The following is a 127,615-nucleotide window of genomic DNA, read 5'->3' as shown; positions in this document are numbered from 1 at the left end:
TAAAGGGATTACGCAGCTCACGGCTCACGCAGAGGAGCCGGCGTTTAGTAAATTGCCGGAGCTGCGTCACATTTGTTGCACAAACACTGCAGAGGGTTTAAATTGATGGCGCGACGCTGCGCGCTCAGCACGAATTGCGCCGAAATCTCATCTGGTAGCAATTTCGCCCAATCCCCGCTTACACGCACGATATCAATGCGCGCAGATGTTGCTGCTGGGCCATTTAGCCGACACAGTCTACTCGAGAAGACCGCGTATCCCAAGGATTTGGGATGGCTGCCGCGGTGCAATGGTGAGCGCAGCGGACCTGCAGTTCACATGTGTGTAGGTTCGATTCTATGAGTTTATTATCTCTCGGCGCGACAGTTGAATTACATTTTCAAGTTTCTGAAATCCACCCCTCGATCTTGCACGCACCCCTCCCCCCACCACGTCTTTGTCCACCCATCAGCATACATTTTCAGTTTTCAGTTTCATTTAATAGGTATAATTTTTGCATGGTGGACAGTCTGGAAAGTACCCACATGGCAAATTTCAAGTTTGTTGCATGTCAAGGAAGTAAGCTAAAACATTTTGAACAGACACACATAATCATAACTTTGCCTTTTATAAATATATGGAGATAACCCTGTGAGCCATGCGGCTCTTGACTCGTGTGCAACGGCAACAAAACAAAAACACGAACAAGAAACATCTAAAAGTGACTACGCACAACAGAAAAAATCCTGGAAAAAAAAGCAAAGTCTTCCAGAAAAAAACACCGCATTTCATAAATGAGCAACATCAAAGTGAGTCGATCTGCACGCAGTTCGCAAGTGTTGGGGGTAAAGAAGTGTGGATACCCTCACCTCTTTCAAGACGGTAGGCTCAGCGTGGAAGATGCGGTCAATTGATCCCCCACTCTGGGCGGGCTTTCTGGAACGCACTCGAGTGTACGGCCCATCGCCAGCAGCGGCGTGAGCGAGGCATTGCAGGGCTGCACCTCTGTATATTCCTCGATTCGTTTGGTGACGTGCGCGAGACTATGAACGTCTTCGTATTGCTGGGGATTAAAAAAAAGCGACTGCTGACTTGCCAACAAATAACTCAGCATCGCCATGTGGTCGCACTCGTACCAACGTTGTAAGGTTGACGGTGACGATTGATGGGTGGGGAATCGACGATGATGATTATGAGCAGGGGATGAGTTTACTCCCCTTCCTCGACACATTGTCGCGAATCAGGGTCCTCGTTTCATTGTGGGGAATATAGCGGCCTCTAGCGGCTGCAAGCGGCGATGTCTCCACAAATCGGACTGTCGCCTGATGATGCCAGTTGTAATCACCGGCGAAACGTCGTACTCGAATTGTAAATGTTCTGTGATTACTCGCCAACACACCGGTGTTGCTGCACACGTAACGAATTGCCACGTTTTTGTTTACGCGACGAACCTAACTAATTGGCTGTGTCGGGTGGTGGCGGGTTTAACGACACATTTATATTTACGCGATCTCAACCCAAACCCTCCACGATGGATGTATCCGTGACCTTGAAGCCAAACCTGTAGCGTGGAAAACAAATCGCTCTCGAAATTCGCGCAGCTTAAATCGCCCGGAGCTGCTTTGTCCGCATCTGAGCGAGCCAGTTGCGCAGCGCATTCGGGATCGTAACGACCAAGTTCGTAGTTGTTGGCTAATGTGCAGCACGCGATGAATGGAATACGTCGCTACGAATCTCTGGGAGGATGGCTTGAAAGTCGAGTGTATAATTATCGACTGTGAGCAACCGGAATGTGCAACCGCTCGCGACCGGGGAAAGAAAGGTCCACGTACTAAGCCATTAAGTTGCATGCGACCAAGCCGATCAACTAATCTATCAGGTGTGGACCCGGCTGATTAAATTCCACTAAAGTTGAAACACCGATGATTGTTACCCCCCCCCCACCTATTGACCTGCAATGATGACGAGTTCATAATATGCAAAAAAACAGGGTCGTTTTATATATGCCGTATCTGCATCATTCACCACAATTACAGAGGAATCGTAACGCTGGAAGGCAGTAAACCGAGCGTTGATGAGCCGACGTTACCAACCATTTCCCAAGCTCTGCGGTCCTCTATTTTTAACATGCTCTCAGCCAATTCGCGAGTGTTTATACGTGTGGGGAGGAAACCGGAGGCCACCCGGGGGAACCCCAATGATAGTGATGTTGATGGCAACGATGCTACCTACTGCTGCTGCTGATATTGCTGCTGATGCCTTTGGGAAGACCCAAGCTGGGATGTGAACTCGTATTGCCACGTGTTGGGGCGCTGTTTCTCCACCGAGTGAGCTGTAGGCAGACCCAATTAAAAAAACGTGCTCTCCGGATTATAATCCCCACTTTTCCCTCTGCAACGTTTTCTAAGGCACAGGTAATCCGGTAGGCGTGAGTCTGAGATCGGATTTGTACATCATACCTGTCAACCCATACGGTTTACCCGTATTCTTGTTGCATGGAAATGCAGGCGTACAGAAGTTTCAATATGAGCAAAAAAACTAATAATTTGTCTATTTGTTTGTGTTTCTCCCTTGTGTTGGCACTTTGTAGGATGAACGTTGAGATTTATATGGGCACGGGGTGACCAATAAGGTCTGAACTGGTCTATAATAAGATAGACACTGATAAGGGTTGACGTGTATGTTACATGCAACTCCGAACTCAAACCAGAATTTCGATGATCAAATAAACAAGCAGACGCTTTGATTGTTGAGTTTGGTATAAACACGGGTTGTTTAAACATTCTTCAACTGCAATTACCCGCGACTTTATTTCGATTATTTTGCTGATGGAAATTTCCATGTGATAAGCCACTTTGTTGAGCTGTCATTTGTGGCCAGGTCGCTTATGAAAAAACACATTCCTGCGGAGGGATTTGGTAGGAACGTTGGGTTGCTCGGTCAATGGTCAGGGTCAACAGCTGTGTGGTGTATTCCGCAAATATGGCCGACTGTGAGGGCGGGCACAAGCCGGCGTGAGTAGGTTAAACGTTGAGTTTTATAAGGGCACCCGAGGGTGACCAGCTCCTCCCCACCCAGCCCCACCCCTCCCACCCCCCACCCAGCCCTACCCTCCCCACCCAGCCCCTCCCCACCCTCCCCACCCAGCCCCTCCCCACCGAGCCCCTCTCTCCCCACCAGCCCCTCCCTGCACGACGGACGGACGCAATAATCGCCTGTGGACTGGTGTAACCAGGAGGTTCCTACCAGTATAAGCTAACAGCGCAGTGGACTTTAGTTTAGTTTTATTTGTATATTTTTGAAAAGTGATTTTGCTGACCTTCCCTAGACTTTGCACTCCTATTGTGTTCTAATATTGCTTGTTATAACGTTCTGACCCGCCCTTAGTGGACATCTGTGAAAAAGAGCTTCATAGCTCATCGGATTCCTTCGGGATAAATACAGATTCCGATTCTTGATACTGTCCTATGTTCAACGGAAACAAACATAAACTCCGAGAATCATGTCTAAAAAAAATAGTTTTGCAAATCACGAATTTAATTGATGATAGCTATTCAATTGCCACTGCGGTCATGGCATTTGCTATGCCATATATATATAGTTTTGTGAACGTAAATGTTCTTTTTGGAGCAAATTAAAATAATTAAGCAGCGCAAGTTAAACCGAGCAGCCATGCGTTAATGATCAGCACGATATGACGATAAGAACAAAAACGCACGAAACGATTACCGCGGCTAATATGATACCATATATCGTAGTCTCGACATATCGCTGCGACCCCAGTAACCCTCGTCCTACGTGGGGTAAATAGGACTCCCGTTTTCGCCGGATTATAAGACGCACTACCCCCCACCCCTAAATCACCGTATTTCAAAACCCCCCAAAAAGATAGGGGTGCGTATTATAATCCGACACGTGTGTGTGTGTGTGTTAGACCACATTTTCGTAACGTCATTGGCACCGGGTACCAATCTGGGGCGCGTCTTATAATCCGGCAAATACGGTGAGCCATCGGGCGGCTCATCTGGCGAGGATTCTCTGGTGGTTGGTGATTGGCTGGTTTGTTGCCCAGCCCACACAATATGCCCGTCTCCTCCCACTGCAGCGAAGTCAGAGGCATAGCGGATCCAATCACAAGCGAGGGTGAGCTCATCATCAGCATCACCAGCATCGCCAGCATCATCACCATCACCACGACCACCAACCACCCCCCCCAACCATCACTCACCGAATCATTACGTCACCGCCTTCATCTTCGCTGCATCATCATCGCATCACGGTCAGCAGCACCACCGCATGATTACATCACAACCTTCATATTCGCTGCAGCATCACATCAGAATCACCACCATCACTTGCATCATCATCATAACATCACGACCACCATCACCTCGCCTCTGCGGACGGAAACGCGGGCAGCGATGGCAACCTCTTCCAACGCCCTCCACCCCTTCGCCACTTCTGCCGGCTGTCTGCCACCTCTTCTCACGCCCATCGTCACCCAGCATCACTCACATCCTCACCGCTCCCCCAGGTAAGGCGACGATGTCCCGGGAGTCCATGGAGGCGACAGACGGGAGCTGTCGTGGATGTGTCTCGTGCCGCTGCGTGCGTGCGTGACGCCTGTCACTTGCATGTTTACATGATCCGTGGTTGGGGGTCTGTCCTGTCCTGTGTCTCTTGTTAAGCCTCAATGTGACGGCGAAGCGCGTCATTTAAATGCACACGATGCATGGTGGCACGGTTATATAAAGGTTAAAGGCGCAGCCCTGCAATTGCTTGCTCACGCCACTGCTGGCGGATAGAGGCCTCCCACCACTCGAGGGAGCTCTAGAGAACCACTTTTTTTGTAAAGGGGTCGTTGGCCTACTCTTCCACGATGGCCGTGCAAACGTCTTGACAGAGGTGGAATTTCTCACACTCTACATGAGCGTATACTGCAGTGAGCGTCATAAATCTATACTGCATTAATAGATGTACCCCTATTCTTGGTTCTTTCGGTAAAGTCACGTAGAAGGGAAATAATAAAACAATACACATATGATTTCCCTTCTACGTGACTTTACCGAAAGAACGAAGAATATGAATACCTGCAGTCACGAAAGCTTTAAATCAAGATGTAACCCCTACTACAGTAGTATGTGATGCACCACTGTGTACAACACATGATACAAGGGCGCTGTTATCCTGTTACCACGAATACGGCCACGAGACTCGGTCCAGCCACGACGGAAGAGCCGTCGACAACGGGCAGCAGCAGAGGCGATGCAACGCACGTGCGCACATCGCTTCTTGACAGGCCAAAGTGACCGCAGCGTTCGTGAACTCAAGTTCGCCACCTGCAGGTGACGCTCTCCGTGGCGGGGCACGTGAGCGAATTTGTGACAATAACCAGCAGCGCCGCAGTGCAGAACGCAGCAAAAAATAAGCGTGCGGACAAATACGCCCCCTTCTTCACCACTCTGTCCCTCCACGTGAATAATTAACAGTGTATAGATTGTACTCTTAGGTTTTTTCGGTAAAGTCAAACAACAATACAATAATAAATGGAAAAAACTCAAATTTTGATTTAAAGCTTTCGTGACTGCCGGGATTCATATTATTGGTTATTTCGGTAAAGTCACGTAGAAGGGAAATAATAAAATAAAACAAATATAATAAAATAATAAAAATATTATTATTTCCCTTCTACGTGACTTTACCGAAAGAACCAAGAATATGAAAATAACTCAATTACATCACGACGTTTCGGAGGCAACACAAGTCTCCATCTTCAGGTGGGACCGTCACAGCCAAATTTTCAGTAAATTTGGCTGTGACGGTCTACTATGAATCCTTGCAGTCACGAAAGCTTCAAATTTACAATTAAGTATATATATATTTTATTACACATCTCATCAGTCGCACGGAGGCCTATCTGGGAGTGCATAATGTCAGCGGTACGATGTTGTTTCTACGTTTAACAAAAACACCAGGGCGAGTCACACGTGTCGGATCCAGTAAAACACCAGGAGGATATCATGCGGAGCCTTGACTCGGGCACTGCTGCGCTACAGATGCCCTCGGGAAAGCCCAGGCTCCTTTGAGGCCGCAACAAGTCAGTACCTCTGGTTAACATCACCACAAACCTGCTAAACCACACTCGTAAACCAGACACCACCCATAATCCTCACATCCCTCCACTGTCTCCCAATCCATGACATCAGCACAACACCGCTCACCCACACTCGTCAACCAGAGCACACCCATAATCCTCACATCCCTCCACTGTCTCCCAATCCATGACATCAGCACAACACCGCTCACCCACACTCGTCAACCAGAGCACACATCACCCATAATCCTCACATCCCTCCACTGGCTCCCAATCCATGACATCACCACAGCACCGCTCACTCACACTCGTTAACCAGAGCACACATCACCCATTATGAGAGCCGTACCTTTACGGCGAATCAGGCTGACCGGCCCGAGCCCTGCACTTTGGGGGGACTCCGCGTTTTGACGGCACGGTGTCAGATGTAATACTTCCGGTTTAGTTTGAAGGCGTTGGCGGCCCCACACGGTGCTGTGAGCTGCCCCGCACCCCCCCCCCCCCCCGCCACCTATAGACGGCCCTGACCATTAACCTCACTTCCCTCCCGCTGTCCAAATCCATTTCCAAGTCAACTCCACGATCACCTTCACTAACCTCACCACGATTCTCAATGCACTTGGCCCCTGCCTGCCGGCTGCCCTCTCGTCACACCACTCCCCTACCCGCGGCTCTCTGATCCAGCAGCTGAAGGCCTTGACCCAGGGGAGGAGGTCCGATGATGAATGTGTGACGATCGATGTTGACTGGTGAATTCCATCATCGCGTGATAAACATTGCACATCCTGAGGACCTCTCTCCGTGCCCCCCGCACTTTTGCCGTCAAGGATGCACACACCGCATTACCCTTTTAAGGATTCAACACATTACAATCAAAGATCCAAACTAATTGACGAAACAATTAATCCCATACTCTGACAGCGTTGCTTATTGGACCAAGTGCTGTTGGCGAGCACTTCTTAGGGCCCGCGCAGCATACGAAAGGACATTCTGTGTAATACCGCCTGTCCTGTACTCATGTGAATTGCACATCAAGTGATACCTGTCAACCCCTTATCAGTGCACTACCTTATTGCAGACCAATTCAGACATTACTGGTCACGCCGCGCCCTTATACATCTCAACGTTCATCCTACAAGGAAGAAATACAAAAAATAGACAAAAAAAATGTTTGTGCCCGTATTGAAACGGCTGTACGCCGTATGGACCTGACAACGCAATTTCCCTGTACGTGAATACGGGGTAAACCGAATGGGTTGACAGCATTGCCAGGTACACGTATTAAGCGGAGCCAACTTAGCATAGATTCCATTGATAGCTCTGCTGGTGGTTGTACGTAGTACGTATGTATGTTGAACTTCTTTCGCGGCGTACGTATCCAACTAAGGGGCCGTCCATAAATGACGTCACACGATTTTGGAGGATTTTTGACCCCCCCCCCCTCGTCACACGGCGTCACAAAAAGTCAGACCCCTCCTCAAATATGACGCCACAAAGCTCTGCTCCCCCCCCCCCCCTAAACCATATTTCCATTTTGAAAATTAAACATGCTTCAAATCGCTTGAAACTATCGTCATTGTAGTGCGTATTTAATGTGGCGCTGAACTCTGATGTTGTAGGCGAAAACACGTACTGTTGGAAAGCTTACATTTAGCATAAAATTAACTTGAATATATTATATTGAAATTCTCTTATAATTATCATATATTAAAAGTAATTATAACTTTAAAAAACATACTTGAAACTTTGTAGTTGAATGAAGCAAAATGGAGAGTACAATTATAACAATGACATATTCATTCCACAGAATGAAAAGACCTGGTAGAATAATTAAAATCAAAATGTTGAATAACTAAATTTATGCTTCTCCATTCTCCGATGCAGACGAAAAATGCTTCTTCGTGGAATAAATGAAAGGTGACCTTATTAAATTTAAATAATCAAATAGTTAATAATGAAAATTAATAAAAATTAGTGTTGTTATTACAATTATATTTAATTAAGTAGAACCTGTTGTTTATATTTAAAGTTGCGCATTTTGATGTGACGTCACATTTCTCAACCCCCCCCCCCTACATCGTCACAAATGTCTGACCCCCCCCCTAGGTGCGTGACGTCATTTATGGACGGCCCCTAAGACGGTGAACTTAACTGCGATGCTGTGTTTGTCTACACACACAATACTGCACACACGATTTGATAGACTGTTGGATGCAAGGATCTATGAAGGCCGGCACGGCACACGAGGGGGTGGGTGGCCAACACCACGTCCGGCCGCCTGTGTCTCCCTCGTGGCAATGTTTACTACACACCGCACCGGGTACTCATTTGAGGCTGAGTCGACCTAGAGGAGGCCCAGGGCCTGTTCAGTTAATCGTCACCGGTGGTTGGCCGGGAGCGAGAATCGAACCCGGGTCGCCAGTTTCACTACCGCTCCCCACACTCACACACACTGTCTTTCTTCTGCAGACTTATAGAAAGACTGGGTCCTCACAAGTCTGCAATTTGCAAGACGCTCAGAGAAAGTCACGAGGTCGTTCGTCGGAAGTGGAACGACGCGTCGATTCGTCGATGAACATTGTTTTGCCACGCTCACGGCGATACCGTGCATCGGATCACACGTGCACGAATCGATGTTTCTCTATGCTTATTTATTAAATTAGTTATTAAATGCTTAATTTTTGTTAAATTAATCGATGTTTATTCATTTAATCGACGTTTATTTGTGTTGTACGGGAGGGGTTCACGCAATGTGAAGACAAAAATCGAATAAAAACTCAGAATCGTGACAATTCAACGGATGGTTGTGGGGGTCGAGAGCAAAATCGTTAACCACTCACCGTTATACATTCCCGTTTGGAATTCTTGTATCGCGTTGTCAAAGAATAGCCCCGGGTGGGAAGAGTGACTTCACATCGCTTGTTGTGTGTACTCACTTCGATAGGCGTCTTTTGTCCGCATTTGGGGAGTTTGCCAGTAGCGATTTTTTTTCCATCTCGAAAGTTCGCAAGTCGACGAAGGTGAGACGCTCACAGAGTCTCGCGTTCGTCGGTCGGGATGGAACGACGCATCGCGATCGACCCTGGAATACGACGTCAGAGAACCACTTCTTAAGTAAATGTTTCGTCATTTGCTGGTCCTCTTTAATCCACCTTAGGACACATTTTCTACCCCGCACAAATAAACTTTTGTCTCATGTAAACCACGCATTTCGATGGCTCACTGCTGAAACGAACCAAACTCTCAACAACAACAACAAACTCATTTAAGAATGTTATTTCGTTCAGTCGTCGATTTTTTTGCTTTCAGACGAAAAACTTTTCGAGTGGAAATGCAAAAACACATTCCTGCAGAGGGAGCTGGTAGGAACGTTGGGTTGCTCGGTCAATGGCCAGGGTCAACGGCGTCGTGGTGTATTCCGCAAATATGCCCGACTGTGAGGGTGGGCACAAGCCGACGTGAGTAGGTTAAACGTTGAGTTTTATAAGGGCACCACGGGGTGACCAGCCCCTCCCCACCCAGCCCCACCCCTCCCACCCCCCACCCAGCCCCTCCCCACCCTCCCCTCCCCACCCAGCCCCACCCCACCCAGCCCCTCCCTCCCCACCCAGCCCCTCCCTGTACGACGGACGAACACAATAATCCCCTGTGGGCTGGTGGAACCAGTGGGTTCCTACCAGTATAAACATTTGCGAGTGAACATTTGGTGGCAAGCGTAGGCGTGAACGTGTGCGCGCGTCAAGCGGAGAGGGCCTAACTTCGCGCACACTGGCTGCGCAAAACATGTTTTACTTGGCAGTCGAGATGTGTCCACAGAGGCACGTTCATTGGAAGGCAGGGGAGACGGAGGAAGGTCACGATAGCGATGGCAGAGCATTGTTGGCGGTCCACGAACGACGGCGTACATCGGAATATATCGAGCGAGAACTTGGGCCCTTGCTGGGTTGTGAGGGCAGACCTGGACGATAGCTCACAGAGGCTGGGGATTTCTAGAGCCTGGGGATGTGTTGAACTTCTTTCGCACCGTACGTAGGCAACCGTGCTAATCGGGGGTGCAGGGGAAAGACCACTTAAACGCAGCAGGTACTTCTGAAGAAATGAGTTTTGAATCTGGCCTGGTGGGTCTCTCAACTCGCCTTCATTTCCGAGTTGAAACTTGGACTCACCTCTGAGCAGGTCCTACCGGTTTGCCCTGAATTGCTTTGTGCAGGCGTGGTGGTGTGGGTCGTGATGCACGCCTGTGATATCGAGGCGTGGGATGGCCAGCGTGAGTGGATCACACAGAGATTTGCCATCATGATAATTGCCTTGTTCCAAGCATGACGTTACGCTGGATCCGATGATGGTTTCACATTACAAACGCCGCCAAAGGATGCCAAGGCAAAAGCCACCTCGACTCTCCCATTCAATGGTCATGGCTCAAGAACCCCAAGTACTGAGTGTAATGTTGCGAGGTGAGGGGGGAAATTGGATCAGATGGAATGAGAATGTCTGGCTGGCTAATGTGGTGAAGGGCTCGTGTCTGGCTGGCTAGTGTGGTGAAGGTTAGGGCTAGTAGTGTGGTTAGGGTTAGTGCTTGTGTGGTTAGGGTTAGTGCTAGTGTGGTTAGGGTTAGTGCTAGTGTGGTTAGGGTTAGGGCTAGTAGTGTGGTTAGGATTAGTGCTAGTGTGGTTAGGGTTAGTGCTAGTAGTGTTAGTACTAGTGTCTGAATGACTAGTATGGTTGGCGTTAAAGTTAGCGTGGATGGGCTTGGCCTAGTGTGGTTAGGATTAGGGCTATTGTGGTTAGCGCTAGGCTAGCATCTGGCTGGCTCGTGTGGTAGTCGTTAGGGATAGTGTCTGGCTGGGTATTGTCACTTGGATTAGGGAGAGAGTGGTAGTAGTTATGGTTAGGTCTACTATCTGGCTGACTAGTGTGGTAGTAGGGTTAGGGATTGTGTCTTGATAGATATTGTGACTTGGGTTAGGGCTAGTATCTGGTTGGCTAGTGTGCTCCACCATCTAACAACTGGTGCCTTCCCTCATTGCCAGGAATTTTCACTTTTCATTGACTCGTCAAAATTAGTAGACAAATATTGTAAACACAAATATTGTAAAACGAAGGGGGAAAAAACACATCACAAAATGTAAAGGGACAAAGTAAACCACGGTATGCACTTTAATTCAAGTAACAAAACAACATAGCTCTTGTCGAATTTCTGCGGGTAATGAGAAAAACAAATACTGTGGGGCCTTTGAGACCGCTGCAGAGCAGTGCGTGTGTGTGTGTTTTTTTTCGTAATTTGTTCTTTAGCAAGGGGAGCTTACCTGCCCGCATTATCACTCGTGTAATTAATACTGAAACGACGACACAGAGACAGACAAGGGGGTTAACATTTTCTCAAGAACCTTGGGAGACATTTAATCGACCGAACGCTAGCTACACGGTGCGTACGCGTGGCCTAAAATATTAAATATCCAACGTCTTTAAAATGTGGATTTTATTTTACAGTACAGCCACTTTTACAATCCACCTACATTTACTTCCAAAGCAGACTTCACAACTAAATTCACACGAATGTTATCATAAGTATTATGCACTATATACGTAACAAAATGTTTAACCCCATGCTTTATTCGAGCGCTGGGCGGTGGTCATAACCATTTGTTTGTCTTGAGCCAGTGGGTGTTAATTCCACATTTCGACGGCGGGGCCCAGTCTGACCTTTAATAAATAACAATGTCAAGTATATCTCTCTCTCATCAACGGTCGGAGCAGTTGAAAGTCAATGGCAAAGCAAATAGAGTACAGTATACGATTTCAATAGACTACACGGCAGATTTACGAGACATGAAAAGCGTAGAAAGCATTTTGGTCAAAACTCTGGCCCAATACATTGACTGATGACGACTTTGTGTTATAGTGCGTGCGTGTTGCTCGTGACAGATATAGGAGAATATGGAGAGACCCAAACGTGTGATATTCTGCCTAAAATTCTTACCCCCTAGTGTGTTGAGGAGTAAGAAAAGGCACCGTGTTGAATGTGCCGTAGTGCCAAAATGCAGACTTTATGACCTGTGTAGATAATGAAAGATAATTTATCTCACGTCGAATGTCAGACCTGGCATAGCAAACAAGGGACTCAAGACATTGGGTAATGTCAGACGTTTGAACTGCAATCGTAATGCTCTGAACTTACGCTCTGAAACGTTTTGAATGTTAAAGTGCACTATAAAATGTATCAATGTACGCCTATTTGCACTGTGTATTTATACATATAATAACCCACAGGATGTCAATAAGGTACAATTGAAGGCATATATATACACACACACGTACACGCGCGATCAAACGTAGACATTTATGAATAGGTACCAAAAGACCGGTGTATTTTAAACACCCGTATTTGCTGTGTAATAATATTGTTAATTTACTTTTTTTGCGACGTCTTAGCGGAGCATTGAAACAATTTCACGTGATCAAGTCAGTCGCGTTTGTCCCACACGAAGTCGCAGCCAACGAATAACAAAAGCACTTCCACGCACAGATAAATAACCTTCAGCGTCCAGGGCATGACAACCGCGAAATGAGCGCCGTTCATTTTGTACGTGCCTGGCTGTCTCTCTCTGGAGAGAGAAGACCACTCTCTCTCTCTCACGTTTCCATTAAGCCCAGATTTGGCCAAATTTGCAAGTGAGCGGTGCCGTGCTGCAGCCCAATGGATTTCTCTTAACCCTGTCATAAAGAAATGACGATTTGTGTAGAAACCTAGAGCACACTTGCTAATACAATGTTGACAAAATTATGATATAAGCGAGCACCTGTTAAGGCCAGCACAGCACATGCTTATGAGGTGGCAGATTGGGTTCAGCACCATGGACGTGTTGCCACCTCCCGTCTGACCGGCGCTTCATGGTTCAAACCACAACACCGCACCGGGTACTTATTCTAGGCTGAGTTGACCTAGGGGAGGCTCAGGCCAGGTTCAGATATCAATTGGTATTGGTGCTGTGCTCGGCAAGGAATCGAACTCCGGTTGGCTAGGCTTGTGGCACAGTGTGCTAATCACAGCACACACACAAATAAATGTCCCACGTGGCCTGTCACCGCACACACTCACACGCAGGAACGCCGCGGTGTCACTGATGATCATGAATGGGGATGAATCCTTCTCCGCTGAAGTCTGGCTCAGCCGTGGACTCTGGGATGAAGCTGATCTTGCTCACGACTCGACTGGATCCCGACGCGTACACCCGATGGCCCTCTTCGCCTGAACCGCCATCGGCATCGGAAAGCCCTCCACGATCGCTGCTGTATGTGTCGTTCGCAGCCGAGTGGCTGCTGCTACTGCTGCTCTGGCTCCTGCTGCTGCTCCCGTTGTAGCTGCCATCCTGATTCCTGATGCCGGTGCCCAGCCGGTGCTTTCTACTCATGCTGCTGCTGCTGCTGTGGCGGGTTCCGACTTTGCCATCCCTGCCTCGGCCGTCCTTTCTCCTGCTCTTGCCGGTTCTGCCGCGGCTAACGGCGGCACTCCCCGCGACTGCGTCCGCCCCGTCCTGGAGCCACCCCAAGTCCAAAGGACCAAGTCCGCTGGAATCCACGGCCGCCTCCCTCTCCTCGTCCTCATCATCCACCGTCTCCTCTTCCTCCTCCTTCTCAGCCACCTCGAGCGTCAGAGACGCGCCAGATCCGTCCTCGGCATCCGGGACCAATGGCGCTCTCCGCTTGGCCATGGCGGGGGACGGAGCGAAGGCGAAATCGGTGGTCGCGTTGCCGGCGGCCGCGCGCGGTTTCATCTCCGTGCCCAGGCTACCGTGCAAATCCCGAAGCAGTTCCACCACAGTGTCCACGTCGAGCCAAAAATTAGCCCAGCCGCTGTTGCTGGCCACGGCCGTCGAGTCGAGTGAGTGCGGGGGGTCGCCGTGGTAGCGGCGCGGAGGAGGTGGAGGATGATTGTGATGATTATGGGGAAGGTGATGATGGTGGTGATGATGATGATGGCCCAGGATGGAGTTGTGTCCGAAGGACGGGTCCCCGTGACTCCACGGCCACACGTCCTCGTCCAGGCCTGCCGGAGTCTTACCCTTCCCATCCGTCCCAGATTTTTTCCCTGCACAACAACAACAACAAAGGGGTTACAACAATTACCAAAGTGACTTTTGCATGCAGCTGAACAGTTTGCAGAGAGGTGTAACGATCTGTCACAATTCGATTAAAATATTAAATTTTTACTTAACGTAGCGGCCTCTAATGTGTGTAGGGGTCGCGTGAACCAATTGCACGCGACACACGGGGTATGAATATATATGGAACACACTTATACTTGCATGGGTGAACTAATGCATGTGTGGCAGTCTTAAGAATCGTTACACCCCTACAGGTTGGCGACCGTACGTCCCTTAAACACTCGGAAACAAAGATGTGTCTGTGATTGAAGAGAAAAAAAAAAGCATGCAGGCTGGAAACAAACTCGTGTTAATATCCACAAAACGGTGTCTTAAGACGGGAAAAGCAGAACAATAAGTCCCAGCATGCTGTGCATGTCACGGTGACACCACCGCATACATCCCTACACGCAGCACTGTGTTGACTCAGCTCGACAGAGCTGGGGGGGGGGTGAAGTTTTCGCCCCCCCTTTGAATTCAAAGCCATGGCAGGATAACAAGGCAACAACCTACAGGATTCATCATCTCTGCACGTGGACTCATCAGCACAGCGTAGCCGTCATTGCCTTCTGTCTGCGCTCGTTGTGTCGGCTGGTGCGGGGTGGTGGTTGGGGGGGGACTTTATGCTGAGCAGCTCTGGCTGGCACCTACGCTCGCTGTGGGGAACAGATCTGGCGCACGCCCAAGGGTTGGCAATCGCAAGTGTGGGAGTTTTCTGTCGCCGATGTAAAACAACAACAAAAACCCCCCATCGGACAGATTTCTTTCGAAATAATTTAATAACACGACGAGGTCGTTGGTGGCACTGCGAGAGAAAATAATTACGTGGTGCAAAACTGTGACAATGTGGCATTTTTCATGAGAACTCGGTACACAGTGGTGGTGGTGTTAGCCCATTGGGAGGGGCAGGGGGCCCGAAGCATGAACTCCGAGTGAGATAGAGAGGTGGCAGAGATGAGATTAACGTGATGAGAGAAGAGAGATACAGCGAAGAGCCATGATTGTGAAATGAAAAGGAGATGTCGACAAGAGTGAGATGCAGCGAGATGTGGGATGAGCAATTGGCATTTCATAGACACAAGAACAGAGCTCGAATACTTTTAGAGTTTTGTACGAGTACTACTAAAAGGGCCGCAGTTTTTGGGGGGTTTGATAAAAAAAAACGGTGCACTGCAAACCCCGATTGTTTTAATTCGGTGAAATGCGATACGAAAAAAATATGAACGTGTCTGTTTATGGCAATCGAGTTTTACTTGCCGTCAATAAACTGTGATGCGTACACAGTCAAACAAATGTGATGACGAGGCACGAAGAAAACTGTCACGGCCGAAGCACTGTTTGATTAATTGTGGATATCTCATCAAGATTAACACAATTTGGACTCGTACAACAGGGTGTTTTGGCGACAGAACTGAATGAATAAAGCATTGTAAAGTTATCATTGCAACTCTGCATGCGATTTCAATACTGCCTTGCCTTCGCAGAAATGTTTGACCGCTCCCTCCATACGCAGTCTGCTGTATATTTCAGCCCATGAGTATGCTCCGTATTTTTATACACAGTGCAGTGGAGTATTTCACGAGCCAAGGTGGGGGTCGTTGGTCCCAGCTGGAGTGTCAGGATCCACCTTAGCCAGTACTCCCTTCATTCACCTTATTCTGGAAGCACCACTCATGGGCAGTGCCCATCCGCGGACAGAAACATTACCACGTAGGCCTTCGCGAACAATATCATCCATAATATAGTTTTTTTTTTGGGTTAGATCGTGTAAATATAAATGTGTCGTTAAACGCACCACCATCCGACACAGCCACGTGAAGGGCTCACAAGTGACATCATCACATCTATCTCTTTATTTAAGGAACGAAACAGGAGGATTTCTCCACAAATCTGGTTGTCGCCTGATGAAGCTGGTTGTAATTACTGGCGAAACGTCGTACCCAGATTGTAAATGTTGTGGATTTGCTCAACACATCGGTGTTGTGGTACTCGTAACGAATTGGCGTGTTCTGTTTACGTCACAGACCTTACTAATTGGCTGTGTCGGGTGGTGGCGGGTTTAACGACACATTTATATTTACGCGAACTAACCCCAAAAAAACGATATGATGGAAAAATATTACCGTACGTAGCGTCCGTTTCATAGACACATTTGTTATCAACGCTAATCCTGCAGATGTTTCAAATCGCACAAGTATGTGTCCTCTTCTCCAAAACGATGCTCTCTATTAAACACGCTTTAACGGGCATTTATCTCGTTACGTCGTTAAAAAGAAGCTACCGCAACGACCTTGCTATCGCAGGTGCACGTAATCAAGAGATACACCGCTTTAATAAAAAAAAAACATTGTGAGCATTCATATTCTTAGGTTTTTTCGGTAAAGTCACGTAGGTAAAAACATTAAAAACTATTCTTAGTCTCAAGCCTCACCTTACCATATTAATAATAAGTATGCGGCCCTTGCCCCACCACCTTCTCCAACCATTATATAAACGCAGTGGTAACTCCTGCAATCTCTCATTTACTTGATACAGCTGTCGTGGCTGTGACGGTACTACCTGAAGACGGAAGCTTGTGTTGCCTCCGAAACGTCGTGATTTTTATTTTTTTTTATTTTATTTTACTTTTTTATGTTTTTACCTACGTGACTTTACCGAAAAAACCTAAGAATATGAATCATTGCAGTCACGAAAGCTTCAAATCTAGAATTGTGAGCATTCGCCACACCACTGGGTGGCACCAATAATCAATTTGTGGGCCAATGTCTCAAGGACCAAAATGAATAAATCGCGCTTGATAGTAGAAGAGGCAAAGCGATGGCAAACGTAGCGGCGAGTAGCGCGGGTGACGCAATCGACCTGCATGCCGCCAACGCAAAGTCACAATCGGCTCACCGTGCAACAGCTAAATGTTCAAGACAACGTCAAAGTTTACTGCACTCGGCAATGTAATTAAGCAGACAATGCCGCCCCCTCAAGCAAAATCATTTTTGTTACACATCGCATCAGCTACATGGGCTTCTAAACAATATTGTTTGAAAACAAGCCAACTCTGGACCGGTTTCGACATGCTTTGCCTCATCAGCAGGTGACATTCTTTAAGCCAATGCTGGTGATCTTCCTGATGTGTGTGTGTGTTTTTAAAGGTAAGGAGCCTTCCCTGTAAAAAAAAATACCCAGCTCCTCGCTTGGCGAAAAGTGATGTAATGTGCAATGCGCAGTAATTATTAAGCGCTGTTGTAGAGAGGACTGTAAAGTAACAACAAAAATCAGCAAACATTTCCCATATCAAGTGCTCAAAGCGGAAGTGACTAAAGATCCAACACTTGGCCAAAACAGAACCTTGAGGCTCTTCCAAGTACGTAAATCTATTATGCACGATCAATAAATTAGTTAATATGTGAATATGTTTACACGAACAGCATAACACATATTTTATATATTTCTGTTTCGTGTCTCCGCATAAACAGTTAAACCGAGTCTCGTCTAACCGTGTAACCAACGGGCGTCTGGGACTTTGTTGACCCAGCAGCGTATGGACTTGGTGTGGTTTTTGTACAATATGGAGTATCGCAGCAACGATTGTAGCGCTCGTTTCTCCAGGAACGCAACCTGAGCGCTAAGCGAGGTGTGCCCGTATTTTACGAGGACAATTCAAAGCGGGTCACAGCGCCGTCCAGTGGTGGCCGCTGTGCGGTACCGTCACCGAGCACAAAAGTAACGGTCGTTTTGTAGCTTGAAGTTGTTGATAATATTTAACTCTGGGTTCTCCCCACGTTCCGCCAATCTCTCCGCTAAAACCTCCTATATTTAGCCCAGAGGTCGCAACCGGGTGCCCGATACCCGCACCCTACCTGATGCCCGGCTACCCGTACCCGGCCGGGTACGGGTACGGGTACCCGTTTGCAACCCTGGTGCGGCACCTGGGTCTGTCCCGTGACCTCCTATCAGCGTGGCCTCAAAGTGCACCTGGCCTGCCACGGGTGCCGTGGAGGTGTCACCGTCACTCGGTGGCTAATGACGGGTACCGGTTTCGATGTGACCAGACTTTCATAACTTTATTGACACCGGGAACGTGTTTCACATTCCCGAGGGCCTTAATATTCTGGCGAATACGGTAGCAAAGCCTCTTTATCCTCATCCAACCACTTTGAACAGTTATTAGCTGCGTTTGGGCTACACGGAAGAGCCTCTTGTGTAATCATTAAGTTTGTTTTACACGTACCCTCTGGGGGTGCTGCACAGAATACGGACTCACCCAGAAGCGGTGCATTAACACGGATAAAACAATTAAAAGTATAATTAAAATATGTACACACCCAAAGCACCACCCACGATTAGGGAACAGCGAGTTTCAATTTAAAATCTGTTAAAATCCAATAACACAGGGGAATTTTCTTTTTTATAGCACAAGACTCAAATAGAAAACCAATTATCTCCTTAAATCTCTCTGTTTATGGTGGGACAAACATTTGCTTTTATGCTTCAGCCAAATCACAGTGGATTATTCAAAACAAACAGACGACACGTGTATCGTGATGGCACCAGGAACCACTCTTCACATAAGCAGTGGCTGCTGCAGTGTTATTGATTGAGCCCGTATAGACATGACTTCATGATGTCACGGTAAGTGACATCAGTTCAATGACATCATGTCCACTCTTTTTCCGCCAAAAGTGGTGTCACATGGCACCGGGTGACATCCGTTTTGCGAGTACGAAGACATGTTATCGCAAAACGTAAACTACCCGTTTAAACAATTAACGACTCCAAAATCATAAGAAATTGCAATCTGAAGCTCATCCCTTAGCGATGAATGTCGTATCAATAAAATCGTTTTCGATACAACATCATGCCGTGTATGGATTTGGGCATTACGTCAAAAACCTTCCGGGACAATGCACCAACAGTGGGAAATGCATTTCGGGATACGTTGAACAACAGACACGACGGTGAACTCTAGCCGGTGGTACCGCATGGAATGCAAGAAAAATAACAGAACAAAAAAATCACAACAACTTAAAACCAAATGGCCTTAACGAGCTCATGCAAAATGAAAATCACAGCAAACGATACGCTGGTTATGGCCATGCTGGCTGCAGCAATGAATGGACGATGGGGCTGGAAATGAGACGGCACACGAATGGGAGGTGGATTATGACCACACAGCCTTGTACCTGTAATTATCATAGCTGCTGTCACCTTTGAAACCTGATTGCAAAGAGAAACACAGACGTTAAAAGCGGCATTCGCACAGTTAATTGTGAAAAGGTTTTCGGACGTCGCAATTAAAAAGCAAAGTGGATCACGGTGGAGCGTTGTGAAGCGTGCGTTAAGAAGATTTCAGTTCCGCCTTCCCGCATTGTCCAGCTTGGCACGTTAAGACTGATCTGCAGAGGCGCGTGCTGTTATGTGTGCTGTGTGTGTTTCGCAAAAACAGCGAGGTGATTCATAGTCCGGGTCACTGTTCTGGGAGTTACCTTGGCACACCATATCTACTTTGCTTTAATTTTGCAGATTCTTTTGAAGCGGCTAGGGCGGTGGCTCAGTTAAAATCCCCGTTTTTGGTAAACTCAAGCCCATCATCAATCATCATCACCACCATCGATTCAACGAGTACCACTTTGTGGAAACATCAACAGTGGTTGTCCTCCGGAGAGAATCACCCTTGCCAAAGGAATGTGGAATTTCCAGCACGGCATTAGGGTTGTAAGAGACAGATGAGTTCCGCCTCAATGCTCGTTTGAGCACGAAATCACTTTTGACGTTTTAAATTTGTATTTCTCCTCTCGCTGTTGTAGTTTAAAAGTGTTGCTGGATAACCGTGGACACGATGGGTTACATTTTCCTGCAAACTCGTGGACGCGGAACAACGCAACGTCAATGTGTCGATTATGCATCGTGACCAACGAATACTCGTAGAACTGGAGTGGGTAGGGTCGGTGTATCAGTGTAAGATGATGGATGTAAAGTGAGTGGGGTAGGTGGATCAGTGTAAGATGATGGATGTAAAGTGAGTGGGGTAGGTGGATCAGTATAAGATGATGGATGTAACGTGAGTGGGGTAGGTGGATCAGTGTAAGATGATGGATGTAACGTGAGTAAGGTAGGTGGATCAGTGTAAGATGATGGATGTAAAGTGAGTGGGGTAGGTGGATCAGTGTAAGATGATGGATGTAAAGTGAGTGGGGTAGGTGGATCAGTTTAAGATGATGGATGTAACGTGAGTGGGGTAGGTGGATCAGTATAAGATGATGGATGTAACGTGAGTGGGGTAGGTGGATCAGTATAAGGTGATGGATGTAAAGTGAGTGGGGTAGGTGGATTAGTGTAAGATGATGGATGTAAAGTGAGTGGGGTAGGTGGATCAGTATAAGATGATGGATGTAAAGTGAGTGGGTAGGTGGATCAGTTTAAGATGATGGATGTAAAGTGAGTGGGGTAGGTGGATCAGTGTAAGATGATGGATGTAAAGTGAGTGGGGTAGGTGGATCAGTGTAAGATGATGGATGTAACGTGAGTGGGGTAGGTGGATCAGTATAAGATGATGGATGTAACGTGAGTGGGGTAGGTGGATCAGTATAAGATGATGGATGTAACGCGAGTGGGTAGGTGTATCAGTGTAAGATGATGGATGTAAAGTGAGTGGGGTAGGTGGATCAGTATAAGATGATGGATGTAACGTGAGTGGGTAGGTGTATCAGTGTAAGATGATGGATGTAACGTGAGTGGGGTAGGTGGATCAGTTTAAGATGATGGATGTAAAGTGAGTGGGGTAGGTGGATCAGTTTAAGATGATGGATGTAACGTGAGTGGGGTAGGTGGATCAGTATAAGATGATGGATGTAACGTGAGTGGGGTAGGTGGATCAGTATAAGATGATGGATGTAACGTGAGTGGGGTAGGTGGATCAGTATAAGATGATGGATGTAACGTGAGTGGGGTAGGTGGATCAGTATAAGATGATGGATGTAACGTGAGTGGGGTAGGTGGATCAGTTTAAGATGATGGATGTAACCTGAGTGGGGTAGGTGGATCAGTTTAAGATGATGGATGTAACATGAGTGGGGTAGGTGGATCAGTATAAGATGATGGATGTAACATGAGTGGGGTAGGTGGATCAGTTTAAGATGATGGATGTAAAGTGAGTGGGGTAGGTGGATCAGTATAAGATGATGGATGTAACGTGAGTGGGGTAGGTGGATCAGTGTAAGATGATGGATGTAAAGTGAGTGGGGTAGGTGGATCAGTGTAAGATGATGGATGTAAAGTGAGTGGGGTAGGTGGATCAGTGTAAGATGATGGATGTAAAGTGAGTGGGGTAGGTGGATCAGTATAAGATGATGGATGTAAAGTGAGTGGGGTAGGTGGATCAGTATAAGATGATGGATGTAAAGTGAGTGGGGTAGGTGGATCAGTGTAAGATGATGGATGTAAAGTGAGTGGGGTAGGTGGATCAGTGTAAGATAATGGATGTAAAGTGAGTGGGGTAGGTGGATCAGTGTAAGATGATGGATGTAACGTGAGTGGGGTAGGTGGATCAGTGTAAGATGATGGATGTACAGTGAGTGGGGTAGGTGGATCAGTATAAGATGATGGATGTAAAGTGAGTGGGGTAGGTGGATCAGTATAAGATGATGGATGTAAAGTGAGTGGGGTAGGTGGATCAGTGTAAGATGATGGATGTAAAGTGAGTGGGGTAGGTGGATCAGTATAAGATGATGGATGTAAAGTGAGTGGGGTAGGTGGATCAGTTTAAGATGATGGATGTAAAGTGAGTGGGGTAAGTGGATCAGTATAAGATGATGGATGTAAAGTGAGTGGGGTAGGTGGATCAGTGTAAGATGATGGATGTAACGTAGTGGGGTAGGTGTATCAGTTTAAGATGATGGATGTAACGTGAGTGGGGTAGGTGTATCAGTTTAAGATGATGGATGTAACGTGAGTGGGGTAGGTGGATCAGTATAAGATGATGGATGTAAAGTGAGTGGGGTAGGTGGATCAGGATAAGATGGGCTTTGAGTGAGTGAGGCAAGTGGATGAGTGTGCGATGCTGCTGCAGGGTGAGGAGTGTGAGGAGTGTGAGGAGGAGGAGGAGGGGCGCTGTGCGGGATGACCACTACCTGTGTGTGTGTGCTATATTCTTAGGTTTTTTCGGTAAAGTCATGTAGGTAAAATTTTTAAATTAATAAAAGTAAAATAAAATAAAAAATAAAATCACGACGTTTCGGAGGCAACACAAGCTTCCGTGTTGCCTCCGAAACGTCGTGATTTTTATTTTATTTTTTATTAAATTTTACTTTTATTAATTTAAATTTTTTACCTATGTAACTTTACCGAAAAAACCTAAGAATATGAATCCTTGCAGTCACGAAAGTTTCAAATCTAGAATGTGCGTGTGTGCTGCTGCAGGGTGAGGAGTGTGAGGAGTAGGAGTGTGATGACCACTACCTGTGTGCGTGTTGCTGGGGGGCGGCTCGCACTGCCCGAGTCCCCGGCAGGCGCGGAGCCCAGCGAGCTGAGCGTGGAGGGCGCCGAGGGCGCCGCGCTCCAGCGTGTGCACCGCGTTCTGCATCTGCGTGGAAACGGAGGCGGTGAGTCCATGAAGACAAAGATCCCCCGTGTAGCCTTAACAGGCTGTTGGGGAAAGTGCTCTTAGCGAGCACCTATGAAGGCGGGCACGGCACACGAGGGGGTGGGTGGCCAGCTCCACGCCCCGCCGCCTTTTTCTCCCCAGTGCTGATGATTACACTCCGCACTAGGTACTCATTCAAGGCTGAGTTGACCTAGGGGTAGGCCTGGACCGGGACAGATATTTACCATCGAGGCATTGACTTCAAGTTGTTGTATCGGTGTGTTTCGCGTAAGGCATTCGTTTCACATTGTGCATTGGAGCAACGTGCAGGGGACTTTCCTTGGGCGCGTTCAACATTTCTCCTGCACGGCGCCATGCGCCGCCCTGGCTGGGGCAATCGAGGCCAGGCCCGCAGGCGGGGTGGTGGCGGAGGGCAGGCAGGCAGGCAGGCAGGCATGTGGAGGTCACCTGGTAGGGGTCGGTGTTGAGGTCGAAGTACTCGATGAAGCCGGTGGCGAACTCGCAGAAGAGCGAGTTGTGGCTGCTGTTGAGCGTGCGCACGCACCAGTACGTGTTGTTGTTGGAGCTCGTGCACGCGCAGAACGTGCCTTCTGTTGGAAGAAAATAAATAAAAAGTGTGTTAGGGGGTTTGGTTTTTGTTTGTTTGTGCGTTTTGTTTGGCGACGAACGGGACGACTCGAACGACGTAACGGTGCACCTCCGATTAGCACGGTTAGCTACGTACGGTGCGAAAGAAGTTCAACGTACATACATTACTCAGATGATGCTGGATGCAATTACCAGCGAAACGTCGTACTCAAATTGTAAATGTTGTGGTTTCACGCTTCAACACACCGGTGGGCTAAAGCAGTGAACTATTTGTCTTCTGTCAACGTGACACTTTTTTACTGATTGGCCGTGTCGGGTGGTGGAGGGTTACGACACATTTATACATAACGCGATCTAAACCCAAAAACGTTGATTATGTACATACATTGCGTTCACGTGCATAGCACGAAGTGGGATTTTTAAAAAATTACATCCAAAGTGATCCAGCCCAGGGTTTACATAGTTTACGCGGTTGCCTCAGCCCCGGTGACCAATGACGGTAGAAAAATAAACATTAATAGCGCTATATTCTTTTGGTATTTCGGTAAAGCCCAGTAGATAGAATAAGAAAAAATATTTGTTTTTCCTGCCCCAGGTGCTCTTCCGCTATATTTTCCACCTGATGACGATACTTGTGTTGCGATCGAAACGTCGTGATATTGTTATTATTTTGATCATTTATTCTATCTACGTGGCTTTTCCGAGAGACCCAAAGAATATGAATTCCTGCAGTCACGAAAGCTTTAAGTCAATAATTAATAGTGCTGTGCGGCCAGCCATACCACTGGTCCCTACAAATACAAAGATCCCCCGTATAACCTTAACAGACTGTAAGGGCGAGTGCTGTTACCGAGTGGCACCGATGAAGGCCGGCATGGCACGCGAGAGGGCGGGTGGCCGACCAGACCACCGCTCCCCCCCACCGCTCCCCCCCCACCACGCTCCCCCCCCCACCGCTCCCCCCCCACCGCTCCCCCACCGCTCCCCCCCCCACTACGCTCCCCCTCTGGGCCCCATCTCTTCACCCTCACGAGGTGATCAAGACAGCCTCATAGAGATGCCACATGTCCCATGCTTCTCGTTAGTGAGGCATTTGTCGCATGCTGGGTATCGGTGCGTTTTGCGTTTGCGCTGAATATTTTTGCCGCATCCTAGCCGTCATCGATCTGACCGATCATGCAAAAACTGTACTGTGCGGCGCATTACGCGAGGCATTATTGTAACAACGAAAAATATTTCACGGACTTTTTGTCAACGTTCACGATTCCCGTCACCACGGTGACCCTCCGCGTGCCAAAACCACGGCGCTAAACTCCCCACACTCGGTCCGGATTACACGCAGCAGGAGCAGCGCCCGTCGCCCCGATTCCGGCAGACAAATGCCCTCTTGCGGGCGGTCACGTGCTAAGTCACCTTGTGCCAGACAGGGGACGGCGGCTGCCACTTGAGGGCGAGGAGGAGGCGGTGGGGAATGTGCCCCTTTTAAAAATACGAGATGCGACGATTCGATTCGCTTATCTCTTGCTACGCACTCTGGGATGCTTCCCCCACCCCGCGTCAAGGTGTGCGACCTCGATTACAAACAACTCATGGCTATCGTCGTCAAGCGACACGGGCGACCGAGCGAGCGTGACTGAGCGTGCGTGCTTATTATCGTGAGCCGCGTGCGTGCGTGCGGTGCGTGCGTGCGGTGCGTGCGTGCGTGCGGTGCGTGCGTGCGGTGCGTGCGTGCGTGCTGTCGCGTGAACGCACGCGTCCAGTACGGCGGAGTCTGCCAGTGGTCGTTGTCGTGCGTGAAGCAGGTGAGGCCCGGGAAGCTGCACGCCTCGCCCTTGCGGTGCTTCTTCTTGCGCAGGCGCTTCTCCTCCTTGCGACGGCGACGCTCCTCGCGCAGAGCCTTCTTGCGCTGCTCCGCACTCCACACTCCCTTGCTGCTGCCGCCACCGCCGCACGCGAGAGAGAGAGGGAGAGAGATTGAGAGACGCGGCGGGGTAGTTGCGTGGGCCAGCAACGAGCCGGTCGCTTTGGCGGCGAGGGTTGGTGGATCGCGGGTAGGTTTGCTCGAGCTCGCAAACTCGCCCGCCGGGCTGCGAGGTGGCCAGGAGATGGCAATAGAATCAAGTGGGAGCCAGTAAGCAACAACAGCAACTCGAATTCATACCGCGGCCAAAAATGGAACTAAATTTCTAGCGGCGCAGGTTGATTTTAGCCTAGGGGACACCCCCCCCCCTCCCCGAATGGCAGTTGTCTCTGTGCGGCGCAAGGTGAACACAGAGTAGCGGGATGTGCTGTGATGTTGGTTGTTCCAATTAATTAACGTGCAAGTATCTTTTTTTGGCAAATTTGTGGATGTTTGAACATTATCTCTGCGTACACGTAGGTATTTTATCTGAATAGTTAGGTTTCCTCTCACACTAAATAACCTCCTTATGAAAGGAACTGAACAGACATATTAATGCAGAACCTGCGTAAGGATATATTCTTAAGATACTCAGTGAGGCTTTCCTTGGACAAATTACAAATAAGTTATCGTGATCATTTTGTTTGTGTGTGCGTGCACAGGCCCGGAGCATCTATAAGCAACTACATCTCAAGATGCAATACGAAGTTTAGGAGATACGCTTCAAAGAGGCAAAAGGGAGTTCCGATAAAATTACTCGATAGATGAGAGTGAGGCCCACTGAGATATACAGCTCTTTTTCAGAAGCGACCTGGCCACAAATGATACCCCGACGAAGTGGCTTATCATGTGGAAATGTATAGCAGCCAAACACTCTAAACGTGTGATGTTGATTCTAAATGTGGAGGGAAAAAAACGGAGGACCTAGAGAAAATTCCACACGACCACGGGGAGAGAGAGACATGCAAACGCCAAATATACCGGGGTCAGTGTCAGGATCAAACCCACGACCTCCTGTATACCAAGCGAGGTAGTTAACATCTCACCACCGTGGCGCCCACAATAGGAAGGCCTTGAGCCCGGACTAGTCATACCGTATTCTCCAGATAACAAGGTGCACTTTGTTCCCTCTGTATTTCAAGTTACGAGTTGCGGGTGCATCTTATATGGTAATTTGGAAGAGTGAATTGCCTTCCTGCGGACGTGTTTTAATTTAGTTGTTCAGAATCATTATCCAGAAAACGGCTGCCCATGAGCGATACCTGACCACCCACCTAGGTGATAGAAGTCACCACCAGCCGTTCAGAATGATCTTCGGTGAAAACATCTCTCCCCATTGTGAAGCAGCGCGTTTGTAATCATCTTTCGTAAGATGGATCTCAATGGTACCGTACCCTCACGTGCACTCAATTTCTTAGCTTTATATTTTACAATCTTGTTTCCCGCATTCTGGATTTATTTTTCAAAATGACCCCAACGTTCGGGGGAGCATCTTACTTTCCGGAGGGTCTTATAATCCCGCAGAATACCGCGGTAACTCAGGACGCGACCGAGCACAAAGGTGAAGGGATACCTCTTCTTCCCACAGTCGCACACGTCCGGGCGTTTCTTCTTCAGGTGACCTCTGACCTCCCGCAGGAACTTGATCTTATCCTGCAACGACTCAATCTGCAGAGGGAGGGAGGGATTTGCTCATCCAAATATTCATTAGCCTGTAGTCATTATTACTTACATTTTAAAATTATGATTATTTTTACACGGCGTCGTTCACCCAATTTAAATCTCAAAATGCGCCAGATTTTTGTGACGCGTGCAGTTTTCACCACGGACAATGGGGAAGGAGCCGGAGCCGTCGCTACGAACATTTGCACAAGCTCTGTCCTGTATCGGGATGTTAGACCCATCTCCATCAATGACTTTTTATGCTATTACAATACAGTGCACTTCAGCTGGTGGGGTGGATCATGGGGTGAGGGCACTCAGCTGCTACCACTGCGATTCTGGGTTCAAACCTGGGTCCCCCCGGCCTCCTGTTTAAACTGGGTATTCAAGCAGAGTGGGTTGATGGTCTCAGCACCGGTCACCAAAATAAACCTTCATCGTATTCAATTTGGTTTGCCGCTCCATTTGGTTCTGAGACTTAAAAGTGTGCGTTTGACTGTAGAAAGTTTTGGCATGGGGTTTCGTCTAAACAACTTGTTGTTGTTGTTGTTGCTCCTGTTAGTTTGCACATTCCCACGCTGTAATGCGCCGTAACTGCCGCTACTGCCGACGGCCCCTGGGCTGCGGTCATCCTCGTGACAGCGCACAATGGGCCTCGCCAGCTCAGACAATAAAGTCTGAGCGTGAGTCTGAGGCCACATGCGTGGGGGAATTTAAAATGTGTGCCTCCTAGCTGGGGATAGAGAGGCCTCTCAATGCAGGGTTGATGCACTGCTAGCTGCCCGAGTATCAATGGGACATTTCCTTACCTCGGGACTTGATGCCCCTAGAGCACAACTGGAATATATTCTGGGGGGGGAGGGCGTAAACGTATCAGGGCCCTCTCCCTAGGTCGACTCAGGCCTAAAATGAGCAGCGGATGAGGGGAGCACGCACCTGCCGGTCCACAAAGTGACGGTGGTCCTTCCATGCGCGGACAGACTGGTACACCTCCTCGTCGCAGTGAACCGTTCGGTTGAGAAGAAAGAAGCACCTACGGTGGCAAAAAACACAAAGACAAAGATTCCCCCATATAGCTTTAACAGACTGTTGTTGAAGGCCGGCATGGCACACGAGGGGTTGGGTGGTAAGCACCACGCCCGGCCGCCTTTGTCTCTCTAGTGGCGATGTTCAAACATCGCACCAGGTACTAATTTGAGGCTGAGTAGACCTAGGGGAGGCCCAGAACCGGTTCAGATAATCATCACTGGTGTTGGCCGTCGGCGGGAATCAAACCCGAGTTGCCAGGTTCATAGCGCAGCGCGCTAACCGCGATGCCACCGCTCCCCACAAGCATACGCACACGCGACAAGCACGCACGCGGGCGGACGTTACGCGACCAAAAGAGTGTCTCGTTTGTTTCGTCTCTTCACCAACTCCACTCCGACTGTGCTATCAGCGTCACGTCGAGAGATGGAGCGTCCATTTAAAACTCTCGTATGAAAATCACAAGATGGAGTACAAAAAAAAAACTAAACAGAGCTGGGCAAGACTTAAGCAAAGTTTGCAGATGTAAACATTCAAATTCGTAGTTGATATAAATATATATTGAAGTAACGCTTGTCACTATTTGTAGATCGTTCTCAATCCCTTGCTGGATAAAGGCTGTGTCGGTTCATTTTCCTCGCGCCCAAACCATGTTCCCCCCCACAAGAACACATCCCCACTTTTCGAAGAAAAGCATCACAGAGCCTGCCGAAGGCCGGTTGAAATGTGGTATGAATGAACGCACCTATTAATAAATACATTGCCCATATTGCGGACGCGATGTTTGTTGCGCATAGAATAGCTGCGAGTAGTCCGCCAAAATCTGCAACATTTCCAAACTGGTGACCACCAGGGAACCCTTTCGGGGGAGGGGGGGGATCAATGGCCTTGAACTGCGTTAGATGCTGCCTCCTGAACAACCCGGACTCCTGCCTCAAAGGGCATGAAGAGACCTTCTAAAATAAAATACCACACGTGGCCACTTTGCATCAATTATTCAGGATGTGACATTTGTGAACTTCAGGCTGGATCTAATCTCCGGATTCTGAGATCAGCTGGGTGTATTTTCGTGATGTTGGTTTATTTTGTTTCACTTTATGATGGAAATATTCGTCAAGTGCGTTTTAAATTGTTCGCTATTGAAAACGTTCCCACCGTGTTGTCAGTTGATGCCCAGAGCTGTCCAGTAAGGGGCTTCAAAGTCACACCTTTGCACTCAGTCTAATTTTGTAACCATGTTGAGCGTTTGAAAACATATCATCTGTGAGCTGCATGATCAGTAAAACGTCTGCCCAACAAATAAATTCTGATCTTGTGAATCAAAACGTGAAATTAGTTTTTTTTTATAGCTTTGATGTAACACGTATACAATTACAAAGTACAGACAAAAAAACACAAGCGCAAATTGGTTTTATCATAAAAAAAAGAGCCACCATGTTCTGCTAAAGAAAAATAAAACTGCGGCTTTGATATCCAAAGCGTTGCTAAAAATGGGACCCGTTGCCAAGGTGGAATTCATCAGCCAAACATCATCTACCCACAGCCCTGGGAGGCGATCATGAGCGGCAAAGGTTAGAGGTCACGACATGACATTCTGATGACTCCCGTGGGGTGAAAGGTCGGAGGCTGCAACCTGTGCGTGACCCTTGTGAGGTTGGGCCTCAGGGCCAGGGCAGTGGGTGTTGCCGTGGCGATAGGTGGTCGTTGGTCGCCTTCGTTGGGGCCTTGTGACAGGGCCTCGGTGCCCTCCTCCATCTCGTTTCCACTCAGGGCTGCGACACAGGCAGGAGGGGGGGAGACAGAGGAGCGTGGAAAATGCTCATGAGCAGCCAAACTCACATTTGGGTTCTTGAGCTCAAAAGGGAATGGCAGACAAACATATTTTAAAACAACCGTCGTAGTACGATGGCGGTGAAGACGATGAACAGAAACATGTTTCATTAGATCGATATACACAGTTGTTGTGGGCAAGGGTTGTTAGGGAGCAGCCGTTAAAGCTGCCAGCGCAAATACGGTCGTCTCATTAGCTGTGTTTATGTAAAAAAAAATCATTTAAACTTGTAATGCACCGTCGCACAGCATTCCCTCGCTCTCGAAGGGAGACAGAGGATGACTCAGAGGCACGAGGAGGAGGAACCACAGACGAGCGGGGAAGGCAGAAACTGCCACGTGGTGACCTGGCACCTAATATACCCCCCCAAGCTCTGTGGGTCCTCTAACTATGAAGGTGTTTTCAGCCAATTAATGCGCGTTTGCATGTTGCCATCTCCTGGCCAATGTTACCCCCACCATGATTGTCTCCCACACAGTCCCAAATGCTACTCTTGACACCCCTAAGTCGACTTAGGGGAGAGCCGGCGATGTTTACGCACAGGGCGCTGGGTCTCCCCTAAATCCACGGCCGGGAATCAAACCGAGGACCGTGCGGTCACGGTGCAGTGCGTGACCAGGACACCGACGCTCCACAACACACACACACACAAGCAAAATGCAACTTCTCCATTGTCGTCATGAAGACTGTAGGGGAAATCAATGTTTGCTAACACCAATAGATATAAATTGGCGCAGGTGCTGTTAGCGGGCACCTATTAAAGCCGGCATGGCGCATGAGTGGGTGACGTGGCCAGCGCCACGCCTGTTTGCATTTGTCTCCACAGTGCTGATGTGTGTGCATCGCACTGAGTACTTATTTAAGGCTCAGTTGACCTAGGTGAGGCCCAGGACCAGTGCAGATAGTCGTCGCTAACTTGTGCCGTAAGGGGGATTTGAACTCGGGTCGCCAGGTTCGTAGCGCAGTGTGCCGACCACTACATTACACACGCCCACAACAAAGACAAAGATGCCCCGTATAGGCTTAACAGACGTTTGGGCCAAGTGCTGTTCACAAGCACCAATGAAGGCCGGCATGGCACACAAGAGCAGGAATGGCCAGAACCACGCCCAAGCCACCTTTGTCTCCCCAGTGGCGATGTTTACGCACTGCACCAGGTACTCATTTGAGGATGAGTCGACCTAGGATAGGCTCAGGAGCGGTTCAGAAAATAGTCACTGTTATTGGGCGTGAGCGGGAATCAAACTCGGATCGCCAGGTTCGTAGTGCAGTGTGCTAAGAACTACACATCCTCTCCCCAAACCCACAAACACGCCGACACAGATGCATGCACGCGTACTTCAGTACCCGAATAATTCAGCCGCGATCGTTTTGCAAACCACAATTGTTCTGGTGTTTTTTTTTTACGTTAGCAAGTTGCCCGTGCGACGTCACCCACCTCGCTTAGCATCCTCCTCGAAGATCAGGTCGAAGATGTCATCGTTGCCTTGATCTTCTTCATCTTCGTCACCAACAACATCATCGTCGCCAGCGCCATCGTCGCGATCTCCACCGTCATCTTGCTCGCGTTCGCCATCGCCCTCGCTCACCATCGCCTCGGGGTCGTTGTGCCGATGATCCAGGACGGGACGTTCCATCGTCGAGCTGCTCGCGGCCGGGCGGTTGGAAGCGGTGGCCGTGGGACTGCTGAGCTCCGCGGGGAGGCCCGCGGTCGCAAGAGGGGCGGCCGTGCGGGGGGCGGCCGTGGGGGCATCCGTGGCGTTGACCCCGGTGGGAAACGCCGGGGTCGGCTCGTCAGCTTGGGCCACCACGTCCAGCGAGACGGAGCGGAGGGCTCGGCCGCGACTCAACCGCGACTTCAGCCCTGGGGGGGGTGAGGAGGGGGGGGGGGCGGGAGGAGCGGTGGTGCAGCGGTTAGCGCGCTGCGCTATGAACCTGGCGACTCGAGTTCGATTCCCGCTCACGGGCAACACCAGTGCACTGGTCATGGGCCTCCGCTAGGTCGACTCAGCCTCACATGAGTACCCCGGTGCGGTGTATAAACATCGCCACGGGGGAGACAAAGGTGGCCGGGCATGGTGCTGGCCAACTACCCCCTCGTATGCCACGCCCGCCTCATAGGTGCTACTCGCTAGCAGCACTTGCCCCAACATTCTGCTGGGGAGGGAACGCACACACACACACAAAGCTCTGCTCACCCCGTCTGTGCGTATGTGTGCGTGACGGCCGTACATCTCACGATGCCTAATGGTCTTGATGATAACGGCCGCATGGTGTCGCTCTGGCAGGTTGCCACGTCGCACGTGATGACTGAGACGTCGGCGCATTTCGCTGGCAGAATTTGTACGACGCGGATCTGGCTCATTGTGCTTTATCACCATCATCGTTATTGCGTTTATACGCGTGACTAGGCGTATAGCTGAAAGTTGTTAATGTAATGATGCGTCAATTAAACGATTCAATATGATTCTTATTTGTATATTTGATTTTTTGTGTTTTTTTCTATGCAATATTTCCTTCCACTTGTATCCCGATTGCGCGATCAGCATCACGTCACGTGAAAAATAATCCATTGGGATCTCTTGCAAAGAAACGGAATCCTTCATGTGCGAGAATAGCCTGAGGAAGCGGATCTCACAGAACTACCTCTTGAGACCCATAAATACAGGTTTTTTGGGTTAGATTGCGAAGATTGAAAATGCTTCGTTAAACCCGCCACCACCCAACACAGCCAATTAGTAAGGTTTGTCACGTAAACAAAACATGCCAATGCATTACTAATAGAGCACACCGGTGTGTTGGAGAGCCAAGCCACAACATTTACAATCTGAGTACGACGTTTCGCCAGTAATTACAACTAGCTTCATCAGGCGACAGCACTAGGGGGCAGCACTTTCCCACCCACTCTGCGAGTAACGTTTGTCCCACGATAGTCAAACCTAGAATTGCATTTTTTAGAGGTGGCATTTAGACAAATTTGAAACGACAAATTTCGATGGGTCTTTTTTTTCCTACTGGTATAATACCATCGACTCATGGCTGCCAGATTTAAATCTAGGATCAGCGGTGCAAGCCCAGCACTCTGACTTTTGAGTCACCCGGCCATGTTATAGGCCTAACGGTTTTTTTTAATACACCTGGGATTCATTGCACGACGATGCTGGAACAGAGACGAGTTCATTAATTAGACGTATAAATACGAAGCATGTCCAGGTCAGAGTTCACCTACCCCACGATTCAATGTATTCTCCCAATCTGGTGCCAGCAATCAATTTCATTCTGTCCCGTCTCATCTCATGTTGTCGTCTCCTTCATGCGTACCATTAGCCTAAAGGCAACATTAGCATCTCATTCTCATGAGATGTAACCAATAAGAATATTAATCGATAGTATAAATTATAACCGATGCTTACACGCAACATTTCTGAGCAGCGAGTCTCGGTTATTCATCACCGAGCTCGTGAATCGCTGATAAGCCTAACGAGCGGGCTGCGTGCCAAATGATGTACTGCCGAGAGCGACCAGCAGATGCCAGAGCAGACGTGAGATAGCGGCTAAGTTTATGGAACCCTTGCAAAACAGCCAACGCTGGCAGGCAAGGATTCAACATCGCAGAGAACAAACGGAGCGGCTGCTCATCACCTGTGCTCGCTCCCTCCTTATGAAGATAAAATATATAATAGGCGATGTTTCGGACAATGGCCCTTTTTCAGAGGACACACAGAGTGTCCTCTCTGTGTGCGCTGTGAAGAATGGACATTGCCCGAAACCCTGCCCGTTATGTGCTCTCATTTTCTATTTCGAAGGCAGCGTTATCGCCGATTCGTTTTTGTCATCCGTGCTCGTGCACCACTGCCGACGACGCAGCGTTCCCTGACTCAGCAAGACCACAGACGCACAATGCAGGTTGGGGAGGGTGAGGTGGGTGGGTGAGGTGGGTGGGTGGGGGGGCAACTCACGGAGAGAGTTCCCCGCGCCCTGGACAGCAGCAGGAGGCTGTCGCTTCTTGTGCTTCCGTCCGAGCGCTTTGCCGAACCTCGCCGCGTTTCCGCGACCGAAGACGTCGTCCGGCTCCCCGCCGGCGCCCCTCGTGCCGTCGCCGCCGTCGTCATCGTCGTCATCGCCGCCGCCGCCGTCGTCGGGGCACACGCACCACGGCTGCGGCAGCGTGCCGGCGTGCCGGGGCAGCTTGCGAGACCGCCGGGACGACAGCGCTCCGTGCGGGAGAGGGGGGCGAGCGCCGGGCAGCTCGTGGCCCGGGAACGAGCTGCGGCACTTGTGGAGGCGCAGGCGGCCCACGGCGTCCTCCGCGCAGTGCCACTCCTGCCGGCCGCGTGCGCAAAAGAGAAAGGTCACCCTGAAAGTTTGGTGCACGTTTACGGGGTTCGCTCAACGCCCGCGACGCGGTCGCGTGCTGGAGGATCGCTTGAGCGTGGATGTCTCTGCAACCGGTGGCGAGCAGTTGCCCAGCCGGTTGAGCGCATGGTGGACTTCTTTCGCACCGTACGTAGCCAGCCGTGTTAGTCGGAGGTAATCAGAGGCGCAGCAGAGAGAGACATTCAAGCGACCTTCTTGGTGATTTGTAGCGATGTATTTCATCAGGTGCACATTTGCTCGTTATGATTGGTTGTTTGAATCCTGATGTAGGGGCGAGTGGTGGGGGTCGGGGGTAGAGATACCCAGATAAGAGGCGGGGGCTCTGCTGTAAAGGGCTTGGCCACACAATTTAGCCACGCCCTTTTTGCGTAACTTCTCACTAAGATGTGGACAAAGCAGTCGCAGGCGATGATTAAGTCGCGCGATCTTGAGAGCGATAAGGTTTTGGATTGCGCAACCGATCACTAATGTGTACATCCACGTACATGTGCTTGGCATGGTGGGCAATGACACTCGACACGCTGGGTAATGGCCTGGTTAGAGATTATCTTTGACCACAGGTTCATCACAGCCGGGCATTGTTAAAAATCCCTCTACCTGCACTGTGTCTTCGCTCTGCTCTTGGCAAGAAAGTTATTTACGAATCCCCGTACCAAATGTGACTTTCCACCCCGACGAATGAAGCAAAACCCCGTCCCGCACAAAGAATCTCTGTGAGCTGAATACATAGATTCTTGGCGCCAGGCCCCGTGCAAATGCCACATCGTTTCCCCGGAGAGTGTGCGGAAAAAAAGTAAAAATGTTTTGTGCGTGCTTCAGATTTAATGTTTGCTGCGCCCTAGTTTCAAAATCAGACTTCCAGGGTGACCAGATTTAGCCGCTCCCATGGCGGTTTACGAAGCGACCCTTGTCGGGAAGACGTTTGGCAGAGGAACGCGACGGCCGTCGACACTCCACGACACTACAATGACCTTCTCTCGCGGGACGTTCCACGGGCAAACATCGGACACTGTGGTCCTTCATGCACGCGTTATACCCCCCCCCCCCCCACGTGAGCGTACGTGTAGCAGTTAACCGCTCGTTGAGCACTACGTGTTCGGGCTTTAAGCGGCAGATCGAATCATCGATTGATGTTGATTCTTAAGCCGACGATACGGGGATTGTATCACGCGCGTGTTGTTTTGTATTAGTTTACGCCTCATTTAATGGACTCGCGTGCACCGCACAGTCGCTGGAGGCCGCTGTCATGGCTGTAATGGTCACTAGGGCACATTCCAGAGGTCGCCGGCAGTTGAAACGATTGGCAGGTTTATGGAATTCCACACGCCACCTTTGTCCACCCAGAAGTATAAATGGGTTCACCGCATATGGTTGGCAGGTCGTGTGTGGGTGGGGTTAGAATGTGGGGTATTCCCACCTTTTGCACGAGGTATGGGCAGCATCAGAGAGCAGGCCCAAACACCCTCTAGAGGGGCTGTTCAGAGCTGGCTCTGGTGGAGGCCCTTCTGCCAGCAGTGGCGTGAGCAAGCATTTGCAGGGCCGCGCCTTTACCCTTTGCTATCTTTATATTTCTCTCGATGATATTGAAGTTGTGTTATTGGCACCGTGTCGTCAGAAGGAGACATTTCTGTTTAGGGAACTTTCGCAGCGAGCAGTGCATCTCCTTGCCCCTGCAATAGATATATTTTTTAAATTCATCAACACTTAGACACGCAGCTTTTATAAGCCTTGCACGGAGTGTTTCGTCGCTTGTCTATCACATCGCAGCCAAAGTTTGAATTCGCAAAGAGGGATTTAATTACGTTAAATTACGAACATAATTTACGATAATGTGTGTTTAATCTCGGGCTGCTGAAACCCAGATTCAAACGCAGGTTTTCAGCTCAATGGTGTCGCTTTAGCGTGCTGACGTGGTGTGAGCTCAAACGAGCCACCTGGCCTAGCTCTGGCTCTGTATCCCTTATTACGAGTGCGGTTCGACTGCCAAAAGCGATGAAGGTAGTAATCTCATTAGGTGCTAAACTAAGCACGGGTGCTAATTAACCCTCCCGCTACCTCACAGTGAGTTCTGGATCAATGACATTATTAACAAAATAATTTTTTTAAAATATAAGTTCGCATGCATCCGCTGTTGGGGGGGGGGGTGATTTGATTAATTGCCATAATATCCACAACTATTAAAATCCACTCTCCTATCAAGGTGCAACCACAAAGACACAAACAGACAACGCGTAAGCACTCCCCCGAAGTCGGTTTAGTTAATCGCGTGAGCGACAGTAAAGGTTTGCAGGGCGAAACACGAGCGCAGATGCGCCGGCTGTTATTGCCACTGAGTCGGCACGTCTCCCATTAGGACGCACTAACCGCGTCAGGCCCTATTATTTTTTGCCAGGGCTGGTGCAAATCTAAATGCGGGGCTCGTGCCAATGTGACCCTTTCAAGCTGCTCGAGTCACCCATTAAGAGGTTGGGGGGGGGGGGGCGGCCTTCCGTTGTCACATCAAACGGAGTTTGCATTCGTCTTGGCTCGTCTGGGCCGCACGAGTACGCGGCGAAGCCACCGCCACTAAAATCCCGACGCATTGCGCCTCACCTCGTGGTATATCGCAGACTCCCCGAGCTGCACTGAGCCGAAGCGTGATGGGGGTCTTGTCGCAGACAGTGACAGGATTCGTAATTCGCTTTTGGGTCGGGCCATGTAAAGACCTGGCTAAATGTGTGTTCAAAGACCCTCCACCGCCCGACACAGCCGAACACATTAGGTTGTCACGCGCGGCCGGCAGTTAAAGGGCGGGCAGATTATGATTGCAATTCTCACGACAAAATGTAGCAATTAAAAGATAATGATGTTTCTGGTTTCCGGGAGGTGAAACAATAATACTGTAACTGGCGCTTTGTTAAACGCTTGCTACACAACGTGACAATTAAATGTGTTTCGCCGTGTCAGTGGGCGGTGGTGGCGGATCTTTTGACACAAATTTTGTCCCAGATCATTACGTGGCCTGACCCGAAAATCATTTATGAATCAGGATCGAGCCTGATTCGTACTTGAATAGGAGAATGCCTGGGGATATCGGCTGGTGTAGGCTTGGGCTGCGAGGTGGCTTGGAGGTGGAAGTCCAGCAGTGTATTGAATCTGTCTGTGCAGGAGTTTTGGGTGTTGTATGAATGTTTAACACGTAGGCTTTCGCGACCAATATTATTCATAATCAACTTTTTGGGTTTAGATCGCGTTATTAATCAATGTGTCGTAACCCTCCACCACCCGACACGGCCAATCAGTAAATAAGTGTCACGTTGACAAAAGACAAAAAGTTGACTGCTTTAGCCCACCGGTGTGTTGAAGCGTGAAACCACAACATTTACAATTTGAGTACGACGTTTCGCTGGTAATTGCATCCAGCATCATCGGGCAATTAGCCAGAATGTCGGGTGGTGGAGGGTTACGACACATTTATAAATAACGCAATCTAAACCCAAAAACGTTGATTATGAATGATTATGTTGCATGAATGTTGAACTTATTTTGCACCGTACATAGCCAACTGTGCTAATCGAAGGGTCTTCCCCTCTTTTACGAGTGGTTTGTCTCCAGGTACTCTAGTTTCCTCCCGCTTTGTGACACGCTCATTAATAGCACCGGCCACAGCCAAACATCCAAATGCAGAACCTGCCTGGCCTAACCCTGGGTACATAAAAGGCATTGTTTTCATATGGCCATGTAAGCTGGACCGATACCGAATTATTGATGCGTTGAGAATTATCATGTGGATGCGATTGGGTGGTCTTCCGGTTTATTCGTGACCAGAGTGGAAATGTGAGATGCGATTTTTTAAAATGTATTTTCTGGATTTACCCGGGAAGGTTTCAGCAAGTCTTGAGACCAAATTTCAGGAAGGGTTTTCATCGGATATTTAACCAATTTATTATAAGTTGTCGTGCTTCGTGTGGAAGGAAACCAGAACGCCCGGGGAAAATCCACAGGTGCACGGGGAACATGTTTCAACTTATCGCAGATAAGTCAGCAACCTACTTGCTGCACTGCTTTGGTAGGCAGCTCACTGCCCCGCGGACAAACGAGCGTCTCTTCATGACCCACAAACCCCAAACTCAAAGGCGCTAAATTACAAATTGAAAGCACGCGCCACCGATGATTGGCAATGCATCATGGGGCAACATATGCGACACATTAACGGCATGAGGGCAATGCTGTAGTGCGTTAATGAGCGGAAAAGGCGCTTGTCAAAAAGTGATAAACTGAGGTGACGAGGGCACGTGATTAGAATAGATCCGGGCGGCATCAGCAGTCACGCTAGGGTAAGCAGATATCATTATGGAGGCAGCTACAGATCTATGTGGGTCACTTAATTCTGGCTGCTGTCCGAAATGACCCCACGAGTGCAAGGGGGACCGGCGCTAAGGACACCACGATCGACCTCACAAGGGGAAGGGGGGGGGGATTTAATGAACGGTTAAAAAATTATGCGACGATGGTCGAGATGGACGCTTATATCCAACGAGACCGCAGCGGTAGGAGAAGAGAGAGCGGCGTTTGATTATCGGCGCGGCGGGGACATTTCATTTAATTTGAGGGGTGATGAGTCGTACAGCGTGCGCGCGTGTGCGCGTGCCCCGCACGTCGCGAAAAGGGGCGGCTTGTCGACATCGCAGTCAACACGGGGGCCTGCCCTAGGTTAGGCGGAGTGCCGTTCACACGCGCGCACGCTCCAAATGAATATGGAGTTTTAAAACGTACTCCGCTAATTGCAATGTGTTTTCGATTAAATCGCCTCATTATCCACCGTTCAACTTTGAAGCGTGCTCCGATTCTAATGGGCTCTGGCAGCCAATACAAATATTCTGTATTACCACTCGCACTTGATGCTTGAGACAAACATCAACATGACCTCTTCATTACATCTCCTCTGCCAGAGCGGTGCAGTGGTTAGAGCGCGTGGCTTGCCGTTGGAAGACTGTGTGAGCTCAACTCACGATGGCAGTGAGGTTCAGAAAATCAGTGCCGCTAACCTATAATTAAAACGTCATCTTGGAACATGCACAGTATTCTCTCGCTCACAAGGACAGCGGGAAGTCAACGGTGGTCTTCCTATCCTGAGACTCACCCCAGCCCATAGGAATGTTGAATTTCCGCTACTGGTTCAGATCCGTGATACAACATGAACACTGCCCACACAGTCACTACCACGTGGCATAGTCTGTGCAAAACTTGTTATTGAACAGATATTATTGGCGGCATAGCCAACCGTTCGTAGCCAACTGTGCTCATCGGAGGTGTGGGGGGAGGAAAATAAAACTAGGGGCCACAAGCAGTTCTGCAGAAATTAGTTTTCAATCTAGGTGATTTAAAGGTGCATCGCATTGCAGCCGGCCGCAGAAGCGCATGGGAAAACGGGGCGCAAGTTTTGTTCGATGGTGAGATCAGCTTTATACACACGACAAAGACAAAGATTCCCTGTAGAGCCTTAACAGACTGTTGGGACGAGTGCTGTTTGCGAGCACCTATGAAGGCCGGCACGGCACACGAGGGGGTGGGTGGCCAGCACCACGCCCGGCAGCCTTTGTCTCCCTAGTGGCAATGTTTCCACACCGCACCAGGTACTCATTTCAGGCTGAGTCGACCTAGGGGAGGCCCAAGACCGGTTCAGATAATCGTCACTGGTGTTGCCCGTGAGTGGGAATCGAACTCGGGCCGCCGTGTTTGCAGAGGGAAGTGAACGCTAAGAGCACTCGCTCCAATGCGTGCGAATACACCAACGTACACGCACTCACCTGCCCTGGCTGCTGGCAGGCGGTCTGATACTCGGAGCGCGAGCACACCTCCTTGAGACGCTCCACCTTGGGCAGCTGGTTGGTCGCTGGCGAGGTGCCCTCCTCCTTCTTACGCAGCATCTTGCTGCGGTGGCATGGGAGCAAGGGACGCAGGCACCACACACGCACCGCACACACAACACAAGCACACACCACACACACACGCACCACACACGCACCACACACTCACGCACCACACACGCACCGCACACGCACCACACGCACGGGACATGCAACACACACACAAACACACACCACACACGCACAAACACACGCACCACACACACACCACACACGCACAAACACACACCACACACGCACCACACATGCACCACAAGCATGGCACACACAACACACACGCACAAACACACACCACACACGCACCACACACGCACAAACACACACCACACATGCACCACAAGCACGGCACACACACCACACACGCACAAACACACCCCACACACGCACCACACACGCACAAATACACACCACACACACACACACACACCACAAGCACGGCACACGCAACACACACGCACAAATACACACCACACACGCACCACAAGCACGGCACACGCAACACACACACACAAACACACACCACACACGCACAAACACACACATGCACCACACACGCACCGCACACGCACCGCACACATACCGCACAGGCAACACGCACGCGCCACGCACACCACACACACGTACCACTCATGACGGCGAACTGGGAGCCCGCCGAGCGCAAACGCGTTGCACTGTGATGTTGCAGCGTGGAATCAAACGACGCCCGTCAAATCTACGAGGTCGCGCCGGTTTCGATTCGATCTCCCGCCTTTGTCCACCCAGCGGCGTAACTTTGGCAGATTAGCCGAACAGCGGGTCACGTGTGGTGGGGTAAAGTGTGGGTATTCCACCCCTTCCAAGAAATCTGACCGGCATTGGAAGAGTGGGCCAAAATAGAGGAGGCTCATCTGCCAGCGGTGGCATGAGCAAGCGATTGTAGGGCTGCGCCTTATTCAGTCAAGCTCACAACTTGAAGGGGGCTAAGGGTAAGATCCGTCTGAACACATGAGCAGTCATACCCAGCCGGAGTCCACAGAACTTACCCTCTTTCAACGAGGAATGAGTCTCTCCAAACGATCGGCTTTTTCACACCAACAGAACGGAACCTGGAAAGAAAACACAGCGACAATTACCAAAACACTCGCTCCCCCACCCTCTCGCTCGCTCACTCACTATCTCACTCACCCACCCTCTCGCTCATTCACAATCTTGCTCACCCACCCTCTCGCTCACCAGCCCACCCGCCCGCCAACCCCCCCTCCCTCTCAATCACTCGCTCCTCCAGAGCACAACCCCGTGAAAGTGGGACAATCAGCGATGCCTCAGTTTTTGCCACGAAAGGATTGATTGATTGACTGACCAAAGCTGCTTAGGGAACGTGGGACATGGCGAGGTCACGTTATTGTTTGTGGGCTCGATCCAAGAAGGGCTTTTGTTGTCCTCCGTCGAGATGCATGTATGTCTACATTGGCCACCTTTGACCTCCGCACTGTTTTAACAAATCCCCGAGCCTCACTCTTTTGCCGCCTTCAAGCACGCTCGACCTTTGAACTCCGCTCGACGTGGTGCGCTGTGTGAGCGCGCGCCCACCTGTTGCTCGGGCGGTCGCTGCGTCGCAGCAGCTTGAGCAGCGAGCGTCCGTCCATGTCGCCGGGGATGTCCAGGCCGGCCATGTCCAGCATCGTCGGTGCCAGGTCGATGTTGAGCGCAATCTGGGGGACGCTGCTCACGCACGCGCAAGCAAGGACAAGGATCCCCCCCCCCGTGTAGCCTTTAATGGACTGTAGGCGAGTAGCACTTGTGAAGGCCGGTAATGCGCAGGCAGGCGGCCAGGCACCATGCCCAGCAGCCTTTGCACGCAGCGCCAGGGGAGGCCCAGAACCGGTTCAGATAATCGTCACCGGTGTTGGCCGTGAGCGGGAATCGAACTCGGGGCGTCGGGCTCGTAGCGCGGTGCGCTAACCGCCGCACTACCGCTCCCCGCACGCGCACACGCACCAGGCACACGTTTAGTTCACACGCAACGCAGTGCACGACGAGTCACTGGAGGTCCGCGGCTTTGATGGCCACGTCGAGTGTCGTCAGAACGCGGTCAGTACGCTGAACTTGCAAATCAAAGGTCGCCGATTTGATTCAATCTCCCGTGCGTGGCGGTTGAAACAATGGTGCAGGTTTCTTAAATCCTCCCCAACCCCCTCCATATCTGTCCACCCAGCAGCGGTCGTGGGCTACACGGCAGGTCGCGTGTGCTGGGGTAAAGTGTCGGTTACTCCCGCCTCTTCCAAGACGACTGGCCAGCATGGAAGAGTAGGCCAACATTTACCCCTTCAGACTGGTTCTCTAGAGCTCCCCCTAGTGGAGGCCCCTTCAGCTAGCAGTGGCGTGAGCAAGACATTGCAGCGCTCCGCCTTTACCTTCACCTAATACAAATTTTTCATGTCCTGTTCGTCTAAGGATTTTCAGTGCCCTTCATCTGTCTTTCCTGTAAAAAACGTGTTTCAATAGAGTTCCGTTTGCAGATTAGACCTTTTTTTTCTTTTTCCCCAGGAACCTTCGTTTGGGGCAGCAATTTTTCCCGCGGTCGGTGGTTGCCGGCATTTTCATTAAGATTAGAGTGAAATGGGTAGAAGATGCATGGCTAAATCCCAGCCGTCCCACCTATCCCCTTCTCTCGCGATATCCCGCGGACAAATTGGGGTCGCCTGGCGAGGTCAGCGGTAATCCCCACCACGCCGCCGCTGAGACACCGCCATTGGCTAGCCACCATCATCGTTTAGCCACCGACATCGTTAAGCCACCGACATCGTTTAGCCACCACCATCGTTTAGCCACCATCATCGTTTAGCCACCATCATCGTTTAGCCACCATCATCGTTTAGCCACCGACATCGTTTAGCCACCGACATCGTTTAGCCACCACCATCGTTTAGCCACCATCATCGTTTAGCCACCGACTCCGTTAAGCCACCGAGATCGTTTAGCCACCATCATCGTTTAGCCACCGACATCGTTTAGCCACCATCATCGTTTAGCCACCGACTTCATTTAGCCACCGACATCGTTTAGCCACCGACATCGTTTAGCCACCATCATCATTTAGCCACCATCATCGTTTAGCCACCATCATCGTTTAGCCACTGCCATCGTTTAGCCACCACCATCGTTTAGCCACCATCATCGTTTAGCCACCATCATCGTTTAGCCACCATCATCGTTTAGCCACCGACATTGTTAAGCCACCGACATCGTTAAGCCACTGCCATCGTTTAGCCACCACCATCGTTTAGCCACCATCATCGTTTAGCCACCATCATAATTTAGCCACCATCATCGTTAAGCCACCGACATCGTTAAGCCACTGACATCGTTTAGCCACCATCATCGTTTAGCCACCATCATCGTTTAGCCACCGACATCGTTTAGCCACCATCATCGTTTAGCCACCATCATCGTTTAGCCACCGACATCGTTTAGCCACCGACATCGTTTAGCCACCGCCATCGTTTAGCCACCGACATCGTTTAGCCACCATCATCGTTTAGCCACCGACTTCGTTTAGCCACCGACATCGTTTAGCCACCGCCATCGTTTAGCCACTGACATCGTTCCCGAGCCACCGCCATCGTTTAGCGAAAGGTCGAGGCAACCGGAACCACGTTTTGTTCACGTAAAGAGTTTACCGCTCCGGTGGTGGTGGTGGTCGCAGGAAAAATAAACACAGTGTAAAGGTGTTGTTTTCAAAAAAGATCTGTGTGGCCCCAGGCTGTGGATTTCACTGCCACTGGACGCTCTCTCTGCCGACTCCCCCCCTCGTTTCATTCAAATCCGCGCCTCGAGACGCAACTTCTTTCTAAAGGCCTTTTCTATTTCCTGAAACCTTTGATTTTGGGTTGGATTGTAGTGGTGTGAGCATGCGTTTGTGTGTGTTTGGGGAGAGGTAGTGTCGAGGTTGACGGACCGCGCTACGAACCCGGCTACCCGAGTTCTATTCCCGCTCACGGGCAACACCAGTGATGATTATCTGAACCGGTCCTGGACCTCCCCTAGGTCGACTCAGCCTCAAACGAGTACCTGATGCGGTGTGTAAACTTCGCTACTAGAGAAACAAAGGCGGCCGGGCTTTGTGCTGGCCACTCACCCCCTCGTGTGCCGTTCTGGCCTTCATAAGTGCTCGTTAACATCACTTGCCCCAACAGTCGATTAAGGCTATACGGGGATGTTTGTCTTTACACTATGGGAACCTCATTTGCCATTTGTTGCCAGATAGAAGGGTAAAGAACCAATTATCATGTTTGTCTTTGTTTGTAGAGTGCCTTGTTATCCCTGGATGAAAGGCGCTTTAGAAGAGTTAATTATCTATTATGATTCACAATAATTATTGTGACAACATAACAAGATATGAAGAAAATAAATTTGTGCTGCGGAAAGTTACTATTCCCCCACAAATGAGAAACAAATTTTGTTCGGTAGCTCAAGGCGCAGCCGTGCAATTGCTCGCTCACATCACTGCTGGCATTAGAGGGAGCCCCAGTGAGCCCCTGTAGATGCTATTCTTGGCCTACTCTTCCACGCTCGCCAGTTGGGAGTACCCACGCTTTACCCCACCGCACGCTACCTGCCGATTCACTGTGGGTGGACATCGTGCCGGCGACCCCTGGTACGCAGGTCCCAGTGTGCTGATCATTCCAGCACAGCCATATAAACTTGCGTATGTTTTTGTTCGATTAAATTATGAATTCAAACGTCTTCTTGGTTCTTTCGGTAAAGTCACGTAGAAGGGAAATAATAAAATAATAAAAATAAAACATAATAAAATAATTCTCACAAACGTTTCGGCCACAACGCAAGCAGCCGTTCTCAGGTGAAGACCAAGTCTGTCTCCCCGACTTTACCGAAAGAACCAAGAAGATGAATCCCTGCAGTCACGAAAGCTTTAAATCGGAATTCAAATGTGTTCATATCGTAAAAAGTAACACAAATGATTTCGCCAGGAGGGCCTCACTGAGACTCAAGACTCTTTGCAGGAGAGTCCTGGATTGGGATGTTTGGCCCATTCCATTCGTGAGTGTCTGGCCTCGTGCGGCAGGAAACTGGAAAGTTCGGAGAAAACCCCGCACACACGAGGGGAGGGGGGGTAACGAAGCAATTACGCCGCTCAATCGTCTCCCTCTCTGCTGCCGTCTCAGTCACACATTTGATTGCGTTTTTTGGTCTCGGATGATCACGGGTGACATCATGAAGCCAAAACAAAAGTCTTTTGTTCCACGAGTATGTATTAACATTGCATCCGTTCATTCATTTTTGATGACAAAAACACCCCACACATTTGCCAATCGCACTTGTCTAAGTATTGACGGATGCGTTGAAGTTTTGCTGTTGTTATTTGTGCACCATGTGCATCTTGAGATTTGTATATGTTGTACGTTATGTGTTCATGGTGAATCTCGCTGCCACTGGAGGCGTTACTCAAATGAAATGTAAAACATAAAACAAATGTACAACATTTCATTTGAGTTACGGAGCAGAATCATAACAATTAGCGGCATTGCCGCTAATTGTTATGAATTAATTGCTCCAACTTGCATATACAATCATAAAAAAATATATTCCACGTGAAAAAAAAACATTCATAGAAAATGAATGAATCCAAATTAACCACAAAAAAACCTACGAATATATTCATTAAAACTTCTAAACAAAAGAATAAAATCGATTAAAGCAAAGGAAACCAAAAGATGAAAATATTAAAATTGAAAAACTGTTCCACCCCCAAAAATCTAAGAAAATCAATATCACGCTGGAAATGAGACAGCATTGGGTGTGCGAGATTAACCTTGGGAAGATGGAGAGAGACATTTTTCAATCTGTGTAAAATAAACCAGGGCCACCCACCCAGACCCCCCCACCCCCGCTTCCTCGTTCCAAAGAGAAGAAAACGATGTTTGTCAGGGCCCGGTGCAGACCGAGCGCCCGGCCCGCGTGACCGATCAGCTGATTTCATTACCGGAGTCGCTGGCGCGGCCCAGATTTGTGGCTCCCGTGCATCGATTTGCGCGCGGATTTATCGGGAGGCCGGCGTTGAGCATTGCCTTCCCGCCACCGCTGGCTAATGACTCGGGGCGCAAAGGTCACCCGCGGTACGAGAGACAGAGAGAGAGAGAGAGGGAGTGTGATGCGGCGTCCCAGCGCGTGCGTGGCCTGCGCAGACGCTGCCTGCCTGCGCCCTCCTGGAGGCAATTGCGCGGCGAGTAATTGCTTGTGACTGGTGAGCTCGGCGATTTTGAAAGAAAAACAAAAACAAATTTATTCATATTTTCAACAACGCGAACGTAAAAACAGAGCCGGGACGCGCGGGATCGACGCGACTGCCGGGGTAATCGGGTGGGACCGAAGCAGCCCCGAGCGGTGGTCTAAGACCGAAAATAACAGCAGAGGGAAGGGAGAGAGAGAGAGAGAGAAAATTGTATTAACACGCTTGTTTTCTCTCCCAGGAAAGTCTCTCCGAGCCTCAATACTCCGTTCCAGGAGGGACCTGTATGTGTTTTGAGCTTTTGTCGCACCGTATGGAGCCCACCGTGTTAATGGGACGTGCAGGAAATCGGAGGTGCGGATCCTGCCAAGTTTAAGAGTAATTTTCATGTCGTTTTGTAGCATTTGGGGAAGTTTGGCAAATATCAGTTACTTTGTTTTTATTTTTAACTCTGGGAGGAGACTGGAGAACCCGTTGGAAACCAATCCAGAAGGGGGGGCGGGCGGGCGGAGGCGGGGGCAGAACATACAAACTCCACACAGAAAGGCACCCGAGGCAGGAATCGAACCCAGGAGGTCGTTGCTTTGAGCCCGTGCCGGCCCACGAAGGAGGGGAGGGAGAGGGAGAGAAGAAGAAATGAGGAGAGAGCGACTGGCGGTATTCAGGCAACGGGTGAAAAATAATGACGGCCAGGCTGTGAGGTATGGCTAGGAGACGGAAGGAAAGAAATGGATTCCTAAATCGATCTGTGCGGAGCTTTGAGTGTATCCGATCCTGCATGCCGTATGCTATCACCGGTTACTTTAATTTTCTCCCACACGCCAGACGTTCACTGATGGTATTGGCCAAAACATCCCAATGTAGGAACCTCTGGAAATCTAGTATTAATAAGATATTCCTGAAAAAGTAAAGGGTCCAACTACGCTAGCTCATGGCCAGGTCATCAGCTCATTTAATTGTCAGTTGACCAGGCGATCAAATTACCAGGTTAAGTAATACTGCAATGGCAGTGACGCACGTGCACACGTAACAAACTCAACACGTTCATCAATAACGCTGCCTCCAAAGCGAAGGGCAGAACACCAGGCGACGCGACCCTGCGGTAGCGCAGTCGCCGCTTGTTGTAGAGGTTCACGGTTCGAGTCAGGTGGGTCACCCTGGTTATTACGCTGGGTGTGATATCCCTAACAAAATAAATAATTATTTTTTAAGCGCTCTGAGATGCACCCTCACCCCTCCATCACCCACCCCCCTCCAACGTACAGGAGGACGACTTGTTCACAAACAATTCAATATCTTTATCGAGTGAGCAGGCGACCGAGTTGTGCGTGCGCGCGTCGGAGAGAGAGAGAGAGATGGAGAGAAACCCGGAGCGGAGTGCACGTACGTGGACCCCGGAGCGACGCCGGGCCCCCGCACGTAGAAGGGCACGCGGATGTCGAACTCGTAGGGCATGGACTTGCCCTTGACGAGGCCGAACTGGCCCAGGTGGTAGCCGTGGTCGGACGTGTAGATGACGAACGTGTTCTCCAGCTCGCCACTCTCCTCCAGCGTGTCCAGAATCTGCTCGCACAAAGATAAAGAAGACCCCCGCCCCCGTGTAGCCTTCACAAGCTGTTGGGGCAAGTGCAGTTAGCAAAGACAAAAATCCCCAATATATCCTTTACAGACGTTTGAGGGAAGTGCTGTTAGCGAGCACTTATGAAGGCTGGCACAGCATACGAGAGGGTGGGTGGCCAGCTCTATGCCCGGCCGCCTTTGTCTCCCTAGTGGTGATGTTTGCACATTGTACCAGGTACTAATTTTTAGACTGAGTCGGCCTAAGGGAGGCCCATAACAGGTTCAGATAATGGTCACTGGCGTTGGCCCTGACCAGGAATCGAACTCGGGCCTGCGGGTTAATAGCGAAGTGCGCTAACCGCTACACTACCGCTCGCCACATGCACGACTCGGTCTCAGTCGCACGACCGCCGCGCGTTCGCGCCTGCACGACTCCGCCTGGGTCGCTCGCTCGCTTGCTCGCTCACGCGCTGCACGGAGTCGTCCACGGACATGAGCGTCTGCAGGCGCCGCCGCTGCAGGAGGTTGGTGAACTCCATGTGGATGGGCATCATGGGCCCCGTGTAGCGCAGGATCCAGTGCTTGTCGGGGTTGGGCGCCAGGTTGTAGCTCGGCGTGCTGCACGGTGGGGGGGGCGGGGGCACAAGGGTAGGGGTCACGGAAAGGTCACAGGGGGGGTCACGGAAAGGTCAGAGTGGGGTTACGGGGGGCCACGGCGGGTGAGCAGGGTCGTGGGCGCACGGGGACACGCGCAGCGGTGGCAGAAGGATGTGCATTGAGCTGGGGGCGAGTGTGGTGGTGTCACTGCCATGGGAATTGCTGCTGTGAGACTGCTTAGTAGTGGCGTGAGAGCTGTAGGGAGGGTGGTGTTATTGGGCTATGAACCCCACACATCTGTTGCTGATATGGTGGCCGCATGACCAAATACCAGTGGTGTCTCGATGTCATTCTTTTTTCCAGATGTCAGCTGTAACATCAAGATCTTACTCTTTAGTTCTTTCGGTAAAGTCGCCTAGGTATAAAATAAAATAAATCACGACGTTTCGGGCGCAACACAAGCGTCCGTCATCAGGTGGGAAAAGCTGATGACGGACGCTTGTGTTGCGCCTGAAACGTCGTGATTGATTTTATTTTATACCTACGTGACTTTACCGAAAGAACCAAAGAGTATGGATTCCTGCAGTCACGAAGGCTTCAAATCAAGATCTTACTTCGGGACCGTGATTATATTTGTTATTACTTGAGACTTTAGTCGTTTTTAAGTTGGGCTCAGCAGCGTTTAATGCCAACTACTGAGCGATTCAGAGTATTGATTGAAGAGATCACACTGCAGTAAAGACATTCACCATTAAAATAGCGCGTCACAGCGCTCAAAACTTTATACTGACGCTGTTATTTATTTATCCTGGAATATCTCAACCGGTATTAAAAACAAAAACTAATTGGTTGGAGCGTTCTGCATTGGGATATTTGGCCAATGCCATTGTAAGGCGCGGTTCTGTGTGTGGGAGGAAACCGGAAAACCCAGATGAAGAATAAAAACAACAACGCATGTGTACAAAGGCAATAACGTTGAAAGAAATGACACGGACCTGCAGGAGAGCCATAATAATCAAAATGAATAATGCAAACTTGTCGCAACATGGCACACAGTATTGCGCTCACCTCTCGGAGAGAGAGTGGACAACTCGGCACGAGGAACCACAGACAGGTTGGAAGGCGGCAGCCAAAGTGGTGAGCTGGCTACAGCAATCGCCCAAGCTCTGCGATCCTCTGTATATCAAGGTGTCATCGGCCGATTAATGAGTGTGGTGGCGAGACCGGGATTCGTCGTGGAGTTGGGGCTCGCAGACTTCGGTCCGCTGGGTGCATCGTTAGCTTGCCCGGGATGGGGGGCGGTTGGGTACTGATGTGGGCAAACCGGAGCGTCCAGAGAAAACCCATACGTCCAAAGGAGTAACACTCTATCCCGCTGAGAAGGAACGGATGATATTAGTCTGCACTTTCCTGTAACGCGGACTCCTGGCAAACCATCGCGCAGCATCTGCCTCGACGCCGACGGATCGGGAGTTTCACAGCATTCCTGCGACCCGCCAGCCCTCGCTGCTGCCTCCAACGGTGCTGGGTTACAGGTGGCCACGAGCAGCATGACCACCGCAGGCCGTCCATGCATCCCTAACTCGAAATCTTTGCGAGCCGCGGCCCATCTCGTTCGTCGTAATCGGAAGTGACAGCTGTTGCGCGAGCACAAGGAAGTATACACCAGCCCCCCCCCCACCCCCTTTTTATTTTTACCCCAAAGCCGCTCATCCCACACCTCCGCACGTTGTGCACGTGTATGTGCGTGCGTGTGAGTGTGTGTGAGTGTGCACGTGTGGGAACGCGCTACTCAAGGGCCGGCATACTGCGAGATTGTGTACCATCCCGCCCCGTGCCCCCCGAACGATTGTTCCCTTCGCAAAGGGTCGCCGGCGCTTTCTCTGCAATGCTTTAAGGGGTCAGGTCCTCTTTTATGAGTGCGCTTAAAGGGTCACGGTTGCCGATTTTTTTTTTCCGCCGCTGTGAACCGCCAGCAGCGAATTGGGACAGGACGTCGCGGGGTGGAGGCGGCTGGGTGCTCAACATAATGTGGGTCAGGACTGGAAAAAAAAACCCACGACAGAAAATATTTGGAAAATTGCCAAACGCCTTCATAAAAGAGGATGTCAACCGTGCGTGTGATGGGCCGTCGCGATGTTGTACGCTTGTTTAATATTTGAAACGGCTCGTCCCGCGCGCCCTTCGTCGACGCCGCACGTACAGAAGCGGAGTCACGGCGCCCCGGTGCCTAGCCGGCAGCTCGCTCTCCACAGCAGCAGCCGCCACCTGCGCTTGCTTGCAGGCCTACCACCGCCCCCGCCCATCCACCCCCTTAGGTGGACTCAGCCATAAAATAAATACCGCGGTGCAGGGGAGATGATGGTGGTCAGGTGTGCCTGGCAGTCACCCCACCAACCACTGCTGAGTCGCGCCAGGTTTAATAGGTGCTCACTTGCGTATTTACACGTGTGTAGCGTACATGCGTGCGTGCGTGTGTGAGTAGTGGTTGCAAAGACTAAGTGTGGGGATCAGTAGTGCAGTGGTTCGTGCGCTGTGCTACGAACCCAGTGACCTACGCTCGATTGCCACTCATGACCAATAACAGTGGCGAATATTTGCACAGGTCCTGGGCCTTCCCTAGGTTGACTTGGCCTCAAATGAGTACCTCGTGAGGTGTGGGAGATGCTGGCCACCCACCCTATCATGTGCTGTGCCGACCTTTATAGGTGCTGGCGAACACGACTTGCTCCTACAGCCTGTTAAAGCTATACTGGGGATCTTTGTCTTTGTGTATATATATGCGTATCATGTATGAGTCATGCACGCACAACGCATGCGTACATGTATGTAGAATTCATGCATGTAAAATTCATGCATGTACACGTGCGTGGATGCGTTCTGAATGAGGCCCGAGTAGCCGTGGCTCTAACTTCCTGCTGTATTGTCAGGCTGTGAGTTTGTGTGCCTGTATATATACACAGTACGGAACAATGTGGAGCTGAGTGGACTTGCCGAAGACGCATACCAGCGGCGTCAAGATCGGCCTTTATGAAGGTTGCTCGTAAAGGTCGCTCATGGTCAGTTGGAGGCAGTCGCCCTCCAACAACAACGGACGGCAGAGGAGCGACGCTCATAACAAACAGTGGAACACTGGGCGGCTAAAATGCATCGAGTTGGCACAATAAGGAGCACAGGGGGTGCATCTGCCAGCCATCTAAATCAGCCAACCCATGGCACCTGGGTCTGTCCCGTGACCTCCTGTCAGCAAAGCCTTCGACACTTCACGTGGCTCCAAACTGCACCTGGCCTGGCACAGGCTCCACAGTGACGCGTCACCGCCACTTAGTGGCGAACGGCGGGTACCGGTGTCTTGGCATGCACCTGTGCGTCGCGTGCGCGCGGCGCGTGTAGGAGGCGTGCGTACATGTGCGTGGACGCGTTGGGGAAGAGTTCCGAGTACTGCGGGGCCGAGTCCTCGGGGCCGTGCGGGGCCGCGTGGCTCAGCACCATGAGCACGGGGCGGCCCGGGTACGTCCGCCGCGACGCTCGGAAGAAGCTCACGCTCTCGTTCGTGATGAGGTCCGTCAGGTAGTCCTGGGGGGGGGCGTCGCAAACGGCAAGAAATATCCAGAGTGCCGTTCGCAGGGGCAATGGGCCGTATCGTAATGCACAAAGCAAAATCTGGCTGCAATCGTGACAACTGCATTAACGGGAGCACTCTCTCACGCAAATGAACTGGATTTTAAAACACCCACCCATGTGCACACGTGCGATGTACTGCCTCTGTTAGAGGATGTGGAATTCAGTGAATATCCAAATGTGTGGAACCATTAGCAGCTGGACTGAGAGCATCAACTCACTGCACTTGACAACTGAAGGTATCACAAGTGGCTGAAATCCAAATTTGAACCAGGGATCTCATGGTTGTGAAGTCAACACCCTGACATCTGTGTTAGACCCGTATCAATCACGCGAAACACACACAAACATGCACAAACACTGATACAGATTCAACGAAACAAGACACACAAAAATCCACATATAACCTTTACAAACTGTTGGGGCAAGTGCTGTAAGTGAGCACCTATGAAGGCCGGCATGGCACACACAGGGATGGGTGGCCTGCACCACGCCCGTCAGCCTTTGTCTGCCTAGCTGCGATGTTTACACAACGCACCATCTCATTTGAGGCCAAGTGGAGGTAGGGCAAGCCAAAGAAGATAATCATCACTGGTGTTCATTGTGGGAGGAAAATCGCATTCGGGTCACCGGATGCGCTAACCACTGCGTTACCGCTCCCCCACCCACGCACGCATGGACAACAACAACCGCCATTCATCATTAAGTGGCGGTAAAGTCACCACGGCGCTTGTGCCTAGCTAAGTGCACTTTAAGGCCACGTGAAGTGTCAAACGCCCGTTGGCAGGAGGTCACGAGACAGACCCAGGTGCCATGAGTTGACTGACTGAGGTATCTGGCCTGATGCAACACCTGTGGACACGCACTTGACCACTCACACACACACTCACACACTTGACCACACACTCACTCACACACCTGATCACACACTCACACACTTGACCACACACTCACACACCTGATCACACACTCACACACGTGACCACACACACACACACTCACACACTTGACCACACACACCGAGGGGTAGTGGGCTCCGTGCTTCTCGCGAACACCGTTGTGGTTCAGCGTGTAGTTGTAGAAGCGCGAGTTCTTGACGAGGCCGAGCCACTCGCGCCAGCCGGGCGGCACGTAGCTCCCGTTGTACTCGTTCAGGTACTTGCCAAAGAAGCCTGCACACGCGCGCGTGCACACAAAGACAAAGATCCCCCGTATAGCCTTAACAGACTGTAGGGGAAAGTGCTGTTAGCGAGCACCTATGAAGGCTGGCACGGCACACGAGGGGGTGGGTGGTCCGCACCACGCCCGGCCGCCTTTGTCTCCCGAGTGGTGATATTTACACACCGCACCAGATACCCATTTGAGGCTGTCGACCCAGGGGAGGCCCAGGACCAGTTCAGATAATCGTCACTGATGTTGGCCGTGAGCTGGAATCGAACTCGGGTCACTAGCGACTAGCACCCACACGTACACACACTAGTACTAGACATATGAGTGAGGGTTGGGGAGGCACTCAGCTGTTATTGCGCGCGCTTAGACCCAGGCGCTAAAGGTGTGATTCATCAGCATGTCCGAGGGATTGGGTTTAGGAGACGGTGTCTGGGCAGGCCTTCTCTCACTTGTACGGGTCAATGTCTGGGCAGCTACTGTATCCATCTCTCACCTGCATGGACTAGGCTTAGACAGAGCGGGTGTCTCACCTGCATGAGAGAGAGTCAGGTTCAAATAAGGTATTCTATCCCAGTCTAAGCTGTATGACTTAGGGTCAGGCTCAGAGCCGGTTTTCTATCCCTGTCTCACCTGCAAGGCCATAATTATAATATTTATTGGGGGGGACACATACCCCCCCCCAATATTCAAATATGCTCAAAATGTCCCCCCCAATATATCCCTATAAAATAGATTTCTGTTCATATGATTGTGGTTATGGTTGTACTTTGTGGATCTATAATCTCTGCCATTACATACAATGAAACAAGAAAAGGTAAAAAAAAACAGAGCAATGTAATACAATACACTATTAGACAATATTGTAAAAAATTAAATAAAAAGTACATCCTATGTGGTAGTGAAATTTTTTTAATATTTTAGGCAGGAAATGGCACGAAATTCGTTTTCAAATTTAGATTTTTTTTTCTGGGGCGGGACCTCCAGACCCCCTGGAAGATTTGGTCCCCCCCAATGTTGACTCCATGGCTACGGCCTGTCTCACCTGTATTAGGCCCAGGCTCAGGACACGAGCTCTATCCCTGCCTCACCTGTATTAGGCCCAGGCTCAAGGCACGAGCTCCATCCCTGTCTCACCTGTATGGATTACACCCAGGCTCAGGACACAAGCTCTATCCCTGCCTCACCTGTATTAGGCCCAGGCTCAAGGCACGAGCTCCATCCCTGTCTCACCTGTATGGGTCAGGCCTCGGGTGGTTTGAATCGGGAGCTCTACCCTGGCCTCACCTGTGCGATAGCCAGCGCGGCTCAGGTGCACGGCGAATGTGCGGGGCTCGTGCGCCGCCTGCCAGGAGGGCGAGGAGCAGTTCTCGTTGTTGGTGTAGACGTCGTGGTTGTGTGAGTATTTCCCCGTGAGCATGGAGGAGCGAGACGGGCAGCACATGGGCGTCGTGACGAACGCGTTGGTGAAGTGGGCGCCGCCGCGCTCCATCAGCTGCCGCGTCTTGTTCATCACCAGCATCGAGCCTGGCACGAGACGAACGACGGCGGAGAATGGGAAGGCAGAACAAAAAAATTAACCGGTGAACCGCGTCGCCGAGCAGATGGGGGTTGCGCGTGTCGATGTGTGGGAATTCCCGCACGTCCCCAAACAAATTCACACGGCGAGAAGTGCGCCGGTCTAAATTTGTGTTTAGCACATTTGGTGAGAAATTGCCACCAGCCATTTTATCTGGGTCATTAATTTCCCAGGGGAAGGCCTCGATATGACATTTTAGACGATCCAGAAATTTTTGGTTTGTATTGAATTTAGCTGAGAGCCACAAGTGACCCGTATCACTGACGTGGTGTACGCATGGCGCAGTCTCGTTTATTTCTCTCTGGCCCCTCTATTTATGTTGCTGTGAAGGAGGGCCGTTTCCCGAAACATAGCGTGCTATATATTAAGGCAACGGCAGTGTTATTAATCAAGAATAATAATCAGCACATTGAAATTTCCAGTGCCGTATGTCAGACACAGTGTCATGAGGCCGAGGCTTGTGACGATGCTCGAGCTTAGAGGCGCCGGTGACTTTGTTTGTGCTTGTGCGGCACTGCCATTTCGTTCACTCCTACGGCGCCACTCCGGACCGAGCTCAGGGCCCTCGGGAGAACCGTCACGTGACATCATGTGACGTCGCTGCACGAGCGCACAATGCGAACGTCGCGAACATCCAATAAAATATCCAAAGCAATCCTTGAAAAAACCCCAAAAATCTGAAAATGGTAAATGCTAATTGTTTAAATCAGAAACCCACCCGTTGAACGGGAATTCGTGCCGTGTTGCCTTACACACATGCATGCTCCACAAAAACCCGGAATTTACAGATAATTTGTTCTCTCCGCCACTTGTCGAGTGACTCCCATTTCCCAGAATATTTCGAGTGCCTTTTTGCCGCGGACAACCTTCAACAACACTAACCCGGCTCGATTAGCTCATGATTGCGAAACCTAACAAATGCGAGCAGCTGTGTAGGCGACTGCCAGAGTACACCCCCCCAGCCCAGCCACCCCCCTCCCACTGACCCGCCAGCACCTCGCAAAACTCATGCCGCGCTTTGCCGAATCCACGAATCGAACTTGCAATATATGCACAGCCAAATCTAAGAACGATCGTCGGCACTGCGAGAGTCGTGAGGTATTGGGGACAGGGTGAGATGTCCTTTGTCTAGAAGTAGATAGGAAATTATTTACTTGATGATGATTTACCAAGGAAAAGCTTCGATTTTTCATTTGAATGCTTGGCAAATTCTGTAAGAGAGAGTGATTGTACTTTGGTTCTTTTCGGTTAAGTCACGTCTAAGACGTGACTTAACCGAAAAGAACCAAAGAATAATTCCTGCAGTCACGAAAGTCACGAAAGCTCCTAAATTAAGATTAGAGTGATTGTAATTTGGAAGGAAACTTAATGGAAACCCATCATACATATAATGGGGTTAACGCTCAAGAGCTCCTCTCATGAGTACATCATCTGGACCAGCATCTCCTGGCCACCTCACAGCCCAAGCTTACAACACCTGGCATCTCCTGGCAGTCTCCCATTCAATTACTAACCATACTTAAAATGATCCCTTCAACACTAGAGACATCATATTATCTGTTGTGTACAGAGGGACATGTCGCTAGACGGTGCGATGAGGTCCAGTAGTCGAGACTAATGATGGAGTGGCAGCCAAAGGGGATAAAGAGACATGCCCTAAGTGGGGGAAAGACATGCCCTAAGAGGACATCGACCGCAGAAATGGGAGCGATGAAATCAGCTCGGTAGCAGGCTTGTTGCATCACAAGACTGTGAGAGGTGCCGACATCTCAGGGAAACTTTCATGCAGCAGTGGACTACCCATGGCTACTGCTGCTGCTGCTGCAGACGATAGCGACGCATCAACAACGCTGCCACAAGGAATGTGACATTTCCACCACAGCCTCACGCGAGCACCGCGGGTGGGCGGTCGAGGGGACGCTCGGACGCGGGGGGGGGAGGGGGGGGGTGAGGGCTCGATTTACCCAGCTCGACGTCCTGGTCGTCGGTGAGAATGAGGATGATGTTCGGCCGCTTTTGGTCGCGCGGGGGACGGCCACCGGACAAGGAGGCCGGGTCCGGCAGGAGCCGCTCGCGGCCGCCCCGGTTGCTGCCGGTGGCCGAGGCCGCGAGGCCCGGGCCGCACAGCAACGAGGCCGCCACCGCCACCGCCACCAGCACGAGCGGTGGCAGTCGCAGCGCGGAGCCGCGCAGAGGAGGACGGGACCTCGGTGGTGTGGCTCGACGGCGGGGAGGGGGCGCCGGCCGCATCGGCGGCATCGCCATCATTCACTGGCCTGCCGGGAGGATCGTGCGTGCGCCGGGTGCCCCCGGGGGCGCTGGGCTCGATCCGGAGTGGCGCTGGCTTTGCCGACTCGTTGTCATTTGCCTTTGGCGGTGCGGGAGAAATGCAAGCAGGGGAAAGAGCAGTGCCCGTATTAGTAATTTATATATTTATATATATGAGTACGTTTATTGATATACACGCACAGACAAAGATCCACCCCGTGTAGCCTTTAACAGGCTGTTGGGGAAGTAATGTTGCGGAGCAGCTACAAAGATACAAAGACAAAGTTCCCCAGGTGTGGCCTCTTTCAGGCTGTTCGGGCATGTGCAGTTAGCGAGCACCAATCAAGTCTGGCTTGGTGCATCGTGGTAGTTGTCACCGTCGTGCTTGATGATTCCGTTCCGTTCATTCACGTTCAACGTCGACTAAGTGCAATCACGAACACTTTGTTGAAGAGTATTTTTCGTCAACAATTTTTTTTGTTCCGCAAAATTAACATCGCCGCCAGCACGCATCACTCGGACAGAGAAGTCTATGTCTGTATCCAGTAGACGTATCTAGACCAGGGGCCGGCAAGCAGAACAACAACAAGAAGGGCAATTTTTATAGAATTCTGTAAAAAATGAAAACCTCAATATTTCAAGAGCTGCATGGCATGTGAATACGAGACTTTAATAGATAACGGTCACGAAGCAGTCACTTATAGGGTCGCATGTGGTTGTGGAGCAGCAGGTTTTCTTCCTCCTGCTCTAGACGTGCAGTATCCAACTCGCAATTAGTTTTGTTTCGTTGACTCCGCATGATGCTGGATGCAATCTCCAGCGAAACGTCGTACAAAACAGGCCAACATTTCGCTTTGCTTTTCAACAAAATTTACATCGTACCTATAGGACGGTCTCAACCAAAGGAAACTAATAATTATGAATCGTAATATTGGTTGTGAAAGCCTACGTATGAAATGTCGCCTTGTTCTGTTGTGGACAACTATTGGCGTACCATCAAAAAATTATCCGTAGCAAAAATATAGACGCATACAACTATGAAGCAAAAGGTTTTTCTTCTAATGGGTATTACGCATTATATTTACGATGCAAGTAATTTTTGCTCAAATAACTGCAACTTACTATTTACGATATTTGCATTTTTTTTACGAACGAAATAATAATAATTTACCGTACAGCCCTTTTTGTAAATCAACTGTGAGATGAAGGCCTCCCCGCACTCTGTGAAATCGTGGGAGGTTGTTTGATCATCCTTCCCCGCGCTGCTTCCCCACGCCGGTCAGTGCGGGTTGGTGAGGATTAGGAGGCACGGGGCCGGTTCAGATACCGGTCACAGCAAATGTTCGCCGCGGATGGAAATCGAACTCAGGTCACCGAGTCCATAGTGCGGCGCGGGAACCACTCTGCTGCCTCCGCTCCCCCTCCGACCCCCGCCAACTTCCCCATGAACACTGCTCTATTGTATTCTTTGGGTCTTTCGGAAAAGTCACGTAGATAGGTTCAAATTAAAAATAAATAAAATAAACAAAAACCACGATGTTTCGATCACAACACAAGCGATCGTCATCCAAGCGATCGTCAACCTCCTGATGACGATCGTGGTTTTTTTTAATTTCATTTTTATTAATTTGAACCTTTCTACGTGACTTTACCGAAAGACCCAAAGAATATGAATTCCTGCAGTCACGAAAGCTTTAGGTCAAGATTTTTACTGCTCTGTTGTATCTTATTCTATAGCTCAAAAGCCACCCGGGAAAGTAAAACGCGCCATCCAAACTTTTGCACCATTTAGAAAAACAACAAGAAGATCGAGAGGGCTGTGACCGTGCGGTCGCATCACGTGGACGGCGAGGAGGAGCACCGTGCCTGGTACGGAGCGGAGCGGCCGGCACCGCAGTGGCGCGGTGCCGGCCGCTCGTCTCAACGCTGCTGCAGCGCCGCTCGCAACGCACATGAGATGAACTCCGTGCCGTGTGTGGTAACTAAATAACGCATCTGTGTTGAGTTTGTGTACAGCCCTCCTAAAATGCATTCTCTGCAATTGTTTGCTAAGATATGTTTGGTGAGTGGCACATAGTCTGATTGGTATGCAGAATGAGCAGCACGTGGCCTGAGTGGTAGTCAGACTGAGTGACACATGGACTGAGTGGCACATGGACTGAGTGGTAGGCAGACTGATTGGTAGGCAGACTGAGTGACACATGGACTGAGTAGTCCATGGCCTGAGTGGTAGGCAGATTGAGTGACACATGAACTGAGTGGGAGGTAGACTGAGTGGCACATGGCCTGAATGGTAGGCAGATTGAGTGACACATGAACTGAGTGGTAGGCAGACTGAGTGGCACATAGACAGAGTGGGAAGTAGTTTGGACGCCGAGCGCAATCGTAACTCGCACGTCCAGTTGCCAGGTTTATGGCCTACACACCGGATTATAATAAGGCGCATCCCCAGAGTACCTCTTTAAAATAATTGTAGATGAAGTGCGTCATATATACCGAGAATATGGTTCGTGTTTTCGTGACAGCAGCCAGTGCAGGGGGATGTCAAGCTGCAATCAGCGGTGGGCATTTTAACAATCGCTTTCTTGTGCTCAGTAAAAAGGATTAAAAAAACAACGAAAGCAGCTGGGAGTGGGGAAACATTTTGGTGGAAACCAGCGGTCTGTTCGGCGCGCAGCATTACCGCATACTGGGCGAGCATTGTTAAACAAAAACTTCAGTCCATTTAACAGCAGGTGCACGTCTATGCTTTCCTAATAATGGTGGCTACGAGTGTTGACAATAAATGTGCATCCACAGTATTAAGTTTTATGTCTATTCATTTGGTTTGTTGTTCTTCCCACGAACCTCCGATTAGCACGGTTGGCTACGCACGGTGCAAAAGAACTGCAACATGCATACACATGTATTTATTTATAGATTTGAAGCTTTCGTGACTGCAAGGATTCATATTCTTAGGGTTGTTTCGGTAAAGTCACGTAGGTAAAAAATTAAAATTTATAAAAGTAAAATAAAAATATAAATAATTGTAATTACATTTTTTTACCTACGTGACTTTACCGAAAAAACCTAAGAATATGTATTTATTTATTTACCACCCCACTCAAAAATTTACGCAAATTTAATTTCGCAGAAATTAAATGTGGTCAAATAACGTAATATATTGAATTAAATTATTAGAATGTTTAAAGAAGAAAATTTGAAATACATTTAATTGCAATGGGTTCATATGCGCTGGCATTGGTGAATGTGCTGAGGCCCCAGTTGAGAACCCGGTTTAATCACGTGTGGCTGTGACCTGGACTCAAACCCAGGACGTCGGTGGGGTCAGCTCAGCGGTCACTTGACAGTTCAGTGCTGTGACCACTGAGCCTGCTGGCTGAGAAGTGAAGGTTCAATTCCAGCCACAAACGATGGCCCCCCATAGCTTAACATGGATGGATCTTAACACTGACATTTGACGAATCCGGATTTATTTTGTAAAGCAAGCCTGACTCTGCTGATGAGAGCCAATATGTCAAAACCAATGCTGCTGGCTAATATCAGACTGGAAGGTCACGGCCAAGGTGTGTTATTGTCACGTGGGGACATGGAACTGAGGTTTTTCATTTTATTAGCCAGAATTGTCCACAACAGCACATGAGTTTATTACATAATATTTACACCAATTTTTTTTACATAGATGGAGCACAGAAACACCGTGGTTTTCACATTGCACTGTGAACTCGGTGATTTGAGTCAAATTTCTGTCCATGGCTAACATCAGCGGGGAGTGCTATCTGAACCCCACCCTGGCCGCCACTCTTCATCAACCTGCGTGGTCAAGTATGGTCCAACAGTCCCCATGACCAACACAGTGAGAGGAGGCCTTCATCCAGCAGTGGATTGAGCAGGGGCTGTACAATTTAATTACATCTTTCTTTTAAATTATCGACGCATGAGCATGAAAGCTGCATGCGGTGGGAACTGGTGAAGCTAATTCATAAATAAAAGCATAGGCGAAACTATACATATTTGTTGAACAAACAAACCTCACATTCATGCCATTTTGAAGGTTTATTTTTGAGATGCCGGTGTTTGTGTTGTAAACCCACACTCGCTCGCTCACACAGGACGGGCGAGCGGGCGGAGGGGCAGCGAGGGGGTGGTGGTTGTGGGGGGAAATTGAAGGCATTTTTATAATTAGCACCAAAGCGAAAGGCAAAGCGAATGTAATCCGAAGCACATGCTGGAGTTAATTTTAAAATGGAGCTGCCTTGCTGCAAAGCGATACCACGTCAATACCGTTCCGCGGAGGAAGAATCAATGCAATTACTGTAACGCGGTGGTGGGTTTTTGGTTTTGTGGCCGATAGCGACAGGCAGCAGCAGCAGGGAGCGAGCGAGCAAGCGAACTGTGCGCCGTGAGAGGAGGCGCCAGCCCAAACAGCTCCGCCGTGCCAGGTGCCAATGGCTGGCACCTCTCAGGGACAAACAAAGATCGTCCTGTACACCTTCAGACCCGGGCAGTGCCGGATTATCCCAGTAGCAAAAGAAGCTACATTGGCTACGGGCCCCGCACTTTCAAGGGCCCCGCGCAAAATGCTTTCAAGCTATCAATTCCGGTTCAGTGATTCTGCACTTGCTCTATTACTATAGTACTATACTGCCTTCAACTTTTAGGAACGACTGGGCGTTTAAGGGTAACGATTTGTCGTATTATCTGGCTGTATAGCATATGAAAAAATACAATAACTTTACTGTGCCAGTAAAAAAATTTGTGTTTTCATATTTGTGTGTTTTTTTTTATTTCGGGCCCCTTTATAACATATGCCACAGGCCCCGCAACAGCTTCATCCAGCACTGGACCTGGGCACAGCTAAGAGCCCCACCACCTCACCCCACTTGGTGCAATCGCGAAGTTTAGAGCCACAAGGGAAGGCTCGCCGTGGTCAGAATGTTCACGTGGTGGCGTTGTCTTTGGACTCTGCGGTGGCCGGGTGGCTCGGGAGTGGTCAAGAGTGCCGAACCAGCACCGAAAATCGAGTCGGGTCCTCGGGGCGACGTGAGATGAGGGCCTCGGCCTTGTCACAAACGACCGCCATCACAAAAATTCGGTTCGTCATTTGACGCGGCGGAATTTCTCTGTAGCACGGCGGGGGGGGGGGGTGCGAATAAAAGAGATGGCTCGGAAGTAGCTCTGTAATGATCTCCTTCCACAGGCCTCTTTGTGAGTCACACAGGCGAGATCCCACTAAGGACCATATAAAGGCATGCCCTTGCGTGGTGCGCGCTGCAGCCCGTCGTCTTTGACGTGTCTTTAATATCGGGTAGATAGACACGTAGCCAAACAGGCAGACGGAAATACAAACAGAAGTGCAGACACATGAGCGAATGTTGAAAGACTGATTGATACGTAGACAAGTAGATGAACGGGCAAGTGAACAGACAGACAGAACGTCTGACAAGTTGCCAAACACAAGATGGACACACAGACAAGCACACGCAGACAGTTGGACAAATTACAAGCAAACACAGAGTGACAGATGAGCAGACGAAAATAACAGACACATTGACAAATGTACAGAGGAGACAGACGGGCAAAGGGTCAGGCAGGAGATGCATACAGCAGCTTGGTCGATGGCCCTGCATGAAGACAGGGAGTGCAATGAACAGGTGGGCAGACAGACAGACAGTCAGACAGACATCCCCTACCACATGGGGAAGGAGAGGAGGAGGAGGGGGGAGGCTGTTGCCTGAAATGACCTGGAATGTCTTGCAGCTGCGCTGGGCTTAGCTCGTCGTAGCGGGAGCTGCAACGCGACCCGCTGACGTGCGAGCGTCAGAGGCGGCCCTCGGTCGCATCCTCGTGAGCAGAACCACCCACGGCCGCGTCGAGACGAATAATTATTATCAAATTATTATTCAACGCCGGAGGAGGCGGGGGGGTGTAAAATGAGCGAGCGTCATCGTTCACGACGGCGTTACGGGCCTGGCGTCCACTCTCGGTGGTTCCGGATGCAACGAACCGGACGGATCGACAACGCAAACGAGAGAATGGAGCAACAGCAAACACCCGCGGCAAAAAGGAAAGTGTGTAAAGAAGCTCGGAAAACGATGCCGAAACGGACAGAGAGACGCACCGATCGGAGAACGAATGCAAACTGGAGACATAACAGAGGTTTTTTTTTTTTGGGGGGTGGGGGGGTTAGATCGAGTAAATATAGATGTGTCGTTAAACCCGCCACCATCCGACTAGTCACCACCCAATTAGTCAGGTTTCACGTAAACAAAACATGACAAATGCGTTACTTGTACAGCACACGGGTTGTGTGTTGGGGAGCGAACCCACAACATTTACAATTTGAGCACCGTGACATTTCCGCCGGTAATTGCAACCAGCCTCATCAGGCAACAGCCAGAGTTGTGGGGAAATCCTCTTCCTGTTTCAATGTGATGTCGTCACTTGTGAGCCAACCAATCAGGTGCCGTGGGGGGGCGGGTTAATGTGTTCATATAAATTACAATGGATATCAATTTCCGTTTGGGTTATTCAAAGTCGAGAAAATCAAGTGGGCATGGGCAAGGCACATTGGTATACGAGGCCTGGTGGCCGATGGGCGAGCCTGGGGTAGAATGGCAAGCATAGGAAGGGAGCATTCCGGAGAGGGTGACCACTGTGGAGATGTAACGATGAGAGATGTGTTCATGTCCAGGAGTGAGATGGACTGTGGCATCATAGGACCAGGTGCAAAGCATCCTCGTATAGAACATATATCAAGGATACATACATAGCCTATGCCAAGTTACATAGCCAAACAAGTCCACACATGCATGGCCTATATCAAGTATACATAGACAGACGATACCACGTACATATACATACATAGGCCATACCAAGTATACATACGTAGCCTATGCAAAGCATACTTAAGTAATGGTCCGTTAGTGAGCCCTGTGGCAGCAGGAGTGAGTCATGTGTCAGGGAGCGGCCAATGAGTTGGTGACGCGGCCTTGCATGATCGCACCGACTTCTAAGGCTCAGTTCAAGCTTAAAGAATGTGTATATATTATTTCACGTGGCCCTTAAAGTGCACATAGCCTGGCACAGGCGCCGTGGTGATGTCACCGCCACATGGCGGTTATTGTTACATATGATTAGATAACAGAAGTAAAACTACATCATGGGACCTCCTTTGCCAGTACCAAAATATGAGAAGAGGTTTTCCCCTTTTTTCTGGCAACAAAACAGGTGTTAAGATGTTTAAACCCCAAACTGAAACCGTTTACAAGGAATCATGTCTGCATTAACCACAATACTTGTGGCCAGAATGCAAACAAAACAAACACAATGCACTCTTATCAGAGTATGTTTTTTTTGTTTGCATTCTGACCACAAGCATTGTGGTTAATGCAGACATGATTCCTTGTAAAAGGTTTCAGTTTGGTGTTTTAACATCTTAACACCTGTTTTGTTGCCAGAAAAAAGGGGAAAACCTCTTCTCAGAAGTAAAACTAGTGAAGTGGTGAATTTGGTGTTCAATGTGTAATCGATACCGGAACGGGAACATGTATATGTCCAGTATAAAATTTGATTGTTTTCTATTCGTGCGTAATGTTCGTGGGTCCCCGCATCCAGTAAATCCAGCGGCCATGACAGATTCCGTGTGCACCACAATTTGTCCACGAGCCCAGACCACATATTGCACCGTTCGTTACCACATTAGGTGGCATCACTTTTAGCGATTACAATTTCTAAACCACGTGGCCGATAACAGTGAACTACGCGCCTAGCATTTGAAATTAATCGCTTGTCAAATGATTCCCTCTATTTGGGCATATAAGACGTTGATCATACGGAGGTTTTGCTACCGTAGGTGGTACCAGTTTCTGCTCTGGTCCACGGGCGAAATGGAATTGTTCGTTTGATCAGATCATGGCCTCAAATTCTGACGACTCATCGCATTGGAAGGGGGGGGGGGGTGAAGCTTAAATGAAGGACGTTTATTATTATATTATTACTTCTAGATTCTTGAATTTGGCAAAGCGACATGTGCATGCATAAAACACCCTTCATGAAGCACAAAGTCCCCAACGAACCATTTACCAAAATTATCTATTCATTAAAGTGGACTATACTCTGTGCCTAATTTCAGCTGGGAGCAGGAAACAGCTGTTCTGGGAATTATTTTAACACTCTACATCCATCTCACCATTATTTTGTCCTAAACCTGTTCAAAGGCTTATCGGAATATACGAGGCAGTGATACAGGAGGATTACGATGGGCAAGGCATACCGTGTGCTCTAGTGCTAGTGACTCACACCGATACTCAATAATCCAAGCCGGCCTGGCAGATTTTTGGGAAAATATTGGGTGAGAAACTAAGCCTTGACTTGGGGCGGGTGTGGGGGTGGTGCAGTGTGGGAAAGCTACACTCGATTTCACTCAACTTCTGCCGTGTTTACTACGCCTTGGAGGTTTTCAGATGCACGCGTGGCACCACCCACACTTCGGAAAAATACGGGGAGTGGAGCGAAGTTAAAAAGCAACAAAAGTCAAAAACACACGTGTCTCGCAGCCAAAATTCCAGTCTCGCGTTACATAGAGGGGGGCTGTGTGCCCATGGGCCCATCTCGAGCCGGGAGGGGCTGCATTGCTGCTGCCGCCACCGCGTGGAGAAGTCCCGAAAAGAATCTCCCCGCACGCCTGCCTCCCTCCCCGTTCGCAGATTCTTGACCGCTCATTTCCCAATGAATTTACTCGCAGGAGCCAAGGCAGCTTGCCGTTCTGCCAAAGGGATACTGCCGTGCCCGCAGTGAGCGACGGCGAATAGAGGCAATTAGTAACCTTGGTTGGCCGCGTTGCGAGGTAGCGAGCGTCCCTACTGCCGTCACAGGCACGGCTGGAAACATGAGCAATCGTATCCCGCGCGTGTAAGTGTTTGTGTGTAAATGTGTCGATGTATGAGTATATGTTGAACTTTCGCAACGAACGTAGCCATTGGAGGTGCCGGGGTAAGGACAACAATCTAAAGGCAGAAAAATAAGTGGCAATGTAGCGGTAAGCGCACTGCACTACAAACCCAGCGAACCAAGTTCGATTCCCAGCCGTGGCTAAAACATCATTTGGTGATTATATGAACTGCCCCTGGGCCTTCTCCTAGGTCGACTCAGTGTTTAATGAGTACCCGGTGCGATGCGTAAAATCATCAGCACTGGGGAGACAGAGGTGGATGGGCGTGGCGATGGCCACGCCGACCCACTTCGTGCACCGCGCCGGCCTTGATCAGATCTCGCTAACAGCTCTTGCTGCAGCAGTCTATGTCGTATATAAGGGGGATCTTTGTTCGCATGCATTGCTTGTGTATGCACGTGCGTGTGTGCCACGCACACACATGCCTATGCAGAGTGTTCAATAATTATCTTTACATCAGGCATCACCCACGCCTTGGTGAGATGGCAGGAGTGCATCGGCATGGCTTGGACATTCGCCCCCGGCCCAATGTTGGTAAGGGAAACGTCAACACTTCTTTTGCCAAAACTGAGACCGAGACAATTGTTTAATTTTTTTCCAAGGCGTAAATTGGGCCCCAAATGTCCCCATGCTCAAATGAAATCACAGCCTTGCTCGTTTTCCGTACCTGGTTGGGGTTTTGCACAAGTGGTGTTTTGTATTGGAGTGTTATAATATACACGGAGATGCAGAAAATTGTTTATTTTTGAATTTAGTCGCTCTTGCTAGTCATTATCACGTGCTATTATTATTATCATCATCATCAGTAAGAATGACATTTTTATATTCAGGAAAGCCTCACTGAATCTCAAAAGCTTTTTTTTGCGGAGAATCCTGCAATTGGAATGTTTGACAGATTGGAGCATTCAGAGAAAATCCAGAAGTGTGAGTGGGCAGCACTCACAACGCTCCGCACGTATGGATTAAAGAATGCATAATCCTCATAATAAAGGTTTTAGGGTTAGATCGCGCTATTTATAAATGTGTCGCAACTCTCCACCACCCGACACGGCCAATCAGTAAAAGATGCATCACGTTGACAAAAGACAAATAGTTCACTACTTTAGCCCACCGGTGTGTTGAAGAGTGAATCCTCAACATTTACAATTTTTGAGTACGACGTTTCGCTGGTAATTACATCCAGCATCATCGGGCAATTTGCCAGAATTCTGGCAAAAAAAATGTAAATGTTGTGGGCTATGATTGTCCATGTCGGGTGGTGGAGAGTTGAGACACATTTATAAATAACGCGATCTAACCCAAAAAGCTTCATTATGAATAATATTGGTCGCGAAAGTCTGCCACGTGTTAAAATGCATAATCTGTATTGCAGGCTCTTAGCCACCTCGCAATCCACAGTTAATGACACCAGGTATCCGTAGACAGTCTCCTAACCAAACACATGGCTAGGTTGAATCCCTGGTTAACGTTTTGAGATGCAGGGATGTAGCGTGAGTTTAGGGTGATTTATGCGCCTGGATCGTAGAGGGTTTAAAAAGAAAGAATTCGAGCAAAGCTGCACCAATCTCCTCCCTCAAACCAGCAGCAGCTGTCATTTACCATTAAGCGCAGCTGATGTCACCACATTTGCAATGCCAGACAAGGTACACTTTGAAACCATGTGGTATAACAAAAACGTACTTGCTTTTATGTCACGAGACAGATCCAGATGCTGTTGGTTACCGTATTCTCCAGATTAGAAGATAATCACACACCCCCCCCTCCCCGTGCCCGCAGCTTATGTATTTTTAAGTGAAAGTTGGAGGCGCATCTCATAATCCGGTAGTTGTATGTGCACGTGCGTTGTGTGTGTGTTCCGAGTTCGATTCCCGCTCGTGGCCAGCATCGGTGATGAATATCTGAAACGGTCCTGGGCCTCCCCCTAGGTCGACTCAGCCTCAAATGAGTACCTGGTGTGGTGTGTAAACATCACCACCGGGGAGACAAAGGCGGTCGGGCGTGGTGCTGGCCACTCACCCCCTTGTCGGCCTTCATAGGTGCTCGCTAACAGCACTTGCCCCAACAATTTGTCGAGGCTATATGGGGGCGGGGGGCAGTGCATCTTACTTTTCGCAGCATCTCATAATCCGGAGGACACGATAACTAACTAAAATCCGGCATTGACGAGGCGGGGATTGGTGAATGAAGAGAGTTGCACGCGACACCCTCTACCGAGCTGTCTGTGCTCATCACAGATCGACTCTCACCTGGAATGTTCCCTCCTCATTTCCTCCCTGCTCTCAATACACACGGTTCATAATCTTAGGTTTTTTCGGTAAAGTCACGTAGGTAAAAAATAAAATATTTTAGGTTTTTTTCGGTAAAGTCACGTAGGTAAAAAATAAAATATTTTAGGTTTTTTCGGTAAAGTCACGTAGGTAAAAAATAAAATATTTTAGGTTTTTTCGGTAAAGTCACGTAGGTAAAAAATAAAATATTTTAGGTTTTTTCGGTAAAGTCACGTAGGTAAAAAATAAAATATTTTAGGTTTTTTCGGTAAAGTCACGTAGGTAAAAAATAAAATATTTTACCTACGTGACTTTACCGAAAAAACCTAAGAGTATGAATCCTTGCAGTCACGAAAGCTTCAAATCTAGAATTAACACACGGTTCATTTACACCATTGCTCGCTCACACACCCACTCACACAAGGGTAAAGATCCGCCGTATAGCCTTCGACAGACTGTTGGGGCAAGCGCTGTCAGCGTGCACCTACGAAGGCAGGCACTGCACACGAAGAGCGTTGTTGGCCAAACCACGCCCTGCCGGCTGGCTTGGTCTCCCAAGTGCAGATGTTTTTACCCACCCATACCAGATACTGATTCAAGGCTGAGTCGACCTAGAGGAGACTCAGGGCTGGTTCCAATATTCATCAATGTTATTGGTCGTGAGCAGGAATCGAACCTGTGCCGCCGGGTCCATGAAAGTGTGCGCTAACCACTGCACCACAGCTCCCCATAAACACATTGCCACATCCACGTGAGCAAGTTTGAATCAGCTTTTTGTGGGAGCGAATGAGCTGATGAGCACAGGAGCGGTGTAACCGCCCAATTGATATAACGTTGTTAATCCTAACTCAAATATTCCAAGGATGCCAACAACCGCCCCATCTACCCACTCACCGACCCACCTAGTCATTCATCAATCGTATTACTCACCCACCAACCCACCCATGCACTCTTTCATCCATCCGATAACCCACCCATCAATCCACCCACTCAATCATAACATTCACCAGCTAACCAATCCATCCACCCACTCACCCTCCCAAACATTGACCACCCATCTATCCACTAATCCTTCCAGCTAACCACCCATCCTTTTTGCTTCACGAGAGAGCATCGTAATCATTTCAGCTTTCAGATTTAATCCTCCCGGTTTAGTGGAGAATAAATTGTGTGTGCTCTCTACGAAACCACTCATCCATTGATCACATTTTGAGCATGCCGAGGGCTTCTTTAATGTGCGATGCAGGTGAAATACAGCCGAGAAATTGCGCATTCATTTATATCAAACGGGTGAAAAAATTGCAGCGCTTGCTCGAATAAAATTGGTTCTTGAGAAGGGATGCTGCCGGGAAGTGATGGTTGGCACACTCAACTCCAAAGCAACAGTTAGGGGTGCCTCTCATATCCAGTAGGTGTGTGCGTGTGCGCGTGAGTGTGTAAGACCATGTGGGGAGTGGTAGAGGTGTGGTTAGCATGCTGCGCTACGAACTCGGCGACCTGAGTTCGATTCCCGCTCTCGGACCAACACCAGTGAAGATTGTCTAAACCAGTCCTGGGACTCCCCTAGGTCGACCCAGCTTCAAATAAGTACTTGGTGCGGTGTGTAAACGTCGGCACTAGGGAGACAAAGGCGGCCGGACGTAGTGTTGGCCATCCACCCCTATACACGTATGCCGTGCTGGCCTAAATAGGTGTTCGCTAACAGCACTTGCCCTAAGACTCTGTTAAGGCTATAGGGGGGGTCTTTGTGACCATGTGGCGAGTGGTAATGTATAATCGTCAGTGCACTGCACTACGAAACTAGCCACGTGAGTTCGATTCCCACTCATGGCCAGTGATGATCACCTGCGACGTGAAAACATCGTGTGCCGTGCCGGCCTTCATAGGTGCTTTCTAACAGCACTTGCCCCAACAGTCTGTTAAGGCTATATGGAGGGGGTCTTTGTCTTTGTGTGAGACGATAAATGTACAATGTTATTGGCGCCTAGGCAAACTTTCTGGGTGCATTTTACTTTCCGGAGAATACGGATAACCCTGCACACTGTTACCAATCCGCGCCAGACATTAATTGAAAAGTTACGCGTAAACACGTGTTCAATTTTTTTGGGCCGATGTCACTTACAAGATAATTGGGGTAACAGTGAGACAAGTGCTGTTCACCAACCTCGTGTGTAGGCAGGAAGGGGGGTTCCGTAAAGAAAAGAAAACTTATTACAGCTGTGCCAAAGGTGGCTTGCCAGAAAGACCAACAGCTTCACCTCCATAATGTAGGTTTTATTTGGGTTAGATCGCGTAAATATACATGTGTCGTTAAACCCGGCACCACCCGACGCAACCAATTAGTAAGGTTTGTTACGTAAACATAACATGGTTTTCCCACCTGATGATGATTGCTTGTGTTGCAATCGAAACGTCGTGATTTGTTTAATTTGATTTCTAACTACGTGACTTTACTGAACGAACCAAAGAGTATGGATTCCGGCAGTCACGAAAGCTTCAACTCAAGACAGAACATGCCAATTCGTTACTTGTGTAGTGGAGTAACAGCATGTGTGACCTGTGGACGGTGAGGTCATGTCAGGGCGAACAGGTGCAGAGAGAGAGACAGAGAGAGGCGACCAATGAAGATGCATCGTGGTAATTGGCTGGCTGCAAATGCAAACACGGTGTAGGCGCCTCGCAGGCGGGAGATAGGAGGCGATAAGCGTGGCGGAGACGCCGCGTGAGCGACGGCTCAACGAGGGCCACCTGAGGTCTCTTAATGAGGGGATAGAGGCTGGTGCGCGGAGAAACGCAGTTGAGTTGATTGGAGTGAAGTGCAGAAGATTAGTACAAGTGAAGTCCGGGACCCCGCTCGCCAAACCTCGTCCTCTCCAGCGGTGTTGGCTGATCCCCCGCTGGAGGCACGGGGGCGAGGTTGGAGGAGGGTAGACAGGCTAGCAGTAGAGAGGCTAGCGGAATCCTAAGTGTGAGTGTGCTAAGGCTAGCAATAGAGAAGCTAGCAGAGTGTATCGTAAGTGGCTAGCGGGGCGAGAGAGAGAGGAAAAGTTGCGATGGAGATACGTGGTGTTGAACGCGAGGAGTTATGTACGAATAAAGAGACACGGGAGAAAAAGAAATTGCCCGTGTGAAATAACACCACGACACTAGTACAGCACACAGGTGTGTTGGAGAGTAAATCCACAACATTTACAATCTAAGTACGACGTTTCGCCAGTAATTACAACCAGCATCATCAGGCAAAACATCGTACTCAGTTTGGCAATTGACTAAAGACAAACGAGTTCCATTAGTTTTTTTACGTACACGGAAGAAGGCAGCTGTCATATTAAAACGATCAGCCCTAAATAATTTAAAACATATTTCATGCGTGCTTTAATGTTCATGGAAGTAAGTTTGAACATGTGTTAAAAAAATAAATGAAATAACCCCGTGGGATTTGTTAAAATAAATATAATAATCCTATGTGTCCCGACTTTTGGTCCACCCTGATGTTATTTTACCGTGTGCCTAGGCAGACTCGAGCAATTCAATTCAAAGGACCCCTTCTGCCAGCACCTTGACTGGATTAACTTGCAAACTCAAGCGAGCTGGGAGTGATGGAGCATTCGCTGGTTCACTGCAAACCTCCGCGCCCATCAATAGAGAATCTCATCACCTCCTCCCCGGTCCCCCTGTGCCTCTACCATTTCCGCAGTCTCTGTTCTTAATTCAAATCCCATTTCTCCAAGCACAGACAAAAAAAACCACACTGCCCCCGGCATTCTATCATGTGTACCACGTGGTTTATGGTGCATACGGATCTACAAACCCAATTCAGCCAATTCATTTCCCTTACCCCCCTTCCCCCCCGCCTTAATGCTCACTTTCCTCACCTCCGATTAATAAGCACGGTTGACTACGTACGGTGCGAAATAAGTTCAACATATACACGTACGTACGTACTCAGAGTCAAAGTGATTTCCTGCTCAAATGCGAGCGTTGAGGTGGTGCTCATCTCCCGTTTACAGCGTCGAGCCAGTGTTTGGAAACTCCACAATCATATGGCAGGGATGAGTACCGTAAATATCTGGCCCTGGGCCCTCTAACCGTACCGCTTGACAAATCTGTCGCTGACCAACCGTGGTGAAGTATGGCCGAATCATGCCCACAATTGACGCACAGTGGGGGAGGCATTTGACGGGCTGTAGATCGACTATGAGTCGTCGAACTTAATTATAATTTATTTGTCATTTATATTATGGGTACTGGAACATGGGACTAATTGGTTAGAGACGGATACACTGAGCTCAGTGCAGGAGGCTGTGTTCCATCCCTACTCATGCCGGTTGAAAGCCTGAATGCGATTTTGTATTCAAATCCAATTGCCTCTGTTCATCCGACAGGAAAATATAAGCACAGCAGTTGCTTCTTTAAGGTTAAACCTCTTAAGACTGGTCTTCAAACACAATGAATTATTAAACATTTAAGCCGTCTCCTATTGCGCACTCCTTTGTACCGATACACAAGCTAAAAAATAAAAAAAACACGAGATATATTTTACCTGCATAATCCCTTGGGAAGGAAGAATCTTTCGCAAGGGGTGCACAGATTGCCGAGTGACACACACATTTCCGACGTCAGGAAATTGGGAAAGTTGTCAATGCACGAACCCCCCTCGTCTTGGGGAACACGAGGTCCGGACCACCGTTGCATGCACTCACTGTCTCTCGGCACTGTTAACGCCCGTTCGGCCACGCGTATTTCCCTGCTAGCAATGAGACAAAGGCAGCCCGGGCTCTGACAAGAGGTCACGGGCGCAGCGGTCAAGGGCCAGGAGGGAGAGAGAATGTAGAGAGAGACACAGAGAGAGAGAGAGAGAAAAAAAATCGCTCATCAAGGCACAAGCCAGAACGAACACAGTCCCCCCAGTCAAAAAAAAACAATGGAGACCAAACCATAGCAATGTACAGGAGCATTCACATCTCCATCACTCGCACAATAATTCACGTCGCTCGGGTGCGTATATTATCAAAGCGCTGTAATGGGACAACGGTTTGAACTGAGAAATGTTGACAGCGCGCTCCCTTTATACCGCTTTTTTTCCTCCTGTTTTTAACTGCATTATTAAACCTTGGGTGATGTTTCAACAGCGGTCGCGTGCGAAGCGGCCGCAGCAGTAGAGATGTTGGTGAACCTACTCTTAGGTTTTTTCGGTAAAGTCACGTAGGTAAAAAAATAAAACAAAAATTTAGTAAAAGTAATAATAGAAATAAAATAAAATAATAAATCACGACGTTTCGGAGGCAACACCGTCACAGCTAGATTTGCTGTATCAAGTGATACGGAGACTTATGTTGCCTCCGAAACGTCGTGGTTTATTATTTTCTTTTATTTCTATTATTACTCATTAATTTATTTTTTATTTTTTTTACCCACGTGACTTTACCGAAAAAACCTAAGAGTATGAATCCTTGCCAGTCACGAAAGCTTCAAATCATCTATGTTGGTGAACCGCACCCCGAGGGTTGCCTCTCAGCTGTCGACAGGACCTGGGCACATCGCCAGTGGCCACGGGGGTCGTCGATACGTGCAGAGTTTCGAGCGACGGCACTCCATCAACGAAACGAATTTTTGTTTTATATTACCAGGTAAGGCTTACTGAACTATGTAGCTCTTTTTCAGAAGCGAGCCGGCCACGGATGATGGCCCAACGAAGTGGCTTATCAACATGTGTAAATGTATATAACCACGTGCTTTCGAGCGACTCTGAGCTTGGCTCCGCGCCTCTGAGTTGCGGCCGTTACGTCCGCAAATTTGCGCGCGTTATAAATTGCATTATTATTATATCAGCCAAATACTCTAAACGTGGAGGGGGGGGGGAAACCGGCCGAGCCCGGAGAAAAGTCCACGCGACCACGGGGAGATAGAGAGACACACAAACTCCAAATACACAGCAGTCGTCAGAGTCGGCATTGAACCCACTACCTCCTGTATACCAGGCGAGGAAGTTAACATCTCCTAGCCACCGCGGCGCCCCACTCGTCCCATGCATGTGTACTCACGTTGAACCCCTTTCGCACCACATGTAGCCAACCGAGCTCATCGGAGGTGGACTTCCGCACACCCTGCCGCGGCGTGGGCGCGTGCAAGTTGGATTTGTCATCAATGGGAGTCCGACTCCCGCTCACGGCCAATTACAGCGGTGAATATTTTGAACCGGTCCTGTGCTTCCCCCAGGGTGACTCGGCCTCAAATGGGTGTAAAACATCAGCGCTGGAGAGACAAAGGCGACCGGGCGTCCTGTCCACCAGCCCACCACCCCCGTGCGCCGTGCCGGCTATCAAAAGCGCTAGCAAAACAGCACTTGCCCCAACAGTCTGTTGAAGGCTATACGGGGGATCATTGTCTTTCTTATCAGTGGTAGTGTAGTGGTGAGCACGTGACGCTATGAACCGGGCGACCCAATTTGTTTTCTGCTCACGGCTAAAATCGATAACCAATATTCAAACAATCGGTCCTGGGCCTCGCCTAGGTCGACTCGTCATTAATCCAGCATCTCGTACTGCGTGTAAACAATCAGCGTTGGGAAGACAAAAGCGGCCGGGCGTGGATGCTCGCCACCGACCCCCACGTGTCCCACGTTGGTCTTTAATAGGTGCCGCTCGCTAACAGCACTTGCCCCAACGGTCTGTTAAAGGCAACACGGGGGGATCTTTGTCCTTGCAGTTTGATCAACTAAGCTCAAATTGCCGTCCAATTATAAAGCATCAATAATTGGACGACGTCTTTTTAATCCGTCACTTGACCATCCACAAATGGGGTCCACGAACCCCATCTCAGCCCCTGCATCAACGTACAATTGACATAACCCTATCATTAGTATCGTTAAGCGAATGCTCATGCACATGATCAAAGGGCAAATGATGTTCGGTAGCATCGGACACCATCGTTAACCGATCTATAATAAATACATTTAAAGTGCGCACTCCATCCCCGAGACTGCTGATGAGTCAATTAGAGCGAGCGGCTGTCGTCAGCATGCCATTAGCGCAAGCGTGATCAGCAAGTTGCTTTTAATCGCTGCTCAGAAGATGCACCGCGTTTGATATCAGTCGGATGAAATGGGTCCGATTTGACACGTTCAGTTAATGAAATACATCTAAGTGCATAATCACGTGCGGCATCATATAGCATTCAAATTCCACCGCTCACCAGGGAAAGTCTTTATGAGAATCGAGCCTTTTGACGTGGGTCCTGCTGATGGCAACTCAGTCTTGGAGGGAGAGTTGACTCGGCCCATCATCCCCACCGCGATCGCTAAAATTGTGTACCACTCTGTGTGGCAAAATCAACAGCGGCTGTCCTATGGATTTGACACGCTCCGCCCGCCAAGATAAAACTCCACGGAATTTTCTCTGCAGGCGAGAGAATGAATGTTCTCTCTCTCGCTCGCTCGCTCGCCCTCTCCGCACGACTGACCGCGCGACCGTGATGATGCCGGTGATGGTGGAGATTCCGAGGCTTTAACGCGATCCATGCGCACACGCCGCACACGCAGGAGGAGGTCAGGTCAGGCCAGCCTGAAAGCCGCACGCCCGTAATTACGGACGTAATCATTGCGGGCGGGGGGGGAGCAGAGTCCAGGAATTTACGATCGCACGCACCTCCCGTAGCACGTGCGTGCCAAGCAAAGCCGACTTCTTTGCCGCAGCCGCCCGCTCGCCTCGGTGCAGATCGAGTGAGACCGAGAGCGTGAGGTCCAGAGCCTACTTCGTGACCTATTTCCGAAAGTCATGCCTCCCTCCACCCCATCTTCAAAGCCCACCGATACACCCAACACGCCCATCAATCCACCCTCCCGCCCACTCAACAACCACCGCTTTTAATAGCAACGGGCTTTGTTTGCCCTTCCTAGGACGGAAGCTGTAATATTTAAGAAATGTTGAGCAGAGTATAATTGTATCTCGTGTCGATTTAATGGAGGTGAATCTTGCACGAAAGTACGTCATCAAACACTTCAGTGCAGTGCACTGCAGCACTGTGTTAATGGCAGTGATTGTTGCACGAAACTACGTCATAAAACACCTCACTTCATGTCACTGAGGCACTGTATATAACTGACCTTCAATTTGTTCAAGTTCACTGCTCTGATACTTTATTCTCTTCTGCTTTCGGTCGCTGGGGTTGAAAAAAATTGGAATTCGATACAATATCTGGAAAATCACCGAGAAATGTCTATTTTACCATAATGTAGAAGCATTAATTAAACTTACCTTTCGTCTCAAGTGCTGAAGAAATAAATAAAGACACCAAATCCACTTTGTTGCTGCGTAGAATTATTTATTAAATTCACTTTCAATAAATAAACGTGAAACTTAAAGCGAATTTGCGATTTTTTTTGTATTTACGCTCGACCTTCTGCGTGAGTGAAAAATTCCACCCGCTCATGAATATTAATGACGGGGGGTGCGGCATGTGGAGTGACGTCACGCGCGTTACACACAAACAGACATTCTTGGCTCATTATAGTCGTAAATTCCCCCCTGTTTTTAAATAAGCGACAACAAAAGCGCATGTCCGTCCGTTTGTTCATTCACTTGTTCCTTTGTTATTTGGTCCGTTTTTTTACGAATGTAGTATGTTTAACTTCTTTCGCACCATACGGAGCCAACCATGCTCATCAGAGATTGTACGGGGGGGGGGGGGACTATAACAACAAAGAAGCAGTTCTAAAGAAATGAGTTTTCAACTTCGTTCAGCCACGGGCCTTCGTTCCGCAAGGCGCAAATTCGCCGGTACAACGAGTTTCTCTCTAATGGTAGGTTTTTACCCTTTTAACTGGTACAAAACTGACACCTTTATTCAAGGCATCATGTTTGCAATGACCACAACACAAGTAGTCAATAAAGCAAACAAAAAGAAGCAACTCTGATAAGGATAATAATATGCACTGTCCTTGAAGTTGATTGGCCCACACCCGAGATGGCTTTCTTTAGAGCCTAGTCCCCATTGGTGTAGGGCCAGATGACACCAGAAGGCGCTACACCAATGGGGACTAGGCTCTAAAGAAAGCCATCTCGGGTGTGGGCCAATCAACTTCAAGGACAGTGCATATTATTATCCTTTATTATTATCCTTATCAGAGTTGCTTCTTTTTGTTTGCTTTATTGACTACTTGTGTTGTGGTCATTGCAAACATGATGCCTTGAATAAAGGTGTCAGTTTTGTACCAGTTAAAAGGGTAAAAACCTACCATTATATTTTGCCACTGGTAAAAGAGATCTCATAGTGTAAATGAGTTTCTCTCTCTCTGTTTCGAGGATTTCCCTAGGACTGCAACCCTACAATTAACAACGTCGGGTGACCGTCAGTCGGAGGAGGATGTTTTAGTATTTGTCAGTTGGCTTTTAAGAGGCGACGGTTAAAAGGCGTTTGCGTTCACGTGCAAGGGGGCGAGATGGATTGTCACGGGGCCGTGTTGAAGAGGTACGTTGGCTGTTCTCGGTTCATTGCTCTAAGCCTTCCCAGGACACGCATTAAAAGTCTCGGTCTGTGTTGTCAGTCGCGTAATAATAATCCAGCGCCCAAGACAATGCACCACCGTCTCCCCCCCCACTTCTTCTGGTAATGTGCAATATTAATCTGCCCACGAACATTGGCAGGCCTTCATCCAGGAGTGGATAGATGTGGGCTAAAGATGATGATGATGATGTCAATAGTATTATTACATAAATCAATAACATTGTGTGCGATGAGCTGCCAGCGATGGTAAGGAACATTACATATCTTGAGGTGCCCTTGTTAACTGTGGTCGGTTAGCGTGTGGGTGACATGGCCGAACGTTACAGCGTTCACTGCTCGTTGCAGAAGTTCAAGCCCAGAGGCTGCCCTGGTAAATGCTTCTTGTTATTATTATTATTGTGACTCGGCTTGCTTATGCAGAACTATCGTACCGAGTCTCAACACTTTTTCAGGAGGGTGTAAGGTTTTTGCAGACAGTGGCGATGATTGCTACGTGTTTCTCAATTGAGGAATTTGCGAGTACAGCGATGATACTCTAAATGTAACAAATTTGGACCGAGGTGTCGGCACACAATGGCCTCCTCTCCCTCGAGTGATGTCAGCGCGGCCTTTTAATGTCCACTCTAAAAACAGACGGCGTGTAACTCATGTGAAATACACCGGCGGCATTAATCAGGTGGCAGCCCGAACCTCAAACCTCTGCACCAAGCGGCGAACCCGTTGTTTTTGCGACGTGTCACCATGTCCTCCGTGTGCTTCATGAAGATCCAGTGATGTTAAACTTACGTACGGCGTCACGGTCCAAGTTTTTTCTACATTTGAAAATGACTCAATTTGGTAAACCCACACAGCAACTTTGCCCACCTACCGTGACACTACCGCACGCTTTAAATCGTCCGCGAGACGTAGCACCGCAGCGAAGGCCTCGGCGCTGTAGGAATGGCACGAAAAGACCAAAACGTGGAAACAACTTGAATCGACGGTTTGAATTTATTCGGAATTTTCATAGATCTCTTCGTGATCCACCAACTCTCACAGTCGCCATGACCCAATTTGAGCTGCTCAGATGAGGGCTTTGGAGAGAAAGCCCTTAAAGCAAAAGCAGTCACAACCCAAACTTAATTAATAATTCATTATGCTGCATTATTTATGATCAAGCTCATTAGAGACAGAAGGGGGCGGAGGGGGGAACCCATAATTGAACGAAGATACGATTCGGGTTTTCATTCAGGAAGCACTTTACAGAAATATATAATATATATATACTTTTTAATAATCCTTCAAGGTCTGGCATTCTATCGCGATCCAAATCTCAGTGGATTTGACCAAAAAAGTCAGAAGAGCACTCTCAAGCATAATTTGCATCTGATTATCTGTTCATTAGGCTGGAGTAAGTAAAGCGTGACGTCAGTCATGTGATATCAGCAAGATATTTACATTCGACGTTAGACGTGTAACCAGCAATCCCTCGCAAGAAAAAAAAAACTTCTGTATGCTCCGGATTATAGGAAACTCCACAAGGCAATGGACAAACGCGAAGTCTGGTGATGCTGCGTTGACAGTGGCGCACAAGCACAGCGAACCAAACAAAAAAAATAACAACAAAAATGGCCAATACCACTGCGGCGCTAAAAAAAAAAGGAACAAAATAATATATAATAAGCGGTATCTTGGACATTGGCCATTCTTTATCGTGGAAATCTAATCTTATTGAACGTGCAAAAACGGAAAGGGAAATAAAACTCTCGAAACAAACTCCAATGAATCGGAGATGCTAAAAGTCTACGTAGGTCCAACCTGCCTACTGCAAAAAGCGGACAGACACAAAAGGTCAAGAACAAACATTCCCCGTATAGCCTGTAACAGACTGTTGGGGCAAGTGCTGTTAGCGAGCACCTATTAAAGCCCGGCACGGCACACGTGGGGGTGGGTGGCCAGTGACGATGTTTGCACGCCGCACCAGGTACTCATTTGAGGCTGAGTCGACCTAGGGGAGGCCCAGAACCGGTTAAGATAATCGTCACCGGTGTTGGCCGTGAGCGGGAATCGAACTGGGGCCGCTGGGTTCATAGCGCAGTGCGCTGACCGTTACTTTACCACTCCCCACACAACACACACACACAGACATACCCAGCACGCGCCTTGCATGTGCAACACAACGCGTGTTACTTTGATGTATAATTAGTTTGATGCATAATTATTTAATGGTGAGTTTCCAAATGCCGGGAAGCTAGATTCAAATCTGGGTTTCATCCGCCTGTGATCAAACAGGGTTCTCAAGTGTAGCGAGTTGTATGTATGTATGTTGAACCGTGTGGAGCCAAACGTGCTAATTGGAGGTGCGGAGTTGATGGTCGTCGCCTGGTCAACAGTGACTGCAGACGACTAATAACGGCAATAAAAAAAGAGAATGAATACAGCTCAGAACATGAAAGTAATCGGTATGACTGCCTTGCGATGAATATTGGAAAATGCAGGAATCCTTCGTGTGGACGAGTTTTGTGCCATGAAGAAGGACCATTGCCCAAAACGTCGCCTATTGTATATTTGTTTCCTTTTAAGGCCACGATGTTATTGACGAATGTGTTGAATTTTTCGTTGTGTCCAAGTGTGGACAAAATGTCACCTGCAGGGATCTCAGAAATAGTTATATTTTTATGAAATCACCAGTTGTTAAACACGGCATGGTGCACTCCCCACTGCAAGAATTCACAATGGACATGTTGGTGTCTCAAGCCATGACGCTCATAGCGCTAGTGAAATATATTGGGAATGGAAAAAAAAATCCAGATAAAATATTTCTCACGTACTTTTAAACTACGAGCAGTTTGCCATCAAGATGTTTTTTTTCCATGAAATGTTTCGAACATTAATTTGTATATCACTGAAAATGCAGACCAACTGGGACACGCGCTGTGGGAAAAAAAGAACTGGGAGATAGAATGGAGCCAGTTTAACACGTAGGCTTTCGCGACCAATATTGTTCATAATCAACGATTTTTGGGTTTAGATCGCGTTATTTATAAATGTGTCGTAACCCTCCACCACCCGACACGGCCAATCAGTAAAAAAAGTGTCACGTTGACAAAAGACAAATAGTTCACTGCTTTAGCCCACCGGTGTGTTGAAGCGTGAAACCACAACATTTACAATTTGAGTACGACGTTTCGCTGGTAATTGCATCCAGCATCATCGGGCAATTCGCCAGAATCGTGTCGGGTGGTGGAGGGTTACGACACATTTATAAATAACGCGATCTAAACCCAAAAATCGTTGATTATGAAGAATGGAGCCAATTCTCTTTGGCGAGCACCATGCATTTATCGTGATTCAAAAGAGTGGGCTTCAAAACATGTTTCCAGCAGTGTCTGCAAACATGAAACAACCCACGGGCCATCTCCTGAGATGCCCCCGCTGCACCACAATGCACTCCTCAATATTTGGCAATGCCAACATCAGAAGCGGTGGCCCGAGCAAAATATTTGGGGAGAAAAAAAAACTACAAAAGTTTAAGGCGGAAGACGCGACGAAGAAGTGTCTCAAGAATTACGCCTTTGTTGGTCTGGACCAGGGGTTGGCAAACTGCATCTATGGAACCGCACGTGGCCCTTTAAAGACTACTTCGTGGTGTTATTTATTCAGGACCACCATCTCGTATGTACACGCATTGCGGCTCTTGAAATATTGAGCGTTTTACTGAATTGAAGAACCATAAAAAAATGTCTCTTCTTGTTATTTAGTTTTTTGCCGACCCCTTGTCTGGATGGTCCGAACAGAGAGTGGAATCCTTTTAACAGCGATTGTGTCAACCACGTATTAATATGGTAATTGCACAAAACACGGGTCCTGTGGGGAAATAAAAATAAAATTCCATAACACTCGAAGTAAAAATGTACATCTTGAAAATTAACCACAAGCAAAAGGTTATGTTGAGAATTTTTTAATTGGAAATTCATCTTTATACTGCTGAGCGGAGAGTAACTTGGAAGGTGGATGAAATAAAACATATAAAATGCTAGACTACTGTGAAAATTAAAAACTCGGGGTCTTATGGGACCGTAGTTATTTTCTGCAAACGTAGAATTCTTTGGTACGTATGAAATGGCTGGCGAAAATTATCTATTGATTTTCAGAATGGACGATATTTGATGGTAAATCTCCATTCGAACTTTACACACACACACATCTGTTAACTTCCATTGTTATTATGAGAAAAAAATATAAATATGTTTATTTAATGCCCGCACATCCGTTTCATTTTTTGCAGACCCGGTGGATATTTATGCAGATTACTGGTTGGGCGCATATTAAGTCCGCTGTGTGAATGCTAAGAATATAACGCGTCATCCGACAGTATTTTAGCACTTACTCCAGACTAGCTTTGCACAGATGTGCCAAGCCAAAACCCAGGCCTAATTAAACAATAAACTGTATCCCGTGATGGTTGTTTCATTCGCTCGCTCGTGTTCACTTCGTCTCACGGTCACATCTTTCTCCAACCGTTCATTACCTCGTCCTTGTTGTTGGTGTAATATGTCTGTTGTTTATTTTGTTAATATTGTAATTTTTTTGTTCTTTCAGCACTCTTTTTGCCTGCACCTCTGACCCACCAAGTCCCACTGTTGCCTATTCCGCGGTATGTCATACTTCGATTGTATTGTTCAGAATCCGAATATTTATTTCAGAATCTTTATTTATCCTTGAGAAATCCGATGAGCTACTGCATGAAGCTCTATATCACAGATGTGATGCATCACGGATCTCCCTTGCGAAATAGCCGGGTAAATTGCTCAATACTATGATTTTAAATATTGACTTAAAGCTTTCGTGCCTGCAGGAATTCATATTATTTGGGTCTTTCGGTAAAGCCACGTAGATAGAAAAATAATAATAAAATAATAATAATAAAATATCACGACGTTAAGATCGCAACAGAAGCAATCGTCATCAGGTGAAAAAAATAGAGGGAGAGCTGATGAGGCAGGATGTTATGAAGTATACTCTTAGTTCTTTCGGTAAAGTCACGTAGGTGAAAAATGAAATTAAAATTAACAAAAATAAAAACAATAAAATCACGACGTTTCGGAGGCAACACAAGCTTCCGTCTTCAGGTGAAACTGTCACAGCAAAAAATCTGTATCAAGTGGAGAGAAGTCCCAAGTGGTACGACCTTATATACTGGTTAAGGGGGGAGGAGCCAGGAAGGGCCGCGGGAGAGGAGGAGTTGTGAGATGGTCAGTACAGCTGCTGGAACTGAGCCTATGAAGGTTTGAGATGGGTGTAGCCCAAGGGTCATAAGAAAAGTGGGCGGGGTTAGAGATTAAATTTGCATGTAAATGTAAGATCGGAGAGCTGAGCTCCACGACGACGAAGATGTGGAGGTGGCCATTGTATTGTGAGAGATTAGCATGTCAATGTAAGAGAAACGAAGCGGAGGTGGCCATTGTATTGTGAGAGATTAGCATGTCAATGTAAGAGAAACGAAGCGGAGGTGGCCATTGTATTGTGAGAGATTAGCATGTCAATGTAAGAGAAACGAAGCGGAGGTGGCCATTGTATTGTGAGAGATTAGCATGTCAATGTAAGAGAAACGAAGCGGAGGTGGCCATTGTATTGTGAGAAATTAGCATGTCAATGTAAGAGAAACGAAGCGGAGGTGGCCATTGTATTGTGAGAGATTAGCATGTCAATGTAAGAGAAACGAAGCGGAGGTGGCCATTGTATTGTGAGAGATTAGCATGTCAATGTAAGAGAAACGAAGCGGAGGTGGCCATTGTATTGTGAGAAATTAGCATGTCAATGTAAGAGAAACGAAGCGGAGGTGGCCATTGTATTGTGAGAGATTAGCATGTCAATGTAAGAGAAACGAAGCGGAGGTGGCCATTGTATTGTGAGAGATTAGCATGTCAATGTTGGAAAACCGAAAACCAACATCACATCGAGGCCAACGAGCAACACTGGCTGTGTTAGTGAGACATTTAACCTGTTAATGTAAAGACATTTAACCTGGTAATGTAACTCAAAGATTCGAAAATAACTGCTAACATCGGCAGGCAGGATGGAAACATCACAGCCAGTTATGACTTAAACTGGTTAATAACGTCCTTCCAATGATTGCTCAGTTTGTATCCATCTTCTCGGTTGAAATTGTGTCTGTGTTTATATATATGGATGGCTTCAATAACGAATCTTTGCTGATAGCCGGTGGGTTTGCAGAGTACATTCGTCTTGGAAAAATCTAAAAGAAAACTATGATTTTATTTTCATTATATTTTACCAGGTAAGGCCACTGAGCTATATATAGATATTTTTCAAAAGCGACCTGGCCACAAATTATAGCTCAACGAAGTGGCTCATCATCACGTGGACATTTATACCAGCCAAATAGTCTAAACGCATGTTTCTAAATGCAGAGGGGAAAACCGGAGGACTCCGAGAAAAATCCACGTGACCACGGAGAGAGAGACGCAAACTCCAAAATATGCAGGCGTCAGGGTCGGGATCGTAATCGAACCCACGACTTCCTGCATACCAGGCGAGGACGTCAACATCTCGTGACCGTGGCACGGATTAAGAAAGTAATGCCATACTCTACTGGCTTAGGGATGTATCTGACATACAGTAGCACATGTCTGTTACAATGGAACTAAACAATAGTTAACGAATTGCGTGTAAGCGTCACGTCATAAAACACAGGTCGTGAAGCTTTGAAAAAAAAGAACAATATCTGATTTACTGCATTGCCATGCATCGCCAGTGCTGCGCTCAATTTAAAATTCACCCAACTCGCTCACGCAGTCGTTCAAACGACTGCGAGAAAGAAAGTGCTCTCGTAAGCAAGGCACGCGCTGACGGATCATTTATCTCAGCCGACTTCCCGTAGCAGAGCCCAGTGGCGGTGCTGGGGGGGGCTCCTCCTGGCTCTTGCCCCTCGCCGACCCCCTTTGTCTTCCCAATGCGATGACACCACGTTATTTCTCAGCCCCCCAGCTTTCTGTCGCCCCCTCCCCTCCCTCACCCCAGGTACGACCAGGCCTATCCCATGCCCCTCCTTGTCAATCCCTCTCGTTCTACTGTCATCAACAACTGCACCATCACTAACAATAACCCAATTCTTCGTGTCAAATCATTGTCATGCTACGTACACTTTTTTTTATAATCGCTGTAAATCGCCTAGGCAAAGGCGCTATATAAATCTCGATAAGATAAGATGATCTCCGACTGCAATAGCCGTGGCCAAGGTACCCAGTAAACGTCAGGCCAACCTTGGCCCAAAGTTGCGTGTTTACTGGTTATGTGCTAACCGCAGAAAGTGAAGACGATGGAAGCTATTGCACGGGTATGCGAATTGACGCCTCTAATTTTTGGGGCCCGTTGCGGTTTATGGAATTGCAATATTAACGAACGAGTGCTCGTGAATTTTTAACGCTCACATTCCTGTTCGCTTGCGGTACGGGAATTTATTGTGTTCAGACGACGAGCCGTTCATGCGCTCACGCGCGGACGCCATTCGTAATGGTTGTGCACGGCTCCTACATGCGCACACGTTCTGAGCGTACGGTAAACCGCACCAAAACAACGTGGGAAAAAAACCCTTCAAAAGATTATCAACCAAAGTAACAAAATAACGCTTCCTCTTTTGTCAACCCACACAGAATGCTAATGTCTACAACGAGCACCCTATCATATGCGAACTCCCTTCTCCCCCCCAGTCATCTGTCCCACTGGCTCCCTGCCCCAGATGCATGATTGTGGCTTCCTCTCGAAGAAGCACCTCAACAAATATTCCACATCATTAGACCTCCTTTGCCAGTACCAAAATATAATAATCGGGGTTTTCCCCTTTTTTCTGGCAACAAAACTGAAACCTTTTTACAAGGATTCATGTCTGCATTAACCACAAGACTTGCAGTCAAAATGCAAACAAAAAACACACTATGATAATATATGCATTGTCCTTGAAACTGATTGGTCCACATTTCCCCACGATATTTATTTGCGGCTGGTTGCAGTGGTTCACGATTATCATTTGGATAGAGAAATCTATTCTGTTTTGTTTTCTTCCATTGTGATGCATATCGTACCTACACAGTGGTGGCATGAATTCACTAAATATAAAATCGTATTAAAATTACAATACACACATAAATGAATTAAACTGGGTGGGGGGGGGCAAGGGTGGGTTTTGCAGGGAACAGAGGTGCAGAAGTTATCACACTGTGCTACGAACCGGATACATTGAGTTAGAGAATTCCACGGCTGAAATCAGTGGCGAGTGATGATGCATCCCTACCACCCCTAAGGCCTTCGGCAACCCGGACTGACCAAGCATGTTTAATTATGAACAACAACGGGAAAAACAAAAAAAAAGTGCGTTGTTCAAAAAAATTTAAGGAACTGGAATGAGCGCAAGACCTGACGGAGAAACGGATTGACGACAACGACGACGACATCAAAGATTGGTGCCAGAAAGATGCGGCCACTACTCGAGCATGATTGACACGACAAGACAGAGAGGAAAGTGGAAACAAATGACAGCGTCTGCAACGGACACCTGACAGGTTATAAGAATAGGCGTTGCCCTTTCTGGCAATAAAACATCTGTGTTAAGATTTTAAAACACCAAACTGAAACCTTTTGCAAGGAATCATGTCTGCATTAACCACGTATGCTTGTTGTGAACATGCAAAAAAAAAAACACATTATCTTATAGTATATGCATTGTCTTTGAAACTGATTGGTCCACACCAGAGACAGCTTTCTTTAGAACCTAGTCTCAAAATAGTGTTAGACCAGAGGACGCCACAAGGCGACCAGCACAAGGACAATGCCACTTTCAGGACATTGAGAGCTCGGGGTGAGCAGCTACGTCATGGGAACTGCCTTGCCAGTATCAAAAGATAAGAATAGGTTTTACCCTTTCTGGCAGGAAAACAGCTGTGTTAAGATGTTAAAACACCAAACTGAAACCTTTTGCGAGGAATCATGTCTGCATTAAACACGTAAACTTGCGGTGAACGTGCAAACAAAACACATTATCTGATCGTATACGCATTGTCTTTGAAACTGATTGGTCCACAGCAGAGACAACTTTCTACCTTATAGGTTGTCTGCCCATAGATGATGATGATAAAAACTAATGTTTTAGAAATATATTTCCTAGCACGGTTCATGAAATGTGTATGTTCATATGGGTCTATTTACTGTGGTAGTAGTTTCATCCCCTATTTAACTAGATTAATCATCATATAAAATATAGTGTTTAAATATATGTACAGTACGCTTGCGTGTGCGAGTGTATTTATATACTGTATTTGACATTTAAGGATTCGTATTATGTTCTCTCCATAAAATATGTATGTAATATTCATGAATATGTTTCGTCTTAAATATTGTAGATGGATGCAGTCTGGCTTGCGATCAAGGAGGTCGTTATTGCGGTGCGTCAGACAAAAGGCGACCTATATTTCAAACAGACATTTAATGTCGCATCAAAATAAATATGTAACACTGCTCGCATTTTACATTCTGCGTGCCTTCCAGACTACAGTCTGTACACACATATATATGCGCAATACAATTGATGGATTGTTGCATTACTGGCACAGATGGCAATGGATTGAGGCCTTCATCTCAGCAGTGGATTGATCACGGCTGATAATGATAACCAACGATTATAATAATTCACAGCCAATCTTGATTTGAAGTTTTCGTGACTGCAAGGATCCATACTCTTTGGTTCTCTCGGTAAAGTCACGTAGGTAAAGTCACGTAGGTATTTATTTTATACCTACGTGATATTTACCGAAATTTACAGCCATTTTGTCAATCCACTGCCCGGATGAAGACCTCTCCACACTGTGTCGGTCATGGGAGGTTGTTTGACCATACTTCACCGCGCTGGTCATTGCGGGTTGGTCAAGGCTGCTGGTTGGTGGGCCAGCACTGGTCCAGTTATCGTGACTGGGAATCAAACCCACGTGATAGAAGCACAGTACGTAACGTACTATATCAGCGTAACTCGTAAGCACCCAAACGTATCTGCGCGTCGAAAGATATTTCTGGTGAACGAACCATTTGACATGCTGACAAATAGCATTGCATGCGAAACTAAATACCTGGTAAATATGCAACGTATTGCCAACAACGTTGTCACGTGGGTGGAACCGTTGCACCAACGTTGGCCCAAAGTTCCACGTTGGCTGGATACACGTCCTTTATGCGCCTTACCAACAACCCACTGTGGCATTAATGTAACAGGACGACACTGCACCGATGACCATTCATAAATGTGAAACCAGAAATGCCTGGCAATTTTTGTCCGTCCCCTCCCCCCGCAATCACAGTCGATGAACGTAGGCCCAACGGCTCAATACACCAAAGTTGCCACCAACCACGTTGCATGAATTGAGCAAAGGTTACACGAACCCGGTAAGAAGAAACGATGGGAGGGAATTCCAAGGTGGAGCGACGAGGAAAGAAGCTGTGACCTGTAGTGCGAGCGTGAAATTGCTTGAACGGGTGTAAACATTTGAAGTTCCACTTCCCTTGACTCTACCCAGCCGACGGATAGAGCAGGCTGCTGACCATCTGAACTGTATTTGCTCTCGTAAGAGACGTGAGGCATCGTGGGTATTTCCACATTGCCGTAAAGCCTACGCACGCATCGCCTTATCGAGCGAATCACAGAGCACACGTACACAAGCTTGCGAGTTCAAAGCCCCGGATGGGGGGTTGACTCAGCCCATCATCTCTTTGGAGGTCGATAAAACCTGTGCCACTTTGTGAGGAAGTCAACAGTGGTTACTCAATGGATATACTAGCCTCCGTCGTAAAAATGTGGAATTTGCACCACTGGCTCAGGGCTGTAAACGGGAGATAAGCACCAAGACCTCCACGCTCACGAGCAGGAAATCCCTTCTACTTTTGACTCTGACATTTAACACCGGGAGACCATCTGAATAACCCTTTTCAAAGAGCTCCAAATGCCAATATACAACTTACAAGCTTCCTTTATAAAAATGACTTTCATAAAATATTCAACATTTTTCAATCTGTTCCGCCCTCAAATCTACCGCCGCCGTTGGAACAAGCACGGGCGCTTCATTGGGTGAACAGTTTATTGAGTTTAGTTCATAGTTTATTTATTGAGTTTAGTTCATAGTTTATTTAGTTTAGTTTACAGTTTATTTAGCTGGGCGGCGGCAGTATACCGCCTGTAATTCCAGCACCGTGGAGGTGAGCGTTGGTGGCATCGCACAAATTGTTGTGGAACTCCCTTCCCGTGGGGCATCGATAAGGAGCCATACCCCTGGCTCGCCAGGAGAATGCGGTCCAGCGAAAGTGTGGACTGTAACCTGTTCCACCCTCGATTGGGATAGAGCGTTGCTCCCTTGCATGCATGGGTTTTCTCCGGGCGCTCCGGTTTCTTCCCGCAAGCAAATGCTCATTAAATCGGCCGATAACACTTCGATAGGATGGCAGAGCTTGGGCAATTGTTGGTGGTGCCAGCTCACCAGTCAGAGGCTCCTCGCGCCTCTGACTTCTACTCTCTCTATTTGACGGTGAGCAAATTCGGTGCGGTATGATACAAATTGAATTTATTATTGATGTGGACTGCGGCTGGTGAATACTCATGCTGGACACACAAAACTCACGAACACGTGTCCAAAGAGAGAACGTCGTCACTTCAATGTGTTTTCAATTAAAACAGATGCTCTGTTAATTCTAGATTTGAAGCTTTCGTGACTGCAATGATTCTTATTCTTAGGTTTTTTCACCTACGTGACTTTACCGAAAAAACCTAAGAATATAGATGCTCTGTTGTGCACGGTTGTCGCCTCGAAAGATGGAGGCGTCAGGTTCGTGTAAAATAGATTCACAAGTCATCAGATTCCTCCAGTCCTAAATAAAGATTCTAATTCGGATTCTGTCTTATCACGTCCTCACATCTCTCTTCTGAGTTGAGATGCATTCTTGCGGACAAACTTCCGCAAGACAATATGTGGCACACAGAAGATGATGATGATATGTGGTATGTAATCTCCGAGAATGTGCCTGATCTCATCCGATCTTAAGAGCTAAGCATTTGTCGAGCCTGTTGAGTACTTAAAAGTGAGACTGCCTGTGAAAATAGGTGACCTTTCAGGCATGGTCCTTTTAATCTATTTTTTCCCCCAGTTAAATACCACTTAGCTGTGTAGCTATTTTTCAGAAGCAACCTGGCCACAAATGATAATTCAGCGAAGTGGCTTATCGCGTGTAAATTTATAGCAGACAAATAATACGAACGCACGTTGATTCTAAATGTGAAGTGAAAAACCGCAGGAGCCAGAGAAAATCCACGCGACCACAGAGAGAGAGACACGTAAACTCCAAATATACAGGCGTCAGGGTCGGGATCGAACCCACAACCTCGTTCATACCAAGCGAGGGATTTAACTTCTCGCCATCGTGGCGTCCCCGTGCTATGAGGGAGGGCCATTGCCCGGAACGTCACCGACGAGGTACCATTCTTTTCAAAGGAATTTTATTGACGAATGCGTTGAATGTTTTGTTATTCGTGCATCACCGCCAGCGCAGCATCGGCAAATAATTTGTGAAAACAGTACTAGCCGATTTATGTCGGCTTGGGCTGCGAGGTGGCCAGGAGATTGCAAGTGCAGCAGTGGAATCTTGAATGTATTTGCGTGAAATTTTGAGTGTTTCCCCCCCCCCCCCCCCCCTCATATATGTGAGTTTTCTCTGTAATGTATTACTTACTGTTAGTAGCTCAGCTTATTGGAGAGTATATTTAGTATACTGATGATACTACGTAGTTTATACTTTAGTTTTTACGTGGTTGTTTAGTTACTGCAGCTACATACTATTAACATTCCTTCCCTTTATTAATGCTACCCCTATCCCCTCCCTTTGATGCTGCTAATCCTGCATAATGCACGGGCATAATATGACTTTGAAAACCCCCCTCACCTCCTACGCATTTCACAAGTAGTACTAATCACATACCTGCATTCCCATAAATATGATAAATTCATCTTGATATGCAAATTATTTTGTCAAGGCGCCCTTCCCCCCTTCCAACCCAGCTTAAATATACGCTCCAAGCGTGGTGGTGTTTCATTCAAACGCTGTCTCCCCGACAGACCTGGTCTTCACCTGGGGACGGCTGCTTGCGTTGTGCCCTAAACGTCGTGAGAATGATTTTATTATGTTTTATTTTTATTATTTTATTACTTCCCTTCTACGTGACTTTACCGAAAGAACCAAGAAGATGTTTGATTCCACATTCCAAACAATAATTCATTGAATTGTCCAACCATTCCTAATCGGGACCATCCTGAGCAAGAGTATTGAGATCGAGTGACGCTTTCCTGATTAAAATAAATGGCATTATCATTCTTATTTTGCTGGGCGTTTATTTATTTATTTAGTACAGTCGTACATGTTGGTGGTAAGATATTAACAGTGTTCATCAAATGGATAGACTCATGCTTGCCATGGGAATGTGGAATTTCCACGCCTGGCTCAGGTTCAAAAACAGAAATAAGCACTACCCCCGTTTGCGTTCCATTTATTATCTTGCTGTCATTTAACTGACGCATTGGTGATGTCTTTATTCCGAAAAACTGGATAAATATCAGCGCTTTTTTTCTTGGAATCCAGTTAAATATAATTTCAGACGTTTATTTTCAAACGTAATCAGAGTCGTTCGGCGCGAGGTCATAGGACTTTGCTGAATGAAATCACCTCTCCCGCAGTCGACCCGGCTCTTAATTCTGGTTTTTATTTCCCAAATGCCTCGCATTCCAGCAATTTGCAATGAATGTCACCGGGCCGAGAAAGCGAGATGAGATGTTCCTCGGGTCATGGCAAAAGCGTAGCAGAGGGGCTCGCCTCTGATATGTGGCACCTGCCATCAGGACAAATTCCACCCACAGGTTTTCGTTAAACTGCACCCCAGGTTATCATCAAACTCCAACTCAAGATTTTCGTCAAACTCCATCCCCATGTTTTTGTCAAACTCCACTCCCAGGTTTTCATCAAACTCCACCCCAAGGTTATCATCAAACTCCACCTCAGGTTTTCGTCAAACTCCATCCCCATGTTTTTGTCAAACTCCACTCCCAGGTTTTCATCAAATTCCACCCCCAGGTTTTCGTCAAACTCCACCCCAGGTTATCATCAAACTCCACCCCAGGTTTTCGTCAAACTCCACCCCAGGTTTTCGTCAAACTTCACCCCCAGATTTGAACAGTGACCCTAACCCAAGCCAGCTTACTTTTCTGAACGGTTTAAAATACAGTCTAACTTGTGTATGCTCTCTAATCAATGCGTTGCTCTTCCTGCCTCTCATTGTAATTACAAACACGCACCTCTCCATGCTTCTCTGCACTTCTCCACTGTTGTTACATTGTCTCCGTCAATGACCCGTGTTTCTGTTTATCGAGTTTGTTGAGCCAGCTGGCCAGGAATGGGAAAGGACGTAGCCCACTTTCCACCCAGGCAACCGGCGAGCACATAGACTAGACATTTCGCAAGCAAGGTATATATTTCTAAGACACGTCAAAGAAGGTAATATACACCGAACAATATATACGCGCACAACATCACGTTTGTATTTAAGTCAACTTATTCCCTTGTCTGTCATAGGTCTTTGTTTTGACTATACTTCACCACGCCAATCAGTGTGGGCTGATGAGAGTCGGGCGCCCAAGACCGGATCGCATTCCCCGCTGATGTTTGCTGTGGCCAGGAATCTAAACTCGGGTTTCCAGGTTTCTCAGCGTGGTGCGCTCATCACTAGACCATTGCTCCCCCGAATACAGTTTCTACACAAACTTTATTTCAACCAGGAGAAAATTATTTTTGCGAAAACAAAACAGCTGTTTTGCAGTGAAGACCGGAAGATATAAATGTAACCATCACCGTCGTTAATATTAGACACATTACTTGCAGGTATTTATTGGAGGGGGGGGGCGAAATGGAATGTGATGTTAAGAGTATAATACCTTTCGTTATCACTTAATTAATGCCATTGCGCCTTTTATCATCAGGGTTACAGCAGATGCTGCATTACAGCGGTTACTGCACACGAGATAATAATTTCTGGCAAACAAAGACCCGGGGCTGCTGCAAGATTAAAGCGTTCATCATCATGCAAGCTCGTGCAATGGCCACGAGCGCATGGACCGCTCAGCTATCTGGCCACTGAATCGTATTGCAACAACACAAAGTTTCGTAGTGTCCCCGGCAAAATATATTAAGAATTGCAAAAGATTTGAAGCTTTCGTGACTGCAAGGATTCATACTCTTAGTTTTTTCGGTCAAGTCACGTAGGTAAAAAATGAAATAAAAATTAATAAAATAAAATAATAAAAATCACGACGTTTCGGAGGCAACACAAGTCTCCGTCATCAGGTGGGACCGTCACAGCCAGATTTGCTGTATTTTATTATTTTTATTAATTTTAATTCGGTAGATGCTCACAAATCAAAGGGGGATGGATGGAGTGGCGATGCGGTGGATAGATAGCACGCTGCGCTCTGAACAGAACAACATGAGATTGATTTAGCAGCCAGCTGACATCAGCGTCGAGTATTATCTGCACCTGTCTCGGGCCAACCCACCTCCACCAACCCGTGTAGTGAAGTATGGCCAAACCACCCCCATGACTGATACAGTCTGGAGACGCCTTCATCCAGAAATGTATTGACTCTAAGTTACCGTTACTTTTGTAGAGAAGTTCCGACGGACGTACTCGGATACGGAGGTAAGGTAAGGGCTTTCGCCAGGGTTTATTAAAGCTGTTACAATAATACACAGGGTACACAACTCCCAGGGGCTAGGGGTCCTACTCTGAGTCCGGGTCCCTGCCGGCTAGCTCCGGTCTCTCTCTCTCGTGTCGGATCGTGGACTCTGCCGACTCCACCGAGCGGAGAGAGAAGCACCTCTACGGCTACCACCGGCTTCTCCCCAGACTCCCTATTCGATCCCTCTCTCTACCCCTGGTTCCCTCTTCACCCTGCTTACTTTACCCGTTCCCACAGTGACCCCGCTTACGTCACGGGGTATCCCTTAAGTACCCTAGGAGACGTGACGTCATCGCACTGAACGGCACATCTGACGTCACGTCCCCATTTCACTCCTCTACACTTTTATTAATAATGTTTCCTATATATATCACCAATACATTCATGTCCTCTGCCTGTAAGCAATGTCAATGACGAAGGTGCTGAGTCCTTGTGATTTGTGCTTGCTTACTCCTGGCAACGGCAGGATTCCTTCATTATTTATGCGCGCAGACATCAATTAATTCAATGTCATCATTCGTTCGTGCATTCCTTCAATTGCCCAAAGCGCGGTCGGGGCAATGTTGGGAGTTATCAAGGTAACAGCAGCGGAGTACAGAGGCAAGTCACGTTGCCTCGTGCTAAGAGGCATTTAGGAAAAACCTGCTGCTGAACATTTTTATTTGTCCTCAGGGCAAAAGGAGACATCCAAGAGAAACACCCTGCTAAGATAAAAAATAAAATAAAAATTAATTAAATCACGACCTACGTGACTTTACAGAAAACAACAAAGAGTATGGACTCTTGCAGTCACGAAAACTTCACATCTGGAACCCTGCTAAGACACTGCCCACAGACGATGCTCGTTTCAGAATTAGAATCATTATTTATACCAGAGGAATCCGATGAGCAATAAAGCTCGTTTTCACAGAGGGCAGGTAGGGGCAGGTCAGAAAGTTACAACAACAATGCAAAAACACGATGGGAGTGAAACGTATAGGAAAGGTAAACAAATCACTTTAAAAAAATTCAAATAAATCTAAACAATTTTTAAAAATCTTACCAGGTAAGGCCCACTGAGCTATTCGCTTATATTTTCCAGATGCGACCTGCCCACAAATGATACGCTCAACAAATTGGCTTTTCACGTGGAATGATATAGCAGCTAAATAATCTAGACAATGTGGAGAGAAACACCGGAGGACCTGGAGAAAGGAAAAAAATCCACGCGACCACGGGGAGAGAGAGACACGCAGACTCGACTGACTCAAAGACCTCGTCTCCGTTTTTCCTCCGCACTCTCGACCCCACCCCCCCCCCAAAGTTCACGTGAAGAAATAAACAATCTTTGAAGGCCGGGAATGTAGCTGTTGCCAGCGGCCTCCTCGCTCCCGTCACTTTGATATCAACGTAGATTTAGATGGGGGGGGGGGTTAGTGTTCTTTCAACCAAAGCCAATTATGGAAAAATTATCAACTCATGCATTGTATTTCAATAGGGTCGTTTCGAAAACCGAAGCAGATTTCATTACGATCAACCTCGCTCTACCAGTGGGGGGAGGGGGGGGGCTTTGGATGAAGCCGTGAAATGACAATATCTCACGTGGGGAGGGAGACATGAGAATGACAGCTGGAACCATGATCGTAACTTTGAGACAGGCCAACATCGCGAGATGCAGTCACATTTTTTGACGCGACGTAAATTCGAATTACATCGCTCTGTATTGAAAGCATTTGCTCGTCAGCTGACAAAAACAAATTACAGGATTCAACAACAAAAATGGGTTTTTCATTCTCCCGGCTCAGACTCTGACGTTGTATCAGCCGTACGCTTGACATCAGAGGTCTTCACCTGAAATCCTTTAATGATCCAGCTTATGCAACCATCTGCCATGCTCAGTGGATTTCTGCTCGATCGAGCAATGGTAAACGGTGTGCATCTCCAGTTTGTTGGGGAGGCATTCTATATTCATACCGCAGGGAACGAGTAACGTCAAGGATAATCACCGTTCGCGCACCCAGTCAGCCTGCGGACGTGCCCAGGTCGGCACTTATTTTATCAACCGCGGGAGAATGATGGGTAGGGCCAAACAAACTGACCTGGATTGGAACTCATCAGCCTGTTGATTTAAGACGAGTGCTCTTGCCATCGTACCACCCAAACCGGTCAACGGCGTTAATGCGCTGTCGATAAGAAACGTACCGTGTCTATTGCCATCAGGTGATGGTGAGGTCACTTGTGGTGGGGTAGAGTGTGGATGCTCCTCCCTCTTACATGACATTTGGCCAGCGTGGAAGAGTAGGCCAAAACACCTTCTAGAGGGGCTCTGTGAAGCTCTCCCCTTTATTGGAGGCCATTTCGCCACCAGCGGTGTGAGCAAGCAATTGCAGGGCTGCGCCTACACCTTGTATTTATGAAATCAGATTAATCAAGCGCCCAATTAAAAATAAATTACAAATTAAATGTTTGTTTGCGGTGACCAACTGGCAAACAGCAAATGGAGAAATTAAATAGTAGACCGTGGGGAAAAAAAAGATAATGAGAATTTTTTTTTATCTCAACAAGACAATGTTCATGTTTTGCGAGCTACAAAAAAATGCTGCACTCAGGCTATAAAATGTAGAACAATAAATTATTCCGCAGAGCAGGCCACAGACGTAAGATCTACTGCCATTGATGACCACGTTCAAGGCTAAATGTTTATGACCAAATCTCTACGTGGCCTTTTGAAGCTGGCTTTGCGCTCCGGGTGGTATGAGACTGGAGCCTCAATGACCACGCCGGTGGTCTGGGGCTGGAGATAGGTAACGAGATGGGATGAAAAGGGGGCTCAGAGTATATAATTTAAAATGTGCCAGTGCCAATAGACGATTTATTATTAACAGCGGTGCTATGCTGTGAGCTATGTAGGTAGTCGGCCCTGGGGAGAGTCACCCATAAGTCTCACCCAGTTTTTAATACCATAATCATAAAAATAATAATTTATAGCCCTTTTGCCAACATGCTGCTGCATAGTGGCCTCTCACGCAGAGTCGTACCTTACCGTGTGGGTCGGCGCTGGCTGGTGAGAGAGGGGGTAAGGGCGGAGGTATGGAATTGGTTCAGATAGTACTCGTCAGAGATGTTAACCACGGCCGGGAGAAAGAACTCAGATAAGCGAGTTTACAATTGAGCGCGCTAACCACTTCACCCCCACTCAACCCTTTTTTTTACAATATCGGTCTTTTAAAAGACTCTCGCTAACAGCCTCGCCCCAACAGTCTACAAGGCTATAAACGGCGTTTGCTGCCGGATATAAACGTTTGTCGGGTTCTTCACGTAGTGTGCTAACCATTGCCCCAAACTGCTCATGCGTGTGTTCTAATGGGTGCTCAAACTGTATAAATATATCACTGTTACCTCTATATTGAAGCTCTGTTGAGCTAAGCAGTGCTCATGTTTAACATTTATATTGGTCTGTTCAGTTCATTTCAAGCATATAAATTTGTTGTTCGTGACTAATTCTAAAAGTTCGGTACACAATACTGAATGTGAAATAGGCCAATGTTATTTCTTTGCACGTTGAGTATTCACACATTCAACGGGCGTACGTATTAAAAGTAAATTATTCCGAACACAGTGATAAGAGTTGCATTGAGGTGTTGTCAGTGACAGCCTTGACGTGTCTGTGTTGCACGTGTGTGCATGCAATTTACAACCTTCTGCAACAATACACTTTTCAACTATTCACATAAAGGGGTAATCTGCCTACTGCAGTATTTACAAAGGAACCCAAATGACCTTCGTGGAATTGGTCTCCCTGTGACAGAACTATGTTCGTCACCGATTGTCACCAAAATCCAATCTTTTTCATGTGCCACCATTTTACAAGGCTGATTTTTTTTCCCTACGAGTAGAAATATTTCAACCGCCATCTCTGCTTTGAGGCAGGTCCTATACCCGTGCAAAGTGTGCCCACGACATTGTGCCTCTAAAGTCACGTGAAGCTTTTGTTGTTCAACCGGTAGAGAACTCAAGACCTCACCCGGAGGAGGCTCATTTTCAGGGGTGACCTTGCGTCATTAAAATGACAAAAACGAATATTAACCTTGACTTAAAGCTTTCGTGACTGCAGGAATTCATAAATTTTGGGTCTTTCGGTAAAGTCGCGTAGAACAAAAAAAAATAACAAAAAACTACGACCTTTCGATCGCCACACAAGCAATCGTCATCAGGAGGAAAAAAAGGAGGGGGAACGCTGCTGAGGCAGACTGTTTTAAAGGTTTGAAATAAGTGTAGCCCAAGGGTCATAAACGGGCGACATCCACTGCGAGGACGCGGAGGTGGCTATTGTAATGTGAGAGATTAGCATGTTAATGTCGGCGTCATCATTTCTCCAGACCGGAGAATCTACAGAAATTTGACTTAAAACTTTCGTGACTGCAGGAATTCATATTCTATGGTTATTTCGGTGAAGTCACAAAGATAGGAAAAATTTATAATAAAAATAAAGTGAATACAAATATCACAGGAATTCATATTCTATGGTTCGAAATTTGGCCGAACATCCCAATGTAGCAGGATCCTCCTCAAAAAAGTCTTGAGATTCAGCGAGGCTTTCCCGAGCAAACGAAAGGCATCACCATTCTAAATATAATTATAATTGCGTACAATGTTTCCATTACAGGCGGTGGTGATGGCGACGGTGGTGAGGTGCTTGTAAGGCCTGCCGTCATCAAGGTGAGTCACAATGGACTTTAATTCCGAACCCAGACCCACACACTAAACTTCCGCCCAAAGCCTTGGCTTAATAAGGAAGAATTCCCTCTGTGGGACTGGTACCTCTTCATGATTTCCTGCCGGGCTAAGGCCAACCTGCACCGCCCAATCCTCTTGACATGCTCACGCCCTCGCTCTCTCACCCTCTCTCTTGCGATTAAAACCTCACTACATTGAGGGGAGGTGGGTGAGGTACGCTCCATTGAAATGGAAACGGCTCGTTTGGTAACAGAGCGACGACGGGAGCAAAGGCTCGTCCTTGCGATGCTTCGCACGGAGGAAACGTGCGTGGATTATGACCGCCGGTTTTTACGAGCAGTTTATCCCACAGTAGTATCTATCGCCTTGACAACGGCTCACCTTTGACCCTTCCGTAGCGCGCACTGTCTTCCCAAGGATTGCAGCCCGCACGGCGCAATTTAATTTTACATCTTATATATTTATTTATATTGTTCCCGAGAGAAAACAAATATATCATCGTAAAGGCTATGTTTTTTTTTTCTCTATTTCTCTCTTTATTTTACATATTTCAAATGAAAAGGGAAATCCCGCCACACAACAAATGAACACACGATGCACTTTAGAGATTTAGTGTGCCGCGGATGACTTGTTTGTAGATTCTGGCTCTGCGCGTGTGGAGTGTGCGCGTGTACGAACCTCTGGGGCCTTCTCAGCCGCAGATATGCATGCGAAACGTGCGGCCCCTTTAAAGGAATATCTGCGCCAGTTTTAAACATACAACCAGGCCTGCCCACGATCACTTCTGAGGTTAACCAGGATGGACTGTGTGAGCAAGTCACGGATCCTTGAAAGATCTGAACACGGTCCCAGCGGTGAGCTCCTCGAGCAGGCGAGGCTGCGTTGGCTGGGTCATGTATCCCACATGCCCATCTACCGCATGCCCAGCCATCTCATTCCCAAGCAGCCTCTGCTTGGCCGGATTGAGGGGGCTAAACGGGCACATCCTGGGCTAGTGAAGAGATGGTACAGATGGGCTTGCAGATGACTACCAGTACCAGCGGTGTTAAGATCGGCCTCTGTGGGGGAGGCTCGTGAAGGACGCTACTGGGCAGTTGGAGGCAGTCGCCCTTTAACAACGGAGCAACAAACGGAGCGCCGGGCGGATAGAATGCAACACGTTGGCACCATGGGGTCCACAGTTGGTGCACCTGCCAGTCTTCCGAGTCAACTCATGGCACCTGCATCTCTCCCCCGTGATCTGTCAGCGAGCCTTCCACACTTCACGTGGCCTCAACGTGCACCGAGCCTGGCACAAGCGCCGTGGCGAATGGTGGTTGCGTGGGGAGCGGTAGCGTCGTGGTTCATAGTGTACTGTGAACCTGGCGACCCGAGATCGATTCCCGCTCATGGCCAACACCAGTGACAATAATATGGACCGGACCGGGCCTCCCCTAGATTGACTCGGCCTTAAATGAGTACCTGGGGATGTGGTGTTTAAAACAGCACTAGGGATAGAATGGCTGCCGGACTGTAGCGAGTGACCGACTCATGTGCCGTGCCGGCCTTCACAGGTGCTGGCTTAACAGCACTTGTCCCAACGGTATGCATGTTAAAGGCTACTCACTGGACCTTTGTCTTTGCGTTGTGTGTTCATGCGTATGCCTGTGTGTACGTGTGTGCATGTCGCGTGGCTATTACATTTTTGTTTGCGTGCGTAGAAACATCGCCATGCGATTCTGCACACGCCACTGATTGCATCGGTATTGAGGCCGGGCCCCTCTTGCGCGTTGGGCCGGCCTCAAAACCAGAAGCTCGCGAATAGGGCAGCACCGTTAATTCGGCCCGTGCCGATATTTGAGTGCTATCCTTTGACACGAGTGGGTGTCGTTCTTGTTCCACGGGATTACGGTATTCCGGGGTTACGGTGCTCCGGTTTCCAGCACCCCGCCCGCCCCACCGCCGCCAATGCAAAACCACTCATTAATGAAATTGGTCAGACATCCAAATGTGCTTAGTGAGGGGGGGCTTTTGTTGTTGTTGTTAAAATGAAGGGTAATTATTGTTTGTCTGTGCCTGCAGCAAAACGACACTCCCTCGCATGTCTGCAATGTCAAATCCTTAATACATACCTGTCAACCCTTATCAGTGCCTACCTTATTAAAGACCAATTCAGACCTTATTGGTCACCCCGTGCCCTTATAAATCTCAACGTTCATCCTACAAAGTCCCATCACGAGGGAGAAAAGCACAAACAAATAGACAATTTTTGCCCCTATTTGAAACGGCTGTACGCCATATGGACCTGCAAATTCAATTTCCCTGTACAAGAATACGGGTAAACCGTATAGTTTGACAGGTATGCATTCATGCAATTGGCTCGACATGCCAATGGAGAAGGACCCTCCGAGAAAAAAAAATGACTCTTCATACTTAGTGGGAGGCCTTTCGTTGTTACAATAAATGGTAATTGTTATTGTTCGTCTGTGCCTTCAGCAACCACACTCACTCGCATGTCTACAATGTCACCCTTAATAGCTGCACAACGTGAAGCGCTTGGCAGATCACTGAAGTTATACAACGACACGAGTCAGAAATATGAATAGCAGAGCAAAGTGGTTTGCTGCACAGTGGGATCACTACACATTCGGAATCAATATCCCATCATACATTTTAAAAAATTCGTGCGGTTGATTGCGGAAGAAAGTAAGGTCTGCCCGCTAATATCGAATTATTTTGATATTTATTTTACCTATCTGTATAAAAGTAATGAATTGCAATTCAATTAAATCTCGACAAGAATGTGCTTAAGGAGCACTGCGGACAGGCTATAATTAAGTCGTTGCGACACAGACAAAGAGCGGGCATTTAAAAAAAAGAAGAGACAGGGTCTTTCTAGGATCACACGTGCCCTCCAGCCAAATAAGTTTCCAATCTAATGGGAGGGCTTCCTTGCAAGCGCAGCAATCGTCTCACACAGCCTGCGGCGGACTTCAGGCGAACGCAGACGCACGCACAGAGAGCGAGGGAACGGAGCGATGGAGGGAGCGACGGGGGAACAAGCGGGGGAGGTGAGAGAGAGCAAGAGGGGGAGGGATCCGTGGAATACATTCCCAGCTCACTTCGTCACACAGGGCAGATGCTCAGAGTGGGTAGATATTCACTTCGTCACACAGGGCAGTAGCTCAGCGTGGGCAGGGATTCACTTCGCCACACAGGGCAGATGCTCAGAGTGGGTAGATATTCACTTCGTCACACAGGGCAGTAGCTCAGCGTGGGCAGAGATTCACTTCGTCACACAGGGCAGATGCTCAGAGTGGGCAGATATTCACTTCGTCACACAGGGCAGTAGCTCAGCGTGGGCAGGGATTCACTTCGCCACACAGGGCAGTAGCTCAGCGTGGGCAGAGATTCTATTCGTCACACAGGGCAGTAGCTCAGCGTGGGCAGGGATTCACTTCGTCACACAGGGCAGTAGTTCAGCGTGGGCAGGGATTCACTTCGTCACACAGGGCAGTAGCTCAGCGTGGGCAGAGATTCACTTCGTCACACAGGGCAGTAGCTCAGCGTGGGCAGGGATTCACTTCGTCACACAGGGCAGTAGCTCAGCGTGGGCAGAGATTCACTTCGTTACACATTGTAGCTGCTCAGCGTGGGCAGAGATTCACTTCGTTACACATTGCAGCAGTTCAGCGTGGGCAGGGATTCACGCGACGGGAAAGGGAAGGGAGGAACCGAAATCTAAATACTGGAACGGCAAAAAAAAAACCCTACCCTCACCAACACACGGCGAAAATATTCAGACCCGCACCGTCTTCTATTCCACCGCCGAGCGAGTGCCGCACCTGCTGTTTTTAATAAATATTGTTCGCCCGTGGCAATTTTTCTTGCTCAAATTCGCAGACTATTTAACTTTCTTTGGCAGGCGTTTACATTTTATTGGCTGCCCTATTTCTCACTCTCTCGCCCTCTCGCTCTCTCTCGCTCTCTACTCCTCTGCTGCCGGAGAGAAGGAAGGGCTGGGTGATGCGAGGCTCGGCACGACGCGTGTCCATCCGAGCGTTAAAGTTCCCATTTGCTCAGCCGGGCGCGCCTTTCCGGGCAGGCGTTTTCAGAAAAGTGCTGCCCTTTCTCGGACCGTGAAAGTGGGCATTTACACCGACTGTTTGAGCAGGGAAGTGCCTGCTTAGACAGAAACAGTGTCGTGTTCCTCCTCCTCCTTAACAAGAGCCGCCATGCCCGGACGGGTGCCACCAGCCTCCTCGGCGAAAAGCTTTCTGCGCAAAGGCCACCGGCAGAATTTTCCACCCTGATGCACGGAAGTAAATTGCTGTGTGGGCGCCGAGAAGCAGTCGCCCTGGTGAACGCCGCGGGTGCATTAGCGATTTCGGCAACCCAAGCGACGTGGACAATGTAGTAAACAACTGTGGCTTGCGCAATAGAGGAATAATAATGGCAACATCGACACGAACTCTCTCTCTTTCTCTCTCCCGAAGCCCTCTCGTCATGGCCAGCAGCCATCGACGCTGGCGTGTATCTCCAGAACACATTGCCACCGTGAGCAACAATCGAACCATACATATACATGAACGCTCGTTCAGAGCATTTGGTTGCTTTCAATTTCCACGCGATAAGCCACTTTGTTGTTGAGCTATCATTTGTGATAGCCAGTGTCGCTTCAGAAAAAAAATAACTATACAGAGCTCAGAGGGTCTGGCCTGGTAAAATAAAAATAGGATGGTTCAAGACCCCGCGACGTCATTCGAAAATGAGTAGGCCGCGTGTGTCGGCGTCACTGTCCGAATTTGCCACATTTTATAAATTACCTGCAAGTTTCTTCATTGGATTTGGGCTGGGGGGGGGGTGGTGCAGAGCAGGCTACTGGCAGCCAGATGCCAAATCGAATGCCATGTGCCACACAGGAACAACTGCCACTGGGAGGTCCTCTTGGTTCGACTGCATTAGGCCACTGGAATCGGCCAGGTGTTATGTAAGGCACTTTGAGTTGCTGAGGCATTTAAGCACCCTATAAATGCAAATACTTATCCTTAAGAACACTCGTGATTCATTCCTATGGGTCTCAAACAAAGAGGAAAAGATCCCTAAAATAGACCATTTCCAGGATCATAACACAGTACATTAGCTACGAGCAACCACTAGACAACCACAATTATACGGGTGCCTCATACATACACAAAAGACAAAGATCACCCATATAGCCTGCAAATACTATTTGGGCAAGTGCTGTTCGCGAACATCTATGAAAGCCGGCACGGCGCAACGAGGGGGTGGGGGTTATCCGGCCAGCAACATCTGTGGCTGGAGGTTTAACATCTGAGAAGCGAAAATGAATGAATAAAGAAATGCTTTTACTTTCTGAAACGTTCCAAACGCCCCCCCTCCCCACCCCACATCAAAAAGTGCACGATCAATGTTTGACACACACCTGATTGCACGAATGCGTGTTTAAGGAAATGCGGCGTTTGGTTTGGATTGAGAGACTTTTGCGTGCCCTGGCTTCGCTCGGGGTAAACTTTCACGGGGCTTCTCTCGTAGCCGACTTTGCTCGTTTTGTTTGCTTCGCTTTCAGAGTTCGGCGACCTGCTCGAGTGTTTAATTCTCGAGTATCACAGCGTGCCCCCCCCTCACCCACACGCCCCTGCCACCATTTCCTACCACCGCCACCAAATGAAGAGAAACTGCTGAAGTCGACGTTTTCATTTTCCTCGGCTCTGCGAGTTTGGGCAGCAGTGGCGGGTGAGGAGCTAAAGTCTGTCACTCGTTCCACCACTTAACCGCATCGCGTGGAGGTAGTTTCATCATCGTTATCATCACCATGGTCGTCGGCAGTCGTTGGTTAATCCACTGCTGGATGAATGGCCTCCCCAAGCCACCGCCAGGTCTCACGATCTTGAGAAGCAACAATCCACCCAGCACCGGCGCACGAACCGATTCCGTATTTCATCACTCCATCTCCTCCTAGGGTGGTTTCCGCTCGGATGCTTTCCATTCCGTGGCCACCAACTCCATTCATCATGACTCGTATTATTGTTGACCATCGCTCCATCATCTCTTCCAGCGACGTGGGAATGACGGACGGTATTTTAAACGTTGGATACGAATTCGGTGTTTATTTTGTATTATTATTCTTCGGGCGTTAAGAAGTGCGGGCTTGCAAATGCCTTCGCAGGCACACAGCCGCTGGGACAGGAGGTTCGTTTATTCAGGTGCTGGGCGATGCCTCCACTGGAAGGAAGGAAGGCTGGCTTTAGGGTGGTGCCTCACAATGTAAGAACCTCCGACTAATAAAATGCACTATGAGACATCTCCTTTACCAGTGGCAAAATATAGTGATAGGTTTTTACCCTTTCAACTGGTACAAAAACTGACACCTTTATACAAGGCATAATGTTTGCAATAACCACAACACAAGCAGTCCAACACCAAATGAGACTAGGCTCTAAGAAAAGCTGTCTCGGGTGTGGACCAATCAACTTCAAGGACAGTGCATATCATTATCAGAGTTGTTTCTTTTTGTTTGCATTTTGACTGCTTGTGTTGTGGTTATTGCAAACATGATGCCTTATATAAAGGTGTCAGTTTTTGTGTACCAGTTGAAAGGGTAAAAACCTATCACTAATAAAATGCAGTCAAACTTTCCCCCTTCTGCCCGGTGTCTGTTGAGTAACGAGACGCCGCCGGTTGCACGTGCGCGCGCGTTCTTCCAATGTGCTGCATGAGTGCCTCCCCGCACCCGGCAGCTCGTGCGGGTGGTTACTCGACACACTTCATCGCGCTGATCACGGGTGCGGGGGTATTGAACGGGAAGTGCAGATGTACGATACAGAGATGCATTTTTTTGCTGCACCGACCTCTGGTGACGATGTAGAGCCCAGCCACGACAGGCTATCACGCCTAGTTATGTGTGGTTGAACGTGGCTGGTTCTTGAGCACGTTGATGTGGACACCCACATTCGTTTGTGTCAAGGTGAAGGTGCTATCGGTGTATTCTATTTGTTGTGCCTATCCGTGAATGATTATGACTATTATGCACACAGTTATTCCTGCAGAGTACGAATAATTTGCCTGTTAACTGCAAAGAAGAAAATATTGCATTGGATGAATTTATGACATCACTCCTGGTTGATTCACGGAACGTAGGAGGAATTTTCTGCACCACTCCTCTGATAAGTAAACGTTTGCAAATTGCACAACTTTCTGTTTCTTGATTAGGTGACAGTGAGAAAAACAGGGTCATGGATACAAGGCACATCGGGAGACATGTTAACACCAGCAAAGGGGATCTATTGTTGCAGACATCATTGCTTGTGCTGATGATAACATCGCTACTTGATCGGTCATTAGTTCTGCTAATGGGACTGGGGGGAGACAGTGCCTATGTGAAATGTATAACATCATACAGGGTGCCAACCTGTGCTAAAAGCGAAAATAATAATGCCCTCCGATTGCCCATAAAAGCCTGGGGTCTCTATAGGAGGATGCTGAATTGAGATGCGCCGCCAATTGCATCAGTGACAGTTTTGCATGCGAGACGACGCCAGATGTCTTGGAAGAGGTGGCGATACCCACGCTTTAACCCCACCACGCCCTCCGACATGCACAATCGACTGACTGTGGTGTACCCCGTTGGTATCGTTGTTGTACCTTTGCATTAAACGCCCGCGCCTGCAAAGATAGGAATCGAACCAGGCCTACATCGGATTAGCAAGTCCAGTCAGCGTGCGAGAAAGCGTTACACCAGGGCAGGATCATCCGTCTTGAAGGACAAAAAAACCCCCAAAATTGCGCGTCTCGGGGCGGTGACCCTAATTGATGCCGGAATCGACGAGCACCAGGCAACGAGTGACAAACGGCGATGATGGCCACCGCGGGACGAAGACCCTGACGGTAATGAAGGCGCCGAGAGACGTCGGGAACGATGACGGATGCAATGTCCAAAGGTTTGCGATTCCTAACGAGGAGCAAGCAGGTCGGGGTGAGTGACGGTGACGGCAAAGTAAAGCAAAACAAATGGTGGCGACGATCCGGAGGAACGCCCCCCCCCCTCCTCCTCCCTCCCGGTACATAGGAGCAAAGGGGTGGGAGGGGGGTGCAATGCTCGCGTGCGTGAGCTGAGCTGGAAATAAACGAGCGGCTGGATCTGTTGGCGCAATTATGAAACGCGGCATCGCGGAAGAGGGAGAGCGCCGAAAAAAGTTGGAAGTAGAAGCGCTGGGGGGGGGGGGGGGAGAGTAGCGCGCTTGGAGTTACACTTGGGGGGGGGGGGGCATAGAGAAGAGCTGGTGGACTGGAGAGTGCAACAGGTTAATGGGATACTTCAAAACTGTTGAGAGGAGTAATTGGGGGTATGCATGCTGAACTTCTTTCGCACGGCACGTAGCCAAGCGCCGCTTTGCTCGATAGCTGAGCCACGTGGCCAGTGTCAGAGGCTACAAGCTCACAGATTTACATTACAAATTAACATCTATACAGCGCATATGTATAGATGTTGAACTTCTTTCGCGCCGTACGTAGCCAACTGTGCCAATCGGAGGTGCGGGGGAAGGACACCAAACTAAACACAAAAATCAGTTCTTAAATAATAGTTTCCAATCTAGATTTAAAAATGCATAGCTCCAGTGGTTTCCTACTGGAGTTTGGGTGGGACACGCAGCTATAAGGGACAATGGCCGATGGTCAAGAATCATGACAGCGGTGCGGCAGTCAAGGAATGGAACTCGTCCGGGATGGATTAGGAGATTGAGCGATGAAATCAGTTCACGTGCAGTTGCCAGGCGGATCATGGCGGCCGCTTCGGGAGGCCTTGATCCAGCTGTGGATTGAACATGGCTAATGATGATAATGACAGAGTAAAGATAACAAATAAATCAGCTTTATTGCCGCGCCCGACTTGACACGTGTGGATAACGCGTTCGTAAACATCGGAGCGTCGTCGCGCGCTTGGCTGCGTCAAAATGCACGGCAATCAGATGTGGCGGTAATGGTTTCATTAACGGCCTGCCAGTGGACAACTTTGAAATGAATTATCACTGCCCCGTACGACCCAGTACAACGCAGGCACGCGCAACAAGCACGCCACACGCCGCCGCTCAACGAACAACCGCAAATAATAAGGGAACGGACACGTACAGATATGCAATTCTGAAGCACGGCTGACGCAGCTGCACGCCGGGCGTGCGCACGGGAGATTTGTGGAGGAACAATCGTGAGAACGATTCCACCACCACCACCACCACCACTCAGCCATCTTGAGGCTCAGTGCCCCACAATCATGCAAATGCGGCTGTGGCACACAGCAACAAACGGCGCAGCACTTCATCAACTCGTGTCCACTCTGAGCCGATGGGCATTTGTGTGAGTCTATGGGTCTCTGTGTGAGTCTGTGGATCTCTGTGGGTCTTTGTGGGTCTCTGTGAGTCTTCGGGTCTCTGTGTGAGTCTGTGGGTCTCTGTGTGTCTCTGTGGTTCTCTGTGAGTCTATGTGGTCGCTGTTTGAGACTATGGGTCTCGGTGTCAGTCTTCGGGTCTCTGTGTGAGTCTGTGGGTCTATGTTAGTCTATGGGTCTCTGTGTGGGTCGGTGGGTCTTGGTGTGAACTCGTGTCCAGTGCGAGCATTCTCTGAGGACATGATTGATTCACGCTTGTCGTCCTTCAAAGCCATCAGCTGGATTTACAACTCAGACATCGATTTATAGTTGCTACTCAATTGATATCTGTACGAGACAGCGAGACCCTCGATGCTACAACGCAAGTCAGAACTGCAGAGAGCGGGGGCGGTTGCAGAGCAAAACTGCGTGATTTATTTTTTCGCGGACTGCGCTGTTCGGTAACGACGCTGCAAATCGTAGCCACCCACTCTCGCATAACCTTTCTCGCTCTGACAGGGTGATGGACGATCGTGGGACTATTCCGCTGTCGTGAGATGACACGCCACAAGGGCCCATTCCCATGCACACTGCATGTGAACCACTCCGGCTGAGCCGGCAGGAATTCTGTCTGCACGTCTGGCTGTTAGTCTGTCTGTCTGTCTGTTCCGCACGCAGATACCGACACACCTGCATGCAGTGACAAAGCAAAGTCATTAGCAAGAAACAGGGCTCACGCAAACTCACTGATGAATCCATCCATTCATTCATTGGATAGAGATCAGGGAGTTGTTCACAATATTTGGAGTGATTTGAAATGTCGTGGAAAATCAAGCCTCGATAGGGAATTTCAGATTGATCCAAAAAAATTGTTTTGTTTTGGATCAACGTGCTGACCACTGTGCCACAGATCTGCGGATGAATGACAATCGAAAGCCAGGTCCAAATAATCGATCCGGACATGAACTCAGAACCGTAAAAAGAAAGGAAAAACCACTGTGCGTATTTTTTGTATAAAATCTAGACACACATGAAGGGAGTCCCAAGTCTAGAAAGATGAAGACCACGGTTTAATCACGAAGCACGCCCCGTGCCTGCAGGCTCTGTCGACAAAGTTAAAAAGTAATGCGACTACTTTATTCTTAATTACCAAAAAACCTCTACGCATTCGTCAATAACGCTGTAAATTGCACATATATATTGGCAACGGACATTGTTCATAGCAGAGAAGGGCAATTGCCCAACAACATTGCACGTTGAACACATTTGTCATTTCTAGCCAATGCTATTGACGACTGCGTTGAGTTGCTTCGTTCACTGTGCATCACTGCCAATGCACAAACAACAACAGCAGCAGCTAGCAGCTGCATCGTCAACATAATTAGTTTCATTTTTGTTAAAACAGGCAATTTCAGGAGTTTTTTCCACCCCTTTCCTTTTTTAGTCCTGCTACACGTATGGCAACCAGCGCCCGGCTCCATTCACCCTCGGGCCGATGAATTTGCACGGTTTCGCTTCGACCGCCCAGCCGTTACGCTCGGCCCCCCCGTGGGGGGTTCTATGTCGCGACGCCACCGCAGCCGTCAACGTTTGGCCACGGATCCGGGGCTACGCTCGCGAGGGCCGTGTGCGCCACCGCTCGCAATGCTCGCGGAGAGAAGACGCCCGCTGAGCCCCCGGGGGGGGGGGGGGGGGGGGGGGTGCAGGCGAGCGTTGGGCAATTGGCGGCGGTTAGGCACAATCACACTAAGAGCTCTGAATTGACGAGGACATAAATGCCGGGGTTCAAAGTCGCAATAATTTTGCCACTCAAAATGAGCACTGAGGCCGTTGGCCATCTCCCGAGTACGAGCCCCCGTGAGGGGGTGTTGGAAACTCCACGATTCCGTGACGGCGGTGAGTCCCCTCCGTGTGACGGCTACCACTGAACTTCCCCGCAACACGATGGTAAATGTCGCCGTAGCACGTTCATGGCTCGTTGCCGGCGGGGTTCATGGTTCGAATCCATGGGCCACCCTGGTTATTTACCGTAGGTGTAATAATAAATATATATACACCGCCGTCTGCTTTACAGTGGACATGAAAGATCCCCTGACATCAATGTGTGCCAACGCCATGGTTCAAATTTGAACATGTGTTGAACTTCTTTTGCACCATACGTAGCCCACTGCACTAATCAGAGTTGCGGGGAAGGGCATCAAATTAAACACAAAACACGGCTCTAAAAGAAATGAGATCTAGACAGCAATCATCGGCCTCCAACTGCAAACACTGGCAGGAACCTCTTGAAAAATGAGTCATGAGACTCGGTGAGGCTTTCCTGAGTAAACAAGCGTAATTATAATTTCACAGAGATGCAAGGAACAAAACAACAACAATCGCCATTCGCCAATAAGTGACAGCAAAGCCGTGATTATAATATATATTATAATCACACACCCCCCCCCCCCCCCCAATATTCAAATATGCTCAAAATGTCCCCCCCAATATATTGCTATAAAAATATTTCAAAAAATACAAATTGCTATGCTATGTAAATAAAAACAACAATTTGCTAAACCTTGGCCACAATATCTGGACTTGTCTTCATACAACAATGCTTAGATTTCTGTTCATATGATTGTGGTTATGGTTGTACTTTATGAATCCCTAATTTCTGCCATTACATACAATGAAACAAGAAAAGGTAAAAAAGGAAAAAACAGAGTAATGTAATGTAATACACTATTAAACATTATTGTAAAAAAAAAAATTCAAAAGTCCATTCTATGTGTTAGTGACATTTTTAATATTTTAGGCAGGAAATGGCAGGAAATGAGTTTTCAAATTTGATTTTTTTCTGGGGGGGGGGAGGACCCCCAGACCCCCCGGGAGATTTGGTCCCCCCCAATGTTGACTCCATGGCGACGGCCTTGAGTGACGTCATCACGTCGCTCCCACCAAGCTCGCTGCATTTTGAGGCCATCGCGTGAAGTGTGGACGGCTGAGCTGCTGGCAGGGGAAGTGACGGGACAGACCCAGGTGTTGTGCCTCAACTGACTGGGATGACTGGCAGATGCTGACGTGGAGAGTGAGTGCACACACATGGACACAAAAAAAACATACGGTATGCACACGTGCACAAAAGTAAAAGATCCACCCATTGTAGCCTCATAAACTAGTGGGGCAAGTGCAGTTAGTGCGTAACTAATAATAAGGCCAGCACGCTACATCAGGGGGTGATACGGCCACCGCCACGCCCGACCGCATGTACATCCTCATTGCTGATGTGTGTATGTATGTTGAACTTCTTTCGCGCTGTGCGTAGCCAACCGTGCTAATCGGCACTCATTTGAGGCCGATTTGACCCAGAGGAGGCTCACAACTGATTCAGATATCGCCCGCCACGAACGTTAACCGTGGCCGGGAAATCGAGGGAAAAGCAGAGGCGTGAATGCCTTGCAGGACTAGAAGAGCGGTACTGGGTAGGCGCACCCATAGCAGTCAGAGGCATTCAACCAGACAAAATGTACTCCTTTCACCATCCTGCACTGACAGGCCTGATGAAGTATGGTCAAACAACCCCCATGACCAAGGCACCTAAACCCCAGTCGCCAGCAGCTCTGGATGCACCAGCCGGCCTGCTTGGGAGGTGATTGAATGAAAGTTGGCTACGTACCGTGCACAAGAAGTGCAACATGCATGTGCGCATACGAAGAGAGCAGAGGGTGCTAAGAATCGCTGGGGACGAGCAGCATGCCGACTGGATCTGACCGTCGGTATAAGCTCCGTGCACTAACCACTGTCTCACCGCTCCCCATTGCATATACACACACCAGTGGTGGATCTAAGGCAAGTGTGAAGGGATTAACCCCCCTACCCTTCCGACCCAAAACAATTGCAAAATTACTTATATGTTTAGGGTGGTCCAGATGTCTTGTGACCCAAATTCAACTCCCTAAAACGTCATATTAGTGTATACCAATGGGTGTATATCGTAATGTAAGCAATACAAAGTAAAACATGGTAGGGGTATTTAATTTGGGGTCACAAGACATCTGGACCATCCTGTACGGTAGTGCCCTCTTAAAAACACTAATTTCAGGACCCCGCATGTAGGTTACGCCACGATGGCGAGATGTTAACAACCTCGCCTGGTATACAGGAGGTCGTGGGTTCCATCCCTACCCTGACGCCCGCTGTATATTTGGAGTTTGCATGTCTCACTCCCCGCGGTCGCGTTGATTTTTCTCCGGTTCCTCCGGTTTTTCCCTCCACAAGCCACTTTGTTGAGGTGCCATTTGGGGCAAGGTCGCTTCTTAAAAAAAATATCTCTCTTGCTCAGTGGGCCTTGCCTGGTAAGATAAAAAAAAATTGTATAATTTTTTTTCTAGATCCACTTCTGGCGCACACACTATTCAAATGTAGTCTAAATCACGTGATATTACTGGAGCGGGTGATGATGACGGTAACAGTGAAGCTGTACACCACAAGAGTCCTATTGTTCATTGTATTACCACGTGCAAGCTGTATTTCCACCACCACGCAATAACAACTCTTGAATGCTGGGGCTTATCTCAATTCTAAAATTATTCTAAGTGTTCCTTTTAATTCGAATTTGTTCATGAAACATGTAAATGTTGGCTTTATTTACGGTTGATGTAAAGAAACTACTGAGCTTTAAAAAAATGTCGGCCGACTGTGTGTTTTTTTTCTGTCGCGAGGCAGTGTTTAATATGAATGTGATGAGATGTTATTATATTCGCTCTCTCAACGCTGCCAATGCAGTGCACTGTTCTTATTTTTGTCGACTGCATTAAACAATATTGTGTTCTTTAAAATAAACATTACAAAAACAAACATACCAATATGGCAGAGGTGCTGTTTAGAGCCTGGTAGACTGTTGGTGAAATTGCTTTTATCCAGTATATTCAAGCCAACATGGTGCAGAGGATGCATCAGTGGCACAGCGCAGTGCTTTATCATCCTGGTTATTTGAGTTCGATTCCCTGGCATGTCCAACATCAGTTTTTGCTGAGATATCTTAACCAGTCTTGGATCAACACTGTCCACGAACGGACGGTGGCTTGCGTGGCGAAGTCTAGCGAACCAACACCTAGAAACCAACACGTTATGCCAAGGCTTTTATCCAGCAACAGCTGAACAAGGTCTGTAACTTATTCTTACCGTGATAGTTTTTGTACAATAGCCCGTATGGCGTTGAGCACTTGACGACACTGCGACCACGTTCTGGGTACAAATTTGCACCAATGGGTTGCAAGACCACGGATTGCTATGACACACAAAGACAAATATCCCCTGTATAGCCTTAACAGACCGTTGGGGCAAGTGCTGTGAGCGACCACCTATGAAGGCCGGCACGGCACGCGAATGGTTTGGGTGGACAGCACCACGCCCGGCCGCCTTTGTCACCCCAGTGGCGATGTCTATACACCACACCAGGTAATCAGGGGAGGACCAGGACCGATTCAGATAATCGTCACTAGTGTTGGCCGTGAGCGGGAATCGAACTCGGGTCGCCAGGTTCGTTGCGCAGTGCGCTAACCACTATACTACCGCTCCCCGCCCCTCCCCACGATATGTGCACACACACACACGTGCCGAATATTGTGACAATCTGTTGAGAAACGCTCGCACACGAATGCATTCACGCGCACCCAAAGTTTTGACAAAGCCACTTAATTCCCATCCATTCCGCCCACACGTTTCTTCCCCACCATCCCCCCACCCACCTTCCTTGATCTGTGCCCCCATCCCGTCAGCCCCCCCACGCACTCCGATACAATACCCCGCTGGCAAAATATTTCGGCCAAAAAAGCGAAAACCAATTTGCGTTGACGGCTTATCCGGCTTACTCCGTGCTCGTTACGGCTGAGACCGCGATGTTCGCAGTAGGGCGCCCTTAACAGATGCGGGCAGTCGGACCAACGCTGGCTCTCACTGGCTCACTTCAGGCTTTCGCAGGCACTCAAAGCCCCCGCCCCCCCCCCACCCGCCCGTGCCGACACCCCCGGCTTCTCGAAGAGAGAAGCAAGCACAATGTGGCTGGCACAAGCTGCCCTCCCAAATTCTCACCCCACCGCCCTCAATGCCGCCACACCTAAGGGCCCTCCGTCGCTATCGCCTAAAGAATTGCATGCTCCATCGCAGCGAACCGTTTCACTGCGTACACGGCCGTTACTTCGTAGGGAGGTGTAATGTTACACGCTTAAAATGCCAGCGGACGGAATTTGCCCAGCTGGGCATGTTGTTAAATACATTATAAATTACATACAAAGACCTCCACCCCCATGTGTAGCCTTTAACAGACAGTTGGGGCAAGTGCTGTTCGCGAGGAGTGCCTGTGAAGGACAGCACGGCACACGAAGAGGTGGTGGAGTCAGAACCACACCGGCAGCCTTTATCTTCCCACTACCAATGTGAACACACCGCATCAGGTATGCCTTTAAGGCTAAGTCGACATAGGCGAGGTCCAGGTCAGCAGTTCCGGGGTGCAGTGCGCCAACCACTGCGCTGCCGCTCCCCACCTCCACAAATATTACACTTTGTGTGCTTTATGTTTCACAGTGTAGTGTAAAGATCCCGTGACGCCATCTGCAAGAGCAGGCCATTGCGTGTTGGCTCCAGGCTACAACATTGGAAAAATGACACCGCAAATTACTCAACTGGAATATACGGTACACAGCAAGCATGGCACCCGAATGCAAACAAAAAAAACTTGGCAGGACCCTCCTGAAAAGGAGTCATGAGACTCGGGTAGATTTTCTGGCCAAACAAACATAATTGTAATCAAGCAGTTTGATTGACAAGTGGCTGTATATTATTATTATTATTGTACTGTAACGTGTGTCGCATAGAGGTGGAGTAGTGGCCCAGTGGCTAGCACACTACACTATAAACTCAGAGATGACAGGTCACAGCCAACATCAGAGCTGAGTGATAACTGAAATGATATTGAGCCTCCCTTCTTCACCAATCCGCACTGACCAGCGTGGTGAAGTATGGTCAAACAACTCCACGGACCAATACGATATGGGAAGCCCCTTTGTTTTTCAACGGATTGACCATGCATTATACTTTTATCACAGAAAGCATTAGCATATCTGAAAGCGAACAAACTACATCGGATAGGATCACAATTTTATTTATATATACGTGGTTTCTTGCTCATTAAAACACTGAAATATCTTACACCAGCAATACATTATGCTGTACGCATATACGCACTGGGAGGTTTACATATGAATGTCGTGCACATAAATCGACACACAAATTCGGGCGAGGTGTGGGAGACATTGAAAAATTAAGCGCAGGCAACGGTAATCCATTATGTTTTATTTTTTGAAGGAGACAATTTATTATATTGCAACAGGAGAGCTGTTTACATTGTGGGCTCGTGATTTATTTCGCAATTACTCTGCTGCAAAATTCTGAGTGCGTTCATAATCAGCCCGTAAAAAAAAAAATCAAAAGCAGAAGAAGAAAAAAAAACTGGGTAACGATTTATGGTTAAAGTAAATGATAATGAATAGCGTAAACAGCAATGAATGCCTCTGTACGCAGGGCGTTTGATATATTCGGGCTGATAATTCATTAATTTCGCCCGTCACAGATTTTGAATACCGCATGGCTACGGGGAACATCGGCCGTCCCGATCTCTTCCATGAACTCACACTTTGGCATGGCATCCTCCTTAGCAGGCGGTGGGTAGGTTTCGCCGAGCTCTGCACGTCCGAGCGATTACCTGCTTAAATGAGCACTTAAGTGGTGCTCATCGTCTCTTTGCAGCCCTGAGCCAATGCTTTGGAAATTCCACACGAGTTCCATCGGTTGGACAACCACCGTTGACTTCCCCGCGAAGTGGAATGTATTTCATAGACAGTGGAGGGATGATGGAGTGAGTCAACCTCCAACCAAGGATTTGAACTCACAACCTCCCCACTGTGAGCGCTCGCTCTAACGGTGACCCACGTGGCCAGCGAGAGTTACAGGCTACACGCTCACAGACACAGTACAATTTACAGCTATACAGCGCCTATGTATGTATGTTGGACGTCTTTGTAGACAAGCGTGGTAATCGGAGGTGCGGGGGAAGGACAACAAACGAAACACAAAGCAGGTCTGAAGAAATTAGTTTTTTAAATTTCGATTTAAAAGTGCGTAGCTCCAGTGGCTTCCTAATATCGGAAGGTAGAGCGTTCCAGACGGCCGCCGAAGCGCATCTCAAAGCGCGTGATGCAGACACTTCACAGGGAGGTGGGGAGGGGAAACTTCGTGCATGAAAACAAATGTGTCTTAAGTCTTGAGTTCAAGGGGAACAGAATTCCAGACAAGCTAAGATCATATCCACCCGGTCACCTAAGCATTGCCGCTTTATAAAAAAAAAATAACATCATCGGCACCACTGAGGGGCTGGGTTCGAATCCAAGCAGCCGCATGTGATTAAACTTAGTCCTCAAACTGTAGTAAGTTGATGGCTTCAGCCCGGTCACCAATGACCGCACAACAAAACCCCCCATCAAATTATATTTTGGTTCTGCACTTAATGTGGCTAATTTCCAGCTCTGATAATGAAAATATCGTCGAGACCGCGATGCGATGAACCTCACACGCATCTTCAGAGCAAGCAGCAAGTGCTGCTGCCCTTTTGTTCTGTGTGTGGACCAGACGTTACCTCGAGGTAGCTCTGAGGTAGCTCTTTGAGATCCGCTTCCTTGGGATGTTGGGCGGTTGCACTCCTCTGCAAGGAATTCAAAAGGATACGTTGATTAGTGACATGACTCTGGGATGAAAACAAATGTGAGGAAAAACTGCAATGAAATGAAATCGTATCGCAGGAGCACAAAACGCAACACACCTTAAACAATTGCTGCGAGAAATTCGTCTGCTCGCGCGATTGAAGTGAATCAATCTTCCCAATCAGTAGTCCTGAGCTAGTAACATGCGAATGCGGAATCTCTTTCACAGTCACACCGTGCCTAAGTATTATCAACATTGGGCACACTGTTGCATTATTGTGTTACCCGCTATTTGCGGCATTTTAATGCTACCGGTTCATTTCTAGATAATTAACTTTACGATGCACATCAATTTCTCGAATTGGAGCCTGCGGTAGGTTTTGCTTGTGTTTGCCGTTAATAAACTTGGATCTAAATTAGCAACTAATTTACGACCGTTCAACATCGTTAGGTCTTGTTTAGCATCACATTTCAAGGGAATATCTACAAGTGTTATCTTCAGTGGAATTTGCACGTGGCACACGTTATTTTTAAAATTTATATGATACATTTTGAATGATAAGCTTAGATAATATCAAACATCAATTGAAATTAAACGTCAATAATTATAACAAAAACAATGGACCGCCCCGTTGTCAATACAATGATGGATGAAGGCCTCCCCCATTCTGTGTTGGTCATGGGGAGAAATTTGATCATACTTTACCATACTGGTCATGGCAGATTATTGAAGGGGTGTGGGAGGACCAGGATATCACTCATGTCAGCCAGGCTGGGAACCAAATTCAGCTCTCGGGGATCACAGCGTAGTGCGCACACCACCGACGCCAAAACCAGCGGCGAATATCTGAGCTGGTCCTGGGCCTCCCCCTAAGTCAACCGGCCTTCAATGAGTACCTTGTGCAGTGTGAAAAATCAACAGTGGGAAGACAAAGACGGCCGGGCAAAGTTCTGACCACACGTGCACCGTGTCGGCCTTAACAGGTGCTCGCGAACAGCAATTTCCCAAACCGTCTGTGAAAGTCTCTACGGAGACCACTGTCGTGGCACGAGAGAACACACAAGCGTGACCCCGCTATGCAATTACATGGTGCCAATGGTTGGGCCACATCTGCTTAAACCACTAAGGCCAACCTCTGTGTCCCAGAGCATGGCTTCAAGGAAACAAGACAGCGAAGGTGGTTCGTGATCCGTTCACCATGTCCAGCCAACCCCTTAACAACCATCCACAACGACTATCCACCACCACCACCACAACAGTGTGAGAGGTTTTCGACATATAAACGACATTATTTGTATTGTTGTTATTATTATTATTACTTCATGGTTTGCCTTTCTATGTTCACAACATTGATTTGCAAAACAAAAGATTCACACACAGGTATGTAAGAATGCTGCGTAAGTAATTAACAAAAACTAAATTTAGAGAGCTTTTTCAATTCACTGCTGGATGAGGGCCTTCCAATGATTGTGTCGGTCATGGGGGTTGCTTTACCGTACCTCACCACGCTGGTCAGTGCGGGTTGGTGAAGGGGTATTGCTGACAAGCAGCCAGGTGGTTGAGCCGGAACCAAAATCACCCAGCCCAAAGCTCTGCAGGCCTCTTTATATTAAGGTGTTTTCGGCCGATTAATGAGTGTGTATACGCGTGGGAGGAAATCGGAGCACTCGGGAGAAAGCCCATCCGTGCGTATATATTGCAAAAATGTAACGTATACGTACAGAGTACGCATTACATCATACAAAAGGGTTCCGCTTTAACGTCCACTGGGGACTCGTTAATCTACTCGGAACATGTTCAGCTCTCAAGCGGAGCCGCGTGCCACCTATGCAAGGGCACACGTGATCATTCTGGGTATTGAGCCAATGTTAGGCTGCTTTCTCTTACATTTCACTGCTCAGCTTCTGATTTATGCTGTGGAAAAAAATCGGACTGAGCCACAGAATAAAGGAAGACGGTACACTATAATGCTCTAATTCCCCACAGATATTATCTGGCTTTTTCAGAAATTGAACCCAAACCTCCGTCCAAACTGGCTTTGCGACAGAGTATACCAACCGCCGAGAATTCCTCCGAACATAATTGAATTAGAACCTCTAATATGATTCCACAGAAATCTCTCCAGGATTCAAATTAATTCCCTTCTCTGATTAATGTATTTCCATAATAAATTATATTTTACCAGGGCCCTATCAGCATATATACATATTTTATTTTAATTCTTCAGTAACAAGCTAAAATGTTATGCTCGGGCTAACATTAATTTAAGAATATTTAATGACACCAATGCATTGCATCTGTCTTTCTCTCAACGTGTGCATATCCCATTCGTGGCGTTATAGTTGCATCACTTATTTAGGCTGCGTGACCTACCCCGTGTATGAAATGCCAGTGGCACTCACAAAGGCACATTGGTAGTTGAAACAAAAAACCAAAACACATATCATTTCCATACAAAACAATAAAACGCAATGCTCACACACCACAGACTTAATGCATTATTCATGAACCATTAACAAAGCCATTAATGCATTAAAGCGCGTGGCAACAACACACATTTTCATAATGAATTTAAAAGCAAACTAATCCATGGCAACGTGATCATTATTATTAAGGTTACGAATTTGGCATGGAAATGTTTCCGCTGAAATTCATGACCGAGGTGCGGGGTGGAACAAAAAAAATTCAGATTTTAATAGCCCTGAGCAAATCCAGTTTTTTGTTCACCTAATCTAATGTCTGTCTAAAGCCATCTCCAATATTTCAGACTCTATTCACATTCATGGGGAGCTGCTGCTGGTGCTGCCTCGGTGGTGGTGTAACGGTCAGCACACTGAACTTGAAATCCAGAGGTCGCCAGTTTGATGCCAACCTCCCAGCGTAGCAGTTGAAACAACGGGGCACGTTTACCCCTGCCAGCGAACATTTCATGTGCGTTGTTTACACTACGATGTTTTGTCGTGATTTAAATGATTTATTTTCATTTATTATTATTATTTTATTTCAATTATTTTTTACCTACGTGGCTCTTTCTATGTAACTTTGCCGCAGGGGTGGGGAACCTTTTTTCTGCCAAGGGCCATTTGGATATTTATAACATCATTCGCGGGCCATACAAAATTATCAACTTAAAAATTAGCCTGCTATATTTGGTCAAACATTTAATTAACTCACCCCTAATGTGATGGCTGGAACTGCTTCTCTTTGGCGAGGCGTGTGATGTTAGCTGCTATCGATGATGTTGCTACTCGCAACTGTTTTTCCAGGTTTGCTCCTAGACTGATTGAATTTCGAGTCCCGCCTGCGGTTGCCTTGGCAGGGCCACACCAAATGATTTCGCGGGCCTTATACGGCCCGCGGGCCGGACGTTCCCCACCCTTGCTTTACTGAAAGACCCAAATAATATTAATTCCTGAAGCCACGAAAGCTTTAAGTCAACTCTCACCTTTTTTTCAAAATGTTCCGCCAGCGTGGAAGAGAAGGCTAAAAACACCCTCGACGGAGACTGCTCGATGGAGTTTCCCTCTTCCGCAGGGCTGCACTTTCACGCAACTTAAATTCACAAATTTCAGTCACCGCGGTGAGCTCCGCGTGCCGAAGCCGTGGCCGTAAACCGTCATTACCGCACGCCCTCCGACAGCCAACGCGAGCGTTGGCCTGTCCCAAGAGTGCGTCCCGCAATCGGCTGAGTGCAACAGTTTCCACAAGAGTGGTCGCGAGCCTTCAGAGGAAGCGGCGTCTTTCAAAGGCGGAGGAGAAACGGTGGCAAACCGCCCCAAAATAATCGGTATTTGCTTCGTAAGTTGAAGCGGGGAGTTCAATAGGTCGAAAGCACGGTAGGTTTGGAGCTGCGACAAAAAAAAAACCTCATCTGATGGAAGGGATTTAATTTCTCGTGAATAGCAATTATCTCAGCGCAAACGGCTATAATCCCTATTGTGCAAAAATGGCAGGTGTGCATGATTTAAATAAATGAGAGAACTCCTCTCATCCTTTGCCCTATTTACCGGGTAAGTTCCACGGCAGCTGTTGTGTCTGGAAAAAAACCGCTCTTGTCCGCAGCCCTGTAACTTTAGATTATCCGCGGGGTTATTTGCGATTTTAATTTTTTACCCTGCGGATAAGAGGTGTCTGCGATACTGGCCCCTTGCATCACCGATGAGAAGATGGGTTCTAATGTAGAATGTCACGTGTACTGTACATCGATGGGTTCTCGCCTCGTGAAATAAAGTCGAGCTATACATTTTCTGCTTAATATAGACACACTTGCAACTCTCTTCCACATCACCCCTCTTTCCCCACTGTCGCAAACACATCATCCGTCGACCATTAGCATCCTCACCCATTCATGTTATCATTATCACCACCACCACCACCATCATCGTCATTACCATAATTATTCCTGGGTGGTTAAAATGAGCACCACTGTCAATGATTTGTAAAACGTTCACAGTAATTTGAAGGTCACTTTCTCCCTGCCATAGAAATGTAGACAACTTGGGTTGATGAAGACCAGCCACTGGTCATGCAAGTACAGAACAACGTGAGCGTTGTGTTGAGAACGTTCCATCTCCATTCGTGTCATGTCATTAGACAAAGAAAAGCAGTGATCTGGTGGTTGTCTGTTAGATTGGAGTCAATCCCAATTCATAAATTCACCAATCTGGACTTCTCCACGCCCATTTCCCAAATTCCTTCTTTGTAAGAAATGTATTCTCCACAGTCACGCGAATGATTATTTTGTGTAATGTGAACTAAGGGACCGTGTCAAACAGAGAGGGTTCTTGCTCATGAACATCTTGGCAGTTCGCCAGCATTGATGTAAGCAGGCCTGGCTGCTGGTGAGACAATACATGTCAAAACCGGCCCAGAGTTTTTGCTTGTGTTGAACAAATATTCCTGAAGTCATTGCACTCCCAGAAGGTTGTGTAAGGGCTTATGGGATGTGTATTTTTTTTGTATGTGTAGGGACAGATATGTGAAGGAGGTATAGTATCTGCGTATTAATTGTGTTACTTATACCCCCCACAATGATGCTGATGAATATCATGTCTTTCATTTAAAGAAGGATCCATTATATTTGCGTGTGTTGCTGGCTGTGAACTTCAGTGGACATTGACGCGATCTAACCGAAAAACCTCTATTATGTTTCGATTTAAAGCTTTCGTGACTGCAGGTATTCAGCTGTCCTCACCTGAGGACGGCTGCTTGCGTTGTGGCCGAAACGTCGTGAGAATTATTTTATTATGTTTTATTTTTATTATTTTATTACTTCCCTTCTACGTGACTTTACCGAAAGAACCACGAAGACCTCTATTATGGATATTGTTACTTTATTCTTTACGTCTATTTAAAATTGTAATTATCGCTCTCGATTTCAAACAAATACATTGCACCTCTATATACACGCATTACATCTCAATGACCATGCAGATATCGTACCGTAACGATTCGCATAATCAGAATTACGATCGTTCATTCGAAAGTTACGCCCCTTCTTTCGCTATCAAGTCGGAGTTGCGTCTCGGGGAAGACGGATTAGTGAACGACTTTACTCACGATTGATTTCATAGGATTCAGTCAGGCAGCAAACGAGATGATTGTTAACATGAACAAGGATCGCTCGGCAAAAACAAATGTCTCGCCAGAACACGACTCTCGGCCGTTTTTAATCGACGCGATGACATCCACGAACAGCTAAACACAAGGTACACGGACAAGATGATCCCTTCTCAACTACACTTACCGATGAGGTCAATTGCTGTGAGCGACACAACCACGACCAATTCTCAACATTCGTCTCTGCATTGTTCATACTCTTCCACTGCGCACAGACCGCACAGTCGGTGCGCGCAAAGCAAATTTCTACCCACGCCCCAACCATACAACCACGTGGCAGAAGATATTTAGGGCCACACACACACGCGCACACGGCACACGCGGCACACGAGCCGCGTGACAGACACCGCAAGCACGCAGACTTCTATTCCCTAAGGAGAATTTGCCTGAAGGGCGAGAGAGAAAGAGTCGGTGGGGGGGGTGAAGAGAGCGAGGCTTAAGCCCTGTAATCGCAGCGTACAAACCGCCTTCCGGGGCATCGCTCAACCCCATCTGTCTGGACGGCTCTCACGCCGCGCGCTCACCACAAAGCGGCATCTCAGCGGCGTTCCTGGGGATCAGAGCGGTGGCGAGGGGGGAGGCTTCCGTGAAGAGGACACAGGCAACCCCCCCCCTCCGCACGGAGTGAGTTTCCAATCCGCACTACGACCGGCAGCAGTAAGCTGTAGCCGCCTGCATAACCGCAGCCGTCAATTTCCATTAGCGACAACAATTGCCCCTTCAGAGCATTCAAAACATCGCAGGCGTCAATGTCAAAGTGGCCCGGCGCAGTGGGAATCACTTGGCTCGCCACACGAAGCCAGCGGTGTCAATTCCACATTTCCCGGAGCCGGGAACGTCTATCCTTAGGGCAACCTGTGATAGCACAACAAGGCGGTAGATTCATAATGTAAGCACCACACGAGGTTTTTATGCTGAACGAGGCTTTGTAAATATAATGTTGAAGCATTTTTACATATCGCTTTGGCATGCTAAACCGTACAATCGATTCAAAATATTTGTCGATTAAGCTGGATTAAGGTGGTTAAGACCAGCTAATTAAAATGGATTGAACATTGTCACCAAATAGGGACACGCATGAATCGAAAAGGATGAGGGGACACTGGGCTGTGATGGAGGTGGCTGGATTCGAGAAAACGATGATTTGACAAGTTGTTGGAAATTGGCTCTGAAATTTCACCTGGTTTGTGTGCTGATGAAATATGATAAGCAAACTCATTTGGCCAAATTTTCATTTTGACGAATGGTCATTTTCAATTGAATTATTGGCAAAAATGTCCCGATGTTTCCATCACCAAGTGAAAGCTTTGCAGCCGTTCTGTCAACACGTAGATCGGGACCAGCAAGCATTAATCAAAATGATGCCTCATCATCAGCTGCGAACTATCCACTGCTAGATGAAGACGTACCCCAAGTCTTCGCCATGATACGACAACGGAGAGAGATGCACGTTGGAAATGACAGCGACAGGAAGGGTAACGCGGGGGATTGGAGAGCGTATTTAAAATGAGAAAGATCGTTGCGACTGTTGGGAAACGCAAACGGGCTTGGTTCGACAAGGCACATCGCTGGAAGAAGGTACAGCCAATGGCTGAGACTGCATGCACGTATGGTGAACTTCTTTCGCGGTGAGATTAGCCCACGCGTGCGAGTGAGACGGACCGTAGCATCGCAGGCTGATGAAGGATGGCAACGACACGGGGGGGGGGGGGGAGGGAGGTCATCATCCAGCAGTAGATAGAACATGTTGAAGAGGTTGCTTTAGTTTCTGCAGGCGGAATAAAGATATCGCAGTACACTGTGTTTCCCCACGGTCCTACGGTCCAAGAGCTGGCCAAGGCCACGCAGTGCACGGGTCATTTATAAAAGCGCTCTTTAATTTATCGGTTTACTTTAGTGGTAATGTAGTTACTTTATAGGGCAATTTTGTTGTTTATTATCGAATGCCTTAGTAAACCCCCCCCCCCCCCCCCATTAGCACGCATATGGCTGCCCACGTTGAGGTGCTGTTGGTTTTATGGAGTGTTTTTTAAACAGGTGTTGTTATACGAGCCGGCCGCGGCTCATTTGGCTTCTGCGGCCGTCTGGAACGCTCTTCCGTCCGACATTAGGAAGCCACTGCAGCTATGCACTTTTAAATCTTCGAGATTGAAAACTAATTTCTTGAGAGCTGCTTTTTGGTGTTTAGTTTGTTGTCCTTCCCCCGACCCTCCGATGAGCACGGTTGGCTACGTACGGGTGCGAAAGAAGTTCTACATACATACACGACGAAGAGGACGCGGAGTGTGCGGCCTCTGTTAAACATTTCTACGAACGCTACCTCCATTGGCACAAGGCAGTGGTGGTGCTAGCCGTAAGAAAACCAAGTACAAGTTTAAGGCCCCAAATGAATGAAAGGGCAACCGAATCATGGAATAAATAACAATTAACCAAATATCAGCTCGAACTCAGATCGGAATAAACATTAAGATCACATTGATGTTCAAAACGCAGCCTTGAGATTGATTGTTTCAAGACGTAGGGTAAGCCGAAGAAGGTTTCTAAATGTCTTTTGTGTCCTTGTTGTGCTAAACGCTTTCAACGCGGAGCAATTTCGACTTGACGTCGCATCGTCGCCGCATCTCAAGACGCCGCACAAGGCAGCGGGGGACATTCCCTGCATCGTTGGAAAAAAAAAATTGACGTACGGGGGAAAAAACAGCGAAACAATTAAATCAGACTATCGTGGAGCGGTGGCTCAGTGGCTAGCGCACTGCATTGTGGACCCCAATTGACCTGACGATTCTGTTGAGTGTCTTTTTGTTCTTGTTGCTAAGTGTGCCGGTGACCCGAGTTGGGTTCCTGACCGTGGCTCAATCTTTACTGCACGTCTGTGGAAAGTGAGCTTCATAGCTCCTCCAGTCGAAATAAAGACTCTGATACCAAGCCCGCACCGCGACCTACAACGCTAGAGGGGTGGGTGGCCTTCATCCAGCGGTCCATTGGCAAAGGACTGTAATTTACAACAACAGAAGTCTCTTCATAATTAAACGCACGTCATAGAGATTTGGAAAAAAATAGCAACAATGTGGAATTGTGTCAGCAGCTTGGACGCCCGAACCCCCCTTTATCGTTCTAAAAACGTTCTTGACGCCAGTGACTTGTCCTCACACAGCAGCTGCTGCTGCTGCTGCCATTCTCACGAAGATTCTTGAATAATTATTCAATATTAACGATCAGCAGTTCCACTGCTGGATTATATTTTTATCCGCCTGAGGACGACTGCTTGTGTTGCGATCGAAACGTCGTGATATATTTTATTTTATACCCACGTGACTTTACTGAAAGAACCAACGAGCATGGATTCCTGCAGTCACGAAAGCTTCAAATCAAGATTGATTGTAATAACGGTGAAAAACTAGGACAGACAACTCGCAACCAAACATCACGATAATAAGTATGTGCTGAAGTTTTTGATTAAAAACGATTTTAAAAAATGACAGCCGAATTGACAGAAATGCAAATCGCGAACGCGCACATTTCGTGGATGTGAGGTGTGCGGGATGAATGTGGTTGCCCTCTGATTTCTAATTAGATCATACCCCGCTTTTCGAGAGACAGACACGGTGGTGTGAATTTTAATTAATCACTCACACTGAGGGAGTGAGTTCAACGCTGTAAATCATTCTCGTTACAACTCTTGGCCTATTTCAGACAAGATGGAGCAGCCTTCAGAATAGCATATGCAATACAGGGTGTTTCAAAATAATCGACCCGATTTGAAATCGTTATATCTTTGAAATTGGGTCCATCATTTTTAAACACCCCGTATAATATCACATACACACACAGACATCCAAAACGAGCAGAAATCAACGATGGACGTCAAGTTGCCCCGCAGAAGCGAATCATTCCTAGTTTTGGCTTCATTAGAAAGCAACTGAACAACAGGATTATATTTTTCGTGTGTTTTGTTTTGACTAAGCGTGACCGTGTGTTCATAAAGTAAAGGCGGCAATCCTTGTTCCTTGGTCATGCCCTTGAAGCGCCAGTTTCCCTGGAGTCAAGATAAAAAAAAAGCCTTTGAGTGAGCAGGAGATGAGAGGAAGAAACCACCACCCCACCCCCACCACGTGGAAAATCATTCAGTGCCTGACCACTTGAGCCGACCATCACTCCCTCGGGAGGGACCTGCCATTTTCCACAATTCATGGTGACTGCCGAAGCTGCCCTAGATCACGGAGGGCTGGAGGAGGAGAATCAGGAAACTCCAGGGGAGCGATGGACTGGGAGGGGGGGGAGGGTCCTGAAATTTCAAGCTTCTTAGATCGGACTCTACTGCATAACAAAAAAAAACCCCGACCTATTATCTCTGGTAAATATCAATTAAACACCAATTTTCGGGGTCTCGAGGGTGGAGGGTGGAGGGTGGGAGTGACGACCCGAATTCGTTTCCCGCTCACGGCCAACATTGCTGGTGATTATCCGAACCGGTCCTGGCCGTTCCCTAGGTCGACTCAGCCTTAAGTGAGTAACCTGGTGCGGTGTGGAGTAAGCATCGGTACTGGGCAGGCAAAGGCGGCCGGGCGTGGTGCTGGCCACCCACCCATCCCCTGGTGTGCTTTTCTGGTCTTCACAGGTGCTACTCGCTAAAAGCACTTGCTACAACAGACTCTTTCGGCTATACGGGGGATCTTTGTCTATGGATGTAGTGGAGGGAGGGGCTTCCTCAAGCAGCCCGCCGATAGGCGGGAGGGGGGAGGAATATTGGGGGGGGAGGTGGGGGATGAGTGCCCCCGCCGGCGCCTTTAGGGCGGCGTCTTTAGTGGGGTCGACCAACGGGCTCAATTTGAAAGAAGTCGTCAGAAGCCCCGTGGGGCTTCGCCTGGACCGTGCCTCGTTTGGCGGGCGCCGTTTGTTGCTGGCCACGGGACTTTTTTTTGGGGGGGCGGGGGGGCTTTGCTCAATAACCACGTCACAAAATGAATAAATTCCGAAATAAGGGAACCGGCAAACGGTACTGGAAGCGGTTTCGCAAGCGCTCACGACAACAACACCAACAACACGACAACACAATCAAAACGTTCGCCAATAACACCGTGGTCCTAAAAAAAAAAATGGTTCCAAATATACAACGGGCGACGTGTCAGTCAATGATGTCCCTTCTGCAAGGCAGAGAGAGACTTTTGACTTTTAAACAACTGTTATTGCCGCCAACAGCAACATCACTGGAGGCGATGTCGATATGAAATACGGTCACCAGCAAACAAATGAAAATAAACGCTACAAATCCACGCGCTGTGTCGCTAAAAGCACCGCGCACAACACGAAATAAAAGTCACGTGGTGGTGGTGGTCATCGCGCACGCCACGGTGACGAGCGAGCGCTTCAGCAGGTGAACACGAGGGTGTCGCGCACGCCACGGTGACGAGCGAGCGCTTCAGCAGGTGAACACGAGGGTGTCGTCCACGCTGAGAGAGCTGCCTGGCAATCCGATTGACGCGAGCGTGACTGTACCATTGGCGCCGGGACGCT

The 127,615-nt window shown here is 48.3% G+C and overlaps 1 protein-coding gene and 1 long non-coding RNA gene across 4 annotated transcripts; one reads left to right on the top strand and one right to left on the bottom strand.

Annotated features, from left to right (window-relative positions):
- Positions 1-5,954: 5,954 nt before the first annotated feature.
- On the top strand, positions 5,955-8,862 carry LOC144725132 (uncharacterized). The gene is made up of 2 exons (XR_013586623.1): positions 5,955-6,076; positions 8,543-8,862. It is a non-coding gene; the product is annotated as an uncharacterized LOC144725132 (long non-coding RNA).
- Positions 8,863-11,199: 2,337 nt separating this feature from the next.
- Positions 11,200-75,894, bottom strand: LOC144724980 (extracellular sulfatase Sulf-2-like). Of its 3 annotated transcripts, none has more exons than XM_078604349.1 (19): positions 75,542-75,883; positions 56,824-57,227; positions 54,568-54,807; positions 53,134-53,285; positions 51,899-52,068; positions 48,363-48,513; positions 47,723-47,898; positions 41,676-41,807; positions 41,129-41,191; positions 39,987-40,110; positions 33,780-34,143; positions 31,259-31,684; positions 29,623-29,761; positions 27,900-27,996; positions 26,875-26,969; positions 25,154-25,335; positions 23,261-23,403; positions 22,669-22,792; positions 11,200-14,162 (listed from the first exon to the last, which is right to left on the bottom strand). In XM_078604349.1, exons 2-19 carry the CDS (start codon positions 57,125-57,127, stop codon positions 13,192-13,194), a joined length of 4,053 nt encoding a protein of 1,350 aa, XP_078460475.1. In that variant the 5' UTR covers positions 57,128-57,227; positions 75,542-75,883; the 3' UTR covers positions 11,200-13,191. The 3 variants fall into 3 exon arrangements, with proteins under 3 accessions (XP_078460475.1, XP_078460476.1, XP_078460477.1); XM_078604350.1 differs by having other exon boundaries at positions 25,154-25,332; XM_078604351.1 differs by lacking the exons at positions 11,200-14,162; positions 22,669-22,792; positions 23,261-23,403; ... (5 more) ...; positions 33,780-34,143; positions 39,987-40,110 and having other exon boundaries at positions 41,125-41,191; positions 75,542-75,894.
- Positions 75,895-127,615: the final 51,721 nt, after the last annotated feature.

This window comes from Lampetra planeri, chromosome 22, assembly GCF_965212315.1.
Source record: "Lampetra planeri chromosome 22, kcLamPlan1.2.h2, whole genome shotgun sequence".
Classification (NCBI taxonomy): domain Eukaryota; kingdom Metazoa; phylum Chordata; class Hyperoartia; order Petromyzontiformes; family Petromyzontidae; genus Lampetra; species Lampetra planeri.
This window is presented reverse-complemented; position numbering and strand designations above follow the sequence as displayed.

Coding starts and splice junctions, on each gene's coding strand:
- LOC144724980 (XM_078604349.1), bottom strand. CDS start 57,127: ATGATGGCGATGCCGCCGATGCGGCCGGCGCCCCCTCCCCGCCGTCGA. Junction 41,808..47,722: donor GGCGTCGCTCCGGGGTCCAC/GTACGTGCACTC, acceptor GTGCGTGAGCAG/CGTCCCCCAGATTGCGCTCA. Junction 27,997..29,622: donor CTCACAAGGGTCACGCACAG/GTTGCAGCCTCC, acceptor TTGCCACCGTAG/GTGCTTCTTTCTTCTCAACC.